Consider the following 144,179-nt stretch of genomic DNA (forward strand, 5'->3'; position numbering starts at 1 on the left):
TCACTCATCCAGTCATGAACTAGAAACATTGCTGTGCGACTTATCTTATCAATCACAACTAGCCAGTACAGCACAAATAGCAAGGGTCAAATACTCACAAGTGACTTATTCAGGATGAATCCATAGAGTTAAAAACATTAATTTAATACATTCAATTACCAAAGGTGAGGGTATTTTAATCTGTTGGCAGGCATTTTGCAAGACACAAGAGGTGACATTTGGTGGATAAACTGTTCACTGTGAATTATTTGCTTCTCTATGTGGGGAAACTGATAGGCATAGCTATTCCAGAGTATCTGCCCAGGGGGTCACTCTAATCCAAAATAAAAATGACTTATTCCAGAATAATTACTCCACTTTCAAAGCTAAGTAATTATTTAGGAATAAATCACTTTTCTTCTGGAACAGATGGTCTACCTGAGGTTGTTATTCCAGAATAGCTAAATTATGCCTGAATAGCTATAGCAGTCATTCCAAAATAGCTAAGCTGGTTAATTTCTACCCTTGTAGAATTCTACCATTGTAGACCTTGTAGAGGTCTAGCAATGATCCACATTACAGTACACTACTTAAGAGATGCAGGACACCTCCATACAAGGCCTGAAAGGAGAGCGAGTACACATTCTGCAATCCTGGAAATACAAGTCAGTCAAGATTTTCTAGTGGGATTTACAATGTGCATGAGCTACTCAGGAACACCAGCTCCCTCTTTCCACCCTCCCCTAAAGCTCCTACTTTGGTTCTGTCCCTAGTTGGGATTTGTTACCTTTTAGATTTATAGCTTTGCCTAGAGTAGTGGTTCTCAACCTTTCCAGACCTATACCCCTTTCAGGAGGCTGATTTGTCTTGAGTACCCCAAGTTTCACCTCATTTAAAAACTGCTTGCTTACAGAATCAGACATAAAAATACAGAAGTGTCACAGCCACACTATTACTGAAAAATGGTTACTTTCTCATTTTTACTATATAATTATAAAGTATATTGATTGGAATATAAATATTGTACTTATATTTCAGAGTGACACGTGAGCCTGTTTTTCACTTGTGAAGCCAAAGCCCGAGCCCTGTTGCCCATAATTTAGCTTTGCAGGGCCCCCTGTGGCATGGGGCCTTGGGCAATTGCCCTGCTTGCTATCCCCAAATGCCAGCCCTGTGTACTTTTCTGTGATTTTATTTATTGCCTGCATCCTGTCCATGCCAAAATCGTAGCCTTATATAGAGAGCAGTATAAACAAGTCATTGTCCATGTGAAATTTTAGTTTGTACTGACATCATGAGTTCTTTTTATGTAGCCTGTTGTAAAACTAGGCAAATATCTAGATGAACTGATGTACCCCAGGGAAGACCTCTGTGTACCCCTGGCTGAGAACCTAGAGAGGCTAATTCTGCTATCCTTACTCACAATGAGCAGTAATTTAGGCCTGTGTATACAGGTTGGGAGGGGTTCCCCTATTTAACTGTTCTCAGTGTAGATGTTCTGCACCAGTGCAAGCCACATTTTGTACCAAGGCAGTGTGGCTGCATTCAGGGCCGGCTCCAGGGTTTTGACCGCCCCAAGCAGCCAAAAAAAAAAAAAAAAAAAAAAAGCCGCGATCGCGATCTGCGGCGGTAATTCAGCGGGAGATCCTTCGCTCCGAGCCGGAGTGAGGGACCGTCCGCCAAATTGCCGCTGCATAGCTGGATGTGCCGCCCCTCTCCGGAGTGGCCGCCCCAAGCACCTGCTTGACAAGCTGGTGCCTGGAGCTGGCCCTGGCTGCATTAGGGTTTTCACTGGTATAGCTACATAGGCATAATTACACTAGTGCAAATTTCCCTCCTCTATACAAGCTTTTAGCAGTCTCATGGAAATAAATCAGTTTACATAGGGAGTAATGTACTACTAAATGTTAGAGTGGCAGTTATTTTTTACAAGAGCCAGACAATTGTTTTTCTGGTTAAAAAAAAGTTTCCAAGATGGACTGCAGTCCTCTATCCTGCAGACTGCCAAGTCAATGGGAATGGCACTCAGCACCTCACAAGATCAGGTCCTTAATTACTTTAGAGTAAACAAACGTTCTATCCCTAGTCAATGAGCTTTTGGAGTTTGTGCATTTATTCCCTCACAAGATTGAAGTAAGCAGGACATATCATTAAGCCCAGTAATACATCAGTAGCTTTCAAAATGACATTTCCATTTCATTAAGGCTGTGGGCATCTGCTATTTCTCTATGTCATATGGAACATGTAAAAATAATGCAATAAATAGACAGCAACCAATAAAGTAACTAGAGCCTTTCAACTAGCCATTATTTTCTCTTCAGAATTCTGCTTAAGTACAATTTGTATATATGTCCATTACAATGTCACATTAGTGTATATATACTGATTGGCTTAACTATCTGTTTTGGGTTTTCTCTAACACCATATTTAATGGTGGTTTACAATGAGAATATTTACAGGCGTATCAATACGTTTACAAATTTTGGCTATGGCAGCCAAAGATAAAAACAAAAAAACAAATACTTCTTCGGGTATTTATTCCAACAATTACCCTTTCAAAATCCTGCGGAAAACTTATCAGTTAACACTCTACATGGACCCTGTCAGGATCATTAGGCCCCAAATTTGACACGTCTTTATTTGTATTTGTTACATTTGTTTGAAAACAAAAACTAATATCATTCTCTCTGGATAGTATTCCCTACCTCCTCTAAACAAATTATTCAGTGCTTAAAAAATCCTAATGCAAAGCCAGAAGCTCACCACTTGTGAGCAACCCTGTAACAACAGGCCAGTGTGTGTGTGTGTGTGTGTGTGGACAATGGGAAAAAATTTGAAATGAAAATCTATTTCAGTTTCAAACTTCCATAATCAACAAGGGCCATTGTAAACAGAATATAAACAGTGAGTTTTAAAAAAGTATAAAAAATATCTCAACAGAGCCCCTTTAAAAAGGGGATGCTGTCAGTTTAAGACACATATAGATTGCTTACTTGTGTTACTACTAACAATGCCTCAGATCAGCAGTTCTGTGACATTTTCATTCCATGGACCACTTCATAAAAGAACCGTCCTTTAATGGGTCCTCCCCGCCACAATTCTCACCCACAATCTCCCACTGATTGATTTTCAAATGGTTCATTTGGTGAGATTCCATGGAAAAAGGCCTCCAATCCCGAAAATTGATGCATATGGGCATATCCCTGCAACTGTGCAGAGCCCCCTGACTTCAGTAAGATTCTCATGTGCTTAAAGTTAAACATGGGCATAAGTGTTTGCAGAACTGGGGTTCAAGTGCCATCAAATTAAGCATAAATCTGAGGGCCGCCATCTTGGCTTATTAATGATCTAAGGTTTTTTTGGTTATTTATGATATTTGTTTTCTTGTCAGTATCATTCTTGCTTCTCATCGGTTCTCCGTCTGGTTCTCATACACTAGCAATGCTGCCACAGTGTTTGTATAGGAAACAACCCAATGGAAAGTTTAAATCCATGAAAGCATTCCTATTGTTGTACAGAACCTAGACCAAATAGTTTCAAACCTGGATGCCTAAAATTAGGCTCCAGAGTCCATATTTAGACACCTAAATACAAGTAATTTGATATTCAAATTCGTTAAACATCTGCAGCTCCCATTGACTAAAACAGAATCAGCAGGTGCTCTAGATGAATCAGGCCACATTTATTTGTATGTTTAGATATGGATTTTGAAGCGTAATTTAGGCCCCCAGGTTTGACGATTTTGGTCCTACTATTTAATAAAAATCTTAATTTGGGGCCTAAACTACATGACAGTGTCCTTTTAAAGTAAGGACTTTCCCCATAACTGTTCTCTTATTGTTCTGAAAAGTTTAGGATGCTTTTCATATATTACAGTTTCTGAAGGTCATTGCGGATGCATTTTAAGACTCAATGATAAGACAACGCATGGAATTACTTGGCAGTATTTAGCTGGTACAGTTTCATGTGGAAACAGCATAATACCAAACACACTACACTGAATGCTTACGGATTATTACAGGCAAAACTCCCCAAGACACCAGGAATTAAAAAGCAGAGTTCAATAAGAGAACATCAGAAAAGATGAACCAAGCCATGCCAAGCCTTCCCCTCGTTGTTTTTTCAAGTGCAGAAATAAACTAGGAAGGAAAGAAGGAAAAAGAAAACAACAAATGTTATCATATAGTTAATATTGGACTTCAGTCCACGGACATGAGCATATGCAGTCAGAGAACAGGCAAGCGCATTAGCACAGCCCTGCCTAAGGAGCACACTATGGTGTCATTACAACAACAACTTGTATTTGGTACCCCAGTGTCTGGGAATGGGCAGCTCTGGAAAGGGTGGTGGTCTGAGCTACAGGATAAGTGTGCTGGGTAAATCACTGAAGGTGTGATCCTGTCTTCATTAAAATCAAGGGCTCCACTCCAATCGATTTCAATCATAGCCTGATAAAGCTCTAACTACACAGCAACATTTAGCCCAGTGAAATGGATGTGACTGCACCAGACACTGTGCTTTAAGGCACCAGAGAAGTCACTTAGGTCCCTATTCAGGACAGCACTTAAGAACACACTTAACTTTAAGCAAGTGCTTAAATCCCATGGACTTCAATGGGATTTAAGTAGATGCCTAAGTGCTGTCCTGAATAGGGATGCTGTTCTGAATCAGGGCCTAATTTCTCTGCCCCTCGGTTCTCAATTTGTGAAATAGGGATAATATTTTCCTTTCTACCACCCATATCTGATTTGTCTATTTAGATTGATATTTCTTTGGGGCTTGGACTGGCTCTCATTATGTGTATGTACAGTGCCTAGCACAGTGGGGTCCTAAAGTAAGTTGAGACTTCTAAGCGGTACTGGAAACAACAACAACAACCTGGAGTGCAAAGAAGTATTTATGAAAAAATGTATGCCCCTGAGCCTTAAAGCATTGATTCTCTCAAGTATTTCACTAGGCCTAACAATTATATAAACAACCTCAAATCATAGCCTATGTCTACACTACGAGCTAGGGGTGTGATTCCCATGCTCGCATACACATACTCATGCTAGCTCTCGCTGAGTTAGCATGAGTATAAATAGCAATGTAGTCGCGGTAGGAGAGGCATGGCTTAGGGGTGTCGAGTACAAACCCACTGAAACCAGTGGGCACATACTTGGCATGGCTAAGCCTCCACTACCTGTGCTACCATTTCCATTCTTGTAGCTTCAGAATTATGAAACCCAAAAATCATTCTGGGTCACATTGGTGCCAGCTTTTATATAACTCATACATTACATCATGCACCTAACTCATGTTTACTGATCGTTTGTAAGTATAACAGAAGCAAACATACACAGACTGAAGGTAAAGTAGGTAATCTGAGAAGAAGGTATTAGTACATTCCCATAACACAACTTGCTGTTAAATCTCTTTTGGATTACTGGCAGTATTGTCTGACTGAACAACCCCCCAGTTTTAATATGTAGTGCCATATTAAAGTTACATAAAAGAAAGCAACAGTTGTTATGAATTAAGTTGTAACAAAGTTATATATTAAAAAGGAATCCTTCCTTTCTGTAATCCTTCCTTTGTGATACTAATGTCTCTATCTGTGTATGAAATCTGAACACAGAGTCCTGTTATTATGAGATCTCTGCTTTGCCGCCTTTACGATTGTGACCCGTTGTTCATATTCTATTTCCAGATATTATATAGATATGTGGAATACAAGACACTCCCTATGTAACCGAGAATTCAAGGCAGCTTTGGGCCAGGTTTTAGATATCTAAAGATGCAGATAGGCACCTCGTGGGATTTTCAAAAGCACCTACATGCTTAACTGCCATTGACTGGCACTATTGAAAAATCACACTAGGCACCCCTATGTACCTTACAATGTGGCCTGATGTCCAGATTCTAAAACAGAGAGTTAATTTACAGGACTGAGTCTTCTCCCGCTAATGTAGATATGGTTTGTGTCATGGATTTTAATGACAGTAGGATTGAAGCTCTTTGAGATTGCATAAAAAATTACCTAATCCTGAAATGGTGACCTTTAAACTGGGAGAAACTATGTAATATAACAGAGTGGGTGCCATTAAAACTCGGATGTTTCCAACCCATAGTCAATTAATGTTCAGTGAAATTTACAGTATATCTCCTTATAACAGCAGGACACTTGAAGGGGATATCCACAGTCAGACTATCTTCCTAAATGTTCTATTTTCTTCGACATGAGGACATTGGAAATCACAGAGCTATTTAGATTGTAAATAAAAAATGAATTACTTACTTATAATTACAATAAGAATGACTGCACATACTACACCAAGGATGATCATCATCTATAAAGAGAGTTAAAGAAAGAAAAATGTGGTCTTTGCACTGTAAAAGGTCGCTCCTGGTTTTGTCTTTAGGTGGGCTGTTCACTCTGTCCCAGTGTTCTTAGTCCTTGCACAGACACCCTGTAATCAATTTTTATAGGCCCCAAATGTAGCATTTCCTAGAACCGAGACAATCTGAGAGAGAGCATCTGTTAAGATACAGACTAACACGTTTGCAGCTGTGTTCGCTGGCTGTGTTGTAGCCTAAGTTACAACGTGGCCAGTTAATATGGCTTCAGATGTATTCACCAGTATCTCAACAGGACTTTTAATCATGGTAAAATAACTGGATTAGACAACATGATTGAAAAGCACATACTTTGTGAGAGTCAAGATGGGCCCTAATGTGTGACAGGAAGAAAGAGCCAACAATTGGTACTGGCCACTTCTCCTCCCGCTCTACTCCTCCTCTGACTCCTGAGTCTGGAAGCTTTCTTCACTTTACTTTCTTTTCAGGGGGAGCAGGGAGGACCTGGGGGGCCAGGGTAGGGGTCAGGATCCAGCCCTGGAGACAGCTGGTCTTACTTGGGAAGGAGGTGAATTGCCAGTAGCACCACAGGTTTCTAGGGGAGACAGAAATGAAGCCAGGCAACTGGGTTGGGGCTTGCACTGGGGAGGCATATAGATGGGTGTTTGGCATGGGTACAGGGAGAAGGAGGGCTGAGGGGTGGGGGTTGGAAAGGATGATACTGGAGTGGAGGACTAGGTGGTTTCAGGATGGGAAGGAAGGGGGGTCTTCCTTGTTCAAGGGAGAGGATGAGTCTGTTGAGGGGTAGGAGCAAGATTTTGCTGAATTTAATCTTTGCTTAGCCTTAATCTGGCCCTGCTGAAGAGATTCTCTTCTTCCTTTATTTCCTATGGTGGCCTGAGGAGGCCCTGGGTCCGGTGGCTTCCTCCTCCAGAAGCTTACCTCCATGAAGGAGAAAGAGGTTCATCAATCCCCACAAGGAGAAAAAGGCTCTTCCACCCCACTCCTCATGTATGCTATGCAGATACTGGCTTTGTGCATGTTTTCAAGTGTATTTTTATTGTGTTGGGACTGAGGTTTTTGCATGTTGTATCAATTTCTTCAGTTTTCGTGTCACATGCTCTCACATTTAGATTTTTATATGAAACAATTTTCCCCATAGAAACAGTTGGGTTTGAATTATGTGAGATGAGGGTGGGGTGGGAAATTCTTGCAAAAAAAAAAAAATCTAAAAACTTATGAAACCCCCAAGTTTTAGAAAATGTTCTAGAGAGTTTGTGAAATCCAAAAGTTGGCTGGAATTAAGATAGTAACTATTGACACTTAACAAGAGCTTTGGAAGGGATATAACTGCTCAAACTTCAGTATAGAAGCCAACTTCTAATTATTTGGGGGAAGTTAGAAAGAAACTTCCCCTTGGGAAAGCTTATTCCATAACTGCCTATTGCAGGGTTTCTTGTACCTTCTTCTGAAGCTGCCAGTGCTAGACAGTTTCAGAGGCAGGATACTGGGCTAGATGGATCCCTGGATTGATTCTGTATTGTAATTCCTATGTTCTCTCATTCCTGTCTCCAGAAATTGGCTGAAGCCTCATAATTACGATTCAAATTTCATATAGCACAAAAATCTGTGGTTCTCTGAGCCAGAGTGTAGGTTAAGTCTATCTCTATTCAAAGTCACTATAGCTTCCAAAGACTATCCTATTGGTTTAAAGAGTAGCAGATCTTACTTTTCAGCATTAAGAAAAAGGGTAATTTAAAGTCAACCTACTGTTACAAGGGCTCATTAAAACAAAGTGAAAGTAAACAATTAACATGTGGCAGATTTAACAAGAGATACCTATCCTCTTTACCTTGCAGTTTTTCCACCAGTATTTTCTCTTCAATTTGGCTGCACTAGTTTCAAACTGTGAGGCACCAGCTTGTAATGCATCTGCCCGGTTGTCAAGCTCTGAAAGCTTTTGGTCTCTTTCTAGAACCTTGTCTACATTCACTCGCATGATGTCCACCACCTGAAAAGATAACCTTCAGTTAGCACACTCCATACATGGAAAGGCTGTATTCATAGGACTGACATATCATGGCAAGTGGGAAGGGTCCCTTTGCTATCAAAGTAAAAATTATGGCTTGCTGTTATATAGACAATTCCTCTATATCGGGGCTACTCAAGGGAGCCCTAGATAGACAGTAAGGTGCACATAATCATGCTGAGCTCAAGTGTCCTTACAGACTATAAAATACTAAGACATTAAAATGTACTCTAATTATTTCCATTAAGTTTTGTGAAGGAACATGCACTGGTGCTTTAACACAGTTAGCTGCTTTGCTATTGTTACAGGAAACTGGCTGACGTACCTATCACGGAGCAGACACCAGCACATTTGCAGTATGTGCTAGCTCATAGTGCTGGTTAGGAACACAAGCCTAAAACTATTGTTTTCACTGCTGATGACTTAACAATATAGTTGCCCTATCATAACTATAAATTAGGCTTGATAAGAACTTCTTATAGGAGCTACCACAACCTATGAGCTCCTTCTCAGACAAGATGATCTTCCAACTGTAGTCTGAAATCCTATTTGGTATTGGAAGAGGGGAGAACATTTTGCATAGAAAAACTCTTGTCTTTGTTAATTTCACCATGGAGACCAGCACAGGCCTGATGCCCAAAAGAGCATAGCTTGGAAGAGACACACAGAAGGTACGGGGAAAGGCACAGTAATTCAGTTATTTTATACATATTGAAATATATTTTTACATCGATTGGGCATTTTTAGCCAATTAATGCTTAAAAACAGAAATCCTGATCCAACTTCATCAACGGCTTATATAGGCACAGCCTCTGAAGTCAATAAAGTTGTGCCCACTTATGGCAGCAGTAAATGTGAGACTGGCTTGCAATTCTTTATAAATTATTAATACTGCAGACTATGTCAGTTGTACTTAATCTAATTCAATCTGTTCAGAAGAATAATAATTAGCAGTAAAAAACTAGAGTCAAACACACACTTTGAACACAGTGAAACCCTACACGCTGGATTAGTTATAAAATGCATCTTGTATTTATGTACAAGAGAAAACAAAAGATAGTGGGTCCAGTCCTGCTCCCATTGAAGTCAAAAGTAAAAATCCCATTATCTTCCAGTGGGAGCAGAATTAAGCTCTAAGTGTGAAATCCTGGCCTCACTGAAGTCAGTGTGAGATTTCACATCTACTCGCAAGTGAAGATTTGTTCCCGTCCTTGTGAAATGAAATGGCTAGTAAAACCGTAACTTCTCTGCTGGATTTCCATAGTGCAAGTGTTTGGTGCCACCTAAAGGATGCTTTGCCACAAGACACACTGAAACAAAAACATTTCCTAGGAAAAGACTGCAGTAAGTAGAAGAACAGGAGTACTTGTGGCACCTTAGAGACTAACAAATTTATTAGAGCATAAGCTTTCGTGGACTACAGCCCACTTCTTCGGATGCATCCGAAGAAGTGGCCTGTAGTCCACGGAAGCTTATGCTCTAATACATCCGAAGAAGTGGGCTGTAGTCCATGAAAGCTTATGCTCTAATAAATTTGTTAGTCTCTAAGGTGCCACAAGTACTCCTGTTCTTCTTTTTGCGGATACAGACTAACACGGCTGCTACTCTGAAAACTGCAGTAAGTGGGCAAGATAAAAGTAAAGCATGATGAGTCAGATCCTCAGATGTGGAAATCAACACAGTTCCATTAAGTTCAAGGGATCTGGCTTGATACATATATCCTATTCCTGAAAATCCCAATAGAGTTTTGCCTCCTTGATTCTAGTCAGCCTGTGATTTAACCATTGACTGAGCTCCCCTCCCCCCCACATAAAACCTGAGTTCTGCCTGCTCCCTTATATGTCTCCTCTGGACAACCAACCTAGAGCAACTTCTATCCTTCAAGTCTGAACTAACCATGGAAGTGAACCTGGACATTTCAAGTGCACCCTGGGATTGATGGTCACCTGCTGTCCACTTACCAGACTCACCAGGTAGTGACTTCCCTGACAATTGGCCTGATTCTGCCTCTCCAATCAAACTCCTCATCACTATGAAGCTGACTCCTGTAGGCCTGAGTTAAAACATATCAGAACTAAAGTGTGTCTCAAGCCACGAAGTTCAGAACCAGGTCTTCAGAATTTCAAAGGGTTCTAGGCTTTTGGTTTGGCCAGTCTATTATTGGGACCTATTTCCATTCTCCTGCTTGAAGAACCCCATTAGTGTATTTGAAGTAGCTCCTTTTAAGCAATAAAATAATCACATTTTAGGAGGGCCATTTGCTTTGATGCTGAGCCACGTAAATGCTCACAGCACCCTCATAATGCAGTCTACTTGGGTAGAGAAGTTTATTTTATGATTCTGACCAGAGGTAGGGTCCCACCAGAGGCTGAGACACAGTGGACTTGATTCTCTTCTCACTTTCCACAGTGAGAATGAGAAGTCACTCCAGTAAGGTAAGTGCAATCACATTGTTGTAAAACCAATGGGAGAGAAGAATTGGGCCTAGCCTTTTCTGTAGCTGGATGCTATTCTGATCTGCCCCAAATATCGGCAGAGGAGCATCCAGGACATAAGCTGAAGAAGGTTCTAAATGAGGCAAACTCTGTCTAAAATAGAACATTAGTTGTATGTGTAATGAGCAGCTCAGGTTAGATGATTTCTGTAAACATCTTTCCTATACTTGTTAGGTGCATTTGGAGACAATCCCAACACTAGTTGAATGGATATTATCTGGTGTTTGTACATCTGAATTGGCATTAAAGATCCACAGAGAGCAAGAGAGAGTTCTATACAACTAGTTGTTCCTAACAATGTGGTGTTCAGTTAGGTAATGGACCATGGCCTAGGAAGACTTCAGTGTACTGTACTTAGTACACACATCTAAAGTCTGCACTACATAACTGGCCATACTGCAAGTCAGCAGCTCACCCATGATTAATCCCCAAGATTAGCAATCAAACCCCAAGATTAGCTGGATGGGTTGCACCCAGGATTAGCTTCACTAGTTCAGTGAATATGGTAGTAAATGAATGCTGGCATGATGAGTGTGACTGAGTGGGAATTTTCTGTAATATTTGTATGAATCATGGGAAAAGGTTATTTACTCTTTGGGCAGGCTATGACAAAGGTGTCAATGGCGCCTAGGTGTCCTGAGTTTGGAATCCATGAAGCCAAACCTTGGGATATTTTCTACCTAGCAACTAATGACCATGGATGGTTCACTCCCCTTCCCTGTAGGAAGCCTGCTGTGTTTGACCAACTGGAGAACAAAGGGCTGAGGAGGGGCCAGGTAGGACTGGCCTGGGAACTTGAACAAGAAGGTACACACTCAGAGCAAGAGCCATTGGGGACACACCACTTTAACAGCATGGTCCACTCTGATTAGCCCAGAGCCACTTTCTTTTCTCTATGCTAACCAAGGACTTTCTACGCTAGGTTCCTGTTGACTAATAAACCTTTCTGTTTTGACAACACTGCATAAAGGTCACTGAAGATGCTGTCGGAGATGTGCTGCTCCCTAAAATTTACCAATCTTTCTTAGAGGTCCACCTCAGTGGGACTCACTGAAAGGAGTTAATGGTGGGAAGCAGGACTGCTGAAGGCCCAGAAGTCAAGGCTACGGAGGCAGTGAAGCCATACGACTTACCCTCAAGGAAGAGTGAGACCCCTAGGTTGTCTGGCTCACTGAAGGGGTCCTCCCAGAAGCTGTTCCAAAGCAGGGGTCATAGCACTGATCCTGTGCATCCGTAACAAGGAGTAAGACTGTTAAGGGGAATTATCACCCCAGTGAAGAGGGGATCCATGCTGGAACCAGGCCTCATACTGAACAATCATTCAAAAAGTAGCTGGGGACTTCTTGGAGCTGTTGCTCTGTGGACATGCGCAACTGTTTGTCTTTGCCTGAATTTAGTTTTTAATAGTAACCAAATAAATTAAATAAAGCCCTTATTGCTAACTACAGCCCTGACCCTGGAAACTAACCCAGGCTTTCAGACACAGGATCCTTCCCACAAGGAATAGTTTGCAGGGGCAAGGCCTATGCCTTTATAATCCCAGAAAGGGTTTATATTTATATTGGCTAGTTGCAAACAATGACAGAGGTAACATCTAAGTCACACTTGTTTTGTGAGCAGAGGTGTTAGGGGTATAAAGATTATGAATGAGCTCTTCTGCAATCTTCCTATTAAAACCCTTATCTCATGTAAATCTCATTCCATAGACGACAACCCCCCCCCCCCCCCCCCGACTTCAGTTGAGTAAAGGTGACAGGATCTTTAGCGGGGCAAACAGTCATTTAATAATCTTAAAAAATAAAATCTCAGCAGTGCCCCGGATGTGTGCAGCTCACCTCATCGACCTGAGCTTGTGTCTGCTGCAATCTTCTGTTACTGGTCACATTGGGTGGGGGAGGAGGCCCTCCTGCCCCAGGAATTGTGGCACCTCCGGCACCTTGGGTGGGAGCTGGGACTGACCTAAACCAGAAGCACAGAAAATCATTGAGCATGCCTTGAATTTCATTCACCTTCACTTTTCTACCAGTCCAAGGTATGTGTATGCACAGATACAGAGCAGAGTTTTCTAGCCTTCCATCAATTGTCAGTTACTGCTGGTGTCCAAAGTTAGGCACTTAACTCTGTACTTAGACACTAGGTGCCTGACTTTGAGGAACCAAGTTTGAAAATTGGGGCCTTCTGATTTCTGTCCAATTTCCCGTTGTTTTCCCCATTAAACAGTTCCGATTCAGGCAAATCTACTGGAGTCAACAGGAATCCTGTGTGCCTTGGATAGGGCCCTTTGATTAGCTATCAATCATCTTTCTTCCCTGGCTGAGCAGTGGAAGTCAGGGAGGAGGAAATGCTGCTCAGAATGTCCATGGAATAATGCATAACGGGCATCTTACCAAGCAGTCCAGTTAACTTCTGTGCAATTAATTGCCATGTTTTCATTGGCCATAATGTGCCCTGCTTGCAATGCAGGATACAGTCTAGCAAAGACCATCTGAGGGGTTAGGCAGATACACTAAAGCTTTAGAAAACTCTCCCTTGGCAGCGAGGCTAAGTCCATTAGTTTGTCAACTGCAGAACTAGGCATCAAACAAACCACAGCAACAGTTCTGAATATGTGCTCCAGCGAGCATGTGTAGGTGGGGCCTAACTTTGCTACAATGGCTTCAAAATAAAAAAAGACTTGAGGCTTGGTCTCTAAACCACCTTGCACCGGTGGCACAACCAGGTGAACTGAAACAGTAGATTCAACTCTTTATAAAATGGCTGGGTTTGCAGTATAAAGAGCAAAATGTGGGTGTGCCTAGTTCTATAAATCTGGCCCTAGGGTTCATAAATCCTCAATTCAAGTGATCTGATTGCAATCAATGCACTGGGGAGGGCAGTGACTCAGACTCTTATAAGCATTAGCTGTGTATAAAGTGAGAGAAAATACATGACATGCTAAGTTTCTCTTGGCTGTTTTGATTCTCTTTCCTCCCATTCTCTCCCGTTTTCTAATAGTGATTTAGAATGATCCCTCCCTTCCTCCTCTCTTGTCCTGTGTTAGCTTATCTTAATTTCTCAGCTTCCCCATCCCTGTCTCCTTCCTGACTCTTTACCACCAACCACCCATGATCCCATTCTCCATACATATCCTCATCTGTCATTAGCCACTCCCATCCTGCATCACCCACTTCAAATGCTCCCCACCAGCAACCCTTACCCGCATTCTTCACTTTCTGCTCATCATTCTCATTCTGACTACCCCACCGTCCAGTTTTCTTCCACTGTTATACTTTGCTTCACTATCGGCCCCTTCTGGGGCCTTAAGCTAGCTGGGCAATGTCAAGCCGTAGACCTACATTTCTCCTTTTCTCTCAGGCTGGGAGGATTTTGCCCTGCAGCTAGGCCTACTGACTTAGGTTACAGCCCAGCTCAGCAGTATGGCCAATCACCAGCAGACAGAGCTTTGGAGGCAGGGAGCAGTTTCAGAGCTCCTTCCCTCCTCCAGCCACTGATCTAAATTAGTGATGGAGTGAGCAGGAAGAGAGCTGATGTGCTCACTCAGCATGGCTCCTCCCCTCATCTTTGAGCTGCTGAGGGGAGATAGGGTTGAGAACCTACCCCCTGTACTCAGTGTTGTGAATGTAAAACCACCCTGGTGAATCAGAATGAAGCTGAGAATGAGCTAAGCAAGGAGATGCATCAAGAAAGAGGACAAATAACAGCAGAGGAGAAAGGGCTGGGAGGAAATTTAGGCTGAGGATTGTTTATGGCAAGGGGGAGGATCTCTGAGGAACACTGTAGTACTTAACCAGCTCAGCCTGTGCAGTATCAAACACCAACTGCCACTCCAGAGCAACAGACCTGGCTAAAATCATTTGCCCAAGAGCACAGATTACAATGTGTGGCAGAGCTAGAAATAGAACCGCATGGGGAGAAGGTGACCAGCCCTCTGTGGAGAAAGAAGTGGTTCAGGACTATTTAGAAAAACTGGACATGCACAAGTCCATGGGGCCGGATGCGCTGCATCCGAGGGTGCTAAAGGAGTTGGCGGGTGAGATTGCAGAGCCATTAGCCATTATTTTTGAAAATTCATGGCGATCCGGGGAGGTCCCAGATGACTGGAAAAAGGCTAATGTAGTGCCCATCTTTAAAAAGGGAAGAAGGAGGATCCGGGGAACTACAGGCCAGTCAGCCTCACCTCAGTCCCTGGAAAAATCATGGAGCAGGTCCTCAAGAAATCAATTATGAAACATTTAGAGGAGAGGAAAGTGATCAGGAACAGTCAGCATGGATTCATGAAGGGGAAGTCGTGCCTGACGAACCTAATTGCCTTCTATGATGAGATAACTGGCTCTGTGATGAGGGGAAAGCAGTGGATGTGTTATTCCTTGACTTTAGCAAAGCTTTTGATACGGTCTCCCACAGTATTCTTGCCGCCAAGTTAAAGAGGTATGGGCTGGATGAATGGACTGTAAGGTGGATAGAAAGCTGGCTAGATCGTCGGGCTCAACGGGTAGTGATCAATGGCTCCATGTCTAGTTGGCAGCCGGTTTCAAGCGGAGTGCCCCAAGGGTCGGTCCTGGGGCCGGTTTTGTTTAATATCTTTATTAATGATCTGGAGGATGGTGTGGACTGCACTCTCAGCAAGTTTGCAGATGACACTAAACTAGGAGGCGTGGTAGATACACTAGAGGGTAGGGATCGGATACAGAGGGACCTAGACAAATTAGAGGATTGGGCCAAAAAAAAACCTGATGAGGTTCAACAAGGACAAGTGCAGAGTCCTGCACTTAGGACGGAAGAATCCCATGCACTGCTACAGACTAGGGACCGAATGGCTAGGTAGCAGTTCTGCAGAAAAGGACCTAGGGGTCACAGTGGACGAGAAGCTGGATATGAGTCAACAGTGTGCTCTTGTTGCCAAGAAGGCTAACGACATTTTGGGCTGTATAAGTAGGGGCATTGCCAGCAGATTGAGGAACGTGATCTTCCCCTTTATTCGACATTGGTGAAGCCTCATCTGGAGTACTGTGTCCAGTTTTGGACCCCACACTACAAGAAGGATGTGGAAAAATTGGAAAGAGTCCAGCGGAGGGCAACAAAAATGATTAGTGGTCTGGAGCACATGACTTATGAGGAGAGGCTGAGGGAACTGGGATTGTTTAGTCTCCAGAAGAGAAGAATGAGGGGGGATTTGATAGCAGCCTTCAACTACCTGAAGGGGGGTTCCAAAGAGGATGGAGCTCGGCTGTTCTCAGTGGTGGCAGATGACAGAACAAGGAGCAATGGTCTCAAGTTGCAGTGGGGGAGGTCCAGGTTGGATATTAGGAAACACTATTTCATTAGGAGGGTGGTGAAACACTGGAATGCGTTACCTAGGGAGGTGGTGGAGTCTCCTTCCTTGGAGGTTTTTAAGGCCCAGCTTGACAAAGCCCTGGCTGGGATGATTTAGTTGGGAATTGGTCCTGCTTTGAGCAGGGGGTTAGACTAGATGACCTCTTGAGGTCCCTTCCAACCCTGATATTCTATGATTCTATGAACCCACATGTCCCACCTTACATACAAGACCAGCAAGGTCATTCTCAAAATTGCTTTTAAAAAACATTTCCTCAAGATGATCTGACAGATCCAATCTGTCCTGGTGATTGCACTTCAGCGGGCAAATCATCCCACTCGCCTGACAGGTCCTAATGATTTCACGCAGCCATTCCTCAAGCCCACACATCAAACCTGTGACTCTCTCCCTTTTCTGAAGGTTCCCCATCAATTCCTCCTGCAACAGAAATAAAATCTTCCAATAACTGCTGAGGAAATCCCTGAACGTTCGAATTGGGGACCCCACCACAAATCCCACTCTTACATTCCCAATGCCTCCCCCGCAACGACAGCCCGAGGGAGCACAGTGTCTCCCTGAATCCCTCCTTTCTACCAGGGCTTGATTAATGTTACTGGAATTACGTCCCCATCAGAAAACTGCCACAACACCTTGCATTTCATAGAGATGTGTTGATTCCTCAAATGCACCCTCAGTGTTGATTTGTCATTATTTGTCAAGTCCAAGAGCCCCTCAGAAAGATTGTTGTTCACTTACTGAGATTAATGCTGCATATTACACTTCTTTTATTATGATAAATCATTTATCAAGTTTTGATTGAAAAGAAAGGGCTTGAGTCATATGATAAATAGCAAATCCTTTGCGAACGTCCCATCAGTTGCCATGAACACAAAAAGCCAGATTGTGAACTCATTTCACCAGCCTCAAATCAAAGCAACTCCAATGAAATCAGTGGGGGTACTCTGAATTTACACTGGTATAACAAAGATCAGAATCGGGACCATAATGTACAACTGATTCAAACAATACACCCTGTATGGATAGTGTTTGGGGAGGATGTTTTGGGATCCTACAGTTGAAATTGTAAAATATCATCATGGCTCTGGAGGAAAAAACCCTTTTCCCCTCAACCCAACTATGCAATTTATGTGGAAAAATTGTGAGATACCCATTCGCTAGTTTAAAAAACACAATAACGCAGCCATCTCCTTGCTATATTTTGTTAAAATCTCTGAGGCTACAGAATGCTAAAACATGGAAAGAGGTATTATTTAAACCAGCCACTTGCTTTGGCTAGTAAGGGTAACCTATAGAGGAGACATTTCTTCAAGGACAAGCTGGGTAGGGTTGCTACCCGTCCCCCACACTGCACCCTGCCTCAATTTCTGATCACGCTTCTGCATTCCAATCTTTGTAGGACCCCAAAATGAAAGCACCCAAATTTGGCTAAAAAGCTGGGTGCTCGGTTCTATACACATTTTCTGCCCAATATTTAAAAGGCACTTTTGCCTCCCTATCTGTGCTTAAAATGAATTTGCATAAATCAAAAGCACTCCCTAATTTGCTATATCATAGTCTTCTCGACAGTCTCATTGATGCCTCCTTATTTGGTTGGAATTAGAGTTCAGTTGTGTGTTCAGGGACCACACTGTCCCCTATACAGGTTAATTCAGCCAAAAGGACTGAAAGCACTCACAGAATTTTCCCCACATCATTCCAGAGCTCCTACACTCCAAACACTGGCAAGAAGGAGGTGTTCTCTTTACTAGAGTTGGTCGGAAAATTTCCAGCAGAACATTTTTACACTGTAAAATCCTGATTTATCAAATGCAAAATGTTTTGTGGAAATGTGTCAATTTCAACCAATCTTCCAATGGAATACAGGCAGGTTTCAAAACTTGTCTGCTTTCCTGCCAGCTCCCCCACCTGGCTCCTCAGCAGCTCATGTGAAGGGCTACCTCAGAGTTATGACCCTCAAGGCTTCCTTGCTAAATGAAACAGCCCAGATTGGTCAGTTTCACTGCTGCTATTCAGTGTTGGGCAGCAATTAAACTGACCAGCCTGAGCTGCTTCATTTAGCAAGGAAATCATTTCTGTGAGGTATTAGTCAGCCAAAGCAATTTGTTGTGATACATGTCAGCACCCTGAGTTATATAACAGCTGAGGATTTATGTTTACAAGAGGGTTTTGGTTTTTTTTAATACATAAAATGTCACAATTTTTGAAGTCAAATGTTGCATTCCTTTTAGGGCTAGAAACAAATGTTGAGTCCTATCAAGATGCTGGGTATGTGGGATGAAGCTCTCATTTTAGATCCTAAATTTATTACATTTTTAGGTACAGAGAAGCAATCAACTGAGAAGCTGTTATTAATACAAGGCTGAATATTGCCCATCCCAGATCTTGGGCTAGATTGATTTTTTGTGGGAGGGAAATTTAAATTGCTGAGGGATAAGGAAGAAACATATCTTTGGCAGGTTGAGTTTAAAAAAATGGTATCTGCTCAAAGCTGCCCAGGGATTGGAATGTTAGAGTAAAAATCCAGGATGAGATGGATTAAGGACAGATGAGGTAGTCACAGGTATATGATAAATAGATGTATCACATGATATCTCAGTATGCAGTATAGGTTTTGATAGACTTTAGGCATTTTACCAAATTAGTAGGTAATTCTTTCCATAATATAAATTATGTACATGCCACAGAATGCAGAATTTTGCTCTCGATAACACACATGCAACCCCATTGACAAAGAGCACATTTTGCCTCTGTGTCTAATTGAAAGCATTCAAAGAACATTCTACAAATTTGGTAGAATAATTCTAGTGGAAACAGAGATGTACTAGTTTTCTATTACATGCTGTAAATGTAGACACCAAGGTAAAGTTGTGACTAATTTCTCATTCTACGCAGCTTAATATGAAACCATTTTGCTTTGTTTCTAGAGCAATTTACCATTTATTTTTAGAAGTTAAACAGATGCAACTACAGACCCCTTGTGGCCAAGATAGAGTCTGCTCTTAGGTGCCTGTAGGAACACAGCTGGGAAACTCCCTTCCACCCCAAGTACACCTGTTCCAAACCCCCTAGCTACACACACACACACACACACTATAGGAAAGGGAAATATTTATTTACAGAAGGATGAATGGAGAAAAACAGCAGGGGGAAGACAGGGGGAGCAGTAAAACAGAAAGGACCCACAGGCCAGTGGTCCCACAATACGAAAGGGCAGACACCGAGCAATGCATCTATACTCAAAGTTCAGGAATCTTGGGCAGAGCTCCAGTCCATCAGTGAGCCTGCTTTTTCTTCAGTGCCAGTGAACTTTCCTCAACAAACCCTTCCTGTGCCCTCTTCTGCCGCTCTCTGCAAACCCACACAGAGTGACAACCTCCCCACTTAGCTACTATAGCCTCCCTCCTTATTCCCAATGCAAAGTCACAAGCCCCAGTACTCAAGACCCCAGACAGCTCTGGGTGACAGTGATACTGGGTCTGGCTCTGGTCTTTCTTGGGTGATTCCTCCCTGGCACAGTGCTCATGCTGGCTCCTGTCCTGGGGCATCCCTGGTCGGCTGCTCTGTTCCTCCTAGGCTTATGGCTGGTTCTTGCTGCTTTACTATGTGAGGGCCTGCTTGCTGTAGACCCTCTTGTCTGGAGTTACAGACACACACCCCATTGCTCTCCCTCTCTCGACGCCCCTGCCACAACCAGTACTTCCTCCACCTCCAATTAAAAAAAAAAACAATTGGCGACACCCACATTTCACTGAGAGTTCCAATTCAGCTTTGGTTGAAGGAACAGTTCAAGCATTAAGGGAGGTCATCCATCAGATGTTTAGGAAGCTTTCTGACATGCACACTTTTGCTCATCTACAAGAGCTACAAAGGGAGAAGTTCTGTTTCATTTTCATTATCTGGTCCAGTCAAAAGAGGGCGGGTAAAAAAGGTAAATATGCCGACTTCCTAACAATAAATTTGTCCTAAATATCATTGAAACTGAGTGGCAGTTTTCAGAAATTTTGCTTTCTCTATAGACCTACGAGCATAGTAACTGAGCACCTTATGATCTTGACTATATTTATCCTCCCAGTTCCCCTGTGAGGGGGACAGTGTGAGATTCCCCATTTTACATATGGGGAAACTGAGACTCAGAAAAACTAAGCAACTTGCCCAAGGTCACACCGGAAGCATGTGCTGGAGTAGGGAATTGAACACAAGTCACAGGCTAGTCTCTTAACCACTCGGCCATCCTTCCTTTCATTCTCCCTATGGTAGTAACTTTAGATAAAAGATAACCAGACATGCCGATGGTATAAATTATTTTCTTTCATATGTATTAAAAGAGGGTGAGGAACACAAAAGTTAACAAATATAGCAGAGCTGAGGCAGTAAAGGGTCTGAGGGCTTGTCTACACCGGCAATTTACAGCGCTGCAACTTTCTCGCTCAAGGGTGTGAAAAAAACACCCCCTGAGCACAGGAAGTTTCAGCGCTGTAACGTGCCAGTGTAAAGAGTGCACCAGCGCTGGGGTCTCATGGAGGTGTGGTTTTTTTAGGGCTTTAGCATTGCCAGTGAAGACTAGCCCCGAGTTACAGTAGCTATACCTAACTGGGCCAGACCTTCAGCTGGCATAAATCAGTATAGCTCCAGTGAAATCTACAGAACTATGCCAATTTACACCAGCAGCAGATCTGGCCTATTGTTTTTATAGAGTTATACCAATTTTTTTTTTTTTTTTTTATAATTTCATCCTATTTGGCTTGTCTTGCCTCAGACCCTTCAGTTACTGTTCTAATAAAGGCAGTAAATTATTCATTTTCTCTTCATTATCATCAACCACATTTCTATAGGCAGTATTTATTTTTGCAACCATAGAGATTTAATAGTTAGGCCCCAGCCTATGTCTGTACAGACCCCCTTTGACTTTAATAGGGGTCTATCCATGTGGAGTTCGTGGCAGCATCAGAGCCATATTAATTGCAGTCCCCAAAAGGTGAAACAACCTTTGTTCAAATGCAGCAAAATCAGGACAATTCCTTAACACCATGTTCATGGAATTGGGAGGCTCTATCCCTTAAATAATGATGGCGTTAATTTTCTGATGTCATTATTATTCATATTAGAGCAGTGCTTATGGACCCAAAGAAGAATAAGGACCTCATTGTAATAGGCACTGCACAAACAACACAAAGTCAGTCTGTGGCCCAGAGAGCTAGGTTTTTTAACACCGGAAGGCTTTAATTTGGGATAGTTTCCAAAAAAGGTGAAGGTTACTTTCCTTTCCCATGGCATTCACTCTAGCATTTTGCTTTTAATTTGCTGTCCATTTTGTTTTGCAGGACTGGTGTGTGAAAATATCTAATCATAATTTTTCACCAGCATTCTCTTCATGATGGGGAATTTGTACTGCTCCTAATGGCTAACATTATGTCCTTCCAATCCTCTGGAGAGATTTCCTGGTTCATTTCCTTTTCCAAATAAAACTTCACTATGTTAGGAAGTTAAAAATAATCTGTTTGGTGGTAATGAGATTCAGATAAACTTTGGTGCTCAGTACTATGTGAGAAGGGACCATATATGCAGGGCTGCCCGGGGGGGGAGGGGGGAGGAGGGGGCAAGTGGGGCAATTTGCCCCGGGCCCCACAGGGGCCCCCACAAGAGAGTTTTCGGTGGGTCTTCGGCGGTAGGTCCTTCAGTGCTGCCGAACACACTCAGAGCGAGTGAAGGACCCGCTGCTGAAGACCCGGAGCTTCTTCCGCTCCGGGTCTTCGGCGGCAATTCAGCGGCGAGGGCCTCTTCCACTCCGGGTCTTTGATGGCAATTCAGTGGCGGGTCCTTCACTCACTCTGGGACCTGCTGTCGAAGTACCCCAAAGACCCGGAGCGGAAGGACCCCCACCGCCGAAGACCCCAGGCCCGCTGAATCCTCTGGGTGGCCCTGCATATATGAACCTAGATAGCTAGAAAAAATAACTAGGCTTTCCCCCCTCCCCCTCATGAGAAAATTAGAGGCAGGTTGGGTTCTTTCCATCTTGTTGTTAATACACAGTAATTACATATAAAAATATGCTAAAAGAAAGTTATTCAGGTTACAAAGTCAAGTACTCTGAAGTTAGGAAATGCCAGATTTACAGTTGTCTGTACAATCTTAGTTCTGCCCTCTTGTGCCTCCAGCCTGTACACTAAATGAAGCAGGGGCCCTGTGGAAAAATAGCTTATTATCATGTAATTAAAAACTATATCAGAATGCATAAACATAAGAGTCACAATTAGGGTTTCACAGGCAACCGTAAATTGGCATTTCCCAACTTTGGAGTTCTTGACTTTATAACTTTCTTTTAAGATGGTTATTTGTATGTAATTTCCTATGATGTGTGGGTGGTGGTGGTTTTTTGTTGTTTTGTATTTTCTGAAGAAGGTAAAATCAAGTTATATTAAGTACAACTAGTGGAAAGTCTTAGGCAACCCCAAAATAGGTGGTGTTACCAGCTCCACCTATAATCAAAACTCTGCAAGCCAAATAGTGCCTTAAGCAACACTTGGGTATCCTTACTAGCTTCAAATTAGGTTGCACAGGTGCCACAGATAATCTGAAGACAACAGGGTTTCACAGGTGGATTGGAAGAGCCTACCAGAATCTTTATTATTGGACGTGATAGATGAGTAGGAAAGAACCCAAGTTAACTGTTGGAGCACCACATTAATTTGTGGAACCAGAAGGTAGAATTTTCTTTTAAATTGCAAACTGAGCAATTTAATATGGAAATCAGTGAGAATGTGCCAGTTTATCAGGGTTTCTTGTCAGAGAAAAAAACACATTTTAATTCTGGCTCCCTCTGCTTAGGTCTTAAAATATGGTCTCTCTTCTTACTGTTATATTTATCACTTAATGCCTTCAGAAAGTTGGAATCAAGCACATATAGGCTTCAGACTTGGCTTGATTTTAATTCTCCATATGATTTACAAACCAAGTGAAGTTTATAGAAAATTGGTTCAGTATAAAATGATTACTGTTTAAAACTGAATGGTCTCAGCCAAGTTTGAGACTGTCTTGAGATGGAAGAATTTTCAATGTGTGTTTCATCTCCAACATTAGACACACACTCTTTTGAGATAGGCTGAAAGATTGAAATGATCTTACATAGCCATACATTCACACTAGCTTTGAATAAATCTGAAAACTGAAGTACAAAGTTTCAGCTTGCGGATTTAACTCATTCACAAGTGGAGTTAGTAGGAAAAAACAGTTAATTTTCACCAGTCATTTTCAGGTTGTTTCCCTTTCACAGGGTTTTAAATGGGCCCATTATCCATTTTGTATAATATTTTCCATTATATTTTTTACCAAAATCCTGGTTTATAGTAAGAAAAACAGTTTACTAAAATTATTAGCTAACTGGAAACAAATATTGTAGAACATTTTGTGAAAAAAGGAAAATTTCTATGATAAACAATTGTTTATTTCAAAAAACAAACAAACAAAACTTTTCACAAAGGCCACTTTTGGACAAAAGCTTTTTTGAGCAGCTCTATTCAGACCTTTAAAATAACTAGAGTGATTTTCTTCAAATTTGGCTTGTACTTGGATAAAAATAAATTTAACATGAAAAAGAAATACTGAAAATTTATTGGCATAAACCTATATGCCATCTTAGTAGGTAGTTTAATTAATATCTGTTCTTTACAGGACAATGTTGTGACACAGATAAACAAAGGGGTCAGAATTAAGATTGTGCCAACTCTGAGTTGCTCATTTCCTGTCTTTCATGTTCTTAACTGTACAAATTTAACATTAGTATAGAATTGATATTCTGTATGTTAAATAGAGTACATATATATGGTTATGGATATATAGTAGACAAAGAGACACCTTATTTTAGTTCTCTGTATCTTGGCACAAAAGTGTCTGAAAACACCAAGACATGTTGTGCTTCTTCATAACTAGGTGTAAAGGCGACAAACTAAGAAATCCCTTCAAAGCAGAGACTGACTCTGCCTGATGTTTTTGGAAAGAAGCCAGTCATCAACTTCCAATTGACCAGATTCGATGGCCAGAAAGATTGGCTTTATGTTCTCACTTTAATACCAGGATTTTATTGTGCTCTTTGCTGATAAAGGTTAGAAGAAATAGATGTCAATGGCAATTTGTCTTGTAGATACAGATTCAGCCATGGTATTGTTCATTAGATAATATGAACTCTCCTTAGTTTGAGGTAGCAATATTCAATTATGGGCTTTGTAACTCATCACAATTACCAACTAATTGCACCTAACCATGAATTCTAGTTTATCATCTTCCTGTACCAAAGCACACACTTGCACTGTACCAATGTGAAGATCACTGGGATGCCAACATCTTGCAGCATGAGCCAAAGGGCTGACTTGTCAACCAAATCAAAAGTTGCTTTGTTGTCAATATATGAAGCAGTGCCATGTGAGAGTGCATGCTGGTCCATGGCTTTCATCGCATTTCTACACAACCTCAGGTGTATGACAGGGATGATTCTCACTCTGGCACTATTCTGTCAAGCTATTGACTGGATATTAGGACTTGCTGCTCCACACATCGGAACCAAGGTTGGTCAAGAAGTGTTCTCTGACCAAAACTCTGGTGATGACACCGCTTTGCTTGTGGAGAAGCCAGAGAACTTCAGTCCTGTCCTTCAAGTTTTCCAAATCACCAGCCACACTATGGGATTGTACGTCTCATGACAGAAGACCACAGTCCAGAACCTCACAGCTGGGCCACCAAAAACCTCAGTGCAGGTGGGGTCAAACATTGAGAAGAACATTGACAAGTTCATCTACCTAGGCTGCAACCAGATTTCAAGTGTTTGCAGTAAACTGGACATCCTCCGATGAATAGATCTCACTGACTCCTGAATTAACTCCATGTCTCAGCTATGAATGCAAAAACGTCTTTGCACTGAGACAAAGTTCAAGACCTGTCAAACCTGCCTATACTGCTAAACATGTCAGAAACCTGGCCCCTCCCTACAGGCAGACTTGGAGTGGTTAGAGGCAGTGCTGACAGTGACAAATCCTGAACATAAAGGGGTTTCATGTTGTGCAAAATGCCATAATCTCAGAGAGATCTGGCCTTCCTCCAATTGCTCACTACATTCAAAAGAGGTGTTTGTATGCTCTTTAGCCATGTCACCAGGATGGACAAAAAAGAACAACATACAGTATTCTTAAACTCTCCATCAACAAGTGAAAGTGTGCAGGCTTTACCTGCAGGGCTGCCCCCAGAGATTTTGAATTTTCTGATTGATCCAGATGTGGTAATTTCATTCTACAATGCCTAGTATCATGCCATCAACCATGGTCACTGTGGCTGGTGCAGCAGACCTCAGTAGGGTATGTGTGTTTGATGATCTTCCTGGACTTGTTATCTAATCCACTTTGAATGGTTCAAATTCATCGGTGGTTTAACTTCACTGGGTTTGCTTCTGATATCATATACATCAGTGTAAATCAGGAGTAAACTACTGAAGTCAAAAGGGTTAGACCATTTTAAAACTGATGAGTGAAAAGAGAATTTAGATCATTGAGACCAGTGGACTTACACATCAGGGAAGAAATTTGTGGTTATGATGGTGTCTTCTCAACACCCCAAGATATCATAGGAATGGTGACAATCCTTCCCAGTAAAGGGGCAAAAAATGGAGATTCCTGTGTTGTTAGGGAATTTTGACTATTTTAATGGAGACATATTAAAAAACCCTTTTTCCAATGTTCCATTAGATGCCTTCAGCAGGTCGGGGCTCTAAGGGTATGTTGATTTGTTCTGGTGTTAGTGTAGGGAGTGTCCTGAATAGATGGTGCAGTTTCCTAGTGTATTCCTCAGTGGGATCTGAGGAAAATGGCCTGTAGAATTTGGTATTGGAGAGTTGTCTGGCAGCCTCCTTCTGGTAGTCAGACCTGTTCATGATGACAACAGCATCTACTTTATCAGCCTCTTTTGCTGCCAGACAATTCTCCAATACCAAATTCTACAGTCCACTAACACAGGAACAAATCAACATACCCTTAGAGCCCCGACTGGGGTTATTCTATCTACTACCCAAGATCCACAAACTTGGAAATCCTGGACGCCCCATCATCTCAGGCATTGGCACTCTCACTGAAGGACTGTCTGGATATGTGGACTCCCTACTCAGGCCCTACGTCACCCGCACTCCCAGCTATCTCCGTGATACCACTGATTTCCTGAGAAAACTACAGTGCATTGGTGAACTCCCATAAAACACCATCCTAGCCATCATGGATGTAGAGGCTCTCTACACAAACATCCCACACACAGATGGAATACAAGCTGTCAGGAACAGTATCCCTGATGATGACACAGCACAGCTTGTTGCTGAGCTCTGTGACTTTATCCTCACGCACAATTATTTCAAATTTGGTGACAATATATACCTCCAGACCAGTGGCACCGCTATGGGCACCCGCATGGCTCCACAATATGCCAACATTTTTATGGCTGACCTGGAACAACGCTTCCTCAGCTCTCGTCCACTCACGCCCCTTCTCTACCTACGCTACACTGATAACATCTTCATCATCTGGACCCATGGGAAGGAGACCCTGGAAGAATTCCACCATGATTTCAACAGCTTCCACCCCACCATCAACCTCAGCCTGGACCAATCTACATGGGAGGTCCACTTCCTAAACACCACAGTACAAATAAGTGATGGCCACGTTAACACCACCCTATACCGAAAACCCACCGACCGCTACGCCTACCTTCATGCCTCCAGCTTCCACCCTGGACACACCACACGATCCATCGTCTACAGCAAAGTGTTGAGGTACTACTGCATCTGCTCCAACCCCTCAGACAGAGACCAACACCTACAAGATCTTCACCAAGCATTCTCAAAACTACGATCCCCACACAAGGAAATAGAGAAACAAATCAACAGAGCCAGATGTGTACCCAGAAGCCTCCTGCTACAAGACAGGCCCAAAAAAGAAACCAACAGAACTCCACTGGCCATCACCTACAGTCCTCAGCTTAAACCTCTCCAACGCATCATCAGTGATCTACAACCCATCCTGGACAATGATCCCTCACTTTCACAGATCTTGGGAGGCAGGCCAGTCCTCGCCCACAGACAACCCGACAACCATAAGCATATTCTCACCAGCAACCACGCTCCGCACCATAACAACTCTAACTCAGGAACCAACCCATGCAACAAACCTCGATGCCAACTCTGCCCACATATCTACACCAGCAACACCATCATAGGACCTAACCAGATCAGCTACAACATCACCGGCTCATTCACCTGCACGTCCACCAATGTTATATATGCCATCATGTGCCAGCAATGCCCCTCTGCTATGTACATTGGCCAAACTGGACAGTCACTATGCAAGAGGATAAATGGACACAAGTCAGATATCAGGAATGGCAATATACAAAAACCTGTAGGAGAACTCTTCAACCTCCCTGGCCACACAATAGCAGATATAAAGGTAGCCATCTTACAGCAAAAAAACTTGAGGACCAGACTCCAAAGAGAAACTGCTGAGCTCCAGTTCATTTGCAAATTTGACACCATCAGCTCAGGATTAAACAAAGACTGTGAATGGCTTTCCAACTACAGATGCAGTCTCTCCTCCCTTGGTGTTCACACCTCAACTGCTAGCAGAGCACCTCACCCTCCCTGATTGAACTAACCTCGTTATCTCCACACTGATTTATACCTGCCTCTGGAGATTTCCATTACTTGCATCTGAAGAAGTGAGGTTCTTACCCACGAAAGCTTATGCTCCCCATACTACTGTTAGTCTTAAAGGTGCCACAGGACCCTCTATTGCTTTTTACAGATTCAGACTAACACCGCTACACCTCTGATGTTTGTTCCAAGTTCCTGCCTCTACTTTTGATTTTCATGTACCACCAAGCAATATTCTGCAAGGGCTTCCTCTTGTTACACAATATTTACTGTAAGCATCAGCCAAAGAATGCAACTCTACATTTTATGCACTACCAACACATTAATTAATATTTCAACCCGTTTATTATGACTGCCTTAACCATCTGGTATGCTATTAGTGGGGCTTATACAGTTAAATATACATGGAGGGGGGAAGAGATGTACCCTGAGACTTTTTTTTTAAATTTGATAATAATTTATTATGCTAGTATAGACAAACTAATTTATCTTCTCATTTGGTTTGACTGGAAAATAAACAAAGTATGATTTATAAGGCTAAACACACCCAAATAAAACAAATATTATTTTAGTGCAGTGTTTTGGGGGTTTTTTAGAGTCAAAATTTGCCACATTGATATCTGAGTTATTGCACTTATTTCCCTAACTCAGAGTTTCCAAAATTATCAGCAATTGCTTTTAGGAGGGGTTTTCTTAGTCTGAAATTTAAGATGAGGCAGGATTTTTTCTTCAGAAGTATTAACTTTTAGATCTTTCATTTCCCTTGCTGTCATCATTTGCAAAGCCTGGGATTTAAGATAATCTGAATGTAAGGCGGGGTTTTCATTTACAAGTTAGATTTTGTGCTTTGCAAAGTACTGATGGATTTGTTCAGATAGCAATTAAGGTTCAGATGGGAAATGGGTGTATTAGGTTTATAAAGTAAAAGATCAAAACTATATGGTCTCCTTTATGCATAGAGGAATAACTGTGGCATCTCTGATCCAACTATGTGGCAAACAGTGATATTAAATAACTGTATACCAGAAAATAAGCTTCTGTAAATTTGAATTATTGCTATTATGTCTTCAGATTCTAATAAGACAGTCACGCCTTTATAATTAATTACAATGGCTTTAACTGGATGAAGCAATACAAATAAACCAAACTAGCAAAGTTCCTTGTTATAACCTACCCATACTGTGACATAGGACCTTTCATGGTTTCCCCACACAGCCACACCACCTTCCCATGGCTCTGCTCCCCACATCTGGAGTTGTGGTGATGGGGGTCCTCTTCCCTACTCAGAGAGAACTCCCCTTATATCCTTTAGAAGCAGCAGGGTCCCCCCCACCATGGGAGCAGTGGTGGAGAGCACCACAGTTTAACCTCAACCACCAGTATCTGGTTGAGCTGTGGGCTGGGTCCACTGCACTCCATTCTGCCTACCACAAATGCAGCCCTCCATTGGCGAGGTGCTGGCAGGATGTCCCAGAACAGTGGGCCTTGGACGGGGGTGAAAGTAACTTAAGGGACTTACCAGTACGCAGGGCTGGGGTCCTGAGCAAAGGGCAGGGCCTCAACTAGAATGGGCAGGGCCTTTAAATCCCTGAGCTCTTTAAATCACCACTGCTACCCCGGGGCTCCAGCAGTGATTTAAAGGGCCCGGGGCTCTCGGCTATTGCTGGGAGCCCAGGGCCCTTTTAAATTGCCAGCATGGGGAAGCTTCCCCTTGCCGGTATGGTTGGTTGTGTACTGGCTCTTGTCGGTGCACCGTACCGTAGCAGCTTACTTTCACCTCTGGCCTTGGGATAAAACACCCTATTCAGAAGAATGGAGCAGCTCACTCTTCTCAGAGTGATTGTGTCAGGCTGTCTGCAGTCTCAGGCAGGCATCGCTGTATTGGTTACACTTCTAAGATTTTCTTCGCAGCCATCAGGGCTAGTATTTTTTGTAAACTGAAATTCTGATGTAGCCACACTCTGGGATCTGAGGACCCATATGCCTGTTGTGTCCATGCCATAATCCAGCCCCGCTGTCAACTGACATGGCTTTTGAACTCTTACCACATAAAAAGTTCCAGACCTTAAAAGTGCAGTCGTCACACAGTCACCACAGTGAGTACAATTCCACCTACCACACCATCAACTAAGGCGACTTCACACATGAGGAAAAATAAAATTGGAACAGGGAACTTTCCAGTCAGAACTGGCTTTTCTCCAAAAAATGGAATAAAGAGAATTTCAATTTATAAGTAGATGGTATCCTTTATCCAGCTTTAAAAAAAAAAAAAACTCCCAGCAAACCAAATCTAGTTTGGATAATACAAAACCTTCATTTTCTACCAGCTATTTGAATTACAGACCTGAAAAAGGGGAAGGAGATAAAACTATTTGAGAACTGAGACAAAGGTGGATTATAGCACAAAATCCCCCAAAGCAGACCAGATTTTGTAAGGAAACTTATAACCTAATAGAGTGAATGCCATTGCAGTAAATAGCTGAGAACAAAGTGATAACACATTGAAAACACAGTCAAGATAACTGCAGCAGATACTGTCCCCACATTTCTAGTAAATACCAGAGCAAAAAGACTAGCCCTTCTTGAGAGACACAAGGTAATCGTATCAAAGATGAATGAGGACTTTGCAAGAACGATCAGATATTTCATGAGCACAGCACTGACAGGCTGTGATTTTCCCACATTTATCAGACACAAATGTATTCATTTTTTAAAACTACACCGCTGAATTTTACACTCTGGAATGATCACTGTGGCCACAATTCAGCAGTCCATCCCTACTGAGCCAAGCACTTACATCAATGCTTAGATTTAGGCCTGTGCTTCAAGGTAGGTGTATACTACAGAACATGTGGCGTGACTACAGCTCATGTAGACATACCTGAGCTAGTTTTAATTTAGCTAGCTCAGATACCAGAGCAGAGAAGCCGCAGTAGTTTGTACTGTACAAGCTTGCCTGGAACTGTGCGCAGTTACTCAGGTGGCTAGCCTGTGTTGCCATGGCTCACTGCTCTGGTTCCAGAGCTAGCTGGATTAAAGCTAGCTCAGGTCTATGTGGAAGATGGCTGTTCACCACCCAAGTGCTCCCTTGTGGGCAGAGGCACCTCTGCAGTGCTCTGTTCTATATTCTCCCGCTTCCAGACCCTTTTATGCAGACTCCACACTTTTTTGCTCATCCAATCACAACAGTCCATCTTGGGATCTGGTTTGTTGAGATAAAATAAACTCAAAAATAAAACTCAATGTCCCCAAACCAGATCCATCTGTTTTACTTTCTTGTTGGATCCTGCCCAAGCCTTTCCTGCCTGTTGCTTCAATCCCACATTCCCGGAATCTCTGCTAGAGCTCACTCACTCCTAAAAGTTTCTTACCTCTCTGATGCGTCCCTCTCCCTCCTCCCCCTGCAGCTTCCAGCTGGTCTTCATAGGGGAATCACTTGATGTGGCTTGTTAGGCAATCAGGCTGGCTAGCCCCAGGCTTTCCAGTGTGTGGGGCAAGTCATCTTGTTACACTACACAAGCTGCAGTCACACCCTGTGAGAGCAGTGTAGACATACCATCGATCCCATGGATGAAAAGGAGTTGACTTAAGCATGTGCTTAAGGCTATGTGGAATTGGTGTATAAGGGCTAGGGCTTGTCTACACTATGAAATTAGGTCAAATTTATTAAAGTCGACCTGTAGCCACCGATTTTACAAAATCGATGGTGTATGTCCCCACTATGCACATTCCGTCAGCGGAGCGCATCCCCACTATCATGGGTAGCATCGACTCAGGGAGCGATGCACTGTGGGCAGCTATCCCACAGTTTCTGCAGCTGATTGGAATTCTGGGTTAGGCTCCCAATGCCCGATGGGACAAAAACATTTTCATGAGGTGTTTTGGGTACATATCGTCAGCCTCTCATGATGTACTTGGCTCCTCCCTCCTCGAAAGCAACAGCAAACGATCATTTTTGCACCTAAGCCTGGGTTACTCGTGCAGACGCCATAGTACAGCAAGCATAGACCCCACTCAGCTGTACGCTGTTGTTGTGAGCATCACAAACACCTGGCGCATTGTCCTGCGGTATTTGCAGAGCCTAGCCGGGAGCAGCCGCACCGAAGAATGTGATGCCACACAAATAGCTGTGCTGGAAGCCATGGAATGGAGCAATTCGCACATACTGCCAATAGTTATCCTTGGAGACCCAGCCTACCCCCTTGCTCCTGTGGCTTATGAAGCCATACACAGGCAGCGTGGACAGCAATAAGGAGCAGTTCAACAATAGGCTGAGCAAGTGCAGAAAGGTGGTAGAATGTGCCTTTGGACATCTACAGGGGCACTGGCGCAGTTTACTCACTAGGTTAGACCTCAGCAAAAGCAATATTCCTATTGTTGTTGCTGCTTGCTGTGTTCTACATAATATCTGTGAAAGTAAGGGGGGGAAGTTTCTGGCAGGGTAAGGGGATGAGGCAGATCGCCTGGCTGCCAGTTATGAGCAGCCAGACACCTGGGCAATAAGAAGAGCACATCGAGGCGCACTGCATCTCTGAGAGGCTTTGAAAACCAGTTTCATGAATGATCCAACACTGATGTGACAGTTCTGTGTGTTGTTCCTTACCAACCTGCCCCCTTTTTCGAATGTACTGCCCTGTAAACTAAACCCCCACAAACTACAGTGTTCACGGTGAATAAAGAGCCTCTTGTACTCAATTCATGCTTTTTTATTATGCTAATAAACACGGAACAGAGACAGCAATGAATAGCAATGATAACCAGGTAAGGGCCTGATAACACAGGGAGGGAGGGGCAAGGACACATAGCTTATTACAATTGCACTGTCTAGCAATCAAAGCTGTGGGAATGGGAGCTTTCTGCTCCATGAACCATCCCCGGGAGTTGAGTTCAAGGGATAATGGAGCTTCCCCCTGCCCTGCATTCTAGGACATCTGGGAAAGGAGGATATGGAACTTGGTGAAGAGGGCAGCTCGTTCATCATTGGGTGCAGTGGGACTCTAAGGTTTAGCTGCCTTTCCTGCACCTCAACCAGATGCCTCAACATGTCTGTTTGCTCCCCTATAAGCCGCAGCATCTCCTCTTGCGTGTTACACTCTTGTTCCCTGCCCTCTTGGTCATGCAACTGGGCCCTGTCAGCCTCGGAGGAATGTATCAAATCACAGAACATATCTTCCCTTATCTGCTTTTTTCGCCTTCTAATCTGGGACAGCCTTTGTGCTGGAGTGGGGAAAGCACCAGAGAAAATGTTGCAGCTGCAAGGGGAAGCATACATTGTTGAAAACAAACTGTTGCAATGAATGAAACAATTCACAGCAGTAAATACATTCCCTGAGGTACTTGGCCAAATTTTGTGTTCTAAAAGAAGAGCCTGCCAGTGAGGTACAACACATGGCAGAGCGCTGGGCAGCAGATTTTGGTTTGCAGAAAGCATGGTAAGCACACACGAAAGGGTAGGCAGTGTGAGGGCACACCTGGGGAAATTTTTTAGTGTGGAAACTCTTGGCACATAAACAGGCTTTTCCGGGGAGCTGCACTTTGCGTGGCTGCACTGGCCGCCACTGCATCCCAATTGTTTACTTCAAATTAAACATTAACCACAATTGCATTTAACCCCTGTAGTGTTATTACAAGTGTGCACTCACCAGAGGTGCCTTCCCTGCCATCACAGTCCTGCACCAGTGGGTCCTGGGAGGGGATGGCTCCAGAGTTAGGAAAAGGACCTGGCTGTCGGGGAGAATGGATCCTCCGCTTGCCTGCTGTGCATTCTCCTCCTCCTCAACAGTGTCCTCCTTGTTGTTGCCCATGGCTGCCTGGGTCCCCTGGGAGGTATCCACGGAGAGTGTTGGGGTACTGGTGGGGTCCCTGCCTAGAATCGCATGCAGCTGCTCATAGAAGTGGCATATCTGTGGCTCAGCACCAGAGCAACTATTTGCCTTCCTTGTTTTTTGGTACGCTTGCCTGAGCTCCTTTATTTTCACACGGCACTGCTGTGTGCCCCTGGTGTAGCCTTTTCCCCCCATGCCCTGTGCGATTTTGGCATAGATGTCAGCATTTCTTCTGCTGGTTCAGAGTTCTGCTTGCACAGACTCTTCTCCCCACATAGCAATCAGATCCAATGTCTCCCATATGCTGCACGTTGGAGACGTCTGCTTACCTGGGCAGCCAGGGTCAGCTGTGGTGGTGAGCTCTCCACGCTGATCAAACAGGAAATGAAATTGAAAAGTTCCAGGGACTTTTCCTGTTTACCTGGCTGAAGTGCACTGGAGCACTCTGGGACACCTCCTGGTGGCCAAACAAGTCAAAATACACTGTACTTTTTCTACACTACCCCTAATTCGACCCAGGAAGGTTGAATCTAGTGCTACTCCTCTCGTTGAGGTGGAGTACTGGCATCCATTTTAAAAGCCCTTTAGGTCAGCAGAAAGGGCGCTGTAGTGTAGATAAGCACATTATAAATTCTACCTAATGCGGGAAATGTCGATCTAACGACGTAGTGTAGACCAGCCCATAGACTCAAACTACATACCTGTGAAAACGAGTAACAACTCCCATTACTCCCACCAGACCTCGGATCTGGGCACAGAGTAGTAAGCAGGCAGCAGGGGGTAGGAAGGGTCAGGGGACGGATGGACCCTGGGCTCTAAACTCCTCTAACTTGTAGCTAGCATAGCTAAACTGGTGTAATCATTTGCTGCTAGGATCAATAAATCACTATGGCACCATTCCCCGGAGCAAAAAAGAAGCTGGAAGGGATTGTAACTGTGTGGTGTGAACCTGTTTTGTGATATTTTGGGGGCTCCAATTACCTTTCGGCACATTTTTTGTAGGTCCAGTTTAGGATCCAGATTTTGAAAACATGTGTCTATGTGGTTTCTGGGCCTGATAACTACTGAACCACAGAGCATGCCTTCTTGTGTGGGTAAAAAGACACAGACTTTAAAAAAAATCTTTTTAAATAACAAAAAGAAGCTGTGGGAATCAGAGAGAAAAAGAGTTCATTGTGTGTTCTTCCATCTGCAGTCAAAAACCAGCAAGAACAAGAACACTCTTATATCTTGGCTATATATTTTGTAACAGGTGCTAAAACTGGTAGCCTACTTTAGCACCAGCTAATTTTATAAGGAAATTACCAATCTTATCAAAATTAGAAGATGATTACCAGAGACTTGTGAAGTTTAAATTCTCACTAGCCACTTGACCAGAGGTACCTAAACTGGACATTTTATCCTGAACAGCTCAGTATTTACTTATTTAGGTGGTAGTTACACAGCTTTTTAACAGTTATAAGTAAATAATTTCTTTAGGAAACAACCACCTTTCCCCTCTGGTCCCTGGCAGAATATGGAAGTATAGAATATTCTTTATCACACAAAATCTTATATATACCAATTGCATGTTCAGAGAACTGAATACTACAAAACCACCATTTGCAAGTACCCTTGTATTACATTTCAAGTATTTGCTCCTTTTCCCCCTAGAGTCAGTGTACTTTAAGCTCATCTCAGAACATTAACATTTTACAGTTAGTAAGTTTTCTTCCTGTCACTGGATTTTATTTAACCAATTTAGTTATTTCAGAAAAGATAATGGCAGTTGTTAATTAGCAATCTTAATAACTCTTCCAAATTAAATTAATATTACAAAAAATTCCTTAGTTTGTCACAAAATAATCAAATAGTTAATGTCTGTTAACAGTTAGTGGGGCCACTGGATGATCGAGGTGCTAAAGGAGCACTCAAGGACAATAAGGCCATTGAGGAGAAACTAAACATTGGTCTTCACAGCTGAGGATGTGAGGGAGATTCCCAAACCTGAGCCATTCTTTTTAGGTGACAGATCTGAGGAACTGTCCCAGATTGAGGTATCATTAGAGGACGTTTTGGAACAAATTGATAAGTGAAACAGCAATAAGTCACCAGAACCAGATGGTATTCACCCAAGAGTTCTGAAGGAACTCAAATGTGAAATTGCAGAACTACTAACTGTAGTCTGTTACCTATCATTTAAATCAGCTTCTGTACCAGATTACTGGAGAATAGCTAATGTAATGCCAATTTTTTTAAAGGGCTCCAGAGATGATCCCAGGCCTGTAAGCTTGACTTCAGTACCAGTTGAAACTAGTTGAAACTACAGTAAAGAACAATATTGTCAGACATATAGATGAACATAATTTATGGAGGAAGAGTCAACATGGTTTTAGTAAAGGGAAATCATGCCTCACCAATCTACTAGAATTCTTTGAGGAGGTCAACAAGCATGTGGACCAAGGGGATCCAGTGGATATAGTGTATTTAGATATTCAGAAAGTCTTTGACAAGGTCCCTCACCAAAGGCTCTTACGCAAAATAAGTTGCCATGGGATAAGAGGGAAGGTGCTCTCATGGATTGGTAACTGGTTAAAAGATAGGAAACAAAGGGTAGATATAAATAGTCAGTTTTCAGAATGGAGAGAGGTAAATAGTGGTGTCCCCCAGGGGTCTGTTCTGGGACCAGTCCTATTCATAAATAATCTGGAAAAAGTGGTAAAAAGAGTGAGGTGGCAAAATTTGCAGATGATATGAAACTACTCAAGATAGTTAAGTCCCAAGCAGACTGCGAAGAGCTACAAAAGGCTATCACAAAACTGGGTGATTGGGCAACAAAATGGCAATTCAATGTTGATAAATGCAACTATACATATAAAATGATGGGGTCTAAATTAGCTGTTATCACTCAAGAAAGAGATCTTGGAGTCATTGTGGATAGTTCTCTGAAAATACCCACTCAATGTGCAGCGGCAGTCAAAAAAGCAAAACAGAATGTTGGGAATCATTGAGGGATAGATAATAAGAAAATATCATATTGCCTCTATGTAAATCCATGGTATGCCCACATCTTGAATACTGTGTGCAGGTGTGGTCGCCCCATCTCAAAAAAGACTTATTGGAATTGGAAAAGGTTCAGAAAAGGGCAACAAAAATGATTAGGGGTATGGAACAGCTGCCATATGAGGAGAGATGAATAAGACTGGGACTTTTCAGCTTGGAAAAAAGACAGCTAAAGGGGGGATATGATAGAGGTCTCTAAAATCATGACTGTGTGGAGAAAGTAAATAAGGAAGTTATTTACTCCTTCTCATAATACAAGAACTAGGGGTCACCAAATGAAATTAATAGGCAGCAGGTTTAAAACAAACAAAAGGAAGTATGCTGTCACACAACACACAGTCAACCTGTGGAACTCCTTGCCAGAGGATGTTGTGAAGGCCAAGACCATAACAGGGTTAAAAAAAGAACTAGATACATTCATAGAGGATAGGTCCATCAATGGCTATTAGCCAGGATGGGCAGGAATGGTGTCCCTAGCTTCTGTTTGCCAGAAGCTGGGAATGGATCACTTGATGATTACCTGTTCTGTTCATTCCCTCTGGGGCACCTGGCTCTGGCCACTGTCAGAAGACAGGATATTGGGCTAGATGGACCTTTGGTCTGACCCAGTAGGGCCATTCTTATGTCTGTCTAAAATAATCTACACTGACTTACACCATTTCTGTTAGAAAACGTAAAGTGAGGCAGTATTCTTTTACAGACGGATCCACCATACTGATGTTTGGCTCTTTCATTCCTCTTTACTATAATCATTTGCAAAAGCAGGGATTCAGGTCATCTCAAAACAATGTGGCATGCAAATCAATACTCCTAATCAGATATTTGCTTTGCAACATTTTCTGATGGAGGTGTTCAGATGGCAATTCAGGGTCAGATGCCAAAAGAATTGGTCTGAGATTTGTGCGTTAGGTGTGCAAAATAAAAACATCAGAACTTACCATGTCAGATGCTTCTCCTCGGCTCCTCTATTTTGAGGTGTTCACTGATAGCCCTGCTCAAAGTTTCTCTCAACCCATCTCTGGAATGGCCACCAGCATTCCCCATTATATCTTAGTTTCTCCTCTTGATCTCACAACTGTTGGATCTTTGTCACATCCAAGACTTTGCCTTTACTTGCCACTAGTACATCTTAACTGTTTTACGTATAAATCATGCACCCCCATTGAACTCAATGGGATATCAGCAGCTCTGATTTTCAAAAGGAGCCTAGGAGTTTCGATACCTTTTAAAAATTCCAGCCATCAGGTATAAGTATGTCGTTTGTTGCAACCATACAAAATACGTTGCATATACCCAAAGATATTTCTGTGTTTACAACTGCTTAGAAATCTGAGCCCTCATTCTGGCTAGATTTACACTCAAAAGTTAGATCAACATAGCTACATCCATTAGGGGAGTGAAAACTGTACCCCAACTGATGTAGCTATGCCAACCTTTATCTCTAATGTAGATGCAGCTATATAAACAGAAGAACACTTCCACTGATGTCGCTACCATCATTTGGGGAGTAGCGTTCCTACACCACAGAAAGAAACCTTCTATTGGCTTAGGCTGCAGCTATACCACTGGGTTATAATGTAGCTAATCCGGTGTAGTGTAGACATGCTCTCTGTCTTCCTTCCCAAAGCAATACAGGGATTGTAGTTAATTTTAAAAAGCCAGATTCATCTTGACACTGTATTTTAGGTTTCTGAAGTGGAAAGGAATGCCATAACAGAGAAACACGATGGGTTAAAATGTTTAGGCACTTTGCTAAAAAACTATGCAGGAATTGTATATTTACAATTACATCATTATCAGAAATGTTTCAGGTTCCTATTTAGATGATTTCATGTATCCTCTCTCATTCTAATTAACAAATATTGCCATTCTGACTTGCATTTGACTAACTTTAATTATCTCATCACTAGATCAGTAAGAACCATCTCTCTCTGTCTCTCTTCCTTCTAAAAGGATCACAAATTCATGAGATTCACAATTTCATGTTTCAGTTTTGATCCTAAGCTTAATTTATTGACACAGGTCACATTCATTTCCCCAGTTCACAAAATAAAGACCTGATCCTTCTTCCACTCCAATGAATGGCACCTGTGCCAACGGGAACACGTCTTTGTGAATCTGCAGTCCGTTTTTACATCATTGTGAACTCTGACACACCACATACTGTAGCATTGAGATAAATGAGATAGTGAAGGAAATATATGTTGCAGTACCCAGTTGCCTAGCAACAGAAAGAATTTATTATAAAAGGGAAAGCGACACTGCAGTGGATTAAAAAAAAAACCAACTTGGCCAGTTTACCAGGATTTAACATGTCATGGAACTAGACTCCAGGGATATTAATTCATGCACATCAAATTCTGACCACTCATTTTCTCTCTTTTCACAAGTACTTTTTAAGCAGCCAAGAAACACTCTGCCTCCTCTGGCCTGACTCCCTTACCTCACCGCTTTTCTAACTTGCTTGAACATTGCAAGCAACAAGAGGTTGCAGAGAATGACTCACTCTCATGTGGCTGATGGTCTGAGTGCAGAATGGAGATTAATGACCTGACACTCCACAACTCTGGCATTATCATGTTTGCACACAACTAATGTGTTCACTGAATGCAGTGAAACTTAATAAATATAAAATGCCTAAAAATTATACAATTACAGAAGCAATGAGCGATACTTGCTGATGGACATGTTATCCTGTCCTAGCTAGAGAGAAGATTGTTACCCATCAGAGAGTACAGTATACACATATATTAAGTAGTCTATAAAGTCAGGTGTTCCTCTTAAGTTAGCTAGCAAGTTTTAAAATTCTATTCCATCTACACATTGAGATGAAAAGATGGGTTCACCCTTTGGACTGGGTTTTAATTTAAAGGACTTGGGTGTCAGGAAGACAGGGGCAGGACAACTGGAGCTTGTCAGCTGATTACTGAGTACTAAGGGCCTTTCCATTGGTCAAGGTAGGAAACCTCCCCCCAATTGCTGTTTTAAATTTTTTAAAAGAATGTAGGTTGAGCTTTCTAAGCAGTGCAGAGGGTTTAGCCACACATGTTCCAGTACAGTTAGGTGTGGCTAAAACCTCTGGACTGCTTTGAAAATCTCTTGTCTCTCTTTTAGGCCCAAAGTACCTTTCTTGCTGTTGCGTTGCTAGCTAATCTTCAGAATAGAACAATCAGCTGGGGGGAAAAATCCCAATATCTTTGGGCCATAGCTGTTTTTAAAATTTATTCTCCAGCTGATTGAATTTCAGTGGGCAGGGTCTGCCGTTGGATTAGGCTATCAGGGGGTACCTTGAGCAGGCCCAGTAGAGCCCCACAATGCCATTTCAAGACCAGCTGCCATAATATTTGAAGTTCTACAATTCCTTCTATCAGAGGAACCCAATGCATTGGGGTCACTTTTCTACAGGTTTCTGAATTACTCCATAGCGTTCTATAGAAGGGATACAATTCTCTACTAAATCCTATAGATGGTTCTCTAACAAAGCTATCATTTTCTATTAAACTGTATTCTGCAGGGATGTTCCACTGATTCTAAAGTTCTTTTGTTACATGTTGAGGAAGGAATTATTTATTGCAACCTTGACCCCCTGCGAAATAAAGATAAACCTTTAGATCTTCCTCACATATTCCTTTTCATCGCTACAGACCATCTGCCAGGAGCAGCTGCCCTGGGGCCGGCGATTTAAAAGGGTCCGGGGCTCCGGCCGCCACTGCTGCTACTGTGGCCCCAGGCCCTTTAAATTACCACTGGAGCCCCAGGCGGCACGGATGGGCTGGCTGAGGGATGCTGACCCCCTAGCCCCGCCCCTTCTGCCCGAGGCCCCACCCCTTCCAGGGGCTGGAGTCGGCCCCTGTACCAGTAAGTCCTCTGTGTTACTTTTACCCTGGTTCTGTCCCCTTTTTATATCTCATGACCAAATGTACAAAGGGCCAAATGTGGGAGTAAAATCCAAACTGAAGAATTACAGTAAATTGTAAGCCCAGGAGTACAGTATTAAAATCAGAGATGTGCCCTAAGTGCAGAGGTCTATTCTAAATGCCAGTGATTGATGGTGAAGTTTTTGATCTGGGTCTTGCTTAGCCACTATGACAATCTAGATTCAGATCTCTGCTTTCCCAAAGGTTCATTTCTAACTAAAAGGATGTGGGATTCATTTCTCAGACATTAATAACATTTTCTACACCCCCAATGGTACGAGCTGACATTCCTGATTTAAAGAATTCATAATAAAAGTGTTATAATATCAGGATTGCGAGGGATGGAGATACATTTGACTCTGTAGGGACACAAGATAAAGCAGATTCCTCCCACCTTTGAGAAACTGGTTTAGGGACTCAAGGGGGAAGTGGTAATTCCACACAACCACTGTTTAGAGCAGATGGGCTTTCTTGTCATCATTTCTTTGTGAGTTGTGACAAACTTTTAAAAAGGGTATTGCTTGGATTATGTTGAGCTACAATAAAGATGTATCCTTCAATTATCCTAAAAGAATAATGATGTGGGTTTTTTTTCCTGTGGTTAGATAATGGAAGAGGGTAGGGAATTACTGCAAAAAGAGAATTACTTGTTATATAGAGTATAGGCTGTGGCAGACAGCTACTGTTCTGGCTTTATTTAAGTCAAGGAGTTTGTATTTCCCTCTACCTGGAGGACTCTTAGACTATAAGTGCCTTTCTTAGCCCTCATCCTGCAAATATTTCCTGCAAGTAACTTTAAAAATTCCCATTGAATTTTATTCAAATATGTAACGTTAGACATATGCACAAGTATTTGCAGGACCTGGGTCAGACTCAGACCATAAATCCCTGGCGGCAGGGATAAGGACTTCCTATATTTGTACACTATCCAAAGCAGTGTGGCCCTGATCCTGATGGGAGCCAACCCAGGTGCTGCCACAATACAGACAGTAGATTCTAATGAGACAAATCAGGCTCATTCCAATCCATCAGACCGAGGAGGTGACCTAATCTAGCACATATGGGGCTTTTTGCCTAATGTTGGGCAGTTGTAGGTCGGTCTCAGGATTCAGCCTGCTACAATCATTCCTCACTTGGATAATCAGTTTAAAAGGAAATAAATAATAATAATAATAAAACACCAACAGCATTTCCTATCTTGTAGGGTCTGGTTCAAAGCCCATTCAGGATTCACATTAACTTTAATGGGCTCTGGATAAGACCCTATTCATTCCTATGAGATTTGTTTCACATGAAAGTTAGAAGAGTTTCTAACAGGAAAACTAACAAGACAGCAGAGACAGCTTGTAATGGGGAGGAGTGACAGGTGGGAACAAGGGGGCTGATTTCCAGCGGTGCTGAGCACAGACGACTCCAACTGAAATCAGGCCCAGTTGCTCTATTTATTGATTTGCAAATAAATAAATATTCTTACTAGCAAGAACACTTCAAACCAATACTTATATCTAGAATGTCCTAAAATACACCTGAAGTCATTATTTCTGGATCAGGCCAGAATACTCCATCTTATCTGTCTTCATTTTCCATGAAATCTATGTGAGAGAAACCCCTCTGTAACCACCTGTGGTATGATTAAAAAAAAAAAAAAAAAAGAGGTGAACAAATATAAATCATATGTAGAATCAGACCTGACTTGCAAAGTGAAATAAGTGATTCACATATATAAGTGAGACCTCAAAATGATTCATAAGCAGAAAAGATGATATGCTTTACAACAACTAACCACATGTGATCCACATTTCCTCAGTTCACAGCTGGGTGCATTTCTCTGCCTGATAGTGGGAAATCACCCTATTTAACTTCCTACGCTATAAAGATCAGAAAGAGGTACTTTAAAAAAAAAAAAAAGGAATACCTTGGATACCTATAAAAATACCTTATTTATTATAGTTATTGTTGATAAAACTAACATCAGACATTTTAATGCACACAAATGCAGTGCTGCTTAAAAACAATGACTGTTCACTTGTATTAATTTCTGTTTTTTCAACTGTGTATTAAAAGCTATATCTAGTGAGAGGGTTTGTAATCAGACATACTGCAATGCACGAAGTAATATTCTTCATAGAACTCTTACAGTAAGACACTAAAACCTGATGTTACCCAATGATTTTGTATAACAACATGACTACCTGACCTTCACTGAATAACTGTATCTACTATCTAAGCTATTTATATGCCCTCCATTACCACAGTATTTGAAGGTCATGCAATCCTAAATGTGTTTATCACCACAGCACCCCTGTGAGGTAGGGAAGGGTTATTGTCCCCATTTTACAGATGGAAGCTGAGGACCAGATTTGTAAAGGTATTAGGCATTGCTGCACTCAGAGTTGCAATACCTAACTGATTTAGTAACATAAATTTCATTTTCAAAAGAGATTTAGGCACTTAGGAGACAAAATCCCATCAGCTGCCAAATCAGTTTGAGTGCCTAAATACTTTTAAAAACCTTGGCCGAAGTGACTTGCCCAAGGTCTCACACACACACACACACACACACACACACACACACACAGCTGCTTGGAAAAAATCCAAAATATTTTTTGTTGTTGAAATTCACTCATTTGTTGAAATCAAACTATGGAATTGATTCAATATATATGACTTTCCCCTGGCACCCAGGCAGTAGTGTGATGGAACCTTGCCTGTCACTCAGATTTTAAAAGCTGCCTGCCTGTTTTCCTGCTCGCTCTCCCACTTGGATGCATGACAGCCCGCTGAGCCAGGAGCTTCAGGGCTTGGGAGGAGGTATTCAAATTAACAAGAGTCTGGTTAGTTTCATCAATTCTATTCAGTGGTGGGCAGCAGTGAAAGGCTCAAGAATCAGGTCAATTTCAGTCCGCCTGGACTTCCAGGGTCCCTGGTTTGTTGCAGCCTGCCAGGCAGGCAGCTGGTGATCCCAGGGAGCATATCTCTTTTCAGAAAATCATGTTTCAGGGTTTCCGCAACAAAATACTGCAGGATTTCAGTTCTGTGAATATTTTTGAGTTTTTGGCTTTTTGTCCCAATTTGGGATGAAAGATTTCTGAAATTGAAAATTTTTCTAAGAACTAAAATTCAGTTTCCCAGCCCGTTCTAGTTACATTGGAAATCTCTGGCAGAGTAGAGCAATGAACTGAGATCTCCCAAGTCCCAGCCTAGTGCCCTAATCACAGGACGGTCTTATTCAGGATTCACTTGAATTTAATTTAATTCAGATACACTTAACAAAATCTTCAATCCTCTTGTCATTGATAAAAACCTCACACAGTGACAAATGGACCCAGAACGTCAGAGAAAATGGAGCACAAACTTACTGCACTTATACGCAATGGAAGCCTTGCCATTGAATCCTGCAGCAGCAGGGTTGGGCCCAGGGTCCCTACCATCGAGTTTATTTTTAAATGCAATATGTGTAGAATCATACGTCTGGATCCCTGACTGAAACTGGAATACTATAATACTGCTGCTCTATGGTGAAGTGGGTAAACTCAGGGATGCAACCAGAAGAATTGGCCAAAATTACACCTACCCCTTGGAATCAAGAGTGTAGTCCATTTACTCCTTCAAGGAATTTGGCCCTGCATTTTTAATGTATGTAACAGACGTAGATCTTGGATCTGTGCCTTTTAAACATATTTTATAAATCAAAATAAATAAGTTACAAAATATCTGCTGCAAGAAGATCACCCTACAGTGCCTTTCAGCCTTCATGAGCCCACAATTTAACACTAGCTTTCTTCTTTTGTAACTGCAACAGGTCTGACTGTGCTGCCTTGGTCTTTGCTGACTAATATAGGACTTCATTCACTCCAGCCTACCAACATTGCTTCATTTGTACTCATTTTGACATTTTAATGTTTAGTCAGTTCACCCTGAAGACAGATTAAGTATGACTTCTTAAGAAAAAGATGTCACAAACAAGGCCAAGTCACAAAAGCATATTACTTCCTGGAAATGCTGCTAATTAGTTTAGAAAGAGATGACAAAAGTCCCTGTACTAGAAAAAGTTATATAATGTCTCATTATCAGCTGTTACTAGATGTTATATCAGGTCTTTTATAGGTGTAGATACTAGGTGAAGACTTACTCTTTGGACTGCTGTGATCTTCTCAGGTCTCACAAGTTAAGCCATGTTGAGTCAGGGTAGTACGTGAATGGGAGAGCAGCAAGGAAAACTCCAATACTGCAAGGAGTAGTGGTGATTCAGGAGGAGGTGTTTTTCCCTGTGGTTGCTCTGGCAGAGGGTTAGGAGGCAATGTAATGTTGGAAGTGACTTCATTTGGTTGAGATGTAAAACTAAACTCCTCTTAACTTCTACTGATCATTGAAGAATTGATAGTAAATTTTGAAAATATTAAGAAAGCATGTTAACTTGAGTGTCCTGGCCAAATTACAATCTCAGAAATTACAGTATCCCTTTCTAAATTCCTCCTGCAATTTCAGCCAGATGCAAAGTTCTCTACTTTAGGCCTGACTCTGCGCCTAATAAAGTCAGCTGATCAGGATCTGTTGCTTAGTTTCCTAAACAGTCATGTAGTGTTGCTTTAAAAAACAGCTGTTACATTTGACCCTCGAGATAGGTACTTTTCAGTGTGATTGAAACAATTATACATGACAAAAAACCTTTGCTGTGAAATAAAAGTTAAGCCACCTAACGACATGCATCGTTTTCCCCTTCACCCACAGACACACACTTTACCACTACCACAATTACATTCCACTACAGACCACATACAGCAACCTTAATACTGCCCCTGTATGGATGCTAATTTTTCATTACCCCATTTAACCACCCATCTGTACACAACCGTTTTCCAGATCACCCCCTCCTAACACAACCAATTATTCCATTAAACATCCACAATTACTTGTGTTGGGAGAAAAAAAACCCTCTGGTAAAGGGGTATATGCAAAAAGAACCAAAAAGGGGCAGAGTTAAGGTTGCAACAGATGGTCTGAGGTGTACTGTAGTTGTGGTAATGGGGAGGTGTGTGCTTGTGAGTGAAGGAGAAGAGGATGCATATAAGTGGCTTAACTTCTCATACTGACTTTTATTGGTGTGGGTCAGATATATTGTAGATCCAACTCTCTGCCAAGTTATGTGTAGATTTTTTTTTAAAGACTTATTTGTCAACAATGAAAATAGGTCTGCCAGAAGAAAACTTCAACCAAAGCCATATTTCAAAGAATTGCTAAGGAAAACTAACAAACTTCATAGGAAATTCAAAAGGCATTAAAACAATCCTGTCCAAAATTTCACCTCAAATGTCCAACTACTTTTAGAGAAAATAGGAATTTATACTCCATTTTAGACTGCAACATTAACTATGGAATCCCTACCAGATACTGCCATAATAAAATGGGTAAGGTATTTAGGGATATTTCAAAATAAATATCATATGAGTGTAAGGTTGCGTGATATTAACAACCCCTTGCTCAAAAGCCTAATTTAGCTGTATTGAAAAAAAAACAACAACAACCAGAGAAATATTTACACAAAAACATTGTATCTCTGTAGGCCCAAGATATGTTTAAGGTATATAAACAGAGGCTCACTTTGTGCATTTTAATAATTGATATTTCGTCTTTTCCTTTTCAATACTTACTTTAAATTATATATATGTAAAAGGGGTGTTTGAAGATGACTTTGATCATTTACAGTTCAATTTAAAACAAGAAAATGTTCAGCCTTTTGAATCTTGTTTGGGAGACTACTGCTGAAATAAAAGAGCAGGTTACTGAGGTTTCCAGGTCTAAAGGAGAATGTATTTAGCGGAGACGTCTTTTCATGTGTGTGTGTCCTTCAATTTTATAGAGGCAATGTTGCATCTGGAAGTAATTAGTGGTGTCATTTATCTAACGACATGATTGCACATGTAGAAAGATTAGTATTTTCTATTAAAACATACAGCATGTTTCCTTAAGATTTTTTCACTTTTCTGGAAATAAGACAGGGTAATTTGGTGCTGGAACTTTGCTTAATAATACCTTGAGAAACTGAACTTAAAAAGTGATATATCACTGAAATTCAGAGTTTTCTCAAGTGAATTTATTTTCATTGGTATAGAAAAGCAAAATAAATTACTGTGCAACAGCTCTATTTTAAGAAAACAATTATAGCAATATAAGGTGTTTATTTCCTGTGCCACATTCCATCAGAATCCAAGAAGTTCATACTTGAAAAGGACTTTATTCTACAAGGTGCTGACCACTCTTACCTGATCCCACAAAGCATTTAAGCGCATGCTTAACTTTAAGCACATGCATATGCCCACTTGAGTCAATGGGATTGCTCACATGCTTAAAATTGCTTTGCTGGGTCAGGACCAGAATGTGCAACACCTTGTAGGAGTGAGCTCAAACTGCATCTTTTAAAATCACAACAGTTAATTTCCTTGTTTCTTTCTTGCAGTCCAATGGTGGGGAATAGAAGGGGAAAGAAATATGCAAATGTCAACAGAAGCCACTACAACAGACCAGACCTGTAACGACACTTACTGAGTAGAAAAAAAATTAAAATAGCAGGTTCACTCACTCACAGAATAATCACTGGTTAGGCTGGTAAGTATAATATAATTTACAGAAGCAGATAAAAATGAACAGGTAGTATTAAGTAGATGCCAAATCACAGCAAGAGTAGACAAGAATGAAGAATGGATAGAAATAATATATTGCAATACCTATATGCTGCAGTAGCTTTGCAGGTGAATCATCACTACCACAGAACATGCTGAGGTGGGGGTGGGTGAGGAAATGAGCAAAGTAAAAAATAAATCCTTCTCTCAGCTTCTTGTAGGTTACGTGATCAGAATCCCAATGCTGCTCTCTCTGTGCTTTGCAGGTTATGTTTTGACTAACCAGGAAGCAACATTATTTGATTCATTAAAGAATAAGAAGGACGGTAGCGATTTACATGACTGTTACGATTATAAAAAACAGAAATACAAAACTGCATTAATGTTGCACAATACTCCTCCCTATTTAACTCAGTGGGGTTTTTTTTCTGATAGAGTAGTTCAGAAGATTGGGCCAAATGTGGTCTCCAGAAATGTGTTACTGCAAGACAAGGCCTTTACACCCAGTAAGCATTATTATAAACATAAAGCAAAATTTTGGAATGTGCCTAAGCCACTTAGGAGCCTAAATCCCCTTGGCAACGCTCTTTGAAAAATATTTACTATTTTACCTCTGATATTCTTGTTATCTATATAAATATCTAATCTTTTTGAATCCTGCTGAACTCTTCACTTCAAGGATACCTTGTGTCAAGAAACCCCACACATTAGCACTGAGTTATTCCAAAAATTGTTTCCTTTTGTCAGTTTTGAATTTGCCACATATCAATTTCACTGAATATTCCTTTGTTCTTGTATTAGGAGAAAGTGAATAAAAGGTGCCAATCTATTTTCTCAATACCACTCATTGTTATATACCTTTTCATGTCTCTCTTTGAGAAGCTGTTATAGGTCTTCCCATCTGAAGGATTCCCATGTCCTGTAGAATTCCTGTCACCTATTTTTGAATTCCTTTTATCTGCTTTATCCTTTAGGAGATGGAGTGACCAGAAGGAACATAGTATTCCAGGTGAGGGCATAGCTTTCATTTACATAATGGCATTCTAATATTTTCCATCCTATTCCTCCTATATATATGGGTTTTATACTGTCCCCATCACTGGAGTATCTGAGCATATTCCATATAAAAATCAGTAATAATAGCCAAGTCCTTAATGGGCTTAATGGACTGTCTGGCACTTGACCCTATTCAGGGTAAAAACACCATTTTGGGAAGAGTTTTTTGTTTGGTTGGTTTTAGGGGAGCTTTTTGGGGTGGAGTAGCATGAATTTGGAAATAAAAAAGTGTTCATATTGTGAGTCTCACAGTCTAAATAAGAGTATAAATATGAATGAACAGTATAACACTATTGCAAACAAAAAGCAAACCTCATTCTGGGATGCATTTGTAGGAGTGTTGCAAGCAAGACACAAGAAGTAATTCTTCCACTCTACTCTGCGCTGAGTAGGCCTCAACCGGAGTATTGTGTCCAGTTCTGGGCACCACATTTTAGGGAAAGATGTGGACAAATTGGAGAAAATCCAGAGAAGAGCAACAAAAATGATTAAAGGTCTAGAAGTCACGATCCATAAGGGAAGATTGAAAAAACTAGGTTTGTTTAGTCTGGAGAAACGAAGACTGAAGCTGGGGACATGATAACAGTTTTCAAGTACATAAAAGGTTGTTACAAGGAGGAGGGAGAAAAATTGTTCTCCTTTACCTCTGAGAATAGGACAAGAAGCAATGAGTTTAAACTGCAGCAAGCAAATTGCGGTTTAGGTTGGACATTAGGAAAAACATCCTGTCAGAGTGGTTAAGCGCTGGAATAAATTGTCTAAGAAGGTTGTGGAATCTCCATCATTGGGGATTTTTTAAGAGCAGGTTGGACAAACACCTGTCAGAGATGGTCTTGATCATGCTTAGTCTTGCCATGAGTGCAGGGGACTGGACTAGATCGGGGTAACAGGTTTGTATAATTTTTGGTCGTGCCCAAGTCCACCCCCCCCCCCACCCCCGCCTAAGGCTCTGGGAGGAAGTTTGGATGCAGGAGGGGTGTGGGCTCTGGAACGGAGTTTGGGTGCTGGGTGTGGGCTCTGGGCTTGGACAGCAGGTTGGGGTGCAGGAGTGGGGGTGGACTGTGGGAAGGAGTTTGGGTGCAGGAGAGGGTTTGGGGTGCAGGCTCTGGGCTCTGGGCTGGGACAGGGGCTTGGTGTGTGGGAGGAGGTTTGGGTTTCTGGGTGTGGGAGGGTGTTTGGGAGCTCAGTGCAGGCTCTGGAAGGGGGTTTTGGTGCTGGGTGCAGGCTCTGGGCTGGGGTATGTGAGGGGGTGCGGGGTGTGGGGCTGGGCTGTGGATGAGGAGTTTGGGGTGCAGCAGGCAGGCTGCCCTGGGGCTAGGGTGGGAGGCCAGAGAGGACGATTCCCCCCAGCCCTCTCCCCGCTGGCAGCAGCAAGGTCAGGGGGAGCGGGGTCAGGGGGAACTGGGTCAGGGGGCCCTCCCCCTCCTCCTTCCTGGCATGACACTCACCCAAGCCTCCCCAGGCTGCTGCTCAGGAGGTCCAGCCAGGATAACCCTTCCTCCCCCCACCTCGGAGTGGACTCAGTCACCTGCTGGGTCGGGTGGGGTGGGGAGCTGCCATGTGCCTCCTCCCTCCATAGGCGCAGCAGCTGCCTCAGCCTGCCCCCAGCACCACTTCCTTGTAGCCGACAGGGACCGTGGCCTGCGAGGGAGTGCAGCGCGAAGCTGCAGGGGGAAGCCACCCACTGCCCAGGGCAGGCAGGGATGCTTGGGCGAGGTGCACAGGGGCAGCAGGTGGGGCTGGGGGATGCTCCAGGGGAGGCATGCAGGGGCGGCAGGTGAGGCCGGGGGAGAGACCTGGCCATGAATATTGGTGGACCCGGGCTCCCCGGTCCCTGAATTTGCTAGAACTCAGGCATCACGGGCCCCTACAACTCACCGCCCCTGGACTAGATGACATCTCAAGGTCCCTTCCAGTCCTACAATTTTATTCTCTCAAAGAGGAAGGTTTGCTACATTTCCTCAGAATGGTAAGAGTCTAGATTTGCCTGATCTCCTCTAGAAGACTGTTTCATAGCCAGAACCCCTTGACCAAGAATGATTTGTCCCCAGCTCTCCTATGCTTCGGCTTCTGCATTATTTCAGAGAAGATCAGCTGTCACAATGGTTCACAGATGGAAATTCAGCAGCTGATGTGGCTGGGGCTTGATCTATTAGTTGCTTTGAAAGTTAGGACCAAGTCCTTAAACTGTCATCAGAATCTGACTGCGAGCCAGTGGATGGATTTGAGGACAGCCATGATGTGCTGACTAGTGGTCTAAGCCCTGGAAAAGGCAAACGGACACATTGTCTACCAGTTGTAGCCTGTGCATCTTCAATTTCAGCTTCAGATACAATCAGTTAAAGTAATCCAGCCTGCAGGTCATAAATGTGGGATCAATGTGGCCAAGTCCTCATCTGGGAGGAAGGGACAAAGTTTCCTAGCCAGCTGGAAGTGAAAAGGCATTTTTAGAAACTGATGCTACTTGGACATCCAAACTAAGTGAGGAATCAAACTAGATCCCAAGACATCACATCACTTTCACAAAGTGGGCAGTATGCCTTCGATGGAAAATGGAGACAATTAATAGATTCTAAGGCCAGAAGGGACCACTGTGATCATCCTCCAGTGTAACACATAGAATTTTCCCAGAATAATTACTAGAGCAGATCTTTTTTTTTTTTTTTTGGGGGGGGGGGGGGGGCAAAAAACAAAAAAAACCCCAAAACATCCAATTTTGACTTCAAAATGGTCAGTGATGGAAAATCCAACATGTCCCTTGGTAAATTGTTACAATGGTTAATTACCTCACTGTCAAAAATTTACACCATATTTCCTGTCTGAATTATCAGTTCTAGCCATTGGATCATGTTATACCTTTCTCTGCTAGACTGAGGGACTCGTTATGAAATATTAAGTCACCCCTTAAATTTCTCTTTGTTAAGCTAAACAGATTGAGCCCTTGATTTTATCACTATAAAGCAAGTTTTCTAATCCTTTAATCATTCTCATGACTCTTCTCTGAATCCTCTCCAATTTATCAACACCCTTCTCGAATTGTGGACACCAGAACTGGACACAGTATTCCAGCAGCAGTTGTATCAGTGCCAAATACAGAGGTAAAATAACCTTTCTACTCCTATTCAAGATCCCATTGCTTATGCATCCATAACAGGGCAGGCTCCTCTCCTGCCCTAGGGTCCTTCACAAACAGCCTTGGACGCCTCTTGCTTGTCAACACCTCTGAGTTTTATTGATGTTTCCACAACCAAGCCACTGTCACAATCCATGTTACAGCACTTCTAACCACAGTGTCCTTCTATCTTTAGCCCTTTCTCCAGTGATCTCACCAGCCAGAGTTAGCTTTCCTTTGGCCCATCAGCCCACAGTCTGATTAGATAATTAAATCATCTGCCCCTCAATCAGGGCTTCTCTGGGGGAACTAGTTAGTGCCTAAATGACCTGAGTGTTGGGTCAGTGGCTGACTCAGCATTCTGTCACAGCAGAGTGACACCAAGGATCACATAAGCCATCTTGCCACAGCGTCACACTGGGAACTCATGTTCCACCATGACCCCCACATTTTTTTCAGTCACTGTTTCCTGGGATAGAGTTTCCACCCTCTAAGTGTGGCCTGTGTGGCCCATGTTCTTTGTTCCCAGGTGTATACATTTAGCTATATTACAACACATTTTTTGCTTGCGCCCAGCTTACCAAGTGATCCCGGTCACATTATCGGTGATTTGTCTCTCTCATTATTTATCACTCCCCAATTTTTGACTCATCTGCAAACTTCATCAGTGATTATTTTATGTTGTCTTCCAGGTCATTGATAAAAATGTTAAACAGCATTGAGTCAAGAACCAATCCCTGCGGGACCCCCCTAGAAACACCCCCAACTCAATGAAATTCAACATTTACAACTGCATTTTGAGACCTATCAGTTAGCCAGCTTTTAAACCATTTAATATGTGCCATGTTAATTTTATATCTTTCCAGTTTTTTTAACAAAATGTTATACAGCACCAAGCCAAATGCCTTACAGAAGTCTAAATATATTTCATCAACAGCACTACCTTTATCAACCAAACTTGTATTGTCATCAAATGTCTTGACCTGCTCTTTGATGTGTTTCTCCTTTCCGATCAGCAATATTTCAGTTTGGCCTGAAGGACTTTTTCTTGAGTTGATACAGTTAAAGTAGAAGGGGCATGAGTAATTCAAATTATTTCCTCCAGCATGCATTACTTTATGGTTTGCCTATATGCATAACTCTATTTCAGATGAAAGAACCTTTTTAATTATTGATCTCTATCCTAATTAGATTCATAACATGTATAGGTGAAAAAACACTTTCTTTCAGCATACACAAAGTCCAAAGAATCCAGCTATACTTAGATGCCTTGGATTGAACTAAAAATAAAGTATCAGGATCAATTCTACCAATTCTCTCTTTTGTTGATTTGCCACTGGGGTTTGGTGGTTTAACCAGGTTTGCATAGAACATATTTTATGTTAAACAGTGGAATGAAGTGCACATATCAGAATATGAATGACAAAAATATATTTGTGACTCCTTCCTTTATTCTATCTTCCACATGTTAATTTGTTTGAAAATTAGTTATGTCAATAAGAATAACAAAATCTAAGGCCTCAGACTAACAGAAGTTTGATCTACAAATCTTACAATACGATTACTGTTTAACTTGGCCTCTTTGTGCCTTCTGCATGGTGAGTTTTCCCTGAGGGGGTTTGTTGTGGACGTGAGATCTTCAGCTTATTCCCTTTACACTGATTTTACACCAGTATCACTCTAATGATTTACATGGAGTTACTCCTAACTTATGTCACTGTGAAATCAAAGTCAAACTCAAACCCAGCATGTTACAAAAGAAGTACTGTTTTAATACTTCCATCTAGCAGATGAGAAAAATCTCTGAAAAAAACAGCTTAATGGCAGAATCAGGCACTATTATATCGTATGGTAACTCATGCCTCAATATCAGTTAGGGTTACCATATTTTGAGTGTCCAAAAAGAGGACACTCCACAGGGCCCCGCCCCAACTCCGCCCCTTCCCCAAAGTCCCCGCCCCAACTCCGCCCCCTCCCCTGCTTCCCGCAAACATTTGATTCGCGGGAAGCCTGAAGCAGGTAAGGGGGGGGGCGTGGCCCAGTCTGGCCCCCCCGGCGTCTCCAGCCTGGGTTGGCTCAGGCCCTGGGGTGCCAGCCACTGGCTGAGCACCGCCGGCCCGGCCCAGCAACGCCAGCCCGGCCCCAGCCCCCGGCCCGGCCGGTCCCCGGCCCCCGGCCCAGCACCGCCGGCCCAGCCCGGCCCCCGGCCCAGCACCGCCGGCCCCCAGCCCAGCACCGCCGGCCCCGCATGTCCCTATTTTCCCGGACATGTCCGGCTTTTTGGGATTTCCCCCCGGACGGAGATTTGAAGCCCAAAAAGCCGGACATGTCCGGGAAAATCCGAATGTATGCTAACCCGAATATCAGTGGGTCTTCTATAGAGGAAGGCACTATTCAGCTTGAGGCCAGGGAGCACAAGCCAGCTCTGAATTAGCGGAGGACCATTCAACATTCACAAGGCATCCTGGGTTGTGCTTGGTTTTACTGTGCTGTGTTCAGTCATTCAGCATGCTCTGAATGGTTATAAGAGAACAGTAGGAATAAACTGGCACCAAATGTTTGTTTGTTCATTCTACCCTGTGATGAAACTGAATATTTTGTCTGAGGGAGAAACTGTACGTATAAGGCAGGCAAGTAACATTTAGACTAGGCACATACCACATAAAAACTTCCTAACACCTGGTCCTATTGAAAAACTTCAGTAAGCAGTGCAAGTTCCACATACTTAAAGTGTTTTGAGTCCTGCAAATAAATAGTAATTCCAACAGCATACAGTCTACTCAGTAGTCCTGTACGGAATCACATTAGTTGGTGAACATTTAGCTTTAATGTGAGAGAAAATGGATGAGGAAAGTTTAATAAGCTGTGTGCTTGCATTACTTGTCTTCCCCTTCTCACCCCCTTTTGCTGATGGCTTTTAAAGGTCATTTGGGATTTACTTTCCAACACACACACGCACACACACACAGTTATTTCTTACCACTTTTTTCATTGATCTGCATTATTTATCTCAGCATCTGCAATTTAGGTATATTATATATCATTTAAAATAATTTGCAGATACCACTAAATGATCTCCTGACCTGCCAACTTGCCCCTGTTAAAATACCCTGGAGGTTTGCTTAAAAAAAAAAAAAAAAAAAAAAAAAAAGTATTCTAGAAAAATTGCAAAGTTCAATCACTGATATCCAAATCCCCAGCAGGTATAAATTGACAGCTCCATCAACTTCAGAGCTATACCAACAGACAACAGCTGAGGATGTGACCCAGAATTTTAAAAAAACCTTGGGAACATTGTTAGAAAGTTTGTACCTTACTGAAGTCTATGCAATTACTGCAAGATGCAGAAACAAGAAATAGAGGAAGGAGAAAGAAGCCAGCAAAAATACAAGTAGTTGCAAATTGGTTTCCAAATAATGGCATTCTCCCTATAGCCCATCCATTGGAAAAAAACTGTGCAAACTGATTATGGTTCAGTTCACCGTTATCTACAGGCAGAACACATAAATTACAATTTCTGTATATCAGGTGCTCAGTTTAACCAGGCAGCAGCCCTACTCTAATTCAGTTACATGGCACAGTTCTCAGTGAGGAAAATTTACAAACTATAGATGGATAATGTTTATTGCCCAGTGTATACTGTGCAGTGAGATGCTGGAAACATGGGGTAAGGTACCCTTATTTTAGAAAACTGCATGTATCTAAATCAGACCGCATTTGTAGATAAAATGCTGAATGATCTGAAGTAGGGAGGATTATGTAGATTTCAGATGCCACTAATCTGGTGGAAGATTTATATAGGAAGATCATGCTGTTGAATTAACTTAAATTAAATTATTTGTAAATTACTGAATTAGTTAAAGGATACAAAGGAAGACTCATGACATATCTGCATTTCCTCTAAATTTTTCATTCCACACCACACAAAAGATTGATCAATATAGTTAGGAAACATCAAAGCTGTTTGAATTATTCATTGTTGTTTGTTAGGAAATTAGCACCTTATTTGGTACTTTAATTTCTCACAAAGCAAATTTCTTTTAACATATCCATTATTCTGAAGTGTTTGCCAAACAAGCTGGCCAAATACATTTAAGCCTATGGGTTGTTTGCTATTGGTGTGAAAATTTTAAGAATCAGGATAATGAGCAATATACTCTTATTCAAGCCAAAATTCATAATACTTTGTGAATATTTGGTACCAAATACTGAATATAATACAATTCACTGCTAGGCAAAATCATTTCCCCCATCTATAACATGGAGATACTACTTTTTCCCTCTCTAACCTTTTGTCTGTCTTGTCTATTTAGACTGTTAGTTCAGTGGGCCAGGATCTGTCTCCTACTCTGTGTTTGTACAGTACCTAGCACTTCAGTTCCCCTAAGAGCGACTGTAATACTGAATAAACACTAACACCAGCTCAAGGCAGATCTATTTTTCCTTTCATGCAAATATTGAAATTACACATACACACAGAGATCTATAAACAGACACACTAACCTTGTGAAAGCAATGACTCATCTAGTAATAGTTTTACATAAATTATGTGGTTAAAAATGTAAGAAAGTGTGAAGACATTAACGCTTTCTGTAGTGTAAGTTCTCTCTCTGCATACAAAGAAAACTGAGGCAAAAAAAAAAAAGTCTAAGCTGTCAACACCTGTCATGTTTAGAAAAGTCACTAATAATCTAAGCCTTTCCTGGTTTGAAAGTATGGGATTAGAATTAATCATTTATTCCTGCTTTAAATTTTTCTATTTTTCAAAATAAAGAGGGGGTATTTTGTCTGATGATTTTGGATGTTTTCTTTTGCCAGACTTTGATTTTTTTTTCTCCCTGACTATTAAATAGAGATGAAATTAACATGATTATTTTGGTCTGCAAACTCTCAACTCATAGTAGCGCCTTACTATACTAAAGTATTTTTGTGGACTAGCATCATCTACCATGCCAACAGATCTCTGGAAATAGGACACCAGCCATGTTTTATGGGAAAAATTGATGCTATAAAAAATAACCAGTTACTCTGTATAAAGACTCTGGGAAATGGAGAAAATTGGAAGAGATTGGGGATCCTGTCCCTTTTGTAGCTGCAAACTGAGCTCAGTGAGTGGGCGTCTACCCTGAGATACATTTGTGCAAATCTCTACACGGTCCATAGGAGTTGTGTGTGGACAGAACTGAGCACAATGTGTTTTCTACTGCATGGAAAGGAAGCATGAGAAATAAATGAGTTGAGAATTGCTACCACTGTATTAACAAAACAATGATCAGAACTTGTGGGTGGTATTCAGAGCTGATGTAAAGAAATCCCCGAGGAAGCCATTTGCAGTGTACAACAAGCAGTTTTATTGGTCCAGCAAAATCCAGGAATTAGGCTATGTACTCCTGTGCATACTCTAACAAGTTTTGCAGCTAGTGACAGATGCAGTACTCTGTGTGGTACAAATATTCAAAATTTCTATTTCAGAATACCAAAGGAGGTAAGCAGGTGCCAGACATAACACAGAGGGTCTGATTTTCCTCTTACTTACACTGGGGTAAATCAGGAGTAGTTACGATGAAGTCAATTGAATTACACTGGTGTAAAACTGCTGAGAGAGGAGAATCAGACTCAAATGCTTATGGGTAGTGGCCACAATAACATAACAAACAGTTCTTGTAATAGTGCATGGAATTGCCAGTTGTCCCTGAGTTTATTGCTTCTACAGTAAAATCTACTTGGTAACCAAAAATACCAAGAACTGTAATATATATAGTGAGTCATTTCAGGGGCCACTACGCTAAAGACAACTAACTACGTGTGTGCGGAGGAAAAATGGCCAGCAAAAACAGTTGAGAAACTGGGTGGGAGTAACTTGGTTTTGAAGTCATGGTCCCTGTGACAGAGTGCTAGTTGTAGCACCTTGGTCACTGAGATTGCTGGAGCACAGAGAAGGCTGAAGGTTTAATTGGAATCAACCAACCTATTTGTGGTTGGGCAGGGGATTACTGAGACTTGATGGGCTAATGAATTAACTGGCTCAGGGTAATGGGGAGGATCTATAATTGGGAGGAAGAGGAAGTAAGGGAGGAGCTCAGAGGGTGAGCTGGGTGGAGGAGAGAAGTTTAATGGAAGGTGTCTCTGGTTGTATACCTGTGCTATGTCCTGCCATGTTTGGAAACTGAGAATTAAAAGACATATGATGAAAATAAAACAGACTGTATTTGTGACTAGGAGACCATGAAAACAGGCTAGGCAATCCTGGGTCACTGGGTATCTGAAGAAACACCCTGTGCAATTAAACGTGCTTGGGAAATTGTTGATAGATTTTTCTTAGGACAGAGATCCAATATCAAGTGTTTAGCTCAGGCTACTTTTTGCGTGTGTATGCACACAGTAACAAGATGCAGATCTGCCACAGTTGTTCCACCAATGCCAGCCTTGCTCCATTTAATTCTCATCACTTTTTGTTATTTACTTTCCTTCCCTCTTGTTATTCGTACATCCAGCAAAGTAAGATCTTTAAAAGCAGTTTCATTATCCTGTTCTAGGGAAAAAACAGTGGCTGCCTCGGTGTTTTCTGTCTATATAAGCAAAATTGGAGTGATATGTAAATATGATGAATATTTCCCCCCCCCCCATAAGTTTGGCAGAAAAAATACCCATTTTCTTATTCTATTCCATTTTGTAGCCATAAAATTCAACTTTTCATAAAGTGGCTGGATTCCCACTGAAACATGAGGAAGTTTGCATATTTCACTCCCATAATCTGTCCTTTTATATTTTCAAACTTCAAAACTGGAGACATTTTATGCTCAGAATGCTTCTGTTGTCACTCAAATTCCATACAAAAGCCAGACTTTTCATGAAATTAAACAATTCTTGTAATTTGCAAAGTGCATTGCCAATACCAAGCATATTTGTTAGTGACAGCTCCACTGCCTGCAGACAATATTTAATGGTGAAATGCCAGGCAAGAGTGAAGGACGGCCATTGTAGGCTCTTCTCCGGGAACTTATACGGCCCCATTTTAGCTCCTCCTAGGCATTTATGGATGTATCCTCATTATTCCAGTTTTACAGAGGGGGAAAATGAACCAGAGAGGGATTAAATGATTTGCCCAGGGTCATACAAGAAACCTGCAGCAAAGCTGGGTAATGCAGGGTGCAGTCACAGAGCATGCCACCCTCTGGCATGGCCCAGGAGACCTCCTGCATCAGTTTCCCTCTTGGCTGGCTCTCCACTCCAATCCACTCACATCAATCCAGGAATTTTAAAAATAAACATAACATTTCCCTTCCTCAGGTCTAATTTTTCAGGTGCTCACCCAGTAAACACAGTTGGCCCTTTCAGGCTCACATTCTTCCTGCTTCAGGTCCTGTCTCTCTTGGCTCTCCCTCTGAGCAAAGGAACTCTGCTATTCCCACCCCACCCCTGGCCTCTCTGGAGAGATCTTCCCCTAAGCCTGTTGCTAGCCCCAGACCCTGGGCTCAGACTCCTTCTCCCATGGAGCAGGGCAGTACTGACAAAGCTAAAGGTTCACAAATCATGAGTCAGACTGAAAAAAATTGTTTTTTTTTTTTTTGTTTTTGTTTTTTTTTTTAAAGAAGCTATGTTGTGGGGTGGGTTTGGTTTGTCTATGATTTTTGCACTCCCCATACCCATCTCCAGTGCGTGACAACTGGTGTTGCCCACTGTCCCAAATGCATTGGGTATAATGATTCTGGCCCCTGCTGCAGGAGCTCTGACCCCCACTTCTGCCTGACCCTGTCCAGCAATTAATTCTGTTCCTTAACATCCAAATCACTGCTGTTTCCTCAGCCCTGCTCCCATTTCTTCTTCCTCCTGGGGTTCTTCACTCCCCTCTCCCAGGCCTGGGGGGCTGCAGACACATCCCCTCACTCCCTGCTCGACTGCGGGAGGCAGGGTTTTGTTCAACCTCAGAAGAACCATCCACCCCCTTTTGCTCACAGGCAGGGAGGAGGGAACAGAGCTGCCATGAGCTTCTGGACTCTTTCTGCTCCCTTCTCCCTTTTTGTGGGAATGGTGCCAGGTTACTGAGGGGAGGGGAAGGGGGCAATGCCTGCAGCAGCCTTGACTGGATACCCTGGAGATGGATAAGTGAGGAAAGACAGGTTCCCCCCAATCCGGCAGAGCTTAAATTTGCCAGCAGGCAGGAGCTTTTTGAATCATTGCAGGACTGGCTCCAGCCCCAGTCAAAACCCTGTCACTCATGGGGGACAGAGGGAGAATTCACAAGAGTAGGCAGCACCGCAGGGTCTCAGAACCCTCCATCCTGGGGCTATGCTTGGACCCTGGCAGACTCCCCCAGGCCACCAATGTCCTGGTTCAGCCACAGGAGAGGCTCCTGCAGGTCTCTCCTGATGCCAGGCTCCACGTGACTGAGCCAAGAGGCCTGCTTTATAATCCTCAGCAGGTAGTCACATGGCTGAGGCAGCACTCTCCCCCCCAAATTCCTGTCCAGGCATGGTGATCCTTCCCAGAATTGCCTGTTCTTAAAGGGGCCACCATGCCTTGAAACAGGGCGGGCTGGCCTCATTCCCTCTGCTGCCCTGGAAAGGGACAGACCACCCTGTTACACCTGGCTGGTGCTTTACTCACAAGACCAGCCTTCCTCCTCTTACCTGAAGATTTATAGGATGCCTTTGCAATTAGAAAATATCTCTGCAATTCTTCCACAGACACAGAGAGTCTCTGCTAAACAATGGATACATTGGATGTCATGTGTGATTTTATATGGTCTTGAAGGCCACTTCAAATGTAGTTGCTCATACGAATAAGGGCTACAGGATTGAGTTCTACATGTAGGACAAAGACAACCTCTTTAGTAACTTACTGGTTTGAGTCTGATCTACAGGAAAATCTGAATGTTTACTTTAAGTCATGATCAACAATACATTAATTCCACCATATAGACTGGACTCTACTTCACTGTTTAAGAAGGCATTTGCACATCAATGAATGAACAATTTATTTTAAAAATGGATTTTAAATGAGGACAGAGGAATAACAAAATAATTGCCTTTAGAAGAACATGCTTTATTACCAACAGGTGGAGCTGCGTGAAACTATTTCACTTTTATAGTTGATTTCTGCAGATAAATAACTCATGCCTTGGATTTATTCTTTTTATTGTAATTGGATCTTGTCACATGGAGACATTAAAAATGACCTTTAGATCTTATAATTACTGTGGGCTGGTCCACACTAACCCCCCAGTTCGAACTAAGATACACAACTTCAGCTACGTGAATAACGTAGCTGAAGTTGAAGTATCTTAGTTCGAACTACAAGGTACTTACCGCGGGTCCACACGCGGCAGGCAGGCTCCCCCGTCGACTCCGTGTACTCCTCTCGTGGCACAGGAGTACCGGTGTCGACGGTGAGCACTTCCGGGATCGATTTATCGTGTCTAGACAAGACGCGATAAATTGATCCCAGAAGATCGATTGCTTACCGCCGAACCCGAGGTAAGTATAGATGTACCCTGTGAAAGGAGAAAATTACCAAATGTTTTTAAATACTTTAACATCCACAATCTTCCCATTTTTCTATCAGAGCAGCATAAGCTTTAGTTACATATCTTCAAGTTCAGCTGAAGTGAACAGCATGAGCCAAAGATCATCTTATTCACACAACCTCTCAGGTTGGTTTTAATGGAACTACTTGTCCAGTCACAGTGAGCAAGATTTGGCCCTATCCGTAATGGCACCGGGAACACAGTTCGTTCTTAAAATGCTTTTATTTAATAATCTCCAATAAGATAGCAATATTACTTTGACATTACAAGCTACTGACGCTGGTTAGATGATGTGAAGATGTTGATAGATAAGATTAGTAACAAAAATCAGGCTCCTTCTATTAGATGTGGGGCTTTGTGGGTGTCATTACATAGGTGACAGGGAAATAATAGCCAAGATTCCAAACACTGTATTTTACATATTCTCTTGTTTAACAGAGGCACATGGATAAATAAACGGGGACTGAAAACAGCATGTCCAGTATTCCTGCAAATGGTTTGGGCTAGTTCCCAGTGACTCCCCAAAAAAGAACTCAGCTTATTCTGCGCTTCAGACAAACAAGTCTTGTGCACCAGTTAAAATTCCATGTATGCCTAAGTTTCACCCTGAGTTAGGAAAGGAAGGACGGACAGTAGTTAGGGCACTAGCCTGGGACCTGAAAACCCCGGATTCAATTCCCTGCTTTTCCACAGACTCCTTGTGTGACCTTGGGCAAATGATTTTGGTTCTGTGTGCCTCCATTCTCCAACTGTACAATGGGGATAAGAGCTCTGCCCTTCCTAACAGGTTGTGAGAATAAATACCTTAAAAGACTGTGCAGTGCTCAGATGCTCCGGTAATGGAGCCCACAGAAGCACCTCTGATAGAGTGGTTTAAAAGGACTACACTGAGGCCTTCAAAAATGTAGGCAGAAATATTCCACCTGTGAGCCACCCCATCCCCACAAAATATCTCTTTCCTTTTATCCTCAGATAACCGCTTTTTATTCCTAGTCCTACAAGACCTTAACAGTCAAATCACCCCTTCTGAAGTCAATTGGTCCTCCAAAAGTCATTGCAATTGCAGCTATCTTGCATGTTTGTGGGCTGCTTATATTCCAACAGGGTGTTTCAACCTATAAGCGGGAAACATTTCAAATCGATCAAAGGTGTCAGTTTGTTTTATGATTTCAAGACCCGTTAGGCAAAATATAAATCTATTTTTCATTGTAATCTAAGATTGCCCCAGGTATGGGATCGGGGCTTCACATCCATGGACAGCCCTTTAGATAAATCGTTAGCCACAAGTTTTCCCAGGCAAAAAGTTCTTACTGCCAAAGTATTTATGTTTTAATCTATTTTCTCCAAATATCTTTTTTTGATTCTATTATAACTCATTAGTGTTAGCTGATGGGCATTCCATGTGTGTTTATCAATCCATAGGAAAGATATTTTTGCTCCAGGAAGTCTCCTTCCAAGGAGAAAAACACCCCAATCTATTTCTCTCATACAGTCATAGTATGAGATAGCACTTTGTTGTTAAATATTTGAGAAGACCCGACCATTTAAAATTAAAAGTGAACAGGCCAAGTTTATATCTGATGTAACTCCACTAATTCCAGTGAAGTAACACCACAGATTTGGCTCAGGGTGACTGTTCACAAAGACAATATCCCACACAAGAGGCTATTAAAGAAGCTAATAGTCACGGGGTCAAAGGCAAAATATTGTCATGGATCAAAATCTGGCAAGGAGACCAAAATCCAAGAGTAGAATTAAATGTTAAGTTTCTGTCCTAACAAAAGGTTACCAGCAGGGTGCCTTCAAGTTCCTTAGTAGGTCCTGTAGCTGTAATATTTATTAATGATCTGGAAATGGGAATGAATAGTGAGGTAGACAAATTTTCAGATGAAAAGTTATTTAGACTAGTCAGGACCAGAGAGGACTGTGAGGAACTTCAGAGAGACCTAAACAAGGTAGGTTAATGGGAACATGATGGCAAATGAAATTCTGTGTCGGTAAATACAAAATAATGCACTTTAGAGGGAAAAAATTAAACATGGAGACATTAAAAATGACCTTTAGATCTTATAATTACTGTGGGCTGGTCCACACTAACCCCCCAGTTCGAACTAAGATACACAACTTCAGCTACGTAGAGACTGTCCGGTTTGGCCAATGTACATGGCAGAGGGGCATTGCTGGCACATGATGGCATATGGCATATATATCACATTGGTAGATGTGCAGGTGAACGAGCCCCTGATGGTATGGCTGATGTGATTAGGTCCTATGATGTCACTTGAATAGATATGTGGACAGAGTTGGCATCGGGGTTTGTTACAAGGATAGGTTCCTGGGTTAGTGGTTTTGTTCAGTGATGTGTGGTTGCTGGTGAGTATTTGCTTTAGGTTGGGGGGTTGTCCTCTGCCATGTACATTGGCCAAACCGGTCAGTCTCTCCGCAAAAGAATTAATGGACACAAATCTGACATCAGGAACCATAATACTCAAAAACCAGTGGGAGAACACTTTAACCTGTCTGGTCATTCAGTGACAGACCTGCGGGTGGCTATATTACAACAGAAAAACTTCAAAAACGGACTCCAACGAGAGACTGCTGAGCTAGAATTGATATGCAAACTAGACACAATCAACTCCGGTTTGAATAAGGACTGGGAATGGCTGAGCCATTATAAACATTGAATCTATCTCCCCTTGTAAGTATGCTCACACTTCTTAACTGTCTGTACTGGGCTAGCTTGATTATCACTTCAAAAGTTTTTTTTCTCTTAATTAATTGGCCTCTCAGAGTTGGTAAGACAACTCCCATCTGTTTATGCTCTCTGTATGTGTGTATATATATCTCCTCAATATATGTTCCATTCTATATGCATCCGAAGAAGTGGGCTGTAGTCCACGAAAGCTTATGCTCTAATAAATTTGTTAGTCTCTAAGGTGCCACAAGTACTCCTGTTCTTTTTGCGGATACAGACTAACACGGCTGCTACATTGAAAAGACTGGGATTGTTTATTTTACAATGGATATGAATAAGAGGAGACATGATAAAAGTATATAAAAGAACAAAAGAACAAAAGAGAAGATAGATCAGGAGCTTCTGTTATCCTCATCTCATAACACAAAAAACTCAAGGGGACAGTCAATGAAATTAAAAACCAACACAAGGAAATACTTTTTCCATACAAAGTGTAATTAAACTGCAGAACTCACTGTCATAGGAAATAGTGACCAAGAACTTAACAAAATTCAGAAAGGGACTAGACATTTATATAGGTATCCAGAATATCCTGAGCTATCATAACTAATGATCACAAATTTTGTGGAAAGGATATTAAATCTTATGCTTTAGGGTGTAAACCAATCTCTGGTAGAATAGGAAGGAGACCTAATATGGGGAGGAGGAGCACATTATTCTCCATCTGCCTACTACGGGGTTCTTACATGTTCCTTTGTAGCATCTGGTGTTGGCCACTGCTAGAGACAGAATATTAGACTAGGTGGACCTTGGGTCTGATGCAGTCTGGCAATACCTGTGTTCCTCAATTAGACACAATTACAGAGGCATGAGTCCAGCACTCTCCATTCCCAAAACTAAGAAAATACTTAATTGAAGCCCAATCTGTACTGAGAAGGAAACTGGAGATTCATGCAGATATTTCCCTAGCCTGGCATATGGGATGGAGGCCCCCTTATGCTAGAGTCTTCCATTTCAGTCAATCATTCTCCCTTAAGGTCACAGTAGTCCTAATGACCAACATATTTCCCCTCCACATTGGAAAAATGGCCGTGTGTCCTTTTTATCATGGATCTACTGGCCAAACTCACTTAGGCTAAGTCTACACTACCCGCTGAATCAGCGGGTAGAAATCGACCTCTCGGGGATTGATTTATCACGTCCCATCGATCCCCGAATCGATGCTCTTACTCCACCAGCGGAGGTGGGAGTAAGCGCCGTCGACGGGAAGCCGTAGAGGTCGATTTTGCCGCCGTCCCTACAGCGGGGTAAGTCGGCTCCGATACGTCGAATTCAGCTACGCTATTCGCGTAGCTGAATTTGCAGATCTTAAATCGACTCCCCCCCTGTAGTGAAGACCTGCCCTCAGTCTCCTACAAATGGAGAAGAGGGAGTCCAGACAGAGCAGATCTCTGAGGCATGCAGAGAACCACACACCCTGTGGGGGTATGCCCATTCACCAGCAAGTCATAATCCTCCCGTTATCACCTCACAGGGCTGCCGAGAGTGGGTTCGGGCCCTGGTGAAAAAATTTTTTCGGGCCCCCCAGCAAGGGTGGACCGGCTAAACAGGGCCAACGAGGGGGGGGGGGAAGCCAGGGAAGCTGGGCCCCGTGCCCCCTTCCAGAATTTTTTGGGCCCTCCAGCAAGGGCGGACCGGCTAAACAGGGCTGATGGGGGAGGGGGCGGGGGAAGCCGTGCCCAGGGCCCCCTTCTGGACCACCAGGCCCTAGTAATTTGTACTGACTTCTCCCTCCTCTCGTCAGCCCTGTCACCTCACAATGAATTGCTGTGGAAACAGTCACTAAGAAATAGGAGGTAGGAGAGGATTTGTTTTTCCTCCAAAGAAGTCTGATTTCATACAAGTTATCTGCTTATCAATTGTCATTTTCTCAAGCAATATAAATTACACCAACTCCAGCTCAGTCCACTCCATGGCCTTCTCTGGACTGGGCACGCACACACCCTTCTTTGCTCCTGCTGGTTTGGTTTGCAACTGGTTCAAATCGGACTATGCAGTGTTCCCTGTTAACGCTTCCCATGGCGCTTTTCTAAGCTTCCAGATGTTCAGTTTCTAGGCACTTACTTGGAGTAGCTGCAGAAGAGCCAGATATAGCATTCTTTGAGACACGTTGGTTTTACAAAGTTTAGAATAAGCTTTAACAAGGTTACTTTGAGTCACAGGGAAACTTTCACCCAGTGAGAGATTTTTTCCCCCCACACACACTTTCTGCCCCAGTGACCAAAGTGTAGGCTTCATAGGAAATCAGTTGAGATGTTTACAACTCTGATGTTTTAAACCAACCAATTAGTGCTCACAGGTGACTGAGACAAATATCTTTGGGGAAGGTCAGAATCTGAACAGTTCCAGAGCAGCTGGATTCACATATAAATCAAATGTGGTTTGAGTAGTCATCAAATCCCTAAACTCACAACACAATCTATTCTCTTTGTCCTTGATAAAGAGTCTGTGCCCCAACTATCCCCATGGGTAGGGCCCTACCAAATTCATGGCCATGAACAATGCGTCATGGACCGTGAAATCTGGTCTTTTGTGTGCTTTTACCCTATACTATACAGATTTCACAGGGGAGACCAGTGTTTCTCAAATTGGGGTCCTGACCCAAAAGGGAGCTGCAGTGGGGTCACAAGGTTATTTTAGGTGGATTGTGGTATTGCCACCCTTACTTCTGTGCTGCCTTCAGAGCTGGGCAGGTGGAGAGTGGCGGCTGAGGGCCCAGCTCTGCAGGCAACAGTGCAGAAGTAAGGGTAGCAGTACCACAACATCCCCTACAATAACCTTGTGACTCCCTCCAAAACTCCTTTTTGGGTTAGAACCCCTACAATTACAACAAGCTGAAATTTCAGATTTAAATGGCTGAAATCATGAAGTTTATGATTTTTTAAATCCTCTGACCGTGAAATTGACTAAAATGGACCGTGAATTTGGTAGGGCCCATGTGCCAACTTGGAGAAGTTATACTATGTCGTAACCATGTGTGAGCGAGACAAAAGAGAGGAAAAATGTCAGATTAAGTCGAATCAAGATGGGTGCTTAACTGTCTCAGCAACCACAATTATCGTAAGTTAGTTTGTACTACAGTAGTGCCTTGTGCTCCCAACTACACTAGGCACTGTACAGACACACAATAAGAGATGGTCCCTGCCTGGAAAAGTTTACAATCTAAATAGAGGAGATGGACAAAGGAAATAGTATTGTTCCCAGTTAAATGATAGGGAACTAAGGTACAGATCGTTTAAAGGACTTGGCCAACATCACAGAGAAAGTCTTTGACAAAGGTTGGAAATGAACTTGGATGTCTTGAGTCCGAGTCCAGTACCTTAACTAGATGGGAAGGATAGTCTGATGGTTATTTCAGCTTTTGTTATTATAACTCTTAGCCTTTCTTCTCCAACCCCTTTGTTTTTCATTTGCCCTATTTCAACTATAAGTTCTGCAAAGTGCTTACCACGTTTTCAGGTGCTATAAGAGTGATGAACAACCACCATCACCTTGAGGCAAACATCCCCCTCCTCAGCATCACAGCGTTTAAGGGCTTTCCACATACTGTTTTATTTCAAAGTACTTTGGCGTCCTTGAGAGAAGACATTTTCAGGAAGTGGGTGGAATTCTTAAACTTCTTTAAAAAGGTCAATCTTTAAAGCGTTTAGATGAAGAAACAACCCCATAGTAACTCAGTTGTGTGAATCAAATTTGGAAAACACCAGGGAAGGAAAGACATTCATTATGCTCTGGGATGATCACTGGAACAGAAGAGAATTATGTGGCTCACTTTTACTCATTTATGCCTATTTATTAAATTTAAACCAGGAAGTGCCATCTTCTGAGAACATACCCATCAGTCATTATTTCCTGATCAGAATGGTCTTTTTTAATTTTAAACCAGCAAAATCAGAAAAATATTCACAATCCCTGGGGGTTGTAAAAAAATTCCCTACAAGGTTTTAAGTCTCCCTTGATCCACTAGTCACCATTTAAACAATGCAAAGATATGTGGGTTTCTCTTTGTATCATGCTGAGATTGCACATTTTAAGTATTTTAATTTGGTTTAGTCTGGCTATTAAAACTGTTTTCAGTTAAAATCATACTTTATTTCTCCCTTTAAATTCTTTTAAATCTCAGGCATTTACAGAAGACAAGCTTTTACATTCATTTCTAGACGTTTTAAACCTTGGGCATTCATTGGCTCTTTCAAATAAAAATAAATGTATCGTTACCCCTTCTTCTGGTACCAGTGTCCCGTTCGGACACCTGCTACTGCTCTGCAGAGGAGAGAGGCTGATGTCTGGGGCTTTCCAAGTCAACTTCCCATGGGAGGAGAAATTCATGATATAGAGTCTGGGTAATATTGTGTGTGTAACTTGTTTTATTTACACACATACCTCAGTCCTGGAACATAGCTGGCCAGATTGCTCATATGCTATCCCTTCTTCTAGGAATCTCAGCCTAACACCAGTGCCCAATTCCCAGAGAGCAACTCCAGCTCAAGAACTGACACTGATCAGAGACCTAGGCAGAGAGCAAATTCTCCAGCTGTCACATAGCTCCCTCCCCAAGGGCCACTGCCTCTACACAGAATGTTGCATGACAAAACTAACACAGCACGTCTTCCCAAGACTAAACATTTGCTCACACTCTGTGGAAAAGAACTTGGAAGATTACGTGTAACAGTGCCACCTGGTGACACCTGCCAGGACAATATAATACAATTTGGAATGAACTACAATGGGAAAGCAAGTAACTTGATAACAACATCAGATAAGCCTCTCAATGACCTATCCTGCCTTGCCAGACCTCTCTCTCTCTCTGTTGTGGTCTTCTTCTAAAAGCCACATAGAATTATTACACTGATTTCGCCAATCATACAGGATCTTTGCACTTGTCTTGCGTCCTAGACACCCTCTCCCAACATTCACTTCATGGGTTCTTTCTAAGCGACTTCCTTCTCAGAATCCCAGCCATTTACAAATCAAATTCATACCTTACCTTTAGCTCATGGAAGCCTGGTGGGGGAGGAGGGTGCTGGATATATACAATATGTAATCCTTGAAATCCCTTCTCCCTTCTGTAACATTAGTGTTTAAATAATAGTTCTCTGATCAGTGATCTTATTACAGCAGTCCAGACTCTCCCCTGGTGTAAACTGATCTAGCTCCAGTGCAGTCAATAAAGCAACACAGATTTACACCCATTAGAGGACCTGGCCCATAATGTCAGAGAGATGCTTCAGTAATCTAAAATATTTGTTAAAGTTTTGCTGCCATTGAAGTTGGTAATGTGGTGCTCTCCAAACATACGTGTTTTGGGGTCATATGGCTGCATTGGGCATCTAATATGAAGCAGGTGACTCAATCTGATCCATACTGGAAATGCAATTAACCAGCTTAAAGTGGTGTTGATTAGGGGTCGCTGCTATAAGAACCTGATCCAAACCCCACTGAAGTTAATGAAACAATGGCCATTGACTTGAGTGGACTGTAGATCAGGCCCTAAACACGCAAATTTGTTTTTACAAATTTAGTCACTTTTCTGATTAGCCATTCAGAGATGGTCAAATGAACACTCCTTTTGCTAAAGATATTCTGGAAGAAAAAACCCCTCAAGATTTTATTTCCAAGGATACAGCAAAACATTCAGTAATCAAGTGGAACCTGCTTTGAGTCAGTGTCCATATGTTGAACAGCTCTTGCGGAGCAGCAAAGAAGTGTCTTAATTGCTACTTGTCTGTATACATTTGCACAAAGCACCCATCATTAAAAACTGTGACAATCTGAAGATATCTGCATGCTGTTAGGCATAGGTGTTGGTTTAAGCACTGAATATATTCTCACCTAGGGATCTCACACATTTTATATGGTACATTTATATCTTATCATGTAACATCCATGAGATTAAATGTATTGATCTTTTTAATCCTTTAAATTATAGGAAACTTCAGAGTTTTAAGACACCTAAGAGCAGCTCTTTACTGAGTCCATTTGTATTTATAAATATAACACTGGGCAGGTTTATAGAATCCATTTGCATGTGTGTGAGAGAGAGAAAAATCTCTCTCTTCTTTTTCTGTGCTAGAAAGGTAAGGGACAAACTCATTGAGATAAATCTTTTTTATTCCTGAAGAACTCCACACATCAATGCCTGTCAGAGCTAAACAGGGATTCCTGATGCCCAAAAGGGCCTTCTAAATCAACAGAGGTCCAGTAGCTACTGATCCACTGAGAATATACAGGCCTTGGGGTTTTTTACCCTCCCATGCCACCCTTTGGAGTGGTCTATAACTTTTCCCACTGGTCTGCTTTGAAAATATGGGGCCAAATTTGGCACCAACTTGCATCCCCCATGGAATTCATTTGGTATCAGTGAGACTGCGTGTTGTGCAATGCAGCTGTGGGTTAGTGTGTGTCTGTGACAGAAAAGAACCATTGATGGTTCACTCCTCTGTGTCAGCAACTTGTCAAGCCTGACATACTCACTACACCAAACACTGTTGTCATGATATAGATCCAAAAGGTGGCATGTCATACATCATTGGAAAACTAATAATTGACTGGTCATTAATATTCTTGGGTAATGTATGTGCAGGGAGTGTACAGAGAGTAATGGCTATATGTTAGAACTGCGGTCTTAAAATGTGTTTGGCAAGCAATGCCTAAACCCAGTCTGCCCTGGGAACATGTATTTGTTTGTCTGACCAGCCTGATTCTCAGGCAGAGACAATGAAGGTACATTTACATAAAAGGTAAAGCCATCAACCTAGCGAGTGGGGAAAATAGCCTCTGATGGGGGTCTGAACCTCAAATGAAAAGCAATTGAATAAACTGCTTGCAGACAATGTTACTGTATTATAAAAAGTGTGTCAAGTAAAGTCTTTTATGAAAGCTAATAACACATTGGCATTTCATATCACTGTCAAATGTAGGTATTAACACTATATGAGGAATTATGAATACTCACTGATATTGGGCTTTAGCGTCTGTTACCAAACAAAGGAAGAGAAACAGGTTCTCCCATACAGGAGGGAAGGCAGCTATCTACCCATCTCCAGTAAAATTAAGTAAGGTGTGACCAAAACCAATAGAAGCACCATTTACACATGAATCTACAGGGGGATGGTGAGTCCACAGGAAGGAAAGAACAGCATGATGTCACCTTGACTCTGGAGACAAAATAGTAAGTTTGGGAGATATAAGGAAAGAGAAGAAACCATGTTGGCCTCCATCACTCAATGGATACAAAGGCCCAGAGCTCTTGCAGGCTGAGAAAGAGGTTTCCTTCAACTAGGCGGGTTGAGGCCTTTGGGAATAGAAGACTGGTGAGAAAACTACCTTGAACAAAGATTGCAAGCTGCTGAAAGTAGGTCTTCACCATTAGAAAGCGCACTTTTACTTTTGTTTGTAACCCTTTCTAACTGTTTTCCTTCTACTTGGTATCACTTAACCTATGTCCTTTTGTTAATAAACCAAGTCAATGCTGTGCTTGAAGGGAAGGCTGTATTTACCCCAGTTAGAGTAATAAGCTGTAATGTGCTTGTGACTCTTTAAAGGTGCAAAGGAATCTTATTACTTCTCTGAGTGGTCCAGGAGAGGGCTGGACATTTCAGGCAGACAGCTCTGGGGTCACTGGGCCAGGAGTAACCAAGGCTGGTGGAGATGAGCGTTCGGCAGTGGTGTAACACTAGGGTCAGAGTTGCTGACCCAGGGCTACTCAACACACAGACACTCAGTGCAGGTTTGCATGTTGGCTGGGAGTGTACAGACAAGAAGCTACAAATAGATCATGAGATTCATTAGATCAATCGGTGATCTCTGCCTGGTGCAAAAACACACATGGAAGTATTGTCCTTAATAAAAAAAACTGAAGTTACTAGTGAGCCGGAGAAGACAAAATATATGGGGACACAATGGGCTATGGACAACATTTATGGTTTCCTCTAAAGCATCATGCTTTGCTCACTGTTTGGACAGGATATCGGCCTATACAAAACATGTGCCTCAGTGAAGCAGACCATATATTCAAAAACTATATCCCAAACCCCAATCCAAAAGAAATCAGCCTGAGAAACTCAGATGGGTTCTGGCTTTTCTGGGCTTCAATTCTGCACCAAGCTTTCCGTGGAGAGACTTTGCACCCAGATGGAACCCCATGAAAATCAAGGTAATGGACATGCATAACACACATAATCAGATAACGAACTCAGACAACCAGAGGTCCTCTCCACAGGAGAAGGGAACCTACATTTAATTCCAGCTACATTTCATTATTATAGCAATGATGCTGATGACATTAAACAAGCATTCAGCACTTATGCTATTGGGTTCAACTTTTAAATTCCTGAAGCCACGCTTCTTGAAGCTCCCAGTCTCTACCCTCTATGAAGGCTTCAAGTCATATTCTCTCATCTCATCAGAAACCTTCTCAGGCCCCTTGGGTTAGCATTGGGACAGGTCACCAAGGGGACTTTCAATGAGACTGAAAGGTGGCAAATTCAAAAAAGGATAAAAATAAATACTTTTTCACTCAACACTTAACGGTGGAACTCTCTGCCACAGGATGTTGCTGAGGCCAAGAACTTTGATTCCAAGAATGACTGGATATTTATATGCATAACAAGAATATCCAGAGTTTAAATATTCAATGAAAAATATTTTGGAAGGGATAGAAACCTCATGCTTCAAGGCTTAAGCCAATTTCTTAAGGGGTTAAGATGAGAACTTACTGGAGGACAGATGATCCCATATCTGCCTACGGCGGGGTTCTTGCATCTTACTTTGAAGACCCTCGTGCTGGCCACTGTCAGAAACAGGATATTGGATGAGATGGGCCCCAGGTCTGATCTAACCTGGCAATCACTAAACACTGATTCCAGGTTTGGAGGACTGAAGGACAGCAGAGAGCAAGTGCTTGTCTGGAATTTCAGAAGTACCCCTGGCTTGTGGAATAGACTAGGCTCTCATCCCAATCTCACCATTGCCTGGATCATAACTGAATATACTTCTGACTCTGTACCCCACAACCAGCCTCATACCATACTAAGGAGTGGAACAGACTATTGCATTTTCTCTTCGGAGACACCCAAGAAGAATGCTATTCAGTTTTGACCAAATGAGTGGCAATAGCAGCTAAGAGTGAAGGATTTCCCCTGGCTCTGTCTGACAGAGAACCACAGCAGTTCTGTTTATACTGTCACCATTGGCAGCTGTAACATATTAACAGAAGTTCTAGAGGCTCAGAATGGAGGATTACAGCCTCCACACAGATTCATAGTTCAGTGCAACCACAAAAATATCAAAGCAGAGAATGCAACTTTCATGAGGAATTGTTCTGATAATGTTCCATCTCTCAGAGGCTGTAGCTAAAACGTGATGGCTGGTAGGGCCGGCGCAACTCATTAGGCGACCTAGGCTGTTGCCTAGGGCACTAACATTTCGGGTTTGGCGACCGCAGTGGCCGGATCTTCGGCTGCCCTGGTATTTCGGGGGTGGGACATTCCGCCGCCTCTGTCTGGGGCGGTATTTCGGGGGCGGGCGGCGCTCCAGATGGCTGGAGAGCATTTAAGAACTGTAATCAAGCAATCTCAGAAGTTGGGACCCCTAAAACCCAGATTTATCAAAGTTCTGAATAAGGACAAGTTACCATCTGGAAGTTACAGTGAAAGGAAATTTCTAAGGTAGACCATCAGCAGGATAACAAGCTGCCACTACGAAAATAATGACTGTCATATTCAATCAGTGACTCACTGTCTGGGAAACACTTCTGGCATAGATTCTGTTAGATGATTGGCCTATGAAGCGATCAAAAGAGACTTGGTGCTGGCATGGTGCAGTGAGTTATGGGTCTACACTCCCACCTTTGCTCCCACTCACACAAGAAATTGTAAGCAGAGGCTGATATTAACAATATTTCCCTACCAGTGTCTGGAGTGTAAGAGTCCCTAATTTATCTGATCTTTTTTCCGGATATGAATCTTAGAAACATTATTAGAGATCATGAAATCATTACACCAAAATCTTTGCCACTTACTTATAACATTTTATAAGCAACGTGCAAAATCATCTTCCAAGAGGTACAAAAAGGAGAATAATAGAAATAAATATTTCCCTTTATGTAAATCTTTTTCTCGAAGACCCTTTAAGGGCTTGTGTACATATCATGGTGTACAAATTTACTGAAACATATCCATCCCCCTTTGGGTTTGGCATAGCAGTCAGCTAATGATACTTACCTCCTTTGTATGTCACTTTGAAATATAGGGATGAAAAGTGCTAAATAAAAGAGTTAGGAAATAGTTTTGTTAACCTATGAACAGACCACTGCACAGTGAAGGAAGATGGTTTTGGCCAAAGTCACCAGGGACAACCGCTAACTTTTTAATAAAAGTGTCATGGGAATTTTAATATTCATTGCTAGATTCCTCAAAAACTCTTCTCCAGATCAAAATTATGCTAATTTGAACTTTGCTTTCTTCCACCAAATGCTACTAATAAAACATTACTCTGTGCTGTACTATGTACCTATTGCTTGCTTTTTTCAAATTATCTAAACTAACTTATAGTATGTAAGGATGGCCATACTAGGTCCACCAATGGTCAATGTAGCCCAATATCCAGTCTTCCATCAGTGGCTGGGGCCAGATGCTTCAGAGGGAACGAACAGGAAAGAGCAATATTTGAGTGATCTATTCCATCATCCACTCCCAGCTTCTGTCATTCAGAGGCTAAGGGACACCCAGAGCATGGGGGTGCATCCCTGCCATCCTGTCTAATATCCATTGATGGATCTATCCTCTATGAACTTGTCTAATTCTTTTTTTAACCCAGTTATAGTTATGGCCTTCACAATGTCTCCTGGCAACAAGTTCCACAGGTTGACTGTGCACTGTGTGAAGTTCTTCCTTATGTTTGTTTTAAAACTGCGGCCTATTAATTTCATTGGGTGACCCCTGGTTCGTGTGTTATGTGAAGGGGTAAATCCCTTTCTCCACACTATTCACAATTTTGTGGACCTCTATCATATTCCTTCATAATCATGTCTTTTCTTAACTGACCAGTCCAATTCTTTTTAGTCTCTCTTCATATGGAAGCTGTTCCATACCCCAATCATTTTTGCTGCCCTTCTCCATATTTTTTCCAATTCTAATATATCCTTTTTGAGAAAGAATGACCAGAACTGCATGCAGTTTTCAAGATATGGGTGCACCATGAATTTATATAGTGGCATTATGATATTTTTGTCTTACCTATCCCTTTCCCATTAGTTCCTAACATTCTGGAAACAATAAGGCTTCTTGCATGAGTCTTTTCAATATGTAAGTGGCTGGAATACTGAATAAACCACAGCTACGGCAAAACCCCTTAAAATGTACTGGGAGTGAAGCCTGATTGCTGTGCAATAGTCTTCCAAGAGAATTCATGGCTGATGGCTACTTTTCACCTTTAAAACAGCTAAAAGTTTATTTTTTCTGTCTCTGCTAACACCAACATTGAGATACAGTGGGCAAGTCCTTAAATATGGAGTAAAATGTCACTTTCTAATCATTAAACATCCTATTGTGTTAATCTTGCCTTTAAATGAGTTTGGATGCTATTATAAGCAGGATGCTGATTTTGGATGAATCTGGAGTAGATTTGCTCCTCAGTGTAGAGTATGTCACTTCCACGGAGAATATTTAAATTTTTCTTTCAACACTACAATCATCCCTAATAGTGTAAAATTATAATTAGGCAGGCCAACAAATTTGAAGAGCAACTAGCAAAAAGCCTAACAGCAAACATGTAAGTACATCAGAAGCAGGAAGGCTGCCAAACAATCAGTGGGGCCACTGGACAATCAAGGTGCTAAAGGAGCACTCAAGGAAGAAGAGGCTGTTGTGGAGAAGCTAAATGAATTCTTAGCATCAGTCTTTACTGCAGAGGATGTGAGAGAGTCCAATACCTGAGCCATTCTTTTTAGGGGAGATGTCAATAGAGGTGGTTTTGGAACAAATTGGTAAATTAAACAGTAACAAGTGACCAGGACCAGATGTTATTCACCAAGAGTTCTGAAGGAACTCACATATGAAATTGCATAACTGCCAAACTATTGCTTAAATCAGCCTCTGTACCCAGATGACTAGAAGGTAGCTAATGTAACGCCAATTTTCAAAAAAGGCTCCAGAGGCAATGCTGGAAATTACAGGTCAGTAAACCTACCTTAAGTATCAGGCAAATTGGTTGAAACAATGGTAAAGAACAGAATTATCAGACACATAGATGAATGCGATATGTTGGGGAAGAATTAACATGGCTTTTCTAAAAGGAAATCATGCCTTACTAATCTGTTCGAATTATATAAGGGGGTAAACAAGCATGTGAGCAAGAGTGATCCAGAATATCACTTGCACTTTCAGAAGGTCTTTGACAAAGTCCCATACCAAAGGCTCTTAAGCAAAGTAAGCAGTCATAGGATAAGAGTGAAGGTCCTCTTATGGATCAGTAACTGGTTAAAAGATAGGAAACTACGAATAGGAATACATGGTTGGTTTTCACAATGGAAAGAGGTAAATGGTGGGGTCCCCCAAGGGTCTGTATTGGGACCTGTGCTGTTCAACATATTCATAAACTATCTGGAAATAGAAGTAAACAGTGAGGTGGCAAATGTTGCAAACGATACAAAATTACTCAAGCTAGTTAAGTCCAAAGCTGGCTGTGGAGATTTGCAAAGGAATGTCCTAAAACTGGATGACTGGGAACAAAATGGCAGATTGAATTCAGTGTCGATAAATGCAAAGTAGTGCACACTGGAAGGCATAATCCCAACAATACAGTAACTCCTCACTTAAAGTCATCCCAGTTAACGTTGTTACATTGCTGATCAATTAGGAAACAAGCTCATTTAAAGTTGTGCAATGCTCTCTTATAACGTTGTTTGGCAGCTGCCCGCTTTGTCCACTGCTTGCAGAAAGAGGAGCCCATTGGAGCTAGCTGGTGGGGGCTTGGAACCAGGGTGGACCAGCAGTCCCCCCATCAGCTCCCCACTCCCCTAAGTTCCCTGTGTGGCAGCTCCCCAGCAGGCTAGCAATTGCTGGGCAGTTCAGCTGTCCCTCCTTGCCACTGCCATGTGCTGCTCCTGACCTCTGCCTTGGAGCTGCTCCCGGGATCCTCCTGCTTGGTGTGTGTGTGTGTGTGTGTGTATATATATATATATATATATATATATATGAGGGGGGCTGTCAGGGTGTCCCCTGGCCCCTACTCCTGCCCTCGGCTTACCCCATCTCCATAGAGCAGGGGAAGAGATAGGGCTCAGGATGGAGGGAGCGTGCTGGCAGAAGCTGCTGTCTCAACTTGCTGATCTACTTAAAAAGGCAATGTACTTAGAGTGAGGTCAGTGTACTTAAAGGGGCAAAGCGCATCTCTCACACACAGGGTGTGCGTCTCTGTCTGCCATGCTGTCTCTGCTCCCTCCATTTGAGCTGCCTTGTAGAGGCATGGAAAAGAAGCCCTTGAGGAATTTCACCATGATTTCAATAATTTCCATCCCACCATCAACCTCAGCCTAGATCAATCCACACAAGCGGTCCATTTCCTGGACACTACTGTGCTAATAAGCGATGGTCACATAAATACCACCCTATACCGGAAACCTACTGACCGCTACACTTACCTACATGCCTCCAGCTTCCATCCAGGACACACAACACGATCCATTGTCTACAGCCAAGCTCTAAGATATAACCGCATTTGCTCCAATCCCTCAGATAGAGACAAGCACCTACAAGATCTCTATCAAGCATTCTTAAAACTACAATACCCACCCGCTGAAGTGAAAAAACAGATTGACAGAGCCAGACGAGTACCCAGAAGTCACCTCCTACAAGACAGGCCCAACAAAGAAAATAACAGAACACAATTAGCTGTCACCTTCAGCCCCCAACTAAAACCTCTCCAGCCGCATCATCAGAGATCTACAACCTATCCTGAAAGATGATCCTTTACTCTCACAGATCTTGGGAGACAGACCTGTCCTCGCTTACAGACAACCCCCCAACCTAAAGCAAATACTCACCAGCAACCACACATCACTGAACAAAACCACTAACCCAGGAACCTATCCTTGTAAAAAATCCCGATGCCAACTCTGTCCACATATCTATTCTAGTGACATCATCATAGGACCTAATCACATCAGCCATACCATCAGGGGCTCGTTCACCTGCACATCTACCAATGTGATATATGCCATCATGTGCCAGCAATGCCCCTCTGCCATGTACATTGGCCAAACCGGTCAGTCTCTCCGCAAAAGAATTAATGGACACAAATCTGACATCAGGAACCATAATACTCAAAAACCATTGGGAGAACACTTTAACCTGTCTGGTCATTCAATGACAGACCTGCGGGTGGCTATATTACAACAGAAAAACTTCAAAAACAGACTCCAACGAGAGACTGCTGAGCTGGAATTGATATGCAAACTAGACACAATCAACTCAGGATTAAATAAGGACTGGGAATGGCTGAGCCATTACAAACATTGAATCTATCTCCCCTTGTAAGTATTCTCACACTTCTTATCAAACTGTCTGTACTGGGCTATCTTGATTATCACTTCAAAAGTTTTTTTTTTCCCCCTCTTACTTAATTGGCCTCTCAGAGTTGGTAAGACAACTCCCACCTGTTTATGCTCTCTGTATGTGTGTATATATATCTCCTCAATATATGTTCCATTCTATATGCATCCGAAGAAGTGGGCTGTAGTCCACGAAAGCTTATGCTCTAATAAATTTGTTAGTCTCTAAGGTGCCACAAGTACTCCTGTTCTTTTTGCGGATACAGACTAACACGGCTGCTACTCTGAAACTTGTAGAGTGTGAGGCTACATTAACAACGTGCTAACCCTTGAGGACTCAGCTGTTCTAGTTCATCATTTAGCAGTAAGGGATTCTCTGGGAAATATCCCACCCTCTGACTTCACCACTTCAACCCAGTTTCCCAATCATTATTGCTGTGTACAGTATTAAATTGTTTGTTTAAAACTTATACTGTGTGTGTATATATATATATATATATATATAGTCTTTTGTCTGGTGAAAAAAATTTCCCTAGAACCTAACTCCCCCTCTTTACATTAATTCTTATGGGGAAATTGGATTCACTTAACATCATTTCGCTTAAAGTCGCATTTTTCAGGAACATAACTACAACGTTAAGCGAGGAGTTACTGTACATACAAAATAATGAGGTCCAAACTTTCTATTATCACTCAGGAAAGAGATCTTGGAGTTGTTGTGGATAGTTCTCTGAAAACATCTGCTCAATGTGCAGCAGTAGTCAAAAAAGCTACCAGAATGGTAGGAACTGCTAGACTTGTGTTCCCACCTCAGTCTTCTGTTCTCCAGATTAAACACACTCATTTTTTTCAATCTTTCCTCATAGGTCATTTTTTCTAGATCTTTTATTGTTTTTGTTGTTCTCCTCTGGATATTTGAGTTTGTCCACATCCTTCCTGAAATGTGGCACCCAGAATTGGACACAATAGTCCAACTGAGGCTTTATCAAAATGGAATAGAGAGGAAGAATTACTTCTTCATGTCTTGCTTACAATACTTCTTCTAATACATCCCAGAATGATGTTCCCTTTTTTTGCAACAGTGTCTTACTGTTGACTCATGTTTAGCTTGTGATTCACTATGACCCCCAGATCCCTTTTCACAGTACTCCTTCCTAGGCAGTCATTTCCCATTTTTATGTGTGCAACTGATTGTTCCTTCCTAAGTGGAGTACTTTGCATTTGTCCCTATTGAATTTCATCCTATTTATTTCAGATCATTTCTCCAGTTTGTCCCGATCATTTTGAATTTTAATCCTATCCTCCAAAGCACTTGCAACTTCCGCAAACTTTATAAGTGTACTCTCTATGCCATCATCTAAAACAATGGTGCCCAACCTTACTATACAGGAGGGCCACATAAACATAAGCACAAACTTCTGTGGACCAAACAGATTCTACCTATTTTAATAAGATTTAAAATATAAATCAATATAAGTGACTTTAAGTTCAGCTGTTTTGTATGTATTTAGACAGAAACAAGCTATGTACACTATTGTCTATTTACACACTGGTGTAAACTAAACTGATGTAAACACAATGATAAATGCTAATGAACTGGCCGTTAGTATATTGTGTTGAAGTAGACTGCGGGCCTTATGAAATGCTCTGGTGGGCTGTGTATGGCCCACAGGTCGTAGGTTGGGTACCCCAATATAAATCATTTATGAAGATATTGAACAGGACTGATCCCTGTGGGACTGTATTCAATATGCCCTTCCAGCTTGACTGTGAACCATTGATAACTACTCTCTGGGAATGGTTTTCCAACCAGTTATGAACCCACCTATAGTAGTGCCAACTAGGCTATATTTCCCCAGTTTGGGGATGAGGAGGTCATGTGATACAGTATCAAAAGCCTTACTAAAGTCAAGATATACCACATTACCCCTATCCACAAGACTTGTTACCTGTCAAAGGAAGCTATTAGGTTGGTTTGACATGATTTGTTCTTGACAAATCCATGCTGACTGTTACTTACCACATTATCTTCTAGGTGGTTACAAGTTGATTGTTTGATAATTTGCTCCATTATCTTTCTGGGTACTGAAAGCTGACTGGTCTAATTCCCCAGGTTGTCCTTATTCCCTTTTTTATAGATTGGCACTATATTTGCTCTCTTCCAGTTCTCTGGAACCTCTCCCGTCTTCCATGAGTTTTTCAAAAATGGCTAATGGCTCGTATCTCCTCAGTTAGCCCTTTGAGCATTCTTGGTAAAAGAGTTATTGTGCACGTCTGCCATTTCCATATTTTCCATTATTGCCCCTCCAGATTGAATAATGGGCCTACCCTGTCTTTGGTCTTCCTCTTGCTTCTAATATATTTACTTGTTGTTACCCTTTGTGACTCTAGCTAGTTTAATCTCATTTTGCACCTCGGCCTTTCAAATTTTGTCCCCACATGTTTGTGCTGTTCTTTTAATATTCATCCTTTGTAATTTGACCTAGTGTTCACTTTTTATTAGACTCTTTTTTGAGTTTCAGATGATTGAAGATCTCCTGAATAAGCCACAATGGTCCCTTGCCATACTTTCTATCTTTCCTACACAGTGGGATAGTTTGCTTTCATGTCCTTAATAACGTCTCTTTGAAAAACTGCCAATTGCCTCAAAACTATTTTTTCCCATTAGACTTACTTCCCATTGGATCTTACCTTCCAACTCTGAATTTTGTAAAGTTTACTCTCTTGAAATCCATTAGGTTTATTCTGCTGTTTTCTTTCCTACCATTCTTCAGAATCATGAACTCTATCATTTCATAACCACTTTCACCCAAGCTGCCTTCCACTTTCAAATTCTCATCAGTTCCTCCCAGCCTCCCCCCTACTTGCTTTCTCCACTTTCTAAAATAAAAAATGGTCTCCAATGCATTCCCAAAACTTCTTGGATCATCTGTGTCATGCTGTATTATTTTCCCAACAGATGTCTGGGAAGCTGCAGGCCCCCATCACCACTTCTTTGGATGATTTTGTTAGCTGTTTAAAAAAACCTCATCCATCCCTTCTTCCTGGTTAGGTGGTCTGTAGTAGGCCCATACCGTGACATCACCCTTGTTTTTTTATACCTTTATCAGAGACTTTCAACAACTCCGTCTACTATTTCCAACCTCAGTGCAAGTGTATACATCTTTGATATACAAGGCAACACCCCTGCCCATTTTTCCCTGCCTGCCCTTCTTCAGCAAGCTGCACTATAACAGAGTTGGCATCAGAGATTTGGTGGGATAATACAACTGAATGGAATAGTTCTATATGACTATTCCAGTCATGTATATTATCCCACCATGTCTCTGTGATGCCAACTACATCATAGTTGTGTTTATTCACTAGTATTTCTAGTTCTTGATACATACTCGTGTATTATTCTTTCCAACTTTTAACAATAAGTAGGTCCATGTATTGTGTGTCTGTAGGAGACTTACACTAGATTAGACCCCATCTTGAAAGATGTTGAGCTACCTCCAATGAGGTGCTCACATTGTCAATGCTAAGTGAAGTCAGTGCCAATAGGTTTTCAGCACCTTACAGGTTTAGGTGACTAGTTTGCTTTCTGTGTGTTTGTCTAAATCCTGGCCTCGAGTGGGATTTCCCCTTTGGTCCCCCACCCACAAACTGAATGGTCACCAAGAACTTGTTTGTGACTATTTTATCTTTGTAAAGTGCCAGGGCTGGATGCTGCCAAAGTATCTGAAGGAAAGAAAGAAAATCCCACAGATTCTTCAGCCAATCTAGCAGCAAATGGAGAAAGCTTTCCCACAGACCAGCCTCCACACAGTACTTAAAAAAAAAAAAAAAAAAAACACACACACATTTTTAACTACTACTTTTTTGACATCTTTATCCCACAGAGAGGTAACAGAAATTTTCAGTGCTGACCTCTGTGCTAAGCCAGACTCTGAACTGAGTCCGTGACAGACGTCAGCAATAAAAACCCAACCCTAGAACCACATTTGTGAACGTCATATATTATGGGCAAAAGATTTTTGCCCATGTTAGCAGCCTTTTCATGCATTAAACGGCACACAGATGGGTTGTGGTAGCAAATAAGGCAAATACTTGCCCACAGCATTGCCTTTGCCCAGCTGCAGCATGCTGTAATTAAGGCCCTTCCCCGTCTAAGGCCAGATTCATAAAGAAGAGTTATTTTAGTATTTGAATGTAAATGAATAAATGGAATTTCTATCCATTAACCTTTGGAAGTAGAGAATAAGTGGTTCTAGGCACAATTAATTAATTTGTTTCTAGGAAATCATTAGTGAGTCTGTGTATTTATAAAAAAGCTGCAATTTATGCACACTGTGCAACTCAATATTTCAATGTATACTAGGGCATTTTGATCTTTCTGTATTTGGCTGGCTTCCCCCTCAGTCTTTCTGCAGGACCAGATCCTGCCTAGCCCTTTTGTGGGTGCCCAGGAGTTGTGGGGAGGCCTAAGGAATGCCCCCTGCTCCCTACACATCTACAGCCCCTCTCTCATTTACACAACTAAATCAATGGTGAGATTTTCCAAAGAGTTGGGCATGTTGGGTGTACACTGGATGTGGAGTTCTTTTGAAAATTCACCACAAGTGTCACAGGAGGAACTGTTGGGTGCCGAGCAACTTAAAAATCTGGCCCGCCAGACATAGTTGCAGTCTCTCTACCCCCTCACTTGTTTTCCTGAGGCACAAGTAGCCCTGAAGGGGTAGGTAGGAAGTGGGGCTATGGATTCATCCTGTCTTCTCTGCAACAGCCTATATCAAGTGCAGTAAGCTGCACCATGTGAAGGAGTGTAGCAGTGGATGGACTCCTCTGTGCACCACGGAGCTCACATTGGGTTCGGTCTCTTGGGGATCCCTCTTTCTTTGCTCCCTTTGGAGTTGTGGCATTGTGCTAAAACTCTCCCCTCCTGAGCTCCACACCTCTGCAGTGCTTACTTTGAACAGTTGTCCAGTGACTACCACCCTTCTCTTTGACTGCTGAAATGCACCCACCTCTTGAGGCAAATCCTGCCTATTTCATAGATTCATAGATTCATAGATTCTAGGACTGGAAGGGACCTCGAGAGGTCATCGAGTCCAGTCCCCTGCCCGCATGGCAGGACCAAATACTGCCTAGACCATCCCTAGTAGACATTTATCTAACCTACCCTTAAATATTTCAGTTTGCAGCATTTGGTATCACTAGGATTTTCTTCTTTGTCACTTTCCCCCTTGCACATGCACGATCATTGCTCTGTGAAATGCCTGCACTCTCCATTAGTGAGACAGTGCTGTATTCCCACTGCAAATAGAGGCTTCAAAACAAGTAAACCCCAGTAATTCAGAGAGATGGGGGCTTTTAGCTAGTTAGAAGGAGATTGCCTAGAGTTTGTTAGATGTTTGGCTGCATGTGTATGTTCTCCCTGTATGCTGCCCATAGCATGGCACCATGGTGTAGACATGGCCTAACTCGAGACAATATAGAATTTGACCCCAGCTATACAGCTATGCAGCGTCAGTGCATAAATCCACTGGGCGAGCTGGCCTATGTTTAGAAGATACTGCAACACATTAGAATGCATTCAAAGGTGCCATTTATATTTAAAAGTTCAGAGATGTTTCTTGAAATAATGCCCTTCTGACCGCCCAAAACATAGTCATATGAGAATCTCAACATTTTCCATAAGAATTCACTCAGTGATGACTCAGTGATGCTTCTGTTTGAGTCTGGCAGAGGTACGTCTGTTGCTTTCATTAGCATACAATGTGTAAACCAGATTTTTGCCTTGTTTGCTATGAGACTAAAAAAAGACACCTCTTTCCCACGTATTTTCTTCTAAATATTGCATCTGGAAAAAGTGAGAAACTTGTTCAAATATTTCCAATTATTTGGACAGGAACATTAGAGTGATGAAGTCCATTCTAATTATTTCATCCAGTACAGAAGTGATGATATAATTGCAAATGACAAAACAGTTATAAATGTACAGTCAGATCTCTCAGTAAATTACTACTGTGTGCAGAAAACATATGGTTGCCATAACTGAGTAGTTAGCTTTTTTAAGTTGGCCATCATCTTGTGCTTGTTCAACGGGTTATGGTGAAAAGAGCTTGGAGGGCTCCATACAGGCACCAGGGGAAAAGCAACCACAACATTAAGGAGACAATCTCAGTTAATTGGGGCTAATTGACAACTGTGATGAGTCTCAGGGAGGTCAAGTACCAACTGGGCCTGAAGACAATATTCTCTCACTCCTAGGATTGCTGTCTCCTAGTCAGGGTCGAGTTGGATCCTTAGGACAGCTACAGGGAAAACATACATTTGTTACTACAGTAATTCAAAAATCCTTGGGGGAGGGGGTCACCACCTTGTTCCTCTTTCTGGATATGCTGTCTCTCCATCTCAGTACTAGTTCCACGAGCACTGGAGTAGCCCTTCTTCCCCGTTCCATTAAGTTACATGATCTTTTACAGAACCCACCTGCCTTACAACATCCACTTCTTCAAATCCATTCATTCAGTGGCTCCATTGCCTGGGTAAAAGAGCAGATAGAAAAGGGAGCTGCTCCTAAGCCAGATGGAGTCAAGCCCATTCAAATAATACAGCTCTTCAAATGGCTCTTGAGCTTGCAGTCACCACATGGTGAAAGAAAGCTACTCAGTAGCTGGAGTTCTCTGAATAGATTAAGTTATGTCTCATGAGTAGGACCCTACCAATTTCATGGACAAGAAAAACGTGTCATGAATCGTGAAATAAGCCCTTCCCCGTGAAATCTGATCTCCCCCTTGCTGCTGGGAGCACCCCAGCCAGGGGGCTCCTAGTTGTAAGTCCCAGGTGGACTGGGGAGAGAGAGGATTTATCCTTCCCCTGCATGGCCACTATCACTCTCAGACCCACCTCAAAGTGCCTCCCGTTGCTACAGGAAGCTCCAGCACCGGAGTTTCCTGCAGCTGGAAGTGACTTGTGAAGGTGGGTCCAATAACTCCCTGCTGGGTGCGCCCCAGCCAGGGGGCTCCTAGCTGTGAGTCCTTGTTGGAATGGGCTGGGGAGGGACAGGACTCGCCCTTCCCTTGCATGGCAGCTGGGAGGAAGTGGGGGGGAAGTTAGACCCATTTTGGGGTACCTTTTGGATTGGGACTCCCACAGTTACAACTCCGTGAAATTTCAGATGTAAACATCTGAAAACGTGAAATTGATCAATTTTAAAACCTTCTGGCCATGAAACTGATAAAAATGGACTGTGAATTTGGTAGGGTCCTACTCATGAGGCCACAGAACCATTAAGACACAAGCATCAACCAGAGATAGAGTCACAACCCTGGTTATAAGAAGTACCCAATCACCTATGTTCAGTATTCTCTGCCTCACTGAAGTTTGTTTAAATGCTCTTGAAAAAAGTCATTGGTCATTTGGTTTTGTTTCCAGTTGCAAACAAAATAATCTTCTTTGCCCCACACAGGAAATATTTAGTTCACTTCTGGGTTCTTGAAAGGTCTTTCATGTTCTCAACATCTGCAACTCAGATCATCTGCCAAAATATTTTTTAAATTCTTTCCAGATACTACTGTCATCTCAATACAACATTTCCACAGACAGATCATCTCTCAACATTGTGGCTGTACTGTCTGAGTTTCTGCATGGATTTCCCTCAAGGAAGGCAGGCTCTGAGGACAACTCTGGTAGCCCTGATTTCCAAAAGATTCATGAACAATCTATTTCCAGATGCTGTGGACTAGGAAGTGATCCAGACAAGCACCCTAATCAGCACTGGAACCATTTCCTCCTATTGCAAGAGACAGAATGGTTGAGTAAATTGTACACCTTTGAGAATTATGACTGCAAGAAACCAACACATCAGAGAATCTCCGACTGTAGGGAAGACAAGAGATCTGAGACCGAATTAATTGTATGAAAAGTGACTCCTGTGCAAAAAGCCATTGGCCCAATGATTGAAAGAAAAAAACCCTGACTGTTCCCATGGGTTGAATGCTTCCTATAAGCACTGATTTTTGGAGCTGTCCTAGGACCATTCCTAAATGAACACAAAAGTCCTGCTGGAATCCAGAGTTGCTTCTATCAATAACTAAGTTCAACTGGAATCTGAAACTGAATTCTTCTGTCAGCCCCAATTCTGTTTTACTGAACACGGATCTGTGCAGGCAGCAAGCTTGGTTGGCCAGTGCAAGCGATCGGAAGCGTGTATGGCTCTTCCTCCTCTTCATTCCCTCCCTATCCCCTTTTGAGCAGCTAGCACCTCCAACCAAGCGTCACCCAACTCTGCTAACAAAGAGCTACTTAAATACTTACTGTAGAGATGCATAGCTCCCGAATCGCCAGTCCACAGGCGCGGCAAACTGCTCCCATGGCTACGAGGCAGGAGTGACCTTCAATCCAGCGTTTGTGTTTGGGAAACTTATTTGGCTGATTTGATTGTACCCTCGCAGCTGGTGTTCACGCGCTCAAGAGATGGGTTCGTTATCTTATGTGCATGTATACTGCCTGGCTCTTCTATGCGCAAGAATGTAACCACTAAGAAGAGTTGTAAACAAAGTAAGGAGAGAAATAAAAACCCCAGGAAAAGTTTTCCTGAGAGGCTTTTTGCAAGAGGCTTGTAAAGCTCTCTAGCTACCACAGACCTGGCGTTCTGTTTCCTTTCCTGCGTCGTCACCACAGCTGGTGACCCCGACGTGATACCCCTCTACTCACCGGCTGGATACGCCGAGCGCGCCCGCGGCTGTTTGCCGCCCCTTATTCGTGAGTATGGGGGGGAAACTTTCCAGTGCCCAGAAGGAGCACGCAAGAGAGTTACAAGAGATTATACGACAGCGATCATGTGTCGCTGTCCCGGTCGCTCATATTGAGGACCTCCTAAGGGAAATAGATCGCCAGTGCCCCTGGTATCCAGACTGCGGGTCATTGCAGCTTTTTGATTGGATACAGATTGGGATCACCTTGTATAGTAAACCCCGTGCCCCAGTTCAGTGCCTGCTGCTCTGGCAGCGTTGTAAGGAGGCACTGGAGGGGATCGGCCCCAACAGCCCCAAGCCGGTCCCCCTTTTGCCCCCAGGTGATGGGCCACCCCCCTCCTGCCCACAGCTGACCCTCCCTGCGCCGCCGCCCGTGGCGGCGCCCCCCTGCCTACCGGTCGGGCAGGGGGGCGCTGTCGCCGCGGCGGTGCGGCAAGCGCGTGAGGCCGGTCTCTTGACCGATGAGGAATCCAAGTGTGGGTTCGAGGCGTTTCCCGTCTCTTGGCGGGATAATGGAAATGGGGGGCAGATAGTGGACTGGGAGGCTCTCCCCTACTCAGTTCTGCGCGAGCTCCGCAAGGCAGTTCGTGAGACCGGGGTGCGGTCCACTTTCACCCTGGGGATCTTGGAAGGTGTGTCAAACGGTTACTTCTTGCTCCCCCAAGATTGGAAAGACATGTGTCGCATGGTGCTGTCTCCCGCGCAATACGTTGTGTGGGATAGCGAGTACCAGCGAGAGGCGCTTGCAGCAGCAGCGCAAGGTGGGGGGGCTTATCTTGCTGAGCAGTTATATGGCACAGGGCAGTTTTCGAGCATCCCCGAGCAGGCGGCGGGCACGCCCCGGGTAGCTTTTCCCATCATTGGCCAGTGTGTCCGTCGCGCGTTCCGCAGGGTCCCCGCTGCAGGCGAGTCCTCTAAGTCCTTTGCGGTTACTCGGCAGGGTGCCACCGAACCATTCCACCAGTTTATTGACCGCCTCCAAGAGGCAGTCCAGAGGCAGATTGATAACCCGCAAGCCCAGACTGAACTAATGATAAAATTGGCTTACGAAAATGCCAATGCAGACTGCCGCCGTGCCATGCAGGCAGTGGTCGGGCGCCCCGGGTATACCCTGGCAGAATTGCTGCAGGCGTGTGCTGACGTAGGCACTCAGACCCATCAGATGGCCCTGCTGGCAGCTGCCCTGCACAAGGGGCAGAAGCCTCAGGGGAACTGCTTTAACTGCCAGAAGCCCGGACATTTTTGGCGGGAGTGTCGGGCCCCTGCGGGGGGCATGTGTAAAAACAAACCCAAGCCCCGGACAGACCAGAGGCCCCGCACGCTGTGTCCGAAATGCAAAAAGGGCTACCATTGGGCTGCGCAGTGTCGCTTGGCCGGGGGTGACAGCCGGGTCTTGGCTGCTAACCGAGACAACCCCCCGGGAAACTAGTAGGCGGGCCTGCGACCAGCCCGAGACCCAAGGCCGCGCCCCTCTCCGTGCACGACGCCCCCGCCGCCACAAGGGGCAGTGCGGGGATTGACCTTGTTAATCAGGAAAATATGGATATCACTCTCCCCGGGGAGGTCCTCCTCATGCCGTCCCAGATTCAGGGCCCGCTGCCGGAGGGCATGGTGGGCCTTGTCCTACCCCGCTCGTCCGCCAGCAAGCAGGGCCTGTTTGTGGTGCCTGGGGTGGTGGATTCGGACTATGGTGGAATTATCCATGTTCAACTGTGGAGTCATCTCCCGAAACGGCTGTTTCAGGGAGATGCCTGGGCGCAACTCATACTTGTGCCCTACTCCCTTCCGGCAGGGGGAAGAAACGTTCCCCGAACCGGAGGCTTCGGGTCCACCGACCAGCGCACTATTCACCCACAAGTGGCAGCAGTTGTTAAAGACATTGGAGCACCCCAACCCAAACGCATTTACTGCCTCAACGATCAGCCGTTCGAGGGTGTTATCGACTCTGGGGCAGACATTACCGTCATTGCCGCTGCGCAGTGGCCCGCCCATTGGCCCACAGAGCAGGCTCCGGCAGTTTGGGGTGTGGGCGGGGCACAGGACTCACAACGAAGTGCCCGATGGTTGGAGGTTAGGGCGCCCCAAGGCATCCGCCGCGCCCGTATCCGGCCTATCATTCTCCCCGTCCACCTCAACCTGTGGGGCCGTGATTTATTGACACAGTTCACTGCCACCATCCATATCAATGATTAGGCATACGGCCCTCCCCCTCCGTTGGCTCACTGACGAACCCGTATGGGTTGCGCAGTGGCCGCTTCCTTTAGAAAAGCTGGAGGCCCTCCAGCACTTGGTTAATGACCAGCTGAAGGCAGGACGTTTGGAGGAGTCCACTAGCCCCTTTAATACCCCCGTGTTTGTGATTAAAAAGAAATCTGGCAAGTGGCGCCTCCTGCAGGACCTTCGCGCCATTGACAAAATTATACAGCCTATGGGTCCCCTGCAGTGTGGTACCCCTAATCCCAACCTTATTCCCTGTGATTACCGGTTATTTGTAATAGATTTAAAGGATTGTTTTTTTACCATCCCCTTGCACCCTGAGGACCGGGTGCACTTTGCCTTCACTGTTCCGGTTTTGAATCACTCCCAGCCCACTCCACGCTATCAGTGGAATGTGCTCCCTCAAGGCATGTTGAATAGCCCCACCTTGTGTCAGCATTTTGTTGCGCAGGCCCTACGGCCCTTCCGCGCAGCACACCCAGATGCCTTAATTTACCACTACATGGATGACATCCTGGTGGCTCACCCCGTCCTCCCTGATGACTGGCTGGACGAACTGCGCCACCAGCTTGCGGCGTGTGGCCTGGTTGTGGCACCGGACAAGATCCAGCGTCAGCCACCCTTTTTGTATCTTGGTCACCGCATGCTCCAGTCATATGCCCGTCCAGTTTGTCCCGAGTTGGTATTGCCCAACCCTCTTACGTTTGTACAGCTTCAACAGTTATTGGGGTCCCTTAATTGGATTCGTCCTTTTTGCCCTCTGACTACCTCCATGCTGTCCCCTCTTTTTTCTGGCCTTCGGCAGGGCCGTCTCCCCGGAGATATCATTCCCGTTTCCCAGGAACAGCGCCAAGCGGTCACCCTCATTAACCAGACCCTGGCCCAGGTGTGGGTCGACCGCCGAGAAAGGGAACAGCCCCTTTTTGCCATTTTGCTTCCCACACTCTCACAACCGACAGCTGTCCTCGCCCAGGAGGGGGCGGCAGCGCGTCTTCGTTTAATTGAATGGATTTATTTGACCCACTCCCCTCCGCATACTATTCAGACACTCCCTCAACAGGCCGCAGAGCTGATTTTTAAAGTGCGAGAACGGTCCCGTACCCTCTTGGGTTGGGACCCCGTTGCCATTATTGTCCCCATCCCGGCTAAAGACTGGGAACGCACTGTCTCTTGCAGTGCCACCCTCCAATTGTCTCTTGCTGACTATGTTGGGGAAGTTAAATATCACATTCCCCCTGACCCCCGTCTTTCATTCCTACAACAACGTTGCCTTCACCTCCGGCCGTCCTTGTCAACCGTCCCCATTAAGGATGCACTTACCCTTTTTACGGACGGCGGCCCAACACGAGGTGCGGTCAGCTGGCAGGTGCAAGGCACTTGGCAAGTCCGCTTTACCCTGCCTCAGCGCTCCCCACAGCGCGCAGAGTTGGCTGCTGTCATCCTGGCCTGCCGATGCTTCCAGGATGACCCTTTTAATTTGATTACTGACAGTCTTTATGTTACTAATGTTCTTAAGTCTCTTCCAGGTTCCTATGTGTCGCCCTCCTGTGATGACAATTTGTTGGCCCTTTTTCTTACCCTGCAACAGCTCCTTTCCTCCCGCTCTAGCCCACTGTTTGTGGCACACATTCGCAGTCACACCACACTACCGGGCCTATTAACAGAAGGCAACACGGTGGCCGACCAGGCGGTCAAATCGGTGGCCTCAATTTTTTCCTCCCCAATCGAAAGCCACGCCTTTTTTCATCAATCCGCCAAGGCCCTTGCCAAGCAGTTCACTCTCCCATTGTATCAGGCGCAGGCCATTGTTCGCCAGTGTGACCTTTGCGCTTCTCTCTCCAATAGCCCGGAGGTAGGGGTTAACCCTCGTGGAACCTCGGCCAACCAGCTCTGGCAAATGGATGTTACACATTTCCCTCCCTTTGCCCCCTGGCAGTATCTTCACGTGTGTGTAGATACCTTTTCCCATTATGTGTGGGTCACCCCCCAGAAGGGTGAGGCCTCTCGTCATGTTATTAATCACATGATTCGCGCTATGGCAATCATGGGTCACCCATCCCATCTTAAGACCGACAACGGCCCCGCCTACTGTAGCTCGGCCTTTGCCTCCTTCTGTACCACGTGGGACATTGTCCACACGTTTGGTATCCCGTATAATCCCACAGGCCAGGCCATTGTGGAACGAGCCAATCGTGCGCTCAAACAAGCCCTGGTCCGCCAAAAACAGAAAGGGGGGATTCCCGTAGGCCTTCCTCCCCGCCAGGAATGGCTGGCTGCAGTGCTTTTTACCCTGAATCATTTGAATTTGACTGACAACTACTCTGCAGCAGAATGTCATTTTCGCAGCTACCAGGCCTTGCCCCGCCCCTTTGTTAAATATCGCAAGGCCCCAGACCCTCAGTGGCATGGCCCAGTGCCCCTTATAACGTGGGGACGAGGGCATGCTGCCGTTTCTCTTCCTACAGGTCCGTTGTGGGTCCCGGCGCGTAACGTCCGCCCGTGGCACGGCGATGGCCTGGCACCAGGGACTATCGAACCCCATTCCACAGTTCAACCTACATCTGCAGGATCCCGAGCGTCCTCGCCAGCGCCCCCCGCGGGGGCCCCCGCAGCGCATAACCTGGGGACAGGTTAAAGCCCTTTCATTGCAGGCCGAGCAGCTGCGAGTGCAGCAGCAGCTAGAACCTACCGCAGAAAATTACCTTGTGACATTGTTAGCTTGCCTTAATGCTAATTCACTCCTTATTTTGTGTGTATTGGGGAGTTTCCTGTTGGCCCCTAGCTGCCAAGGCGAACCCCAGATGGAGCAGCGGCTGCAGTTTAACACCTGGGTCCACCTGGCAGAAGTATTAAATCAATCTGATTTCTGCCTGGCCGTTGCCCCGGAAATGCAAGGTCTGTTAAGTACCTGCCTTGTTCCTGTCTGTAAACCACCCAGCAACATCTGGGGTGTGAGACAGTGAAAGAAATGTGCTGTTTTAAGCTTGCTGATAATAGTTTTGTATGCAATAGCAAATTGATATGCTGAAATGCTATGCTTAAGTCATCCGCCAAGACGTTTTTCTTCCTTGGTAGGATTATATTTAGTTATAGCCACCCTTAGAGTGGATGAAGACCCTTTTATAGTATGGGGTCCTAGTTTTGATGTTTGACGTTTTACTTTGCTGCTTTGTTTAATGTATACCCAATCTAGTGGCATTGTGTATGCTACCCTGCGAGAGTGTTTTGTTTAAACACCGCATTTATAAAATAAAACAGGGGGAGATGTAGAGATGCATAGCTCCCGAATCGCCAGTCCACAGGCGCGGCAAACTGCTCCCATGGCTACGAGGCAGGAGTGACCTTCAATCCAGCGTTTGTGTTTGGGAAACTTATTTGGCTGATTTGATTGTACCCTCGCAGCTGGTGTTCACGCGCTCAAGAGATGGGTTCGTTATCTTATGTGCATGTATACTGCCTGGCTCTTCTATGCGCAAGAATGTAACCACTAAGAAGAGTTGTAAACAAAGTAAGGAGAGAAATAAAAACCCCAGGAAAAGTTTTCCTGAGAGGCTTTTTGCAAGAGGCTTGTAAAGCTCTCTAGCTACCACAGACCTGGCGTTCTGTTTCCTTTCCTGCGTCGTCACCACAACTTACAAGAGGCTAAATTCTACTCTGATACCAGTGTAAATCCATTGCCTTCTGTGCAACTGCCCAGAAATTGGCCCAGTAGGGTTTTGTTTTGATTAACAGAACCAGTTTCAGACTATCCATCCAGTAAAAATCCCTACCAAGGAACAGAGAGACACTGTGGCACCAGGGGGAATTCTAGGGCTTTATTTTATTTTGCGTCTCAGAAAAATTGTGCCCTGCAACAGAATTCATTTGTGCTAGAGCAGTGATCCCCAAACTGTGGGGTGCTCCCCTTAGGTGGGTGCAGAGGAACGTTCGGCGGGGCTTGGGTCAGCCCCCACAGGGGGCAGGGAGGGAGCAACACCCAGCTCCGCTCCCAGCTCCACTCAGCCCTCATTCCCTCTCCGCTTCCAGGCCAGTTCTGCCTCTAGCCCCAAGTCCTGCCCCTTTCACAGTTCTGCCCCCAGCTTCACCTTTAGCCCAAGCTCCTCTGCTGAGCCAACTGTGCAGTAATGTGTGTGTGTGTGGGGGGGGAGAGTGCGGCATGACAGGAAAAGTTTGAGCATCACTGTGCTAGATTAATTTAATTAGCCAGTGATGTGATTATCGAAAAGAAACTAAACCATTATCATCTTCTACTGGCATTCTTCTATTTTCCACAGACAAACAAGTCTCTCTCCACTTGCATTTTCTCTTACCCAGTGCTCTCTCCTGGAGATAGGATGACAGACATCTAGCAAGCTCGGCTTTGATCTATGGGTGATCACAAAGCTCAGTCAAGTTGTTGGGCATGCTGTCTGCCTTCCATTCAGGCTAAATGAGTGTACAATTAAATGTCCTTTTGGTTAGTGATAGCTGGAAGCCACCACCAAAGGACTTGACTGAACACAAACGCAGGGTCTGGGGTCTGATTGTTATTGCTGCTGTGTGTGCATGTTCAAGTAAGAAACAGCCAGAAGAGTGAAAAGCCCAGGAGACAGCAAGAGAAGCCCTTGTAACAAGAACCTGAGAGAAAGCTAAGAGAGACAGGATAAGAAGGCAGCCCATCTGGGATGCCCTCCTGCAGCAGGCCATGGAACTACACGTGCATCTGACTCAGTTTCTCCTCAGTCCAACCATAAAAAAGAACAAAGTCTCTCCTAGTGTCCACTCAAAACATCACTTCTGGGTATAATTTATTCATGTACATATAGAATAGTCCATAGAACCCTCATAATAAAGCTGTTCTCCCAATTGCCACAGTAAAACAGAGAAATGTCCAGCAATTTTTCAAGCTCCTCACCCATGAGCCCATCAGCACTCGCTCTCAGTTCTTTCCTGCTCTTGTCTCAGAACCTCACTCTCCAGACCATCCAACTGCCGAGGACCAGTCCCATCACTCTTCCTCCCAAAACACAGTCCAATGACTCAGCCCTCTTCAGCTTCCAGCACTAGCTCTCTGGCTCAGGAAGGTCAGCAGACTAACTTCTCCACTGGCTCCTAGCTCTCAGCCCTTTTAAGTTCCCAGCACTGACTTTCTACCTCAGAGCAGTTAGCAAACAGCCTCTCCACTAGCCTCCTAGCCAATTCCTCTCTCTTTCCATGGTAGGGTGACCAGATGTTCCAATTTTATTGGGACAGTCCTGATTTTGGGGTCTTTTTCTTATATAGGCTCCTATTACCCCCCACCCTCTGTCCCAATTTTTCACATTTGCTGTCTGGTCACTCTGTTCCATGGAGAGCATGCAGAGCCTTCTACTCTCTGAAGACTCAGTCTCCTCTAGATAGCTCTTACCTGCTCTTTTCCTTTGTTCCATTCATCTGTGTCCTCACATTCCCCCCCACTCACCAGATCTCTCTCATTTATATGGCTCAGGTGCTCTCTCTTAAAACCCAATTGGAGTGAGCTGATAAGTCAGAGGTGCAGTGGTCCTGCTCTTAAAGGGCCAGTGTCACACTCAGAGAGAGCTTTTTGGCCAGAGGGCTGATTGGAGAGAGGCTTGGAACTGTGAGCAAACAAACTACCTCCTGTTTATTCATTCTTTGTATATAAACAGGATTGCATCAAAGATATGCCTGATGCCATCATCATTTTCTCCTTCTACTGGAAACAACCCCCCAAGAGGTAACATTCAAACTCCTCCCCTACCCCCGACTCTCAGTTCATTTCTTATTCTTATGCTTGGAACAGTATCCCCCTCTTCTCAAGCAAGAAGTGACCCCTGCTCTTCCTTCAAATCCCTCCTTTTAAAGCTGCTTCTTTCATTTAACCTCTCAGTGCTGATCCTCTCTCCAATAAGGTTTGCTCCCACTTTTGAGCCTGCTTCTTTATCATTTGAATTGAACCACTTAGACTGTAATCTCACATGAGGCCAGATTCCCAGTTGTTGTAAATCAGCATCTCTCTACTGAAGTCACTGAACCCAGTTGTACACTAGACATATATTGGTATAACAACATCGCTCAAGGGTGTGAAAAATCCACAGCCGAGCGATGTAGTTATAACCGACCTAACCCCCTGTGTAGCCAGCACTATGTTGCTGGGAGAGCTTCTCCCGTCAACAGAGCTACTCCCTTGGATAGGTGGATTAACTACACCGATAGGAGCAGCTCTCCCATCAGCATAGTAGTGTCTTCACTAAAGCACTGCAGCGGCACAGCAGTATGTGAAGACAAGCCCTCAGGAGCCAGCTCTTTGTCTTACAAGTGTGTGAAGTGCTATGCATGTTTATGGTGCTCTACAACAAGATGAAAAGAAACCATTTCCTGGTATTTGGTGTTCACTAGCAATAAGCTTTTGCAAGTTGATGAATACCATTAGTTGTTGCTACAGATAGTTAGTTAACACAAATTTACCTTCTGGCATTCATCAATAACTCAAAGTTGGATAGTGGGGACATTCATCAAGGAGTTTTAAATTCCTTTTCTGTACATCCATTTCCCAGAGAAACAGAAATCAACTAAATACATCAATATCTGCCTAAAGCAAGTTGCTGATTTATCCTGGCTTTGTATGATTAGTGTGTTGAAAGATTATCCCACCAAAAAACAGTTTCCCTTTTCCCCTAGATCAACAAAGAAACTTATGCAAGCTTTTCTACAAAAGACCCAGTCATACTAATATTGAATCAACCTTTCTATTTTTAATTAAAAAAATCTGTTATGAATACACACTAGTAAGACAAAGATAGTATGAAAAACTGTTTCTTGTTTGAATAGTTTAGATGATAATTCTGCAGCAGGAAACTGTTGCATTAATCATTGAAGAACAGCTCACATACAGATCCAAAGTATTTGACGTCATCCTCTGACTCCTGATATAGACACAACTAGACAACAGCACCAATAGCATACAATGAGCTGGCAAGCTCATAACCATTTGGAGAAGTTCAGAGGTGCACATTAAACCGGGATATTTTTCAGAACACAATTCCTTGGCTTGGAGACATTCTGGATGTTGTAGATAAAAGCTTGTTTTCTGATATTTTAATAGGTAAATAAGCAAATGAAAAAAATTTCTAGATCTCAGAATGAGATTCTGGATGTAATTTTTTAAAAAAATTTTGTATTGAAATAGTTTACAGTAGGACACAACTTTTTATTTACAATAATCAGCATAGCTCCATTCGCTTCTATACCAGTAGGATCCACCTGAGGATCTAGCCCTATGTTTTTCCGCCCGCGTATGTTATATAGTATTAGAATTATTTGACTTTTTTTATACTGCTGAGATGTTTGCAGCTGGTTTGCGCTGACTAGTCAAATGAACATTTATGCAATCATGTTAATAGATTCATAGATTATAAGGCGAGATAGGACAATAGTGATCATCTGGTCTGACCCTCTGTAGAATACAGGTCATGGAACTTCCCTGACTTAATCCCTGTTTGAATTAGAGCAGATCCTTTAGAAAAACATCCAATCTTGATTAAAAAATTGTTGGTGATGGAGAATCCACCACAACCCTAGGTAAATTGTTTCAATGGTAAATTACCATCATTGTTAAAAATTTGCACCTTATTTCTAGGCTAAACCTGTTCAGCTTCAACTTCCAGCCACTGGATCTTGTTATGCCTTTGTCTTCTAGTTTGAAGTGCCCTCTTCATCAATTTCCCCCCCCCCCCCATGTAGATTGTTATAGGTTGTTATCAAAGGATGCATTTCAGAATCTAGTTATCTAAACTGCATGGGCAGATCCATTCTCCTTTACACCAATGTTTTTCCAGAGTAACTATTAACTAAATAGCATTAATTTGCTCTTTTAGACAACAATAAAACCTGTCGTTTACACCCCAGTTAAGGACCTGGACAGCTATTTAAAGATGGAATAAAATAATTCTGAAGTGATGGGTTGGTGTCATCCACCGCTGCACAGAAGCAGATGGGTGCTGAACACAAATTGAGTTGAAATTATTTTATATCTAATATTTTATTACCATATTGCACCGGATAGTGAGGACAAAGGTCCAGATCCCCAGCTGGTATAAATCAGCATTGTTCCATTGTGAGTTACAGAACTGTACTGATTTACACTAACTGAGGATTTGGCCCAGCGTTTGAAGGGTTGGTTTCAGCACTATTTTGAATTGTAAACGTGTTAGTAATTCTCTTTACTGCTGTCCAACAGCTGGAAAAACTGCACCGCCAGCCAGAGCAGAGTTCCCACTGTTTAAGAGCCACAGCAGACTGATTAGACTTTGATTCTGTCTTAAACAAACTTTGGCTCTCTAATATACACAAGAGAGGTCTCACACTCAGCAAATGCTCCTCAGCGTCTGACACTGATTCACACAGATACACACACATGTAGTTTTCATGTGACAGCCAGCCACACCAATGTTAAAGTAGCTTCAGACGCCTTATTCACATAGCCAGCCTTTCACCACACCCACACCCCACATAAACTTAAACATTCATAGTAAGAGTTAATTTGTACTTGGTTTTGAAAACAGCAGCATACTACTTGGCTATTTCTCCAAAACCCAAACAAGCAACTTTTCATGTATCAGAAACAGCAGTGAACTTTCCAGCCACAGTATTGTGCTTCTATAGAGCAAGCATTTAGGGGGAATATAACTGTAAACAGATATACACAGATATAAAACAGAATCCGTGACAAAGCACAATATACAATCCCATAACCCAGTCTTGCTTCAAAAAGGATCTCAGTCAGCTTAAAGCCATGCTGCTATCATTTCTTTGTGAAGTAAGAAACACACCCATTCATAGCTGAGTATTCAGAGTTTCAGCACCACAACTGATGGAGAGTGCTTTGACACGGATTTAGCCAAACTCCTTCCCTCCAGACATACTAAACCCTCATTCTCATACTGCAGCTCATTTTCATTAAACTCCTATGACAAGGGATACTCACATTGTTTTCTGTCAGACAGTCTGCGGATCTCCTAAGGTTCTGCTGTTTCTCTCACTCTCAGCAGCTAGCAAAGATGGCTTTCCAGCTCTGCTTCTGATGCAACCAGTCTCTTAGTATTGTAGGCACTGTTACTGAGATAGGAGTGGTAGGCATAAGCTACTGAGCATGCCTGCACCTCACATCACACACTAGGAAGTAGAGGAAAGCCACAGATGCACACCCTCTGTAATTCTAGGCAGAATAAAGTCCTAGAGTGACTAATATAAATGGAACTTCCCCCCAGCTGTCTGCATCCTGACTCCTCTAGATTTAATAATAGGGCATTTATTCTCAGCTGTGTAGTGAATGGAAATTAAGCATATTTCCATCTTTGAATTTAAAGAATCCTTTGTATCTTTTCCCCTTAAACAATGGAAGCATTACTGTTCTATGTCTGTAGTTAAATTATGAGTGTAAAGATCCAACTGACAGATGAACACTGTTGGATTAAGAGAGGGGGAGCTTGAATAAATATCAGCTAGGCCAGGAAAAAAAAAATTTCCCCAATACAGTATTGCATTTGCCTCTGGACCATCCTGGCCCTGACTGGAGACAGGATGCCAGACTAGATGGACCAATTTTTTTTTTCTGATCGGGTGCAGCAATAATGCCAGATTGCAGAGGACTCTCAGCACTTGCCAAAGTACAAGGAAGAATATCTACTTACCTCCACATGTGTGCAATTTCTTATGCCTTCCTCTTTTTGCTCCTCCTACTGTGAGGAGTCCCAAGTCCTTCTTGAATCCCATGTGTTTTCCTCTTTGTCAGTGCTTCTCTCTTTGGTTGTCCTCCTGACCATGCAAGTGAAGCCCATTCTGGAAGAGAAAGCATAACAAAACATTTAAATCCCGGTCACTCTGTAATCCGATAAAGGGATGAAATGGTGCAGAGAGATCATTTAACCAATGTAAATCCAGCACTGTCTCCCCATGACATGAATTTTTGTTTTAGTTGGTGTGTTATCCAACATTCCATGTAGCCAAATAGAGTCTTTCTACTCACTCTAGTGGGCGCTGGCTCAGAACAGATCTATGCCCGGATAAGGGAAAATTTTAAACAGCACAAACATGGGGATATTTGAGAATCTAGACCTCTGAGATGGATGGGCTGGTAGTATGGAGAAGCATCTGGTCGGTCTGGTGGCAGTGGCGAGTTCCGAAGAAAGTGTTTCAGATGCAGGACTTCACCAAGGCTCCTTTTCATGTCAAGTTAGTGAGCAGAGGTAGAGGTCTTCACCCATCCATCTACCCACATATCCCGCTAAACCCTGCCAGTTTGTAACCCCACATTGTTTCCAGGTGAGTGGAGCAATATGTGCCCCATAATAGTTAGCTAAAGAAATAGATTGGGGAGCATATAACACACCAGAACCCAATCCAAGGGAAACAGAGTGCTATGAAAAAGCCCAGCTTTGGGGTCATCTGATATTTGCTTAGATCCTAAGTGCCAAATCCTGCTCTCATGTGTATCGCTTTCATAGCAGTGCTTTGTACATGGGATCTACAAGGAAGCTGAGGGGGTGAAATCCTCCTAGCCCAAATGTTACACATGTATGGCAGCCAGGGGATCCATATAGCAATGGACCCAACAGCCACAGCCTCTTTTTCCCCATGCGTCAGTATTTAAATCCCTGCTGGCCACTGACTTGAAGACCAGGATATAGAGAGAATGAAGAGCAATTCAGAAAAAAAACCAAGTGAACCTTTTCCAAATCTAAAAGCTTCAAGCAGGCTCACGTTTGCATTGGAGCTTGAACGTAGGTCCAGAATGGTTCATGTTTTATCCCAAACAATTAACCCATTTCTAATATTACAAAGCATGTTCCTTAAAAAGAGAAAGCAACCACCCATAAGTGTCGCAAGGTAAAATGATCATAGCAGCAGCATGTGGGTATTAAGTCCAGCGGTGACTGTATCAGGTAATTGCTAAGTCACTTGCTTGCCCTTCAGCTTCATTTCATTGCAAATAAACACTACTTTAAACCTATATTAAGGACAATTGAACAGATCTGCTAAGGTGTGCAGTGCAATACTTAGTGCCATTATCCTGGCAAAGCTATTACACGGATTGCTTCGTCAAAGACATTGGCATATAGACATTGGTAAATATGGACATTGAGAACTCAGTTCTGCTCTCAGATGCACGGTGCAGCTCAGATGAAGGGTGATGAATGATCAGATTTCAGTTACCTGATCATCCTTGTTTCATGAACTACAAGCAGCTACCCCATCAAAACATCTCCAGGTTTCAAGTATCTTCAGCCACTAAAAGAAATAAGTTCTCGCTGTCCAGTGAGAAGCACCGCCTATTGTAACAGCATTCTCAAACCAGACATAGTTCTCTGTTGCTGAAGAAAATCCACAGAGAAGTGGGTAATTTTTTTGTTAGCTTTTAAAACATAAATTGTGTCAAATACACTGAAAGGATTGGAGCTCTGTGTTCCAAAGGTGGAAGAGCTTGGTGTAGCTCGAAAGCTTCCCTCTTTCTCACTAATAGAAGTTGGTCCAATAAAAGATATTACCTCCCTCCCTGCCATCTTTCCAAAGGTGGGGTGTTCCTGGCTACTCTGGGCCAGGCTACTAGAAGCAGGGCCAGCTCCAGCTTTTTTGCCCCCCAAGCAGCGAAGAAAGAAAGAAAGAAAAACCTGATTGAGCTGCTGCCGAAGTGCCACCGAAGAAGAAGGGGAGTGAAGGACCCGCCGCCAAATTGCTGCCGAAGACCCAGACGTGCCGCCCCAACAACGGACGGAGTGCTGCCCCTTTCTATTGGCCGCTCCAGGCACCTGCTTCCTTTGCTGGTGCCTGGAGCCGGCCCTGACCAGAGGCTTTTGTCTTTCTAGGAAGAGATGCAGAGACACCCTGTGGTGGCTGAAAGAATATGAGAAGAGTAGGTCAAATAGCTTATTTGATGATTTTTTGCCATGTTTCGAATAAAATCTTGTATTAGATTAGAGAGGAAGGATGATAGTGTGGTTAAGGGGGAGTTCCTGTGATGCTGGGAAAGTCATTTCATCGCCCTCTCAGTGGGATGAGGATACTTTCCTGCCTCTTACCCTTTGACTTGCTATTTTGGACCAGTGCGCACTTTCACTACATATACATGCAACTCCTAGCACAGTGGGGCTCCTACCTTGTTGAGGGCCTCTGAGTCCTACTGAGAATACATGAGGAAAGGCAGATGGGCTGTGTCTGTAGGATAGTCTTCTGTCTTGCGATCCTGACAGTCTTCCCAAGCTGGGGTAAAATCATACTTATGTAACAACAGTGGTAAAGCTGGTCTGTGAATGTTTTTAAACTCATAAATAAATATTTCTTTCCTGGGCTGAGGCCACATGTGCAAATGTGGCAGTGTCAAGGCCACTTGCTAATGGACATATTAGCAGCACACAGGCTACACAAGTAGAAACAAAGGTATCAGTCTAATAAAATAAAAACTCATCTCGGCGTGTAACACACACTCATGTCTTGTAGTGCTAGTATAGAGCCATTTACTCAGGCATTTTGCTCCAGAATAGCTAGAGATGGAAGAGAGTTATCGATTTGGTTCATGTCACTTTGCCTTAGGCAATATTATATATCTGTTCAGAACTGGATGTCCTTAATTCCCCCTAAACTAATACATGGATAGCACTCCTTAACCAACAAAGCAGCTATATCAGGAATTATGAAGAAAGCCTTCAGATGGAATCACTAAGTATCAAAGGTGACATAATGATCACACAGCATTCGAAGGCTCTGAAGGTACTATGCCTTTCTCGCTATTACTTAGAGCGAATACAGAATTATAGCATTTAATTACTTGGAAATGCTGTTCTATGTCTACCTCCCCAAAAATCTGTAGTTGTTCTGCCTGGAGACCATTAGTCTCCTCCTAGCTCTTTTTAAGTAGGATCCAGATATTAGAGATACTTTGCAGGCTGAAGTGCTGAACTCTAATTGCTTTCAATTTTGTTTTAACAATGATATTTTGGAGATTTTTGTGTGTGTGAGAGAGAGAGAGAGAGCACCTCTGAGGTAACCAAGAATACTTGGCTGTTATTTCTGTGTATTAGGAACGCCATCAGTAAAATCACACAGACAATTAATTACAGTGTTAAAAGCAATGGAAAGAAAAAGACCCTGAAATATAAATGGGGTGGAAGAAAAGAGATAAGTGTTCAGTCATACAGAAGAACAGCACATAATCATATACATAACCATAAGGACAAGAATAGTTCCATCATAAGGATTAACTACATTAAATTATTGAATACAGATAGTAAAGAGAATATGGGCAATTTAATCTTACTGGGCCCAGTCCTGTAAAAAAAATCCACATATAGGACCTGGCCAAAGTCTTTTGAAGTGGGAGTCTTTCCACTGACTTCAATGGGCTTTAGAACAGGTCCACTTTGAGTACTTTCACTTTTTCCATTACCTACTTTCCCAAACATTTACATTGATAACCTTAATGTTACACTTATCTTCTATCTCCTGTTTAAAGAGAAAAACAACAAGCTACCTGACTTCAGCATTAATATTAAAATAGCTTTTCTGCAGGGTCCTGAACTCACCACTGAGAGAGAGAGGAAATTCCTGCCTCTCCAGCTGCTGCCTCTTAGGTAGAGATTATGGTCTACTCTTCAAAGCTGGTTTAATAGGAAAGCTTCAAATTGACACTGCTGTATCCCTGCTACAGCAAAACATGTCTTTTTCTACAGGCAGGCCTTGAATTTGAAGAAGGTTGTGGAAAGCATTAAAAGCTACAGAGAGACCTTAAAATGGTAAGGTCTGTAAATTTCTGACACCTGCAACTTTCTTCTCTCCTTGATGTTGGACCACTTTTTTTATAGAATGTTTCCTTGTGCATTTTAATGAGATATTCACAGCCTTTTTCATCACAGTTTACCTCTGTTCACTCTACACAGAGAAAACACACCATTCCCCAAATTAATCACAAAAAGGGAGGGTCTTCCCTGGGCTCTGCTAAAAAATGTAGGCAGCGGCCTACAAAGCATGAGGGTGGGGTTAACTGCTGAGTGGCTGTGTTCCTTTTGAGTTCTTCTACTTTCCTCATTCACACACGTCATAGTATTCTTGGTAAACAATTATAATTGAATTAATAAAAGTGAGAGCTAGATTGGCTCTGATTCTGCAATGAGAACTGTACATAGTGTGTTGTAGGATCTGGGCTATGGAGTATTGTATGTGAGGACAGAAAGGCTAAAATTAAGGAAAATACATAGCTCAGCCATGATGGATTTTCTGATCGCTCTCTAACTCAATAGAATGCTACCTCATTTGTGTTTATTCCTAAAAATTAGGGTTATGTGATTTATTTTAGAAAACAATTATTGGGAAATACTTCAAACTACAACAAATGGGCAGGATGGGCCGAAGCTGCTTCCCAGCAATTTGGAGCAAGTGAAAACTACTATGTGAGTCAATCAACCAAAAGTAAATGCAATTACTGAATATCAAATGTAGAGCAGAGAGACTAATTTAATCACAGAGGCCACAGGGATAGTGCTTGGAGACAAAGCAGCACAATGCGGAAATTAAGATTAATCAAATATTTTATCAGGAAAAAGAAGAAATTATTTTCAAGCAGTTACCAAGTGCCTTCCCCGCCTGTTACTTTATGTTTGTGCCATCTCAAGAAATCAGTTTGCTGTTTCCCTTCTCTGTACAGGATTGTTTTATTATCTCCTAATATTTGCTTTTATCAAGTGAGCTTCTTTCTATTTCTTTGGAAATTAGTTTAATAGTACATGATAGCATCTAGAACAGAGACATTTATCTTACTTAACAGCCATGCCTACTAACCATAGCTTAGTTAAGTAAGAATAGCCATACTTACCTCTTCTTCTTCCCTTAGGATTTTTCAAAGCAGGTGTTTGCTCCATCTGATGGAAAGTGCCTGCTGTCTGAACTCCACAAAACCAGCTGCATTCCCAGAACATCTCCAGGTTAGTACAGAAACTTGTCTATATAATTCAGTTGCACATTGTTACTTGTGTTGTTTTGTGATAGTGGCATAGATTTGTGAACTTGCTGTCTCCTGCTCTCATTTGTTTTATTGTTTCTGTTATAGTTAAGATGAGCTGGCAGAAGGCAAAGAGGGAGAGTAAAGATGACAGCGTAGGTGATATGAAACATGGAAGGAAAAAGAGAGAGCGTCTGTTTAAGAAAAGGTTTTCTGCACTGAATTTCTTCTCTGGGCCTTCCAAGAGTAAACTGTAAGTATGTCGGAGGCTGAATGTTCAATGACTCATGATAAGCAACTGTAATAGACACAGTGAAGGGTTCCATAGCATAATCTTTAACCAGTGGCGGTTACTTTGCACTTTTAAAGCATTATCCAACCAAAGCCCACAAAAAGCTTTACAAACAACCCTGTGATGTGTTTTTACAAACCAGGAAACTGAGGTATAGAAAGGTTGAATGACTTATAGGAATTTGTTTCCTGGTACCCTCGTACTGTACTTGTCAACACTGTGAGTTGTGACAGCCCTGGAAATCACTTCCAGGAATAACATTATTAAGCTGGTGAATCAGTGTTTGCACCAGTATTGAATCCTAGAATCACGGCAGAAGACATGGTATGATAGCAATATATGGGTAGCAGCTGAAATCAATACTCAACTTTATAGGTACTTGAAAGTTGCAAGTATGGTGGGGTGTGTGATACCACATTCTGAGTTGTGGGCTTAAATTTCAGTTCTGCCCTCTGAAATATGATCATATAAAATTGATGCCTCTTTACTCAGCAGGCTTGCTCCTTGTGTATGCTTAGACTCCTTTCTGCTAACTTCACTGACAAAAATGATTAACTGCTTTTTGTGCATACTTGTTAACCCCGTTGGAATGTTCATTGTTATTACCTATTTGAGATTCCATAAATGTGTTAGTGTCATTCAAGTCACTCCAGATCCCCCTCGGATGAGATAAACTGAGTGCATGCACAGTGCAGAAATGATTGGGTATTACTAATAAATTAACTTTAAAAAATGTCCTAGCCCAACCCATAACTGCTTTCTTTACAGCTCTGCTAAAAGCAGTCTGTCTTTGGTAATTAGACCCAGACAATTATCTTAGCAAGAAGAGCATGTACGTATCAGCATGAATGCATTAGGCTTGATAGCCACATCAGCTTATTACATGCTTGGCACAGATTAAAATAAACTAGCCAGAAATGACACTGAGAGCCAAACTCTGTTCTAGATTACACTGGACCAAACATGGAATAACTCTAATGCCAGTAGGGTTACACTAGCAGAATTGGACCCTGAGACGAGTTGTGATGGAACATTGACAGATTTTGTAGGTTACATTTGCTCTTCATGACTTCTCGGGAGCTTGTTTTGGGGACAGAACAGGGTAAGAATTCAATTTAAATATAATGATAAAAACAGGAAAATCATTCTTTCCAAGACAAGGAGGCCTCAAACTAATCTGAAAGTGAGGATAGTTGAAAATGGAATAGAGATTTTTCTAAATCTGCTATAAAAAAGCAGTACTGTTCTAGCTGCCCACTCTCTCAGTATTTTACTACACCAACAAGCTGACATAACAGAGCCAGTCCTCACATGGACTGAATGTATTTCTAAGGATTCTTTTATCTCGGTACATAGAAGTACCGATAGGCCCCAATCCTGCAAACACTATTTGGGGACTATTCATGTAAATGCTTGCAGGACTGAGACCTTTAGTTAGTATTCAACTCAGCAGAAGGGCACTGTTATAAAGAGATACTCAGGTCATTAGTATTAATTTTCATGAGTGCTAGCAGTGTCCCTTTTAAGCCTTTCCAGTTGTCTCTGTCCAAGGACAGAGCATTGTCATGTTTTCTGCTAGTTTTCAAGATGCATATGGAGTTCACAAATGCAAACAGGCACTTTGTATGATATATTTGGACTTTTTTTTACTAACTAGGGCCTGATGCCTGCAATGATCTCTGCACAGCAGACCCCTGCACCTGCACAGAGCCCTGTGGAAGTCTCCACATGGGACTTATTGCAGGATCAGCTCCATGGAAAGTGCATATGTGAGGCTGTGTGTAGTGCCAAAGAGAAACTGCTGTTCTAAATTACAGCCTCTTTCAAGATACCTGTAGTAACTTCCACTGAAAGAGGACATTCAAGGCAGGTTTGTTTTACAATTTTAAAACAGGCAGATAAAATCCTCACTAATTCCAGCTTCTAAAAAGCAAGGCCTGTGACCTGTATCATATTGTAAGTACCAGACTCTGCTTATTCCTTCCACACTCATTCTTCAGTAGTGTTTAAATATGGCACCTGTTGTTTAGACTGTGCCACAGAGAAAACCTCAGGGGCGTTTTAAAAATAGGGCATTAACTGCTTCTGCTGACCTCATTTAGCTATCAAAACTTTATAGGTTAAATTTGTCACCATTTTCCTTCTGTTGTTTCAGCCCTCAGGGGAGGAATCGGGTTTTTGAAGACAAGAAGAGATGTTTACACAGGAAAGGTTCCAAAAATATGAAGCCCCCAAGGGAGGAGATGTGTTCTCTAAGGCAGCCACACTCGGGGAAAATGTGTCCGAAATGTGAAATCCTCATCTGCCGGAAGTGTGAGACACTGCACTCAGAAAGCAGTTTCATTGCCCACAGCTTATTGGATCACTATGACCGAGGAGACAGCCGCTGTGGCACTGTACTCCCCAAAGGCCATCATGGATGTAGGGGTGATCAAAGACCCACAGTAGATCCCTTCTTTATGCAAGATGTTGCAGCTTCAAAACATTAAAACTTCAGCTCGGAGTCGGCATGGATCTGAAAGCAGGACTGGGGTCTATAATTGCATTGTATTGCATTGCATGCTTGCTACATATACTAGCTGCACACTGAATAACCTAAATATTGTGAGCTCTTCATATGTAAGGTAGTTTATAAGTGTGTGAACTGAAAGCTTTTTAGGCCTACCAGGACCCATGTTTGCTCTGTAATAGCATACCCTTAAAACGTGTAGGGAGCAGCTTTCTCCATGCCATTCTCGATGAAAAGATTAATCAGCTGTAGTAGTGCAGAATCCTAAATGCAGATCTTGACAGTGAATTAAGAATTTTTGGTTTGTATTATATTTGTGGGTAAAGTGTAGGTCTGTTCAGAGGGTTTTTTATTACTGAACTGGCATATTAAACAGTTTTTATTTATTAAACGGCGTGAGCATGCATGTGAAATCAGAGAGACAGCCTTAGTGGCTCAAGTCCTCTGTTTATCCTCAGAGATCCTTACATCCCTCCATTTCCCTACAAGCCATCCTCCCATACCCTCTATTTCAGGGACTCTCTGTAGCTTCTGTCACCATCTTTCCAGGCCTGGGGCTCTCTCTGGCCATTGCCTGCCCCCACTTGGCAGACAAGGTGTATGAGCTCCCAGGTTCCCCTCCTATACACCATCATTCCCCACTCTTCCCTCTCCTGCCAGCAGCTGTGTACATCCCTATTTCCCCTTATCCCTCAAAGCAGGTGCTATCCCCTCCCTATACAAGGGTCTCCCATCTCCCCCCTCAATGGCAGGGGCTGGGTGCACCCTCCATTATCTCCTTTCTGTGACAGAGATGAGTCATTCAGTATGTCAACATACTAAACTCTGTTAAGAGGATAGAGACTGTTATGGTGGAAGGTGGTGTTTGTATTACTGTAGGACCTACCAGCCCCTGTCATAGACCAGGATCCCACTGTGCTAGGAGCTGTACCAACAAAGAATAAGAAAGTGCCATCAGTATGATGTACAGACAATTGTAAAGGTGCTTGAAGCTGGGGTTCTGCTAAACAAAGGGCAGGGGCACTTCCTATGTCGCACCCATGTGGTTTTGCCCATTTCCCCCCCCCCCCCCCCCCAAAAAGAGGGTTCTGACCTGTACTACCCCAAACATTCCTTGAAATTGTAGAATTGACTGGATGTGGCATTCAAAATTTATATGGCAGAAAAACAGAGAAATGGTGTTGTGTAAAGCCAAATACTATGTATCTGTTCTATTGAAGTGAAACAAATTACAAACAGGGCCCAGCTGCCTGTCATACTAGGATAGCCATATCCCATCTCAGATGCTCCCAGCAGCAGTAAAGGCTTGATCTTGCACCTGTAAGACACCCTGCATTCCTACCACTGTCTGTGGGAGTTTAGAGCATTCAAGCACTTGATCAGATTAACTTTGTTTAAATGGGCATCTGTGCAAAATTCAACACTGAGTGAGCGCAGGTGGATGTAGTTGTAAGGAGCCAGCATCTGAAGAGAAGTTCAATTATATGCCCAAGCAGTAAGAGTTCATCTGTGATCAACTTAACAAAAAGGTTGATATTCCCCTAACCACACACAATTATTCTAAGACATAACATGCTGATCAGCAGGGAGCATCTAGAATTTATCAGCTTTCTTTCTAATTATTAGAGCAGACAAAATGTACCCAAATGCACCTTTGCTTTTGTGCCTGTAGACTTGGTCAATGTTATTGTTTGTATGATCGTGGTCATGATCATGGTACAGAAGTGCAGCTTGCAGCTACAATATGCCTTGCTATCCTAGCCAGGAGCAGAGTGGTTTGCCAACCACCTTAAAGAAATGACTTTAAACACTTACTAAGTAGGGGCAGTTTTGAGAACTCTGTGTGAGGGAGATCCAGATATACAGGCTATCCCTTGTAAGTATGTAATTAATAGCAGCCAGTAACTGCCACTGCACTTGTGGGGGGGGGGGGGGGAGAGGAGGAGTTCTTTAATAAAGCTGAAGCCTCTGTGTATGTCAATGGTGTAGTTCTTCATCTCAAAAATCTGCATGCTGCATTTTTCATAAGTGCAGGTTCTTCAGATGATAGACAAACATCTCAGTCTATAGACACTGACCAAAGCCCTGAGTTATGAAAAGACAAAATGTGAAAGATTCAATTTTGTTTCCCATTTAAATGTTCATGGTTCATTTTTTGCTATCCTAGTTAAGAATTTCAGGTGGGGTTGGAGGATTTAATTCCACAGCTTCACTAAAGGGAGTTGTGTGGCCCATGACAGCTTTGGAAAAAACTCAGCCTCTTGTCTTATTCACAGAAAAAAATCACTAGAGAGATCACATGTATATTTCTAAAAAAAAACCTAAATAAGTAAGTAGACATGGAGACTACCAGCCTTGTAAAATCTTGGGGGAGGAGCTATTTTCTTTACTATTGTGCCTGAATTGGGGTTCCTAGTTGCTACGGTAATAGTTATCCTTATCCCTAGCAGGTGTCCTCTTAGGTCAGTTTTGGGGTACAGTGGGGCAGCTTGTACTGATGCATCTGCTCTACCATGGTCTCCTACTAGAGAATTTCACTTTCCAAGACCACTACTCATCTCCCAGCACCACTACTCAAGGTGAATTATTGTAAAGGTTACAAAAAAGGTTGACATGTCTGAAGATATAATTTTATCTTTAGTATTAACAGATGAGTGTTAGAGTAATACAGTATATTATAAAAGATTGATAATAGGAATACTGATTGCACACATTAAGAATGACATTTGAAATCACATCCGTTTTACTCAAAAGGAATAAAATGATCAGTCTGACACTAATAACAGAGTCCATACTAGTTATCTGATTTCAATAGTTCAACAAATTAAATAGGATCAGATTATATTATAAATAGTCATGTAGCAGCTGTTCATTAGGAGATGATCTGAATCAATTCAGACTGTTTAAAAATGATATGTGGTAAGACAGTTATGAAATCAAAATAAATACACACAGCTGTGAGGGAGTGAAAGCAAGGGATGCTGCCTCCCTTGGAAAACAAATATGAGTTGGTACTTAACAAGCAAATACCTGGATGGACAGTTGGTAACATCTGCCATCATCAAGCAGTGATAGTGAAGGAAGGAATATTCAAAAGATGAAGCACCTTTAGGGAGCAGCATACACACCACACAATTATGAAGTCAAACAAGAGAGGAGATGACAAAACAATTTACAATGTATGCTCTGGAAAAGGGTGCAATTACAGCTTATTTATCTTAGATTTGGGTGTCTAGGTGTATCTTCTCTTCTACAAACACAATAAGAGAATGCAGCTAAAAGGGCTGCTTTAATGAAGGGGCGTTTTTTTTTTTAAAAACGGGAAAGAGTGCATAACAAGGTAACTTATTACAATGACTCTCCGCAACATCTACTTAAAATAACATGAAACTTCATGAATCAGAAGATGTTTCAGTCTCATAATTTGTAGTTGGGATTCCATGTTTTCAACAGCAGTGGACTTTAGGTCATACTGTAGATTTAAACTATACAATCTAAGCTTTCCCTTCACCTGATAACTATGTCAAGTCACCTATCTCTAAAATTGAGTGTGTTAACAAACATGTGCAGAAGGTGATCCAGTGGATATAGTGTACTTGCACTTTCAGAAAGCCTTTCACAAGGTTCACCACTAAAGGCTCTTAGGTAAAGTAGACCATTAAGGTGTAAGAGGGAAGGTCTTCTCATGGATCAGTAACTGCTTAAAAGCTATGGAACAAAACGTAGGAATAAATTATCAGTTTTCACAGTGGAGAGAGATAAATAACAGGGTCCCCCAAGGATCTGTACTGGGACCAGTGCAGTTCAACATATTCACAAATGATCGGGAAAATGGGGTAAACAGTGAGGTGGCAAAGTTGGCAGATGATACAAAATTACTCAAGATAGTTAAGTTCACGAAGAGTATAAAGGGGTCTTCCAAAATTGGGCAACAAACAGGCAGATGAAATTCAGTGTTAATAAATGAAAACTAATGCATAGTGGAAAATATAATCCCAACTCTACATACAAACATATGGGGATCTAAATTAGCCATTGCCACTCAAAGTGCTCTTGGAGTCATTCTGGATAGTCCTCTGAAAACAGCTGCTCAGTGTGCTTCAGCAGTCAAAAAAGTTAACATGTTAGGAACTATTAGGAAAGGGATAGATAAGACAGAAAGTTACGAAAGGTAGGTAACCGTTTTTTCTTCTTCGAGTGCTTGTTCATGTCCATTCCACATTAGGTGATTCACAAGCTTACCATAGGAGGAGGGAAGGAGGCATGGAGCAATTGATTGAAGAACAGCCCTGCCAACCACCGCATCATCTCTGGCTTGATGGTTGACTGCGTAGGTGGCTGTGAAAGTGTGCACCGATGACCAGGTGGCTGCTTTACAGATCTTTACAGGAAAGCTGTTGAGGACGCCTGTGCCCTCGTTGAATGAGCCGTGATCACCGGGGCTGGACCCTTGGCAAGCTCATATGCAGTCCGCAATCCACGATGAAATGTGTTGCACCGAGACCGGAAGCCTTTTCATTCTATCAGCTATGGCGACAACTGCGTCGACTTGCGGAAAGGTTTAATTCACTTCATAGAACGCCAGGGCGCTTCAGACATCCAGAGCGTGCAGGCTACGGTGACTCGGGTCAGTGTGTGGTTTAGGAAAGAATACTGGCTGGCAAATGTCCTGGCCCATATGGAATTGTGAGTATCTTAGGGAGGAAGTTTGGGTACAGTCTGAGTTACACGGTGTCCCTATAGAAGACTGTGGGTATGTCTACACTACGGGATTAATCCGAATTTAGATAATTCGGATTTGAGAAACAGGTTGTATAAAGTCGAAATGAGTGCGGCCACACTAGCACAGTAATTCGGTGGTGTGCGTCCAAGTACCAGGGCTAGCATCGATTTCTGCACCGTTGCACTGTGGGTAGCAATTCCATAGCTATCCCATAGTTCCCGCAGTCTCCTGCGCCCATTGGGATTGTGGGTTAAGATCCCAGTGCCTGATGGGACAAAAAACATCGTCGCAGGTGGTTCTGGGTACAGCCTCACTCCCTCCCTCCCTCCCTCCCTGCATGAAAGCAACGGACGGCAGACAACCATTTTCGCGCCTTTTTTCCTGGGTGGGTGAACACTGCAGACTCCATACCACGGCAAGCATGGAGCCCGCTGAGGTCAAGACAGCACTCATGAATATTGCAAACACCTCGCGCGTTCTTGTGGAGTTTATGCTCAGCCAGGACCAGAAAAACGAGGCGAGGAGGCAGCGGCGGCGGCAGCGCAGCGACAAGCATGATGAGGACATGGACACGGACACGGACACAGAATTCAGTGAAACCACAGGCCCCGGTGCTTTGGAGATCATGTTGTTAATGGGGCAGATTCTATCCATGGAACGCCGATTCTGGGCAAGGGAAACAAGCACAGACTGGTGGGACCGCATAGTGTTGCAGGTCTGGGACGATTCCCAGTGGCTGCGGAACTTTCGCATGCGTAAGGGCACTTTCATGGAACTTTGTGACTTGCTGTCTCCTGCCCTGAAATGCCAGAATACCAAGATGAGAGCAGCCCTCACAGTTGAGAAGCGCGTGGCGATAGCCCTGTGGAAGCTTGCAACGCCAGACAGCTACCGGTCAGTCGGGAATCAATTTGGAGTGGGCAAATCTACGGTGGGGGCTGCTGTGATGCAAGTAGCCAAAGCAATCACTCAGGTGCTGCTACGAAAGTTAGTGACTCTGGGAAATGTGCAGGCTATAGTGGATGGTTTTGCTGCAATGGGATTCCCTAACTGTGGTGGGGCAATAGACGGAACCCATATCCCTATCTTGGCACCGGAGCACCAAGCCACCGAGTACATAAACCGCAAGGGGTACTTTTCAATGGTGCTGCAAGCACTTGTGGATCACAAGGGACGTTTCACCAACATCAACGCGGGCTGGGCGGGAAGGGTTCATGACGCTCGCGTCTTCAGGAACACTACTCTGTTTAAAGGGCTGCAGCAAGGGACTTACTTTCCGGACCAGAAAATAACCGTTGGGGATGTTGAAATGCCCATAGTTATTCTTGGGGACCCAGCCTACCCCTTAATGCCATGGCTTATGAAGCCATACACAGGCAGCCTGGACAGGAGTCAGGAGCTGTTTAACTACAGGCTAAGCAAGTGCAGAATGGTGGTAGAATGTGCATTTGGCCGTTTAAAAGGTCGCTGGCGTTCATTATTGACTCGCTCTGACCTCAGCCAAAGAAATCTCCCCATTGTTATTTCTGCTTGCTGTGTGCTCCACAATCTCTGTGAAAGTAAGGGGGAGACCTTTATGGCGGGGTGGGAGGCTGAGGCAAATCGCCTGGCTGCTGATTACGCGCAGCCAGACACCAGGGCGATTAGAAGATCACACCATGAAGCGCTGTGCATCAGAGAAGCTTTGAAAACCAGTTTCATGGCTGGCCAGGCTACCGTGTGAAATATCTGTTTGTTTCTCCTTCATGAAAACCCTCCCCCTTTACTGACTGATTTTCTGTAAGGAACCCACCCTGCCCCTTCCCCCAGCTTTCTTTCAAACCAAATAAAGTCACTATCATTTAAAAATCATTTATTCTTTATTAATAGATTAGAAAAAGAGGGAGGGAACCCGGGTGGTATTTGGGAGGAGGATTGCTGGGAAGGAAAAAGCCACAAAGAAAAGGTTAAAAAAATGACAGCCTTTTGCTTGGGCTGTCTACTGGGGTGGAATGGGAAGGTGTACGGAGCCTCCCCCCCCGCGTTCTTACACGTCTGGGTGAGGAGGATACGGAACATGGGGAGGGGGGAGGGTGGAACAGGGGCTGAAGCGGCAGTCTGTTTTCCAGCAGCCGTTCCTGAACCTCCACCAGACGCCGGAGCAGCCCCAGCGTTGCATCCTTCATCCTCTGGTCTTCCTGCCGCCATCTCTCATCTCGATCGTCTCTCCTCTCCTCACGTTGGTCCCTCCTCTCCTCACGTTGGTCCCTCCTCTCCTCACGTTCACTGACTTCTTTCCTATACTTTGAAACTGTTTCCTTCCACTCATTCAGATGAGCTCTGTCACTCCTGCTGGATTGCATAATTTCAGAAAACATGTCCTCCCGCGTCTTCTTCTTACGACGCCTTATCTGTGATAACCTTCGGGATGGAGGAGGGAGGCTTGAGGAATTTGCAGCTGCTGTAGGGAGGGGAAAAAAGAGAGAATTGTTTTAAAAGCTACATTTTGCAGAACAATGCTTATACTCTTTCACGGTGACCAACACTGTTCACATTACATAGCACATGTGATTTCTGTGCAAGGTCGCATTTTGCCTCTTAATGCTGAGTGCTTGTGGCTTTGCTGCTAGAGATCACAGGTCTGGGCAACAGAATTCGGCTTGCATGCGGCCATGGTAAGCCATTGTTTTACAGCTTCTGCACCCTCCTTTCCCACATACCAAGCATAGCCTGTAGAGTGCTGCAGAAGCCTGGCCAATCTCAGCCAGTTGGGGGGGGGGCAGTGTGGGGGGGCTTGTCTGGGCCCCTTCAGGCAAGTAGAGTGCTGCGGTTTTTCTGTTAACATTCAGCAGCACCAGAAAACAAACTAACCCCCCCCCCCGCCATGAATTCTCTGGGATGATCACGGTACCCTCCCCCCACCGCGTGGCTGGTAACAGGGAAGAACCCTGCTAGCCAAACGCGGAAAACTTCAGGGCCAATTTCCCATCTGCGCTTGGCTAACTGCAGGGAAGGATTTATTTTCCGCCACAGGCAAACAGCCCAGTAGGAACGGCCACCTCTGTCCCCTTAATTAAGTTCCCGTATTTCAACCAGGTTGCCATGAACGATATCACTCTCCTGAGGATTACACAACAAGATAAAGAACGGATGTTGCTTGAATGCCAGCAAACACCGGGACCATACGCTGCTAGGCTTTGTCAGGCAATGATACCAGATTACTTGCTGCAAGCATGGCGTGGTCAAGTGTCCTACCATGGAGGAGGGAATAAGGATGCACTGCCCAGAAACCTTCTGGCAAGGCTTTCGGAGTACCTCCAGGAGAGCTTCATGGAGATGTCCCTGGAGGATTTCCGCTCCATCCCCAGACACGTTAACAGACTTTTCCAGTAGCTACAGACTTTTCCAGTAGCTGAACTGACCGCGAATGCAAAGTCAGGCAAAGTAATCATTAAAAACCGTTTGCTTTTAAAACAAGTTTTATATTTTAAAAGGTAAACTCACCTGAGGTCCCTTCCATGGGGTCAGAGTCTTGGGTACTGGCTTGGGAGGCTTGGGAGGGTACTTCAGTCAGGGTGAGAAAAAGATCCTGGCTGTTGGGGAGAATGGAGTGCTGTGTGCTCTCTGCAAGCTCATCCTCCTCCTCCTCCTCCTCTACCCCATCGGCAGAATCCTCAGGCGTCGAGACTATCCCCGACCCAGAATCCACGAACAAAGGTGGGGTAGTGGTGGCAGCCCCCCCTAGAATTGCATGCAGCTCGGCGTAGTAGCGGCATGTCCGCGGCTCTGACCCGGAGCGACCGTTTGCCTCCTTTGTTTTTTGATAGGCTTGTCTGAGCTCCTTGACCTTCACGCGGCACTGCTCAGAGTCCCTATTGTGGCCTCTCTCCATCATGCCCTTGGAAATTTTTTCAAAAGTTTTTGCATTTCGTCTTTTAGAACGAAGTTCTGCAAGCACTGAATCCTCTCCCCATACAGCGATCAGATCCAGTACCTCCCTCACGGTCCATGCTGGTGCTCTTTTTCGATTATCAGCCTGCATGGTTACCTGTGCTGATGAGGTATCTGTGGTCACCTGTGCTCTCCACGCTGGGCAAACAGGAAATGAAGTTCAAATGTTCGCGGGGCTTTTCCTGTCTACCTGGCCAGTGCATCCGAGTTCGGATTGCTGTCCAGAGCGGTCACAATGATGCACTGTGGGATAGCTCCCGGAGGCCAATACCATCGAATTGCGGCCACACTAACCCTAATTCGAATTGCTAAAATCGATTTTGGCGCTACTCCGCTCGTTGGGGTGGAGTACAGAAATCGATTTAAAGGGCCCTTTACATCGAATTAAATGGCGTCGTTGTGTGGACGGTTACAGGGTTAATTCGAATTAAAGCTGATAAATCCGAATTAAAGTCGTAGTGTAGACCAGGCCTGTATAAGGAGGCTCCGAGGTTAGGGCTTGTAACTCGGATACCCTCCTCGCCGATGTAATGGCCACCAGGAATGCCACTTTCCAGGAGAGAGCAAGAGGCCAGGGGCTCAAACGGGGGCCCCATAAGCTTGTAAAGGACCAGATTAAGGTTCCAGGGAGGGACTGGCGGGCGTGAGTAGGGGAACACTCTCTCCAGTTCTTTGAGGAACCGCCCCACTATGGGGTTAGAAAACACAGAGCATCCGGATTCCCCCAGGTGGAACACTGAAATGGCAGCTAGATGCACCCTGATTGAGGAAGGGGCGAGACCCTGATGCTTGAGGTGCAGGAGGTATTCTAGGATGACTGGGATAGTGGCCTGGAATGGCTGTATCTGCTTAGGCTCACACCAGCAGGAAAATCTTTTCCACTTAGCTAGGTAGGCCGCCCCAGTGGAAGGTTTCCTACTGCCAAGGAGAATTTGCCATACCAGAAGAGAGCACTGGCTCTCCACAGCGTTTAACCAGAGAGCTTCCACGCCATGAGGTGCAGAGACTGCAGATCCGGGTGGAGCAGGCGCCCTCTGTCCTGCGTGATGATGTCCCTCTGTAGGGGAAGGGCAATTGGAGTGGCCACTGACAGCTCTAACAGGGTTGTAAACCAGTACTGCTGAGGCCAGGCTGGGGCGATTAAAATTATCGCCTGGTCCCTGCGAACTTTGAGGAGGACTCTGTGGATAAGCGGGAGCAGAGGGAAGGCGTACTTCAGACTCCCACTCCAAGGGATCGCGAAAGCATCTGCAACTGAGCCCGGACTGTGGTTCTGAAACGAGCAAAACCGCGGACATTGGCTGTTGTCCTTGGTGGCAAAGAGGACCATTTGGGGAAACTCCCACTTCTGAAGACTGACTGCAAGAAGTCCGATCTTATTGACCACTCGTGCATGCGGTATGACCTGCTGAGGCTGTCTGCTAGCTTGTTCCATTCTCCTGGGAGATATGACGCTACGAGATGAATGGAGCGGGCTATACAAAAGTCCCACAGAAGAAGGGCGTCTCAGCAGAGGGGAGAGGAGCGGGCTCCGCTCTGCTTGTTTATATAAAACATGGCGGTGGTGTTGTCTGTCAGAACTGTCACATTGTGACCTTCCAGAGTAGTGTGAAAGGTTTGGCAGGCTAGATGAACTGCCCTGAGCTCCTTCACATTGATGTGAAGCGACATCTCGGCCTCGGACCACAAGCTCCGATTCCTTAGGTCCCCTAAGTGAACTCCCCAGCCAAAGTCTGACGCGTCTGTCACCAGCGTCAGAGCAGGCTGTGGTGCGGTGAAGGGGATACCCTCACATACTACCGGCCGATTGAGCCACCAGCACAGGGAGTCCAACATCTGGGCCGGGACCGTCACGACAAGGTCTAGGGGATCTTTGCCCAGGTGATACGATCGGGCAAGCCACGCTTGTAAAGTCCTGAGCCGCAGTCGAGCGTATTTGACTACGTGGGTGCACGCTGCCATGTGCCCTAGGAGCTGGAGGCAGCGTCTGGCCATGGTAGTGGGGAACCTTAGCATCGAGTCTATGACACGCTGGATGGCCAAGAACCTGGATTCTGGAAGGCTCGCTCGCGCCTGCACCGAGTCCACCACTGCCCCGATGAACTCTAGCCTTTGGGTTGGTATCAGGATAGACTTGGGCAAGTTGACTAGAAGGCTCAGCTTGCGGAATGCATCTAGGGCCACCATCACATGGGAGCAGACCTCCTCTTCTGACCGACCCACGAGGAGCCAATCGTCTAGATATGGGTATACCCGTATTCTCCTCTTTCGCAGGAAGGCTGCAACTACTGACATGCACTTTGTGAAGATGTGGGGGGCTGCCGCCAGGCCGAACAGGAAGTCTGTGAACTGGTAATGGTGCTGATCTATGGCAAACCATAGGAACCACTGGTGAGCAGGGTGAATAGCGATGTGAAAATATGCATCTTTCATATCGAGGGCAGCGTACCAATCCCCCGGATCCAGGGTTGGGATAATAGTGCCGAGGGAGACCATATGGAAGCAGACCTTGACTAAGAATTTGTTGAGCCCGCGAAGGTCTAAAATGGGCCGGAGGCCCCCCTTGCCTTTGGGATGAGAAAGTAGTGGGAGGAAAACTCCTTACCCCTTAGATCCAGAGGGACTTCCTCCACCGTCCCCGCCTCTCGGAGCAACTGTACCTCCTGCATAAGGAGTTGCTCATGAGAAAGGTCCCTGAAGAGGGCCGACAAAGGAGGGAGGGAGAACTGCAGTGTGTAACACACTAGTACCGTGCGTAAGACCCAACGGTCCGACGTTATACGGGACCATGCCTGGTAGAAGTGGGACAAGCGGTCCGAGAAATGTGGGGAAGGATCCGGGAGCTGAGTTGGTACGCTGTCCTCAAGTGCACCTTCAAAACCCCTGCTTGCTGCCAGGCTGGGGCTTGCCCTGGCCTTGACTAGGCGTGTTATTCCGCCTCTACCTGTTGTCTCTGCCTCTCCTGCCGTAAGGCTCCTGCCTAGGGCGGGGCTGGTACTGCCGTTATTGCGATGGTTGGGGCTTGAATGGCTTCCTCTGAGTCACCGGGTGTGCATGCCTAATGGCTTGATGGTTGCCCGAGAGTCTTTAAGACTATGCAGCCTGACGTCCGTCTGGTCAGAAAAGAGACCAAACCCTTCGAAGGGGAGGTCCTGGATGGCGTCCTGGACCTCTGGCGGAAGGCCTGAAGCCACACCGAATGCCTCATCACCACACCTGAGGCGATTGTTCTGGCTGCTGCGTCTGCTGAGTCCAGGGAGGCCTGTAAAGAGGTCTTGGTGACTGCCTTTCCCTCTTCTACAAAGGCTGTGAACTCAGGCTGAGAGCCCTGGGGCAATGAGTCTTTAAATTTGGAAACTGCTACCCAGGAATTAAAATTGTGCCTGTTTAGGATCGCCTGCTGGTTCGCAATCCGTAATTGGAGGCCCCCAGAGGAGTAGACCTTCCTGCTAAAGAGGTCCAAACATTTAGCCTCCTTGGCCTTGGGGGCCAGGGCTTGCTGGCCATGACGCTCCCATTCTTTCACAGCTGAGACAACCAGAGAACAGGGGGTCGGATGAGAAAAAAGGAAGTTGTATCCCTTGGACGGGGCGAAGTACTTCCTCTCCACCCCCCCCCTTGCTGTCGGTGAGCTAGAAGCTGAGGTTTGCCAGACCGTCTTGTAGTTAGCTTGGATGGTTTTTATGAGCAGGAGTGCAATTCTGGAGGGACTTTCAGGGCTTAGTACATCCACCATAGGATCCTCCTGCTCCACCGTTTCCGCCTCCTGTAGGCCCAAATTTTGGGCGACCCTGCAGAGCAGCTCCCGATGTGCCCTGTGGTCGATCGGGGGAGGCCCTGACACCGCCATGCCTGCCACAGCCTCATCGGGGACGATGAGGAGGTGAGGGCCTGTTGTGCCTCCTCCGTCTGTTCTTCCTGCTCTTCGTCATATGTCAGGGACACATCTGTGCCCTGCCTGGTAGATTGTCCCCGGGATGGCCCTGGGCTCGGTGCCGCTTCCACTTGCCGGTGTTCCGGAGAAGCATCTGGCAGCCTGGATACCGTAGCCTCCTTGGGCACGGAGGGGTATCTGTGTGGGGACCAGGACCGGTGCACCGAATAGCTGGACCTCAAAGCTCTGGAGGAGGTCCCCTGCTGCTGATGATCGGCCCAGGATGTCCAAGAGGGCTATTGTCCCAGCGGTCCCCATTGGGGATGCCACGTGGTCTGGGGCTCCCTGCTAGCTGGTGTCCTGTGGGCGTAGCTGGAGTGGCCTGAGTTTGACATCCTCGGAATCCGAGGATGTCAATCTCGAAGGCCAAGGTGGTGCCGTGAGGGGCTGGAGAGCGGCTTCTCCCCAACCGGGAACGGGATCGGTACCAATGCTCTCGGGACCAGGATTGCTGCCTTCTACCTGGGGCCGGGGATTGCAGCCTTATGTCCCTTTGGTGCCGGCTTAGTGTTGGTGCCAGGGAGCGGTGCGCTGGCTCGGTTCTGGTGTCATCGAGTCCCACTGAGTCAAAAGGTAGGTGGGAGTCCACGGAGGCCGAGCTCAACTGGGACCGGTGCCGGGGAAGTGACCTCGAGTGGTGCACCATTGCCGGCTTGCCCCTGGACAGCACCCTTGGTGATGGCACCAGAGGCTGCTCCTTGCCAGTGTGGGAGCTTGCTGCCGATAGCTCAATGAGGTCTTTTGTTGCCTCAAAGGTGCCTGGCATGGAGAGTTGTTCTAAGATGTCCTCCAGCCCTTCTTCTGCACTCGACCCACTTAGCCCGGGGCTTGATGGGCTCTGTGGCTCCCGAGCCACCTCTGCCGGTGCATGTCCTGGGGCCGCACTGCCCTTTTGAGTGCTTGGTCCCTTGGGAGGTGCCACCTTCTTATGTGGGGAGCGCCCTCTATCGCCTTTCGGCTGCCCCTTCGACTGTACTGGAGAGGTCGAGTGATGCCTGAGCTTGTCCTGTTTTGGTGCCGCATGCTTGCGGTGCCCCGCCAGTGCTGGATCATGGATTGATGCCGGGGCACTCTGCACCAAGGCCACCGGCACCAATGCCAGCTGGTCCGAGGCCGCAGGTTGCAGTGCGGCCTCCATGAGCAACTGCTTGAGGCGAAAGTCTCTCTCTTTCTTAGTTCTTGGCTTAAAGGCCTTACAGCGCTCAGTCTGGTGCACTTCCTCCAAACAACGGAGACACGAGTCATGGGAATCACTAATCGGCATGGGCTTGCGGCACGTGGCACAAGCCTTAAACCCTTGGGCCTGCGGCATGCCCAGCAGCCCAGGGCTGGAGCTGGAAACGACTTCCAGACACCTAAAACAAAGGCAGCTTAACTATCTACTATTAAGAAGTGCTCACTACTGCTAACTATTAACTACAGATAACTGCTAACTACTGATATGCTAAGGGATCACTCGCAAGTGAGAAAAGAAACAGAGGGTCCTGTGGCACATTTAAGACTTCTGTTAGTCTTAAAGGTGCCACAGGACCCTCTGTTGCTTTTTACAGATTCAGACTAACATAGCTACCCCTCTGATAAGTGAGAAAAGAGTTGTTCTAATGTTGCCCCAGACAGTAAGAAGGAACTGAAAGGGGGGTCAGGTCGGCAGGGGTATATATGCACCTGCATGGCGGCGCCTCTCTGGCGGGCTCCCCTGGCAACCCGACGGGAGCCACCAAGGGAAATAGTTTCCGACATCCGTGCACGCAGCGCGTGCACACTTGATGTGGAATGGACGTGAACAAGCACTCGAAGAAGAATAGTTTCCTTATGACAAGAGATTAATAGGATAGACTGTTCAGCTTGGAAAAGAGACTACTACAGGGGGATATGATAGAGATTTATAAAATCATGAATGGTGCAGAGAAGGTGAATAAGAAAGTGTTATTTACCCCTTCACATAACACAAGAAGCAGGGGTCACCCAATGAAATTAAAAGTCAGCAGGTTTAAAACATAAGGAAGTACTTCACACAATGCACAATTAACTTGTAGAACTCATTGCCAGGGGATGTTGTGAAGGCCAAAAGTATAACTGTGTTCCATGAATTCATCTAATTCTTTTTTGAAGAGAGGTCCATTTATGGCTATTAGCCAAGATGGTCAGGAATGCAACCCCATGTTCTGGGTGTCCCTAACCTTCTGACTACCAGAAGCTGGGACTGGATAACGGGATGGATCACTCGAAAACGGCCCTGTTCTGTTCATTCCCTCTGAAGCATTTGGCATTGGCCACTGTCAGAAGACATGATACTGGGCTAGATGGACCCAGGTCTAACCCAGTATGGTCTTCCTTATATTCTTAGGCCTGGTCTACACTACGGGTTTAGGTCGACTTTAGCAGCGTTAAACCGAATTAAGCCTGGACACGTCCACACAACGAGGCCCTTTCTTTCGACTTAAAGGGCCCTTTAAACCGGTTTCTTTACACCACCTCCGACGAGGGGATTAGCGATAAAACCGGCCTTTGCGGGTCGGAATTGGGGTAGTGTGGACGGAATTCGATGTTATTGGCCTCCGGGAGCTATCCCACAGTGCTTCATTGTGACCGCTCTGGACAGCGCTCTCAACTCAGATGCACTGACCAGGTAGACAGGAAAAGACCCGCGAAGGTTTGAATTTCATTTCCTGTTTGCCCAGCGTGGAGAGCACAGGTGACCACGCAGAGCTCATCAGCACAGGTAACCGTCATGGAGTCCTCCCAGGATCGCAAAAGAGCTCCAGCATGGACCGAACGGGAGGTACGAGATCTGCTCGCCATATGGGGAGATGAAGCAGTGATAGCTGAACTCCGTAGCAGTAAAAGAAATGGAAAAGTATTAGAAAAGATCTCCAAGGCCATGAAGGACCGAGGCCATAACAGGGACACACAGCAGTGCCGCGTGAAAATTAAGGAGCTACGGCAAGCCTACCACAAAGCCAGAGAAGCAAACGGAAGGTCCGGGGCAGAGCCGCAAACTTGCCGCTACTACGCGGAGCTGCATGCGATCCTAGGGGGTGCAGCCACCACTACCCCAACCGTGTGCTATGACTCTCTCACTGGAGAAACACACAGGGAAGACGGTTCGGGGAACGAGGAAGATGACGATGGAGGTCCTGTAGGTAGCTCACAGCAGCAAGGAAGCGGAGAAACCGGTTTCCCCAACAGCCAGGATATGTTTGTGACCCTGGACCTGGAACCAGTAACCCCCGAACTCACCCAAGACCCTCAGGGCACACAGGAGACCTCTGGTGAGTGTAACTTTGTAACTATTTGTAAACATTACAAAAAAAAAGCAAGCGTGTTTAATGATTAATTTGCCCTGGCAATCGCGGCCAGTACATCTACTGGAAAAGTCTGTTAACGTGTATGGGGATGGAGCGGAAATCCTCCAGGGACATCTCCAGAAAGCTCTCCTGGTTGAAATGGGGTGATTTTATTAAGGGGGACATTCAGAGGCGCCCGTTCCTGCTATTCTGACCAGAAATGTTCCCCGCTGTTAACCACGCGGTGGGGGGGAGGGGTGAAGTGATCATCCCAGAGAATCGTGTGTGGGGGGGTGGTTTACTTGTGTTTGTGCCGCATGTTAACCGGGAAACCGCAGCCCCCTCCTTTTACATTGAAACCCCATTTTAAATGGACAACCCAATTCATCCTTGATATGGGAAATGCGCTGCTGTTTGCAATCTTTCCCGCATGTTAAGAAGGTTAAAAAAGCCAAAACACTGTGGCCTACGATGGCTGCCTGCAAGCCGAAATATGCGACCTTGTAATGAAAGACTGTACCCATTGTTCCCTAAAATGTGTCTTTTTTAACCACCTCTCCCTTCTCCTCCACCAGCTGCAAATGTTTCTCCTTCGCAGAGGCTTGTGAACATTAGAAAGAGAAAACGTAAGACGAGGGACGAGATGTTCACGGAGCTGCAGATGTCCGCCCAGGCTGATAGAGCACAGCAGAATGCGTGGAGGCAGTCAATGTCGGAGATGAGAAAAGCCCAACATGAACGAGAGGAGAGGTGGCGGGCTGAAGACGATAGGTGGCGTCAGCTTGCAGACAGACGGCAAGAGGCAATGCTCCGTCTGCTGGAGCATCAAACTGATATGCTCGAGCGTATGGTTGAGTTGCAGGAAAGGCAGCAGGAGCAGAGACCGCCGCTACAGCCCCTGTGTAACCAACAGCCCTCCTCCCCAAGTTCCATAGCCTCCTCACCCAGACGCCCAAGAACACGGTGGGGGGGCCTCCGTCCACCCAGTCACTCCACCCCAGATGATCGCCCAAGCATCAGAAGGCTGGGCTTCAATAAGAGTTAAAGTTTTAAAATGCAGTGTGTCCTTTTCCATCCCTCCTCCCCCACCCATCCCAGCTACCTTGGCAATTATCCCCCTACCTCTGTAAGGAACTAATAAAGAATGCATGAATGTGAAAAAACAATGACTTTATTGCCTCTGCAAGGGGGAGGGGAGGGTGGGGTGGGGTGGTTGGTTGGTTTACAGGGAAGTAGAGTGAACCGGGTCGGGGGGGGGGGGGTTGGAGGGTTCATCAAGGAGAAACAAACAGAAGTTTCACACAGTAGCCTGGCCAGTCACAAAACTCGTTTTCAAAGCTTCTCTGATGCGCACCGCGCCCTGCTGTGCTCCTCTAACCGCCCTGGTGTCTGGCTGCGCGTAATCAGCGGCCAGGCGAGTTGCCTCAACCTCCCACCCCGCCATAAAGGTCTCCCCCTTACTCTCACAGATATTGTGGAGCGCACAGCAAGCAGCAATAACAATGGGGATATTCTTTTCGCTGAGGTCTGAGCGAGTCAGTAAGCTGCGCCAGCGCGCTTTTAAACGTCCAAATGCACATTCCACCACCATTCGGCACTTGCTCAGCCTGTAGTTGAACAGGTCCTGACTCCTGTCCAGGCTGCCTGTGTACGGCTTCATGAGCCATGGCATTAAGGGGTAGGCTGGGTCCCCAAGGATCACGATAGGCATTTCAACATCCCCAATGGTCACTTTCTGGTCCGGGAAGAAAGTCCCTTCCTCCAGCTTTCGAAACAGAGCAGAGTTCCTGAAGACGCGAGCATCATGTACCTTTCCCGGCCATCCCACGTTGATGTTGGTGAAACGTCCCTTGTGATCCACCAGGGCTTGCAGCAGCATTGAAAAGTACCCCTTGCGGTTTACGTAGTCGGTGGCTTGGTGCTCTGGTGACAAGATAGGGATATGGGTTCCGTCTATCGCCCCGCCACAGTTTGGGAATCCCATTTCAGCAAAACCATCCACTATTGACTGCACGTTGCCCAGAGTCACTACCCTTGCTATCACCAGGTCTTTCATTGCCCTGGCAAATTGGATCACAGCAGCCCCCACAGTAGATTTGCCCACTCCAAATTGATTCCCGACTGACCGGTAGCTGTCTGGCGTTGCAAGCTTCCACAGGGCTATCGCCACTCGCTTCTCAACTGTGAGGGCTGCTCTCATCTTGGTATCCTGGCGTTTCAGGGCAGGGGAAAGCAAGTCACAAAGTTCCATGAAAGTGCCCTTACGCATGCGAAAGTTTCGCAGCCACTGGGAATCGTCCCATACCTGCAGCACGATGCGGTCCCACCAGTCTGTGCTTGTTTCCCGGGCCCAGAATCGGCGTTCCACGGTATCAACCTGCCCCAGTGACACCATGATTTCCACATTGCTGGGGCCTGTGCCTTGTGAGAGGTCTATGGCCATGTCAATTTCCTCATCACTCTCGTCGCCGTGCTGCAATCGCCTCCTCGCCTGGTCCGGGTTTCGCCTTGGCATGTTCTGGCTCTGCATATACTCCAGGACAATGCGCGTGGTGTTCATAGTGCTCATAATTGCCGCGGTGATCTGAGCGGGCTCCATGATCCCAGTGCTAGCTATGGCGCCTGGTCAGAAAAAAGGCGCGAAAGTAGTATCTGATGGACCAGGAGAAGGAGGGCGGGAGGGAGGGCCGAGTGACGACATGGCGTACAGGTACAGGAACAGGGAGAAACACAAACAACTGTCACACAGAATGGCCCCCCCAAAGATTAAACTGGAAACCCTGGGCTTAGCAGGCCGTTGATTTCACGGAGGAAGGGGAAGCAAATGAACACAGAACAAATCTATTTTTTACATCTTAAGGTGGCAGCCGACGTTGCAGCATGAGTGACAGCCATACCAGTATGATGATGATGGGTACCAATCATAATATACCATCATCTGCCAAAAGGCAAGGGGCTGCTGCTGTGTAGCAATGCAGTCCCACGTCTGCCGGCACCCAGAGGACATATGGTGACGGTGAGCTCAGCTGAGCTGAGCGGGCTCCATGCTTGCCGTGGTATGTTGTCTGCACAGGTAACCCAGGTAAAAAGGCGCGAATCTATTGTCTGCCGTTGCTGTGACGAGGGGGGAGGGGCCTGACGACATGTACCCAGAACCGCCCGCGACACTGTTTTGCATCATCCGGGCATTGGGATCTCAACCCAGAATTCAAAGAAAAGGCGCGAACCGCTTCTCGGCTCGAGCTGTGGCGCAAACGTAGTATCTGACGGCCTAGGGGAAGGAGGGAGGGGGGCCGAGTGACGACATGGCGTACAGGCACAGGGAATTAAAATAAAGAACGGTGGCTGTGCATCAGGGAGAGACACAAACAACTGTCACAGACTGGTCCCCCCCAAAAATTAAACTGAAAACCCTGGGTTTAGCAGGCCGTTGATTTGACCGAGGGAGGGGGAAGCAAATGAATACAGAGAAAATCTATTTTTTTACATCTTAAGACGACGGTGCAGCGTGACTGATAGCCCTCGGCATCTTTCTGGGTGCTTGGCAGCAAATACGGGGCGGTGTATGACGATGGTCTTCAGGCCTATTGCACGAGCTGCTGCTCAGGGAAGACTCTGCTAATGTGCGATGACCCGACTTGTAATAGGCCGGCTAACAGTCATAATACACCATTTACTGCCAAAAGGCAAGCCCCACGGCTGCCAGCACCCAGATCGCCGATGAAGGCTACCAGTCTACTGCACCGTCTACCGCCAAAAGGCAGTTAGCAGCTGCTGCTGTGTAGCAATGCAGTCCCACGTCTGCCGGCACCAAGAGGACATATGGTGACGGTGAGCTCAGCTGTGCTGAGCGGGCTCCATGTTGTCTGCACAGGTAACCCAGGTAACCCAGATAAAAAGGCGCGAATCTATTGTCTGCCGTTGCTGTGACGGGGGAGGGAGGGGCCTGACGACATGTACCCAGAACCGCCCGCGACACTGTTTTGCATCATCCGGGCATTGGGATCTCAACCCAGAATTCCAAGGGGCGGCGGAGACTGCGGGAACTGTGGGATAGCTACCCATAGTGCAATGCTCCGGAAGTCGACGCTAGCCTCGTACTGTGGACGCGGTCTGCCGACTAGAGCACCTAGAGCATTTTATTGTGTGGACATACACAATCGGCTGTATACAACCGATTTCAATAAAACCTGCTTCTATAAATTCGAACTAATTTCGTAGTGTAGACATACCCTTAGTCCTCATCGTTGAGGAAAATCTTGAAACTGTCAAACAAGTGTAATCTGATGCTGTGATGTCTCCTGGAGGCTGCAATCAGCCTAAAACAGCAGCTGTCTTTGAGTGAATGGCCATTTACCTCAATGGGATGTTTACATCAAAACCTAACAAATGACTATTTAAAATGTCAACGTAGCTAATTACTTCTCTGCTGATGATTTTAGCAGAAATTAGCTTCCCCTTTGTCAAGGTCCCAAGAATTCCTACCTAGATGACGAAATCTCCAGCCTGTCTCTCCTGTCACCTTCTCTAAAGCAGGTATGCTTTGTCAGCAAAAAACGTGCAGCACATTAAAAGCTGAAACTTGAAGGACTGCCTAAAATTCAATTTATGAGCATAAATAGGGGAGACTAATTTATCATTCTTATTTAGTTAATTAAGACACTCAGTTTTTAAATTTAAGTGAAGCCATCACAAAGGTCTCCAGGTGGCTGAGGAATTCAGGAACGCTGCTGCAGCCTTTGACTCCAGTTCACTGGAGTGCATTGGGTCTTTATTTTTTTTCAAGTTGGCTCAGTTTACAAATTGAAAGATATGATTTTTCTAACTGCTAGTCATGAAAACAAACCCAGTTTGCCTCTTAGATTCCAGAGTTTTCTGGCTCATTCATTGCCAACAACAAGTATGGGGAAGATAAAAGATAATCATGAAGGCAGGGAGGTACAAGGATGCTCCAATACAAGCGCCAGTACAAGTGCTAGTGCTCCCTGCGGTGCTAGCTACACCAAAAGGAAGCAGGGAACAGATGGGGCCCATCTATCCATCTCAGGTACTTATATGCCTCCATTAGTGGTATCTGACTGCCTCACAATCTTTAATGTATATATGCTCACAAAGTCCCTGTGAGATAGGGAAGTGTTGTTATCCACATTTTACAGATGGGGAATTGAGGAAGAGAGAGAATTAGTTATTCATGCAAAGTCACTCAAGAAGTCTATGGTGGACCAGGAAATTCAATGGCTTCCCAAATCCTAGGCTGGTGCCCTAACCAGTGGGCTATCATTCCCCCTGTCATGGCCCTGCAATCCTTCTGCACCAGCCAGGAATGATGCAATATGTGCATTCCCCACTACGCTCTTGGGAGTTTTCGGAGAGATTGCACCTCCTTGAAGCTCAGTCCCTCCCAGAGGTACTGCAGTATGGCTCCAAATGACCTCCAATGCAGGCTTCTACCCATCAGACCTACATTAGCCCCAAGTAATTTGGGTAATTTGCCTTGTTGCATAGCAAAACTAAACGTGTCCAGCAATGGTTCTGCTGACTCAACTGAGCAATGGTTACAGATGTTAATTTTTAGGCAGTGAATTGGTAGAGGCTGATGATAGGTCTTCCTTTACTGTGAAGACAGATTTGTGGCTAGTGGAGTAGTTTTTCTTCTCCCTTCTTCCTGTCTGCTCCTAAAAGCAGAGGGATGATATGGTACACGGTTACCAAAAGTGGATAGGAAACTAAAACAATTGATATGTTAGCATAATAACACAACAGGCTTTCCCAGAAACATCAGTAGCAGCACAGAACATTGAGGACAGAGTATACCCAACAGTTGGGGCAAAACAACATTTCAGTCTTTTCATATCTGATAAAAAAGAAACCAAGTAATTGTGTAAAATGCTGTACTTCTAACTGGCTTAGATTTGGTGTTTGGTCTTTAAAGAGGACAAAACAATTCACTCTATGAACAAAGTAAAATCATCTTTAATGAAATTCCTGTGTAAAACAATTGTTTAGTCCAAAGGTAAATATATATTTAATTCTCTTTCAAATGTCAACACAAATTGAGAGCTACCAGTGGTCTTTGGAGAATGAACAGTAGTTAAGTTCCATCTTGCTAATGTTCAGAAACAGTATATGTTACACCTTTAAAACAGCAGTTTCTATTGCACGTATCACAATTGCTCTCCATTTAGGCACCTAAAAAACGGATACCTCACTAAATAAATTAAAACAAATCCAGTTTCTTTAGCAACCATCTTAAACTGAACACAAATATCCTGGAAAAGTAATATTACTGCAGGCTTTTAATAAATACAGTAAGAACAGATTTATGACTCCTCACTGGTGTTTTATAACATGTTGAATTTTAAGTATGGACTTTATTTTTATAAAATCTTAAGTACCGACTTGGTGGTACAATTTCCTTATTATTTTGGTACATAGGCTCTGTTAATCAGTATTTGTATTATATTTAAGTAAAATTTTCCATATACTGTAAAAACAACAAAGAGTCTGGTGGCACCTTAAAGACTAACAGATTTATTTGGGCATAAGCTTTCGTGAGTAAAAACCTCACTTCTTCTATGCATCCGAAGAAGTGAGGTTTTTACTCACGAAAGCTTATGCCCAAATAAATCTGTTAGTCTTTAAGGTGCCACCAGACTCTTTGTTGTTTTTGTAGATACAGACTAACACGGCTACCCCCTGATACTTGACATATACTGTACATACTTTACACCATGTGTTTGTGTGTGCATCAGTGTTATGAACTTAAATGGAAGACTGAGTCAAGCAACTCTTTGCAGACAGATGAAATAACTTTGCTTTTTGCAAAGAGTTAAAAAACAGATTGAATTGAGGACAATACACCTTTTGGGAGGGATTTTCAAAAGCATTCAGCATTGGTCTAATTGCTCCTAGTGAAGTCAGAGGGAGCAAAGTTAGGCCAAAACTAAGTGCTTTTGAAGAACTCCCATTAGAAAACTTACAAATATCTGTATACTGTTCTTTCAGCAGCTGTACAAGACTTTAAGCACCTCCCTGTAGTACAATAACTGTGGCTATCTTTACAGTAGAATTAATTAATGCATTTATGCAAGTAGGGCAGATTTCACATGAAAAAATATATATACAGTATGGTCATGTTTAGCTAGAATTAAGATATCAAAAACTTTCACCCTTCTTTTAAGCCCCAATTTTAAAACAATGAGCAGTTTCATAAGAGGTCTCCATACCTCCCGAGTGTGTAAAGTACATGACTCCAACATACAAAAACAAATATTTACACTTTCTTAAAGTACCAAATAATTAAAAAAAAAAAAAAAAAAAAAAAGTATCTAGTAGCTCTCAGCGTGCAAAGTCAGCAGGAACTGATTATCCAGGATATTTACTATTTGTTCAGAAAGTCTTGGGATCAAGCATTCAGAAGCAGAGTGCAAAAGAATCAGCAATTCTCCAGGCCACTTCCTTTTTTCTGTTTTGAAATACATTTTGTTGGTCAAGCCTACAGTTCCCTTTTAAAACACTTATTGTCAGAGTAATATTCAGTTTAGTGCAAATCTAAACACCACCTAGGATCTGTAATCTTTTCTAACAGTGTGAGCCATCCAGTTCACTTTAGTAGTCCAACTTTCCCGGAGCGCTTCATCAAATTTTTGCTTAAATTGTTTTAGCGCTTCTTCCTCAGTCTTCCCTAAGGCAAGAGAGTCCTAAAAACAAAAAGGAAACAAAAAGGTACTGTTGGGAATTTAAAATCCAGTTATGTTCCCCCCCTTCCCAGCATTTTTAATTTTTCTAATTCACATTCTTCTTTTTCTACTATAAATCTCTGAAATCTATTAGCCTTTTATCAATATACAGTGATATTTTCTGGACTTAATGATAAAGTTAGAAAGAAAAAAGAGGAAATCACGGGTGTTTTTGAGAAACTAACCAACTCTGGCCAGTGTTTGCTGTTAAAGCAACAAAACAACTACTGAAGAAGAACATGGCACTAATTTGCAGTTCAGTAACTAGAAGTTATGAGTAACATACAGGCAGATGGCAACTCAATGTTGGCAAAAAAGAAATGAACTGACGGAGAATCTAAAAAAGTGACAGCCAGGAAAAGCTGGTATGAAAAATGTACTTTTACCTGAGTGAAGCAATGTGCAACATGCTGTACTGTTCTGTTGTGAAAAACATTCATTAGCTCTCTCATATGAACATGAACTATCTATCTAGATAAGATACTTTTAAAACTATTTTTTTATTTTGACCCAGAAATTAAGAAAAGCCTTTTTCTTGACAGCACTGTGGTCCTTGGCCAATTTGTGAGGTCATAAAAAAAACTGAGGGTATGCAAGCACCCTCACCTCCCACTGATCTTAATGAGATCAGCACCGCAGAGGATCAGAATCTGACCTCTTGGTGCCAACTGGCAGAGGGCACAGGGGTTCATAAGAGTCACAGAGATTCTCCAGGTCTGGTATCCACATACTAGTTTGCCAAAGAGTGTCATGTAAGGTCTCTATTGAAAGCCTGAGTCACAATGGTCCCCATAATCATTGCAAAATGTATGTATGGATAATATGTAAGCAATTATGTATGTATACTGCAAATTATATTCTTAAGATCTGTGCCTTGGGACTGGTAACCAGAAGGTTTTAAACAAGTTACTTTCAGGCAGGAGATGCTTATCTACCTGTCTGGCTATATGCAAATTGTGTACTGTGTACTTATCATAAAATCATAGAATCTCAGGGTTGGAAGGGACCTCAGGAGGTCATCTAGTCCAACCCCCTGCTCAAAGCAGGACCAATCCCCAACTAAATCATCCCAGCCAGGGCTTTGTCAAGCCTGACCTTAAAAACCTCTAAGGAAGGAGATTCTACCACCTCCCTAGGTAACCCATTCCAGTGCTTCACCACCCTCCTAGTGAAAAAGTTTTTCCTAATATCCAATCTAAACCTCCTCAACTGCAACTTGAGACCATTACTCCTTGTTCTGTCTTTAGGTACCACTGAGAACAGTCTAGATCCATCCTCTTTGGAACTCCCTTTCAGGTAGTTGAAGGCAGCTATCAAATCCCCCCTCATTCTTCTCTTCTGCAGACTAAACAATCCCAGTTCCCTCAGCCTCTCCTCATAAGTCATGTGCTCCAGCCCCCTAATAATTGTTGTTGCCCTCTACTGGACTCTTTCCAATTTTTCCACATCCTCCTTGTAGTGTGGGGCCCAAAACTGGACACAGTACTCCAGATGAGGCCTCACCAGTGCCGAATAGAGGGAATGATTACGTCCCTCAATCTGCTGGCAATGCTCTTACTTATACAGCCCAAAATGCCATTAGCCTTCTTGGCAACAAGGGCACACTGTTGACTCATATCCAGCTTCTCGTCCACTGTAACCCCTAGGTCCTTTTCTGCAGATCTGCTGCCTAGCCACTCGGTTCCTAGTCTGTAGCAGTGCGTGGGATTCTTCTGTCCTAAGTGCAGGACTCTGCACTTGTTCTTGTTGAATCTAATCAGATCTCTTTTGGCCCAATCCTCTAATTTGTCTAGGTCCCTCTGTATCCTATCCCTACCCTCCAGCGTATCTAACATTCCTCCCAGTTTAGTGTCATCTGCATAATGAACAACTACATACAGTCTGAGAAAAATGCAAATCAAATTATAGTAATGTCTCCAGGGGAGATTCTAGATAGGAAAAAACAAGCAGTGGGGGTTACCCATTTTACAAGTGAAGACAATGAATCATTGGAACTATATCTGAAGGTGCAGAGATGCACCCAGTTATCCTTCGCTGAGAGGACAAGCTGCCAGCACGCTTGTCTTCTGAATGGAGTATCACAGCCTGTCTGGCTGTTTGACACTGGAAGAGAAACTTTGGGTGAACTAACCTTTGAGAGACATCGGAACATTCTGTTAGTTAAGCTTAGGCTCTAGAAAGTGTATTATGATTTCGTTTGATATGTTTGTATATTTTATATGTTCTACTAGCTTCTTGAATCTATTCTTTGCTAAATAAACTTGTTTTTACTGTAAACATATCTAGTATTGTGTGGTAAGCAGAGCCGTGGTCTAAGATGTAACTGATAAGCTGGCTGTACTGTACCTTTGGGAACAGAGAATTTGGGAGTTCTGCGAGTGTCTAGTGGATCATGGGCTGTGCATTCCAGGGGGCCACTCAGAGGTCTCAGGGGTTGGAGTGTACCTATCATTAACTAGTAAAGGAGAGTGGGGCTGATGGAGGCCTGGAAGGCAGTGCTTGCATTGCCAGAGACTGGTGGAGTTGGGGAACTGACCCACAGCAGGCATACACAAGCGTTCCTCATGCTAAGGCCTGGTGGTAGCAAGGTTCCTCAAAATGCTTTGTACCCCCAGGATGCATCACAGATCTCTCGAGAGACAGCAACTAGTCATTCCAGGATCTTACATACAAAATAGTTGAGGGAAATGGGTCTGTGCCTCAGTACCAGATACCACTTGAAGAAAGTTCTATTATATGGATTGGAATCCTAGGGAAAGGGCTTAGAAAAGTAAGGAAATGCATTTGCTATGTGACCACAAATTCATGTACAGAAGAAATGCTAAGTTATACGGAGATGTAGTTCTGGTTTTTACCTTGAGATACTGGATATCCTTGACAGAGGTTAGCTCTGGAAGCCCTGCAGTTAACATCAGTGCAAAGAGTGTGATAAATAGATTTCCATGTCTTCGCAGAATCAAATATGCATCTTCACAACACTGGCGGAACCTGAACATCCATCACAAAACATACATGCAATGGACATGAAGCAGGAGAAGATACAGTGAGATAGCTCTTCATAGGTCATCTGGCCCAATACATATTTTTTCAAATGAAATTAAGTTTAGTATACAATTACTGTCTGAAATGACACTTGTGAACTTTTATTTAACCCTCCAGCTGTTCCACTTTCAATCCTGCATTTGTTTTCCAATATACATACAGTAAATACTGACATTATCAAATGGAACTGTGGGCTAACTACTTATTCTACAGTAGAAAAATGGCTCATTGGCATTTGGTTGGTTTTCCATTTATCCAGCAGCACCAACTACAGACAGCACTGTGACTCCACTTACCAGAAGCAAGGAGGCAAAAGGTCAGTCAAACTGAATGTATGAGCATCAATATGCCCACTTCTTTGCCAATATGGGCTTCTGTCGCAAAGTGATAACTTACATCGAAGTAAAATCTCCGAGAGACTCCTCCTAAGAGGAGTCTGCACACTAAGCCCAGGTCTGTGGGACCCGGGCTTGTGGACTTGGCGTTTCCAAGCCCACGCCTGACAGTCCACACTGCATTGTAAATCTGGGTTTACAATTGCTGGACCTTGCTAACGCATCAATACTGCACTACACAGACCTTCTGACTTGGTTCAGTGGCTTGAGCTGCATCCACATTTCAAAATGACAGGGCCTGAACCCAAGTGACAGTAAAACTCTATATTTGACTGCTTCTCCTCCCCGCCCCCAGCAGGATTCTAGGTCCTGAGTGCTTGCTGACCTGAGTCCGACCTATTTGTGTATGGATAGAAGGGGAACAAGTCAGAGTGGGTAGGAGTCAGGAACGATGTAGAAAGGGAGAAGAAAGGACTTTGACAAATAGAATTACTGGTGGGCAATTTTCCCTCGTTGCATGTACCTTACCTTTCACACTAGCCAATGACAGTAAACACAGTCAGTGGCTGTTGTAAGCAATGGGTTGAAGGACTGGCAGCCAATCTGCAGAGGCCCAAGCTGGAGTGGCACAAAGAAAGAAGGTCTCCACAACACTGATAGCCATGGGGGCTATGGAATTGGCCAGATTTCAGAGACAAGCTCTGTGTGACAAGCTCTCAGGTAGGTAGAGAAGTCAGAGAGATGAAGTCGAACCTCAGGGACATTACTGTGTCCCTGCTAATGAGATGGTTCAGAGCCCCTGAGTGGAAGGTTTGGTGTGGAGGATGGTTTATTCCTGCTGGCTCCCTGTAATTCTTGCCTACCAGCTACAGAGTCTTTTAGCTGTGAGCTGGCTTGGAGGTATCCATACAGATATTCCCTCCTTCTTCATTCTCCTGTAATTAGATTTTTTCTTCCTTTTTCTCTTCTCTTTCTCATTTACGTAAATGAGTTGAAAGACAATTTAGAAGAAACTGAAGAGCTAATAAAGTACTGTTACTTATCTGATAGTAACTATGGTTCTTTAAGAGGTGTTGTCCAAGTAGATTCCCTTCTTGGGACACACACACCCCATGTAGCGTCCAGCAGTGCCTACACCCTATATATGTCCTGTATACACTGGCCCAAAGGAATAAAGGGTGGAACGGGCCCAACCATCCCTCAGCTCCTTTGAGAATCCAGAATCCCAGAAGACCAGGACTCTGTAGTTGCAGGGAAGGAGGGTTGGCCTTGGAATCCATGTGAGTAACACATCTCAAAGAATCTCCATTCTTTCTTGTTCAAATGATTGTCCACATGTATTCTGCTCTTGGTAACCAACAACAGTTGTTTGTTTGCTTGGACCTGGATACTAGGAGTCAACAAATAATGAATGCAAGACAGCCCTACCAAACGGGTATCCAATCTGGAAGCTTCTGCCAAGGAACAGTGTCTCGTAAAGATGTGAACCAGCTGATTCTGACCTAGCTAACTTGGCTATCTCATAACATGTTGTTATACAGTTGGAGACCCATTTTGATAATCTTTGTAAGGATACTGCCTGACCCTTAACACTATCAGGGAAAGCCACTAGCATTCTAGGTGTGTTCCTGAATGATTTTGTCCAGTTAAGATAGTATGACAATGCCCTTACTACATCAAATGTATGAAGTTTAGCTTTCCCTGGGTTTGAGTGAGGCTTAGGAAAGAAAACAGAGATGAATAAACTGGTTCATCTGAAACTCTGAAAGAACTTTGGTGAGGAACTTGGGATGAAGCCTGAGAGTAATGTTGTCCTTATGAAAAACTATATAAGAGAGACTCACCAGAAGGGCCTGATTTCCCCTACCCTTTGAGCTAATGCAATGGCTACTGAAAAAACAGTCTTCAGTGATACACGGTATAGGGTACAGGTTGCTATGGGCTCAAAAAGGGAGCCATCAACATTTAATACTATATTGAAGTTCCAAGAGGGACAGGGCTCCCAAATTGGGGGGAAAACATGAATAAGGCTCTTAAGGAATCTAACTGCTGTAGGATGAGAAAATATTGTGTGGCCCTGGATAAAGAAGGTGATGTGCAGATATTGCTGCTATACTGACCCTTCAGAACCTAAAAGTCCAGATTGTTTCTGAACTAACAATAAAATACTACTGAAACAGGTGTTGAGGGAAACGGATGCTGATGAAATGCCCACATAGAAATCCTTTCCCACTTATCAAATAGACTGACCTATAAAGCTAAGTGTCTTTCTATTCAACTGGTATCTCAGGAGGATGTTTAACAGCAACTACTGAAGTTAGACATTTTTAAATCAGCAGGTCCAGATAACGTGTATCCAAACATTTTAGAAGAGCTGACTTGGAACATTGGGGAAGTCCCAGAAGACTGGAAGAAAGCTAATATTGTGTCAATATTTAAAAAGGTTAAATGGGATGTTTTGAGTAATTATAGATCTGCCAATCTGGGCATCAATCCTGGGCAAGGTAACAGAGTGAATGATACAGGAGTCGATTAATAAAGAATTAAAGGATGGCAATATAATTAATACAAATCAACATAGGTTTATGGAAAACATTTCCTGTTAGACCAACTTCATACTTTTTTTTTATGCGATTACAACTTTGGTTGATAAAAATAATAGTGTTGACATAATATATTGAGACTCCTGTAAGGTGTTTGACTTGGCATCGCTCAACATTTTTATTAAAAAACTAGAATGATATAAAATTAACATGGGACATATTAAATGGATTAAGAGCTGACTAACTCATAGGTCTCAAAACTTAATTGTAAATGAAGACTCATCATCGAGTGGGTATCTTTATAATGGAGCCCTGCAGGGATTTGTTCTTGGTCCTATGCTATTTAACCTTTTTATTAATGACCTGGAAGAAAACATAAAATCATCACTGATAAGGTTTGGAGATGACACAAAAACTGGGGGAGTGGTAAATTACAAAAAGGACAGGTGATTAATACAGAGCGATCTTAATCACCTGGCAAACTGATCACAAACAAACGAACAAACAATATGCCTTTTGATATAGCTAAATGTAAATGTGTACACCTGGGAACAAAGAGTTTAGGCCATACTCCAGGCTGGAGGACTCTATCCTGAGAAGCAGTGACTCTGAAAAAGGTTTGGGGGTGGTGGTGGATAATCAGCTAAACATTAACTCCCTGTATGACATTGGCCAAAAGGGCTAATGGGATACTTGGATACAAAAACGGGGGAATCTTGAGTAGGAGTAGAGAGGTCGTTTTACCTCTGTATTTGGCACTGCAACCACTGCTGGAATACTGTGTCCAGCTCTGGTGTGCACAATTCAAGAAAGATGTTAATAAACTGGAGACGGTTCAGAGAAGAGCCACGAGAACGATTAAAAGATTAGTAAACAAGCCATAAGGAGCTCGATCTATTTATCTTAAAGGGATGGTTAAGGTGTGAATTGATTACAATCAATAAAATACCTATTTGGGAAACAAATAATTGACAATGGGCTCTTCAATCTAGCAGAAAAAGGTGAAACACGATCCAATGGCTGGAAGTTGAATGTAGACAAATTCAGACTGGAAATAAGGTGTAAATTCTTAACAGTGAGAGTAATTAACCACTGGAACAATTTACCAAGAGTCACAATGGATTCTCCATCACTGGCAACTTTTAAATCAAGACTGGATGTTTTTCTAAAAGATCTGCTCTAAGGAATTATTTGGGGGAAATTCTATAGCCTGTGTTAGACAGGTGGTTAGGCCAGATGATCACAACAGGCCCTTCTAGCCTTGAAACTTATGAATCCAGTTGAGGCTTCCTCCTTTGGACGGAATGTTCTGAACGCATGGGGCACATGCACACAGAATGGAATCCATATGAACTATCACTAGAAGAAGAAATGGGGAATCACATTACCATCTATGCATTTAAGTCAGGCGACCAAAACAAATGGAAAAGAAGTGGAGCTTAAAATTAGAAGCCTTGACTGACAGATATATTATCTTTAGGATTCTGGTAGGCAAACCTAAAATGCTCTCAATAATTGCTTGTTGCCGAATACAATGGTACATACATTTACATTTAGCCATTTGGCAAAGATCAGTAGAAAATTAGTTTTAGAAATATCACCAAAAGTGCTAAATTGTGCTATAAATCCTAGAATTTGATGACCACAGAATTGCAGGATAATTTCTGGCAGTGATAGAAACAGTGCTATTTCTCAGTACTCAAGGGGGGTGTTAAAATAATTGTGTGTTTTAACAATGGATGGGTTTTAAGTTTAGGAAAATCATTTATAAAAATATGAACATGAATCAGATCTATATACAACCAATCTATATTATAAAAGCAAGCCTTCCTCATTTTTCTCTTCCACCAGGCTCCCCACTCCCCGCAACAAATCAGTTATATCACATGGCTAAAGATAGCTATGTTTCATGATTGAGACATCATTGCTGTGAATGCAGACTTAAGAATGTAAGAATGGCCACACTAGATCAGACCAATGGTCCATCTAGTCCAGTATCCTGTTTTCTGACAGTGGCCAGTTTCAGATGCTTCAGAGGCAATGAAAAGAACTAGGCAATTTTTGAGTGATCATGCTGTTGTCCAGCCCAGCTTCTGACAGTCAGAGGCTTCAGGACACCCAGAGCATGGGGATGCATCCATGACCAACTTGGCCTATAGTCACTGATGGGCCTATCTTCTGTGATATTAGCTAATTATTTTTTTAAAACATAGTTATGCTTTTGGCCTTCCCAACATCCCTTGGCAACGAGTTCCACAAGTTGACTGTGCATTGTGTGAAGAAGTACTTCCTTATGTTTGTTTTAAAGCTGCTGCCTATTAATTTCATTGGGTAACTCCTGGTTCTTGTGTTATGTGAAGGGGTAAATAATATTTCCTTATTAACTTTCTCCGCACCATTCATGATTTTGTAGACCTCTGTCATATTCCTCCATAATCTTGTTTTTTCTAAACTGAACAATCCCAGTCTCTTTAATCTCTCTTCATACAGAAGCTGTTTCATAACCTTCATCATATTTTTGCCCTTCTCTATACTTTTTCCAACTCTAACATCTTTTTTGAAATGGGGCAACCAGAATTGTATGAAATATTCAAGGTGTGGGCGTACCATGGATTTATATAATGGCATTATGATATTTTCTGTATTATCTATCCCTTTCCTAATATTCAGGTAGCTTTTTTGAGTGCCGGTGCATATTGAGCAGCTGTTTTCAGAGAATTATGCACAATGTTTCCAAGATCTCTTTACTGAGTGGTAACAGCTAATTTAGACCTCGTAATTTTGAATGTATAGTTGGGATTGTGTCTTTCACTGTGCATTACTTTACATTTTTCAACACTGAATTTCATCTGCCTTTTTGTTGCCCAGTCACCCAGTTTTTGGAGATCCCTTTGTAACTCTTCACAGTCAGCTTTAGACTTAACTATCTTGAGTAATTTTGTATAATCTTCTCAGCTTTTCCACTTCACTGTTTACCATTTTCCAGATCTTTTGTGAATATGTTGACCAGCACTGGCTCCAGTACAGATCCTGGGGGGACCTCATTATTTAACTCTCTCGACTGTGAAAACTGACCATTTATTCCTACCCTTTGTTTCCTGTCTTTTTACTGACCCATGAGAGGAAATTCCCTCTTATCCCATCAGTACCTACTTTGCTTAAGAGCCTTTTGTGGGGGACCTTGTGAATGTTTCTGAAAGTCCAAGTACACTATATGCATTGGACCATCTTTGTCCACGTTTGTTGACATGCTCAGACAATGCTAATAGATTGGTGAAGCATGATTTTCCTTTACAAAAGCCATGTTCTTTCTTCCCCAACATATGTTAATCTGTGTCTCTGATAATTCTACTCCTACCAGCAATACCAGCAAATACCAATTTGCTGGTATTGAAGGTAGGCTTACTGGCTTGTAATCGCCAGGATCACCCATGGAGCCTTTAAAAAAAACCAAAAAAAAAACAAACAAAAAAACCAACAGTGTTACATTAGCTATTTGCCAGTCATCTAGTATAGATGTTGACTTAAGCGATAGGTTACATACCATAATGAGTAGTTCAGTTCATCTATATACACAGGATGTACAGTATTTTCTTAATACTTTGTTTTCAAATTAAATGAGTTAAAATTACTTCTCTCTTAAAAAGCAAAAATGTTTCAAGTTTGCTAAGGTGTATTTTTCCTTAGTCTAGGTCCACTTGGATGGGTGATCACTTTGCATTATTTTACTGCATGCTGATTATGAATAGGACTGTGTGCTGGAACTGATCAACATAAGGTGAGGAAAGAAGTTATGACTTTATCTTAGACATCAAAGCAATACTTACCGGCCGAATTTCTCAGTATTCCCCGTTTTGCCTTGTTGAATGACATGAATGAAATCATAGGTAAGAATGAAAGGCACTCGTTCCCTTTTAATTCCAAATTTGGATTTGAAGTTCCCAAGAATATGCCCAAAATCTATGTGAAAGAGCTAAACAAAAAGAAATAAAAATTAATTTCTCCAGAAACGTATTCTATTTTTTTAATTTGTTTAAAAAACTTAAAGGGGACCTTGGCTAAAATGAGACTCACAGTAATCCCCCATTCCTGCCCTAACATCTCATCTTTTGTGTCTCTCTGAAGGAGATGTAATTTCTTGTTTAGGTTTTTATTCTCAGTGTTTCAAAACTGAATAGAAATATCAGTGCCAGCAGCCTGGCTCTTCTGGCCACTCTGAGTACAAAGCAATGTCCACACAGGAGGAAATATTGTCAGTCAGAAAGGAAATTTCAGTTTCAAGCTTCCAAGGTACAGTAATAAACATTATTTATCTGTGTTAGGGCTTTACCATGATGCCCAACGTCATAGTATCTGAGTGTCTTCCACGTGAAATCCATAGCAATAGTGAAGTCCCCTGTAGACTTCAAGGAGTCTCTGGCATTCTACCTTTTCAGGGTTGAAACTCTGTCAGGTAAGGGTTTCTTTTAAAAAATAATGAATTATTATTAAAATTTAATTTATTTCATGTTTTTGGTGATGGGGCAGTGTCGGGGATAGTAGAGGAAAAATTATTCTACAAATTAATAAAATACTGACAACATTGTTCTAAAAATGAGAAAATGTCGTGTAGATGGAAGAGTGATGTCACTGAAATCTGGATAAGGCTACACTAGAAATAAAAAAAATTCATTATGAATAACATTTTTATTGAGAGTATTATTCATGTCTAACCCTGATGGAACCATACAGCTCAAAACTCTATACTTGGATTTTCTAGGTTGCTCATTTGCAAGATACACTGAGATCTGATCATAGCTATAAACATCTAGGGCCATAAGGAGTAGCACCGTGTACATAATTGATTTTTCTGCTTTGGTGACCAAACCAAAAAATAACTTAAAAACTTCTGTTTGGGCTGACCCAAAACACAAATGTTTCAGTTTTTCGGGAGGAACAAAGAAGATGAAAAAAAAATCTGTTTTAGGTTGAACAAAACATTTTGCTCAACCTGAAACTAAAGTGTTTTGTTTTCAAGATTACCTTTCCAACATGTTTTTTTAAAACAAAACATTGAAATTCTGAAACAAAATGTCTTTCTGAAATAAGATGTTAAAATATTAAATTGTAGAAATGCTGAAAATGAACTGTTTGCACATTTCACAATATATACAGTTGACCAAAATTTTTTCTGAAATAGACTTGAATGTGTGTTTCGCTTAAACAGAATCAGCATTTTTCAGCAAAAAAATTATTAGCATGAAAAAAATGTGCCCAGCTCTAATAAGGAGACTTACTGGGTTTTAGGGAAGTGATGAATTATTCAGGACAAATCTTACTTGACAAATAATTATTTACAATATATGCAGTGGTCTCTAAGCTGCTATCCTCTCTTGATTAAAATCTTCTCAAAACTCACTTTCTCTCTCCATCTACCAGAACCGAGTTAACCATAACAACTACTATTTACATATTTAGTTCCATATTTATATGTTTTATTCTAATAAGACACCAAAGCTAGAATAAGACAAATGTACCTGAAAAAAACTCAAAATAAGCTTTGTACAAGAACCACAATGGCAAAGACTTTTTTTTTTTTTTTAAATAGAGTTCATCGAACTGCTAACAGGATTCTTACCTGACCATTCTTCCTGACCATGATATTGTCACTATGTCTGTCACCAATGCCCAGTACGTAAGTAGCTACACAGTAGCCAGCACAAGACAGAGTGAACTCCTCGATGGCTCGATCCAGGTCATCTCTAAAAACACAAAGGCAAGCAAAATTCTGCACATTAGCAATAATTTACCTTCTATTTTCACTTTAAGAAAACACACAATTTTGCTTAAACTAGGATCAGATATGGATATTTTAAAACAGCCCAACTGCAGGATTATTAAACCATTTCACTATGTAGAAATGAACTGTTACAATAGGCAATGGCATTGAGCCATTAAGTATGTGTAATTATTATTTTCTTTAAATTATGTTTCATGGCTTATCCAATGATGTACAGCACAGATTGCTGCCAGTGTTAGAATTCGGTGTTTGGACTGCTGTTTGAACTCCAAGAGAAACCTGAATCTGAATATGGATCCAGTATCTAAAACGAAAAAGGCAACAAACTTGCAAAGACAGCTATATATGTGTATACTTGTGCATACATGCATGCACACAATGGGCAAGATCCTCACTCCGCTGAGCCCTTTTACATTGGGTAAAAGGGACAGAGCAATGTAAAAGGAATCTAAAAGTCTTGGAACCAGCCAAGGGAAGACTTTCAAGGCACAGGAACAGTGAAAGACAGCAATGAGTTTGCTGTCTGAGGACTCCCTGGCAAGCCCTGGCATACAGGAAGTGATGGAGGCAGGGCTACAGCACACAGTGCTTGGAGATTCCAGACAGCACTGTGGCCCAATGGGCCCCAGACAAGTCCTGAGAGCTGTCTAAATTATGCCTAAGACTGCAGAGCTTACAGCCACCTTAGCCTTTCCCAATCCCTGGGCTCTGAGTTTTCTTAGCGGTGCAGTGCAGAATCTCACCCAACCCTTTTGGATATGCATTAGGGTGATGCTATAATGGCTCCAGAATTAAGGTTGCTTTGAATTTAAAGAGGGGATCAAACCTATTTATTATGTGTGGCTAATACAGTGTATCCTCTATTAATTCTGAGTACAGAATACGTTTTCTGAAAATTGACATGAAAAATGGGTGCTCTGCATCACCATGCAGGATTGGACCCTAAAATGGGATTTGTGTTTTTTTTCTTAATCCTCAAAACAGAATTTCACCTTGTAAAAAATTTTATAACATAAGTTATAAGCAAGAAATACACATGAAAATTTACCCTAAATTGTATTCCTTTAGCCAGTTTAAGAGAGCATCTTTGTTGAATGCAGCTGCAGCAGCAACATTGCTACTATTTAACTGAATATCTGCAATGGTTTCTGAAGCAGAAACAGCCTCAATAAGGCCAGAATGGTCTCCTGTTGCTAAACAACCATATGGCAACATCCTGAAACAAAACAGAGACACTATTAAAAAGAAAAATAGGAAGATGGTTTCTTTCAACACAAACATTCTTGGGCTGAATGTCTATGCTAATTTTAAGGCTAAACTCTCAGAAATTAATAAATGGACATGTTTCCAGAGTGAAAACGTCAACGCTTTATTTACAAATAGTATTTTCCCTCCACTACATAAATACAGAAACTGCTGTAAAAGCTCACTTTTACAAATACCAATCTTACAAAATGGCCACTTATATGAAACAATTTCCTGATTTTTTTCGGGGGGTGGGGGTTGGGAGGGGGGGGAAGGGTAAGAAGGGCAGGGAGGGCAGATATCACATAACAAAAATCATGTAGATGAAGAACAAGTCAACATTCTTTCACATTTCGATGCCTTCAGCGGAATTGGAAATTGCTTTGCAATGCTTGGAAGGACAAGAAGAAAATGATGTAGTGCACAATACACTGTACCTACTGTAATTCTTGGTGCTTAATTTTAAGACCTTTTCCACTTTACACACTCCTCAGTCCCCAATTAGTTTGTAAAACAGGGATTCTTACTATATGGGAAATAGGCAACACTTTGCTTTTTACTGAAGTGTAATTCTGTTAGAAAAACAATAGAGGGAGCCATTTCATGTCAGTTGCTAGTTTAGAGTGTAAACGGGCTGTAA

At 43.5% G+C, this 144,179-nt stretch overlaps 2 protein-coding genes across 7 annotated transcripts in view; both read right to left on the reverse strand.

Annotated features, from left to right (window-relative positions):
• Nucleotides 1-2,071: 2,071 nt before the first annotated feature.
• On the reverse strand, nt 2,072-98,270 carry LOC128843264 (vesicle-associated membrane protein 2-like). Its single transcript, XM_054039954.1, has 5 exons — nt 98,179-98,270; nt 12,675-12,798; nt 8,168-8,326; nt 6,257-6,308; nt 2,072-4,118 (listed from the first exon to the last, which is right to left on the reverse strand). Coding segments are annotated over exons 1-5 (354 nt in total). The 5' UTR covers nt 98,181-98,270; the 3' UTR covers nt 2,072-4,101.
• Nucleotides 98,271-129,569: 31,299 nt separating this feature from the next.
• The window catches only part of PIK3CB (phosphatidylinositol-4,5-bisphosphate 3-kinase catalytic subunit beta), a 210,790-nt gene continuing 196,180 nt past the window's right edge, over nt 129,570-144,179 (reverse strand). For 5 of the 6 annotated variants that reach the window (XM_054040185.1, XM_054040186.1, XM_054040187.1 and 2 more), the window contains 5 exons: nt 143,343-143,510; nt 142,133-142,256; nt 140,343-140,488; nt 133,451-133,583; nt 129,570-130,556 (listed from right to left, as the gene is read on the reverse strand). In XM_054040185.1, coding sequence (XP_053896160.1) covers nt 130,419-130,556; nt 133,451-133,583; nt 140,343-140,488; nt 142,133-142,256; nt 143,343-143,510 — 709 coding nt within the window. In that variant the 3' untranslated portion in view covers nt 129,570-130,418. Of the gene's footprint in view, nt 130,557-133,450; nt 133,584-140,342; nt 140,489-142,132; nt 142,257-143,342; nt 143,511-143,818 lie in introns of those variants that run through there. The other variant, XM_054040189.1, reaches the window with a different exon arrangement.

This window comes from Malaclemys terrapin, chromosome 9, assembly GCF_027887155.1.
Source record: "Malaclemys terrapin pileata isolate rMalTer1 chromosome 9, rMalTer1.hap1, whole genome shotgun sequence".
NCBI classification, from domain to species: Eukaryota; Metazoa; Chordata; order Testudines; family Emydidae; genus Malaclemys; species Malaclemys terrapin.

What these genes read in the sequence shown, in the direction of transcription:
- LOC128843264 (XM_054039954.1), bottom strand. An exon ending in CACAAGCTCAGGTCGATGAG is followed by an intron (nt 8,327 to 12,674) that starts GTGAGCTGCACA and finishes TTATCTTTTCAG; the next exon opens with GTGGTGGACATCATGCGAGT. An exon ending in ACTGGTGGAAAAACTGCAAG is followed by an intron (nt 6,309 to 8,167) that starts GTAAAGAGGATA and finishes CTCTCTTTATAG; the next exon opens with ATGATGATCATCCTTGGTGT.